The 120,803-nt window shown below is 36.9% G+C and overlaps 3 protein-coding genes across 6 annotated transcripts; 1 reads left to right on the top strand and 2 right to left on the bottom strand.

Annotated features, from left to right (window-relative positions):
* Positions 1-4,673: 4,673 nt before the first annotated feature.
* NUP37 (nucleoporin 37) lies at positions 4,674-30,930 on the bottom strand. Of its 4 annotated transcripts, none has more exons than XM_030041221.2 (10): positions 30,839-30,930; positions 29,285-29,504; positions 26,923-27,047; positions 26,054-26,126; positions 19,151-19,245; positions 8,901-8,991; positions 6,938-7,119; positions 6,360-6,410; positions 5,884-5,977; positions 4,674-5,030 (listed from the first exon to the last, which is right to left on the bottom strand). In XM_030041221.2, exons 2-10 carry the CDS (start codon positions 29,438-29,440, stop codon positions 4,917-4,919), a joined length of 981 nt encoding a protein of 326 aa, XP_029897081.1. In that variant the 5' UTR covers positions 29,441-29,504; positions 30,839-30,930; the 3' UTR covers positions 4,674-4,916. The 4 variants fall into 4 exon arrangements, with proteins under 4 accessions (XP_029897081.1, XP_029897080.1, XP_029897083.1 ...); XM_030041220.2 differs by having other exon boundaries at positions 30,809-30,919; XM_030041223.2 differs by having other exon boundaries at positions 30,861-30,916.
* A 33-nt stretch (positions 30,931-30,963) lies between these two features.
* Positions 30,964-85,294, top strand: LOC115352799 (PARP1 binding protein). The gene is made up of 11 exons (XM_030041437.2): positions 30,964-31,059; positions 32,416-32,568; positions 40,534-40,764; positions 42,574-42,684; positions 44,204-44,374; positions 47,909-48,063; positions 63,194-63,377; positions 68,756-68,934; positions 73,331-73,412; positions 84,171-84,321; positions 84,960-85,294. Exons 2-11 carry the CDS (start codon positions 32,419-32,421, stop codon positions 85,292-85,294), a joined length of 1,749 nt encoding a protein of 582 aa, XP_029897297.1. The 5' UTR covers positions 30,964-31,059; positions 32,416-32,418.
* A 153-nt stretch (positions 85,295-85,447) lies between these two features.
* On the bottom strand, positions 85,448-87,150 carry PMCH (pro-melanin concentrating hormone). Its single transcript, XM_030041439.2, has 3 exons — positions 86,668-87,150; positions 85,940-86,141; positions 85,448-85,712 (listed from the first exon to the last, which is right to left on the bottom strand). Exons 1-3 carry the CDS (start codon positions 86,914-86,916, stop codon positions 85,663-85,665), a joined length of 501 nt encoding a protein of 166 aa, XP_029897299.1. The 5' UTR covers positions 86,917-87,150; the 3' UTR covers positions 85,448-85,662.
* Between the last annotated feature and the right edge of the window lie 33,653 nt (positions 87,151-120,803).

Here is a 120,803-nt window from a genome sequence, read left to right as displayed (position 1 = left end):
TACAGATAACTCTACTACCTCATGCAACTTCACCCATGGCATTTCAGGAGAACAGCAACAGAAATACTTCTTGGTTGGACACACATCTGATCTTTTATGTTGTGCTTGATTGAGCTCTACTGGCTGAAACGGATAGGCACAGTGAAAGCTTAGGAATGGGACCTGAACTCCTGGTACTACCGATACTGTGCTAATAAAATTTTGAATATGATATCTACAGTTACATACAAGAGATTGTGAGCTGAACAGAAAGTATATTTGACCCCATCTTGTATGATATTAAATAATTCAGCTTCTGCATCTTCAACAGGTCTTCTATGAGCCAAGACATCTTTTCTCTGGGATGGCCAGACAACTGATAAGGATCAAAGCCATTAAAGAACAAGTCATTAAACATTTGAGGACATGTTGCCTCTCTGGAGAGTCAGGAATGGCAATTGCATATAGATCACATGTCTAACTCCCAAGCTGATTAACTATGAATGAAAGATGAGAAATGACCTTTAAATCCCCAAAGACATGGCTCCAGACAGAGCATTACAAACACTTGCATTTGTAAATAAACCCCAACTCGAACAGTATATGGAAATTCCATCGATTGGGTTATTTCATGAAAACTATCGTTGACTCTCAGAATTTATTCTCAAGTTAGCCAGGAATAATCAATTCAGAAAAGAATCTATCCTTTGAAAAAGGGATGGGATGTCAAACTGAACACTGAATTCCCAGCCCTGATGTCTGGGCTAAGTTTGGAGAATCTAGGCTAAGCAACGAAAAATCCTGGAATGATGATGTGTGCTATGTTTGTTATTACATCGGAACAAAAGACTACCTACCAACAGCTCAACCTGTTAAGTAAAACTACTTCATTTAAATTCTAAGGTTGTGTATTACTGGAAGGCAAGACATATTGGGATGATTTGGAGTCCTTGTTTACAGTGAATCCAGATAAACTGTAGTGGAGAAAATATTTGGTGAAATTTTTTCATGGTTACATCTAAATGCTGGTACATTTAATAAAAAATCTAAATTTAGAGCAGTTAAGAATCAACCATAGTCTGAGGCTATCGGTAGGAAGCTTCTCATGTGATGAGATAAATAAAGATGTACTAATTACTTTAATGCCTTGAAGATTAGAACCCAAATGTGCTATGCTAATTTTGGTTTAAAATTTAACAAAATTCTCAATTTACTTGCAAATTATTACAGTTTGCTAAGCATTCTACAAACCCATATACAGAATCCACTGTAGCTGTACACAGAGCACTTGGATCTGCTACTCAAGTTTACATGAAGTTCTCATTTATGTACTGAAGCAGCTTTTCTTTGATTTTACATTTATTACTTTCACAATATATTTATTACTAACCTGCTGTCATACCCACATTATTATTACTCTCTTACTAAAATGCTATAGCAAAGTCTTTTTGCCCATACTGTTTGAATTACTGAACAACCTGTGTTTCATACTATGTTTTGGAGCAATGACACGTAGTTGGCAATTTCTCCCATCTCCCTAAGGAAGGACAGGGGGTTAGCCTACAAAGTTCAGTAGGTTTAATCTAGTTTATAGGAATTGTACAAATTTTTGCTTGGCAAAGGAGCTGTTTGTTTGAATTATCTAAGTGAATTATCTTGCCACCTTAATTACCTCAAAAAACACCCTAAGTTATTATATTCAAGAAGAATTCATCTCATTTACCATGAAATGTCCATAATACAAGTTTTCCACGCAGTGCCACAGAAATTTAATAATGTAAATGCTTAGTCAAATCTTATCTGAATCTCTTGGTCTGTAAAGCTGGACAAGAAATCTCACAAGAATATGCTCTTCAGTGAACTTTCTGGTACTTCCTGCTTTTAATTTGGCCAAAAATACTGCATAGAAAAGTGCAACACAGCACTTTTTCTCCCAGCTGGAGTTAGGAAATGCAGGGTATGAAAAGTGAAAAACAGAGAGTAGAGGAAAATGATCCAAATTTTTCCAAAACCTCTGAAAAATGTTTTAATTGAACTGGTGTGTTGAACTGGAACTATTAATGACTGAACCCCCAATGGGAGGATTTATAAAAAATAAGTGAGTGTTAATATCCAGATTTACAGTGTGTATGATTTGAAAATGTATTTTGTACCAGCACCCATACCGGATGATAAATGTCAAATTAAGGAATAAATACTGTACGGGATGTAACTGCTGGCAGTTTATACCCTATGTATGTGTACATATATATGCAGGCATTTAAAGACACAGTCATGCAGCTCCACCTTTCAGCGAAAGAAAGATTAAAGACTGTTTAACAGTTACTGAAATGCAGTTCAGTTGAACATTAATATTTTGAAGATGTTAACCTTAGAGATGCTGAGGCTAACTTGGAGTGCAAAAGCTTTGTGTACAGAAAACTGATCAAAGCTTTGTCCTCATCATTACTAAAAATATTTTGTCTTGTGATTAGCATACACTAAAAAGTAGAGGCAACAGCACGGGTATCAAAGCACTGAAACTGATCTGCTATATGTATTTTTATATTGCACAAAATCAGAGCCTCTAGTCAATTGCAAAACAAAACTGCACAAGCTGAAAAAAACTGGCAAGTGCTACTGTAACTTACAATGTTCGTATGCATTTTGTATGCTTATATACTGTTACAGGTCCCAAGACACAATATTCTGTTAGAATCAGCACAGAACTCAAATAGCTATACAATTGAGAGGCAAGTTAAACAGAAACAAAAAGCTGATCCAAAAAAATTTCCAGACATGGTGTCACCTGATCCTCCATAGGGGCAATAGTTGTTTTTACTAAGGTGGTCCAATGAACAGCTGAAAAGGTCAGAGTGTGGATTAACATTTTTTTGATTTCCCATGGAGTCTTCTAAATCCATGCTTGCAAAGGGTATCTGGCAAAGCTTTCTATATGAAATTGATACTGCCTCAATGATTTTTCCCTCAACTGAATTAAAAAAAAAAGTCTATCTCAATAAAGTAGGTATGTCGGAATATGTACAAATGTAGCAAACAGAAGGTTCAGAGAATTATCAACCCTTGACAGTTAAATAGACTGAGAAATACAAATGTCAGGTGTTATGTACATGCATTAAAAAAAAAAACAAACGGAAATTAAATGATAAATGGTTTGCAGTTCTCTGAAAATGGCTCTTCGAGTTTCAATTTTCCAAGCACTGTGCTAAGGCAACATCAGAGGATTAACTAATTATTTTGTTCTGTACGGAAGAATATGGGGAACATGCTAAAAACATTAGCTGCTCATTTTTATTTTTATTTTTTCTAAATAGCCATTTTATACTGGAAAGAAGTAATACGAAGAGCTTTGCACTTGGCAAGATCATTCCAATCCTTGGTAAATAGTTTTTAGTTCTTAAAGAACCAGAGTATTAAAACCAACGATCCTGGCTTCTGAATTAACTACAGAAGAAAAGAATTTCTGCCCTCTGCCCCTTTGGGTTTTAATCAATTTTAAATAAAGAAGTCTCAGTCAAAATGCACCTGCACATATCTAACGCAAATTGCCTTTGTCAATATGGGTACTGAGTATAGTGTATGATATTCTGCATAGCTAGGTGCTATGCAAAGCTTTGCTCTGAGAGTGTACAGAAAAAAAATAAATCTGCTTCAGTTTCACTACACATCCAAAAGGATAGCAGTGTCCCAGTCCATTCCTTCCTCTCAGACCCACAAAGATTTGTAGCTGTGTCTGAGAGCCAGTTAAACCTCCCATTAAGCCTGTACTCTCTGGTCAAACTATGGATACGAGATGAACAAAGTGCTGTATCTTGAAACATCCTCTGGTCTGCTTATTTTAAAGTTCAAGCACACACCAGTCAAGAGTGGAACCTATGAGGAACTTTATATTCATCTTTTAGGTACATTTTGGTGGCAGTTGGAAAGCAAAATTTCTCAAGGATAAGAAATGATGAAAAATGAATAATGGTCTTACTTTTAAAAAGGTGACTGTAATCTCGCTTTTTGCTCTCCTAATTCTGAACTGGTTGTATGTGTCCAGCATAAACAGGGACAAACAAAAGAATGTTTTAAAATCTAACTACTGCTAATAAGGATGGCTGTGATTCTGTAAGGAGCTGTTACACTAGCTGAACATCTTGATATCACTTCACTTGCAAAAGCATGCAAAAAGGATACTGAAGGCAGGAGTTGTCTCTGCCTTTTACTCTTTCCTCTTTTACTTCATGTCTGGGTCTTGTATGGAAGGGACAAGAAAAAATATGCTTCTAGAAAGCAGAATGTCTTTGATTTTCCTGTAAAAGGCCAGAAGTAAAAGGCTGTAAACAGAAAAAAAACATATGCTGTTTCACATACTTGGAAGTAAATCCCTCTGTCGTCTTAAGAGAAATAATACTTCTTAAAATTATCATTCTGATTACACCATTAGCTTTTTCACTGTTAGTGGTAACTATTTTATTCATCAAATACATTCACAGACACCATTTTATGACAGCACATTATTGCATTTCTTTCTTATAAGATAGTGATGGTCGGGAAAGTTAATACAGAGACAGGTGTTCTTTCTGTAGGTACTCTGGACAATTTCAAAGTATTTGAGCCGTGTTAACTGAGCAAGATTGCCAGACTGAGATTGCTGGATACAAAATCTCTTAAAAAAAAAATGCTTTTAAAAATTCATTTCACACCAAATACCATGTTAAAAAAGTGTACATTTTATTTTAAGGGAAGTAACCAAGTATCAGATGTATGATAACCGATTTTACAAAAGCTCTTGTATTTGCAAGCTAAAAATCAAACACAAATGTTTCATATTTCACTTGTTCCTTTCTTATGTTCTCCAAGTGAATAAATACCAGTACAAAGAGTAAATTCCTTTGTTTTACTAGAAAAGAGACATTATGCTGTAAAGTTCAAACTGAAGGCAAATGCTTATTTTACATTTCAGTTACCCAGAAGAAAATTTTATGATCTCCTCCGACTGCACATAATGGAAGAGTTCTATGCCATGTCAAACCGGATCCTACAGCTGCAGTGCCAGTAAGAATGGGCTTTAAAAAAAAAAAAAAAAAAAAAAAAAAAAAAGAGAGAGAGAGAGAGAGAAGTATCAATACAAATTACCATATAAATGATTTCTATACCACATATACCAAGTTGCATAGACAAATAAACACCATAGATTTAGCACTCCTTACACATACAGTTAAAATACAACAGAAATCCAACTGAAAAATCTGATTATCTGCTACTTAGTTCCAGTAGCTACTTACTATGTTTAAGTAAGATACAGCAAAATATTCCATGGTAACAAATGTTTCAACTATTTTCATTATTATTAACATTATTATTATTTTAAAGGCATACTTTCAAACTTAGAAACCTTTTTAAATGAAATTACTTCCTGTTATTTAAGCGTACTCACAACTAATATGTTTGGAGGTAATATTTTTACTGTAAGCATTACAAATGTATACAGACTTCAGCAAAACCAAAATATTTCCTATGCTTTGCGTTCATTGTTTCTGGATGTATTTTCATTAATGATTTAAAATATAATTAGTTCAAACCTGTAAAATACACAACCAGCTAGTTTTAGCCTCTTTAGAATTAGAAATACTGAAAATTTATTAAATAACAGGTTAAATGTGTTTTTCTTCCCCTTAGCACTGATAAGGCAAAGCAAAATAAAACATATAGATCAAGCAGCTTTTCAAAGAGCAGGTTAAGTGTGGTGTGTTTTTTTTTCCCTTAGCATGGATGACACAAAACAAAACAAAATAGGTAGACTAAGCAGCATTTCTGGATGGTTTGGGCTAGTTTTTAATTGTAGCTTTTAACTATTTATGAGCCTGATCTGAAGAGAACAGATGCAATTCCAGTCAAAAGCTGAACTCAGAAATTTACCTGGGGATGTCCTAAATGATGAACAAGTAGTTGAGTAGTTGTCTTTCCTGGATATCCAGTGGTTGCAAACAGATTTTCATTCACTCGGGACCACCTATGAACAAAATGAATGTACTTTTCAAATATCCCTATCAGACTATCAGAAGTGCACACAAAGTGGAGTTCTCTTCCTTGTGGTTAACTGTGTGAAGCTGTCCGATATGCCACTAACATCAGAGAAATAAATTCAGAGAAATGGCTTGTAAATGATTCACCACCCGCAGCCCCGTATGCATGTTGTTGTAAAAAAGAAAAAAATCATGGGAATGTTACATAGATACTAAATGTAGGTCATTCACAAATTTCACAAAGTTTATAGACCAGGTCCCCCTAAAAATTATTTAAGTGAGACACAGCCAGGTCCCTAAGCTCATAACTGCCTGCATATACATAGATTTATATAGACAAAACCCACAGAACAGAGACAACACTTATACCTGAATAATCTGGCTCGATCGACATGGACGGGTCTCTTATCCTGTGGATAACTAAAACAGACATTCAGGGTAAAAACTGTTCTGCAAACAACTACAGCTCATACTGTAAGTACCAAAAGCATGTATCATTTAAACAGTGAAGGGGACACATTGTCTGCTCTCTGTGAAGAAGCTGAGGGAAAACCAGAGCATTCCTGCAGCTTACATCTCAGTTTGGAGTAGGAAAACTGAAGTATTTATCCAGTTTATTATGGTTCAATAATTATCTATGTATGACTTAGAAGAAATTTTAACAAACACATAAAACTTACAGTGAAAAGTAAACAGTAGTGAGATGCTGTCTCAAATGGACAAAAAGACAGACAATGTTATTTTTAACAGATAAATAAAGATGAAACAAAGAATACCAGGGAATGATCTGTATTGATTTCATAATTCCTGATGAATGTTCATTTATTTACTGATTAGGTGATATAATATATAGTGCATTTAAGTGCTGTATTAGCAACGTAGCCACATCTCTTCATGCACTGCTTAAGAAGAGAATAAAGAAACCTATCTCCTGTGTATAAAAATACCTGGAGCGAGTGATATCCCAGATTAGCCAATCACTTCCAGCAACTGCTCCAATTTTAAGAGTATTCTTTAAACACCAGTCTGCTGACATCAGCGGTGTTTGTTCACACTCTAGGGAGAGAATGGCCTGCTGTGTAATTAGATCATAGAATCGTATTGTTCCATTCTTCTCCGCTACCATCAGCTGTTAAGAGAAATCAATAGAAAGTTGTAAACTTCGCATGTAATGAATCTTAGTATCTCTTCTACTCTATAGCAAACCTAGCATACTTTCAAGCAAATATTAATATTAAAATAGGTACAATTTTTCACTTTGTACCAGAAAACATTCTCCTGAACGCCAATAAATAAAAAGCACTTTTATGCTACTGTCACATTGTTATACATAATGTATCTTTAGGTACCTACGTATATAATTTTGGTGCTTAGAAGCACCAGTTCTTAACCACCAATGCACTGTGCATTTAGAATTGTATAGCAAAAAGTTATCCTTTTAAAATTAAAAAGTTCCTGTTCTGAGTACAAAGAACTGACTGACAGACATGGTGCTGTACAAGGAAACAACAGTTTTAATCAGTGTAACTGTAGAATCTGGATTCACGCTTACTGATTTTATATAACATCTCTTACTTCATCCTGTAACAGTCTGCAACAGATTTTATCTCAACTTTTTCCATGAAAGCAATATATTCAAGCAGTTGTTTATTAAGTATTGTAGTAAGAGCTTCCTGATTAAATGATGAAAGGTATTTTCTCCATGAGGAGACGATGGTTTCCAGATAGTCATGGAAGTCAAGGAATGCAAAGAAGCATTAAAAACAATACTCCAGTAACATCCAAGTTTATCTGGAAAAACCGAGATGTCTCCAAAACATGCTCTTCTGCAAACTACAGGACATGGTGCAATAAGCCCTTAGATCTGGAATAAGCTTTTCAGCAACCATCAAGTCTGTCAAGTTTTACTAGCTTTTTGAGGGGGGGGGGGGGGTGTTAAAAAACAAACAAACAAAAAAACCCCAAACTCCTGTGCCTACTCGTTGATAAGGGTCAAAGAAAAGACAAGCTAATATGTAAGACTGCAGTATTTTGGGGCAAATCTAGTAATTTTGTTGTGCTAACAAAGTAGCCCAGTAGCAAACAGTAGCTAACATTCAATTGTAATACCACCTGAATCAACAGTTTTCCTAGTTTTCTTAGTAAGGTACTGGATATTGATATTGGTGGAAAGTGTGATGAGAATAGAAATCCTTCTTCCCTATTGCTGTGTAAATATTTTGATACCTCATTTGACTGCTTTTCTGTTTTAAGTGTGTGTTTTTGTGGTAATCTGAACAACTATTTGTAGCTGCTTAAGGCAGTTATTGATTGGCACAACAGGAATAATAAATACAAGATTGCAAGGACTAGACCATTAATGAAGCTGAATATTTTGGTATATATCAGCTGATTAATCCTTCCTAGTACAATAAACAGATAAGTATAAAAACACAGTTTATTGATTTGTTTTGATTTTTCAGCACATATTTCATATATTCCAAGCAAGAACAACAACAAAAATCTCTTGCTAACTTCAAACAGATACTTTTCAAAACTTGGCATGCTTTATAAGAGTCTATGTTATTGGTGAACTGTGTTACCATGACTGAGAAAAACTTGAACTTTTTACTGGTAACTATAAGTTAATATGCAATCAGCAGAACAGTTAGCAACAACAATTGATATATGTAATCAAGAAGGAATATTTCTGATGGGAGGAGTGAGGGACTGAGGGTAAAAAGATTAGAATGAGAAGGAGAATTCATTTACAGTGACTTCACATTAGCAGATCCAACCAATATCCAGTTACAATGGACACTAGCTCTCCAAACTTCAATATTAACTACAGCATCAAAGATTCATAGTTTAGATAAATCCACCCTCCTGTTATTTTAAAGGTGGTGAGGGTGAAGAGCTGGAAAACACAACCTTAAAAGCCTCCTCAGGATGCCAGCAAACACTCATTCCAGGAGAACGTAAAACAAAATGGGCCTTCTCATTTCCTTCCAAATCCCAGACCCTAAAGCAAAAAAAAAAAAAAAAAAAAGCACAAAGTATTAAACTATCTATTGCCATTTGACAGCAAAGCCATTAACTTTCAGTGCCTCAACACATTCACAAAGGAAGTGACTAAATGAAAAAATGTTCGTGCTTTATCACTTCAAAAGTCAGTAAAAGCCGTCAGTGCTGAAGGTAATATATTTAACGTTTATGAAGTAGGCAGAGCCTCTGTTTAAAAGGACAATATCAAAATAATTTGACAAGTTTAGCTGTTTAGACATGAAATCTAGATGATACGTTCCCACTTTATTCCTAAGTCAACACTACAGCCTTTGTACTATACCATAAATAACAGTGAGACAATACAAAGCAGGAAGGTTAGTGTTGGTCTAGCTGATACAAGCAACCTATAATGAAGTACCAAGCAACTTAAATCATCCACATTACCATGTAAAGGATAAGACCATGCACTGAAGTATTTTGCTTGTCTAATCTATGTATTTCCATTTTTTCCTGGTAAGACAAGATTGGGTAATGGAAATACAAGCAACTAAAAATTAAGCTAAGACAAACAAAAGGTTCTACACTAGGTAACACTACCCCACAAAGGGTCTTGGCAAGCTTTCAACAAATAAATCACATATGCCAGTTTAATCTTTTCCTTTAGAAGCACCTACAGTACATATTGAGCAGTTAAAGAAAACCCTAAAAAATCAACAATATTTGGTCAATATGGATTGACAGGAAAGCGTATGCTGAAACACCAAAACTAGGTTAGGTGATGAGTGAGTTTTCTTTGGATGCATTCGATATGAGTGTTAATGAACCATGAAGCTACTTCATTTATAAAATGCAACTAAACCAAAACTGAGACTATTTTACCTCACAGCCACTGCTCAGCTGCCTCTTTTTCTACAAAATCAGTAGCTCAGTTGCAGGACAAAGACATCATAGTTGTGAACATCAGTCTGAACCACAAGGCTGCATGCTATTCATATCCATTTGCACACCGAAACATACACATATATCCTTCTTCCCTGGCATGCAAAACCTTAGAAACAGCCAATTTTTAAAGTAGTGTTCTGCTCAGTCTTTTGAGTTAGATGAGTGGCTACGTACTATTATTGTTTATTCTAGAGGATTTTTGCTGACTTCCTCCAGACTTTTTCAGTTTATATCTCACCAGGGTGCTTAGAGCCTTATATTTAAGAGATTTCAAAAAACTCTTAAATAATACATCATAAGTCTAGACAAAATATATGGGAATAAAGTAAATATATTTAATGAACAATGTTGTTTTCTTATGCCAAACCACAACAGATCAAATATTTGTTCTCCCTGTAGAAAACACAGGGTCTCTAATCTTGAAGAATCAGTGTCCTTATTAAAAAAAGTCAAAACAAAAACCTGACAACTGTTTAAAAAAATGAAATATCTACTTGATTAGGTAATTTAGAAACATACAATACTTTCTTCTACTGCCAAAAATTTTGCCTTGTAGATTTGTCCAAGTCAAATCAACACTTTCCATGTGTATTTACTGTGCAGGGAGAAAATTATGATATAAGAGAAGATGGTGAATCATTTTGGCCAAAGGAGCATGCCATCATGTTTCCTTCCCTGAAATGAGTGAGGTTATTAGGTGTTGAGACAGAAATTTATTCTTTCTACCTCCCTATGTTTGTTTTATATAAAATGCCAAACTTGTATCTCTTACTTTGTAAGAATGGTAAGATTGTTAATAACAAGCAGTATAGGAAGGGGAAAAAAAAGGATAAATGCCTCTCTTATATTTCCTTCTTTCTTGATTGATAACAAAGATGGTATCATTTAGTTTTGGGGAAAAAAAAACCTCGAACAAAAAAACAAACCAGGCAATACATATCAAAATAGATCCTTGTCTGAATGCATCAAGTCCATGCTGGTATGGAAGTTTACAATTACACATGTGTTCAATTAACTCTTTTCAATATTTCTTTGTGACTAACCCAAGTAAAAAATGTGCAAAGACCAAAAATTTAGCCAAACTGATTTTCAGTTACTCAGTTGCTCAGTAATCATAACCAAATCAGCTACAGATGCTAAAAAAACCCTCTAGTTTTGTCCACATTCCTATCATGTAAATCAATCCCATTCAAAACCCTTGAAACTTTACTAATATTACCATGATTTTATACCAAAGCAAACTAGTGTCTACTTTTCTTCAAACATCCTTATTTTTTGTAACCCTGCAATGTGTCACCCTCTTACTTCTCCTCCTCCTTCCACCAACCATTGTTGTATAGACTTGTTATTGGGCTTGTGGTATTTTTCTTGATATTTAAAAAAGCTTCCACAATAAATTTAAAGGAGAAAAGTTTGAATAACCACAGTTGAAACAAGGGCCAAAGTCTGAATAATGGAAAGCCTCAAAAATAATATGTAATCTGCTCAGTAGATTCATTATTTTTTAAGTAACTAAGGACTGAAAAATTACATACTGCAGCGCTCAAAAAAGTTAAACTAACACAAAATACAGATAGTTTGCAAAAGCCGTTAAAGACGATTGAGATACTAGTTGTCGTGGTTTAACCCCAGCCAGCAACTAAGCACCATGCAGCCGCTCACTCACCCCCCCACCCAGTGGGATGGGGGAGAAGATCGGGAAAAGAAGTAAAACTCGTGGGTTGAGATAAGAACGGTTTAATAGAACAGAAAAGAAGAAACTAATAATGATAATGATAACACTAATAAAATAACAACAGTAATAATAAAAGAATTGGAATGTACAAATGATGCACAGTGCAATTGCTCACCACCCGCCGATCGACAACCCGTTAGTCCCCAAGCGGCTATTCCCCGCCCCCACTCCCCCCAGTTCCTATACTAGATGTGACCTCACATGGTCTGGAATACCCCTTTGGCCAGTTTGGGTCAGCTGGCCCGGCTCTGTCCTGTGCCAACTTCTTGTGCCCCTCCAGCTTGCTCGCTGGCTGGGCATGAGAAGCTGAAAAATCCTTGACTTTAGACTAAACACTACTTGGCAACAACTGAAAACATCAGTGTTATCACATTCTTCGCATACTGAACTCAAAACATAGCACCATACCAGCTACTAGGAAGACAATTAACTCTATCCCAGCTGAAACCAGGACACTAGTACACTTCTTGTCACCCACATCCTGTGATTAAACAAACGACAACTGCCGTTATCTCAAAGCGCGAAGATATTCAAACTACATTGGAACAACTATATTGTATGTTGCATGCATGAATATGGATAATGACATGCTGCATATATGCAGTAATTTTATCACACAATGGACTTATTAAAGTTGGCAAAGTATTCATTAGAACGTCTGAAAACCTGTCTTGGGGCAATGGAGATTATCCTTATTTTATATTCTAACTTTCTGAATTCTGAATAATTCTAACTAGAGAGCAAACCCAAATCTAACTGAATAAAAATCATCATTTGCAATAGCAAAAGACCAAAACCATATCGCAACCTTCAGGCATTTCTCAAATCCCCAGAAGATGGAAGTAAAAAAGGGAATTCTTTCAACATAAGGTTTCCAACAATTTTAGTGAGTGGAGTGGGGGCTAGAACAAACCTTGACATCTGATACCATTCCCAACCACAAAGCATGATCTACTATACTTGAAACATTACTCACAGATTGCTGTCTGACCTACTCTTAAAAATGCCCAATGTGGTTTGTTTTTTTTTTTTTTTTTTAAATAATATCTAACTTAAATACTTAAATACCCCTTGCTGATGTTTCTTTATATCTCCATCGGACATATTCCATGTGTGAGGAAAATCCTATCACCCCTGAAAAGCCTAGAGGACTGCAGAGAAGGAGAGATTCCTGTTACAGAGATCACACAACGAAGTTAAAGAGCGAAGTTGTTCCTCATTGAGCACAATGAGTGAGGAGAGGAAAATCTCAGAAAAGGAAAATGGAAGTGCAGAGATTAGTTAACACCGTGGAGAATACCATCAACACTGGCCTTGTCTCAGGTCTTCTGCCAACTCCATATGGAGGAGGTTATCAAAGACCTGAATAGGATACTAGGCAGGAGATGAAAGAACAGAAGGCTGAAGTGGAACTGTAGAAATCCCTTCTAGCCATTCAGAAGAAGAAAAAGGTTTAATATTCAAGATAATTTTTAGTCACTTATTTTATTTTACTGACAAAATAAAGAATTTAAGTTTTTATAAATCAGGTAATGCACTGCCCAACCAACCGTTCACCGCTGCAGAATCTGTAGAACTCCCTACTCAGCACACTGTGCAAAACAAGCCACAAGAGTGGTTGCATGGGGAGAAAGGGGAAATTAATCTCTGCTGCCCAGCACTAGTCCACCAGGCACAGCCATCTTAAACTATCTCTTGACTCAGCATACAGGTTCCTAAATTTGTGCCTGTAGAACCTTTTTTTCCTTCACTTATTTTTGATCCATGAAATAAAAGCCTTTTCACAGAGTAAATGTGTAAATACTCTTTCAGAAAGTTGATACATGTTCACCATTTTCTTTTGGTGGTCAAAGCAAATGTCAATGTTATTAAAGAATTAGTAATTAGAATCTTTCAGATTTGGGCATTAAAATCCATGTTACCTCTAGCCTCTTGTAATATCTACTTGGATATGCAAGCATTGATCTATTTTCACTGGTAACTGTGATTCTGATTATCCCCTGCAATGTTGGTAGAAGTGGGAGATGCAGGGGAACTGCACATGCACTATCGCAAGGGTCTCAACTGACTTCTTTGCTATGTGAATTTCAGAACATGCACACTCAGAAATAAGTCCAAGAAATAAACACTACTACTGCTGAAATACCCTTAAAGTTATCTAGAGTAAAGCCAGAGACTAAGCAGTATTTTTGCAAAAATGTGAAGCTTCTGTTGTATCCTTTCAACCAAAGAAAAATTAGATGTTAGAGTTATCAGCTTATTGTTTCAATGTTGATGTAAAACTAAATGTTTCTGTGGTATGACTGTTACTGAGAAACTCAACTACAATTCTGCCAATGACTTTCTAAACTACAAGGTAACTGCTAAACAAATCTAATGCAATGATTTCAATTTAAAACAATTTATAGGCTAGACTACATTCTAGGACTGTAGTTACCATTCCATCCACATATTTTGAAGACTTTCAAACTAAAGGCTTATTCATACACAGTTAAGACCAGACTGAAATAACTTTCCAAACATTTGATTTGAAAAGTGTGTTTGGTTTTTGGTTTTGTTTTTGGTTTTGTTTTATTTTTTTTTTTTTAAACTGACTGGATACTGTAACAGGAGACCAGTTAATACTTGCATATTGATTGTGAAGTACAACAGAAGTTGTTGGTTAATACTTGCATCGTGGCTGTAAAGTGTAACAGAAATTGTGTAAGACTACATTTGGGGCACATACAGGGATGCATACAAAAAGTGTGCAAAGTCAAAAGACTAGACTCTTAAAAATAATCCAAGACTCTCCTTTATTTTCATCAATGATAATGCATAATTAGCTTGATAATTGTAATTGGCATACCTCAGAAAGGATAAATATTTTGGTGTGATATTTCTTATATTAAGAGACACTGGGGAATTCTATCACACAAACAGATGAAGATAGAACAACATGAAGTAAGATACCTTTTCTTAAAATTTTGGCAAAAATCCATAACTGAGTGCTCTAGGAATGAGAAGATACAAATAAAATATAATTTTGGAGGCAGGAATAAGTGAGGAAGGCAACTTTTCAATATAGCCAAAGACTGAAATATTTATTGAATTAACAAGGTAAGACTCAAGTGCAACAAGCACTGGCAACACATTAAAGAACACAAGACAAAAAAACCCAAACAAGTTACCATTGGCTTTCCTTCATATTGCCTAGAGAAAGACCTACACAAAATAACTAAGACATAAGAGTACCATGTAAACAAATACACTATAGATTAAAACCCCCTGAAAACAGATGAAACACTACAATAAATTTTGAGACTAGTTAATTTAGTTTCCAGTGATATCAAACCTTTCCCCACAATCTCTGTCCAGGGAGCAAAACTAACCTTCTGATGGACTGGCTTTTGTGGTATGTGCAAACAGAGAAGGCTGAACTTGACAGCGACTGATAAATAAATTCACAAAGTCCTTCTCTATGAAGAAACAAGAGCCACAGCCTAAGTAACTGAACAGAACTCAGAAAGGCATCAAAGAGCAAGTACATTCACAGATAAAGTGGAAGATAAGTCAACTGTACGTTCTTTTCTATTATGCACACATAAAGAGAGGAAGATGACGTAGTTTAAGGAATAATTAAAAAAAAGAGAAAGGGAGGGAGAGAGGGATGGATGAGTCCTTTTCAGCTTTTTAAAATACAAGCCAATCCAGCACTTCATGACCATAAGAAAGTGCCATGCTGCCATTATTAAGGGCCTGACACTGTCAGTAATCTTTCAGTTCAATATCAGTATGGAGTATGAGGTGGTTTTCAATCAGACTGAATTAACCTTTTAACAGTCAGAAGTTAATTTTTAGCATGCATATGAGACTAGTGGGTTTTACCAGGACGGTATTTTGCATTAAATAATCCAAGAAACATCAGATAGTGTCAAAAACTACCAACAGCGGAGGGGTGTCTGTTAAGGTCGTGCTGTTTTCCAAACATTTCCTATGTTCTTCTTGCAGAGGCTTCATTAAGTATCAGAACAAAATGATTTGTACATCTGAATCCCTGCAGCCTCCTGTATTGTGTTTCCAAATCATAATGAAAAAGCCAGCAATTTTTTTCTTCTTCTTCTTTTTTTTTTTTTTTTTTTTTTTTTTTTTTTTTTTTAAAAGGGGTGCACAGGGAGTTGCACATCCAGTTCTCATTAGCCAAGCGGGACGTACACATTCCTATACTAAATGCAAATGATCAAAGAAGTGTATAATGCTTAATAATTTTAAGGAATTAAATGCAATATTCCTTAAAGCTATGATATAAGTTTTTTTCTTATTCATTAAGCATGCTCTTATGATACCAAGAAATGGACAAGCAAATTACCTTAATTACACATAAATATTACACAGAATTTTGAAACTGAGCTATGAAAGGTAGATCATGAAGAAAAAAACAATTAGATATGAAGGAAAACAATTAGATTAAATCCAGGAGGTAATTTACTTTTCTGCCATGACCAAGTTTGGCTTTCAGCAGAAATGTATAAATATACTAAATTTGATTTTTTAATGTATACAAAAGATATTTACTTGTATTTTTTTCACTTCAATTATACTCAATATGTTACAAATAAAACTGAGTCAAGTTTTTGTTTAGTATAACAGTAGTTATTTTAGCTATTTCCTCTGCCAGTCTTTACCATTTTCTTCAGAATTTTGCAATCAAGCTTTAAAAATGATTTTATTTTCTTTCTCTGTTTTTTAAGAAAGAGTAAAGCAATTATGAAATGCCTAAAAAAGTGAAATACAGCAAAATTTGAAAATTACAATATCCTGCCAAAGGTATAAATTAGCTATATGCTTATCAACTGCTTCATCCATCTTGGAACATAGCCATCCTTGGGACAAAATGAAGGAAGTAACATACGATATTTAGGACCCAGAATTCGAATTTTTCAATCAACTTTGCAGATGTAATTTTTACCTAGAGGAATGTTGATCTTTAATATAAATGCAGTTGTAACTGCAATGTGGTGAGTTTTAAGTGTCTTCCAAAGGTGTCTTCTTTCAGAAAAGCAATTCTTTTTAAGGTTATATTAGTTTTGAGATTCTCAGTGCAGAGAAATGTGGGATTGTGAACGCGTACAGCATATTTACATACCAACACCTCTTCACTTGTCTATGAATGCACATAACACTTTTCCTCACAACTATATAACATAGATGGCTACTGCAGTTATTTTTATGCAAGAGTATTTTTAATTCAGTTCTACTTCACAGCTGGGAAAAAGTCTCATGTTGTGAGACCAACAAAGCCAACAAAGACTACGTGCAAGAAACAACAAGAATTCCTGAATGACATAGCAGCAATTTAATGGTAAGAACATTGAATACCACCAGTATCTGACTTACACTGTCTGTCTTCCAACCAAAATGACTGAACCCAGCTCTGAGATGTCACTGTTGCAGCAGCTTGTAGCAAGATTTTTTAGTGCATGAAAACTGAAAATTTGAGTTCCTTGGATATCTCTGCTAAACTTACTGCTGAGTGAAAACCAGGTAAGATCTAAACATGTTTGTGTATATTCTGTACATACTGAGGCATTTATTAAGACTTAAAAGTGGAACTCTAACAGAACAATACCCAAGCATTCAAAACTTCATGTTCTTGTACTAATTGTTCTAGAACTTTATTCCAAAGGTATTAACAGATGATGTATCCTGAGAACAATTTCAGGACAGAAACTCAGTACAGACAGAAGAATTATTCCTCTTCTTATATTACTGCTGAAGCAAATTACACAGTAAGTAAGGAATGATTTTGGTAAGTCCCAAGGAATGCATTTTCCATTAGTTTTGAAAGTGTAACCTTTAAATTCAATAAAAAAAGTCTTCATGCTCCACATGCATGAATGGAAAAAATAAGAACTCAAGTAGCCAAAAAAAATCCTACTTATTTCCCATGGCTTTTAGCCAAAGGCGTTATGGTTTACTGCATAAAATATCTTTCAGAGTTACTAAGTTGAAAACTTGATAGTATACATTAATTATATCATTTTTATTTCCTTTTAATTTAGTATCAATTAGACTACTGGTTTTAAAACAGTTCCCTTTCATCCCAGGAACACTGAGCATTTCATAAAATAAACAAAAAAAGGCCACACATTCAAACAGCTCTTTACTGAATAAGCCCAACATTAGTTTAGATTTAATGAAGAAATTAAGAATAGGAAATAAATCAGAACAAGCTACGAATAAGTCATATATTTCTACTCTTCATTCCTAACAATTTTGTTGGGAATATGGACAGGGCATCTATGGAAAATCTGCCTACTGGTCTAAGTAGTATTTCTGAGTTCCCTAGGGGTGTTAAAATCACAGGCCTTTTAGATTTTCTATTTATGCAGGGCAGAGTAGCTCAACTAAAGCTACTAAACTGTGATTAATAGCAGTTGATGATCTACCCTTTACAAAATCTCATACACAGAGTAATCATTCTAAGAGCTATTCCCTTCTCTCTTAAGCCATCTTCTACCTGCTAAGTGAAAAATGACCTTTTTTTTCCCCTGAGTGCTACTTGGTTATTTATATAGGAATTGGTATGGTGGTAACTTCAAAGAGCAAATATAGGATTCATATAATCACAGAAAAAAAGCTAAAACAGTTCCTTAATCGAGAGAAGTTTTGAATTATCACAGCTATTACAAAGAAAAGTCAAAGATACTGCTTTCTCAAGTCTCTTGCTGCTACTGCAATGACTTGCAAAGCCTGCATGGCTGCCCTCCTGATCTCTCCAACTGAGAGCTGCATTGGAGAGATAAGAATAGTAGTAGCTTTATAGATTCATGTGCACTACTAGAAGAGGAGGATGAGGGACCTTTTGACAAGGAAAAACTCCCGTACTACAAAACCTTAACCAGCGTTTTTCAAAGTATTTAACCACCATGCTTCCTTTTTACTTCCAGTTACAAATAACTAAATACATGGGTTTGAAGCAGCTATAATCATGGTATTATGAGCTGCCAGTACCACTGTATTAGTATGGTACTGTCCTTAGGCTATGTAATCCCACCTCCTAGTAAGGCTAATAAATTTGGGTAGGCAGACAAGTTCACATACATATACTGGTTTTAAACTTGACTCATATGATGACAGAATAGGTAAGAGAGGACTGTATAGTTCAGTGCTGAGCTATGCATGTCCTCTCTCCTATTCTCATTCCTTTTATTCCTGTCCCAGCAGGGGAAATGATAGTGTACATAATTCCAAGACAGAACAGTTTTTTCCACATTGTATCTAGTTAGTTCAAAACATTGCTTTGAAAAAAAAGAACCCCCAAGTCACAACAAAAAGCCAGTCCACAAGTTAGTTAACAAGACTAGTCCACTTGTTCTCTTGTTAGTGGGCTATGAAGGCTCACCAAAAAAAAAAAAAAAAAAAAAAGCAAGCTTATTTATTTAAGCAAGCATATAAAGCATACACGCACAGAAAAAGCCAAACACTATTTCAATAATGTTTTGAAGAAAATGCATACCTGCAGGTGTGATCATCACTTACACTTGCAACTTCTTGACCTTCTTTGGGAGCAAACACCAGATCATTAATGTAATCTGAGTGGCCATCAAATGTCTGTCAACCAGAAAAAAGAAATACTTTTACCTTATCCCTCCTTATCACTGACTGTTCCATCAGTCCACAATGTATTTAATAGACCCACTAAAGGAAAGATGTATGAGTGTTCTCATAAAGCTCTCAAAATAAAGGTATCATTTTACATGGAAGGTAAAAAAAGTATTTATCAGTAACTGGAGTTCTTTAAAATATCTAATTCATGTGTAGATTCATACTGTACGTGAAAAGACTCCCCACTATGCCTTGTAGTTGCTACGGAGGTCAGCTTGATGCTCTTGCTTGACAGAGATCAGTGAATCACACCAGAACTTTTTAAGCTCCTTTCAACCACTGAATTTTGAAGGTAAAAGATAATAAATCTCAGAAAGAAAGAGAAGAATGAGCAGGAAGTCAATGTATGCATGATCTACATATCTTAAAGAACTCCGATTACTGGTAAGTAACTCTTATCTCTGAAGAGTAGTTTTTACTAGGGGTTTCTGCAAGCAGCAAGAGTTTTTTCCTGAAGGAGCAATAAAACACCACTTGTCCAGTATACACCCTTTTCCTAGCAGTCAGCACACAAATTGCCTGAGGATATGTCCACTAACGATGGCAGACCAAAAGGCTACCTTTTGAAAAAACAGTGAAAAAACTCTCAGTGAAAGATGAAACAAGACAATGCACACTGAAGACTAAGAAAACCAAAAATGAGGAACAACAGTACAAGCAAAACCAAGCAAGCTGTACAACACCTTAGCAATTAAGCACAATTTCTATTATGCATTGAGAAGAACAGACACAGTGCTTTGCGCTCTCTACTTTCTATGCTGTTGTGCTGAAGAGGAAAGAAAATGGGGTATAGTGCACACTCTTCTTTTACTGTGAAATAATAGATCATCCATTCTCAAATAATAGGATATGAGCACTCATGGTGTGAATGTACATGTGAACTGTCACTCAAAAGCAAACATTTACAGTTGTATCAGAAAGCATGAAGTCATTTCAAAGGGAACCTTGTTACTGTGTAATTGTTCTCGCCTGAAGCTTCTTAATCATGACATTTTTATGTCAAAGGATTGAGAATAATTTATCTGTAACAAAAACCAACTTAGCAGCATAGCTTTTCTGAATAAAAGCAAAATCCCAGTTTTCGTAAAAATTAAAAGTTAGGTAATTTTTACATATTTTGAAGGCTTTTCGGCTATCTTGGCCATAATATCAAGACACCTTTTTTTTCTCAATTCTATGAAGTTTTGTACTTATTGACAGACATCAGTAATCTTTTGAGGTTTATAGTATCCTCAAAAACCTAAGTTAAAGAACTTATGCATATTTAGCATTAAGCAAGCATGCAACACTCATCTCATTTAGGGTCCAGTCAAAGTGTAAAGTACATTCAAATTCATTCACATGGGGACTAGATATGAATAAATCACCTCTGGTGTCATTAGAAAATCTGTAGCTAGTTAAGATACCAGTTTGCTCCATCTGAGGATTTACATGTATTTTCTCTCATTAAGTACACCTACGGTCTTTTTGACAGAAATCTCACTTAAAATTTTAAGTCAGGCAAATGTTCATGTGTAGATGTTGTATCTGTTACTGTTCCATCCTCTTCAGTCCCACTGATGAAGTGTCAAGGCACAGCTGCTCTTGTTTTGCCCAGCAAGGTATCATAAAAAGGAGACAAAAATATCTTCTGGATAATAGCATGACATGGAGAGATTGCAGAGGAAAGCAAGGTCGAATGAAAACAACCAGTTCCACAGTTTTCTGAAAGGAAAACACACTATCTGTTCTCTAAGGGTAGCTATTCTGAGGAACAGATGCAGAACTGATTAAAAAAAAAAAAAAAAAAAAAAATCTCTCAAGCATGCACAATAACTAAATCCCCCTCTCTAAAAATTTTATGAATGCCTCATCAATTCAATACAGAAACATTTTCAGCAGCCAACTTAATTTTTTGCAATAGCTCATAATTTTATTAAAACCTAGTGGCTTATACTAGAACTAATACATCCTAAGATGATGCTAAACTATTTAGACAGAAATGCCAAGTTTTTTGAAAATTTTCAGCATTCTGTATTCAAATATCCTGCCTCATTTTACTTCCACAGTTCTGATGAAATATGCTTTTTATTAAAAAAAAATTGAAGCAGGAGAAAGAAGCCACAATCCACTTCCAAATGAAAACCTCAAAAGAAAAAGATTTCATGAAGATCCATCAGTCATATTTTACCTTTTGTTTGTTGTTCTGGGCTTGATCCAACCCATAAATTTTGGATTAGTCGTGTTGACAAAGTAATGGAAAACTCAGTATGCTTCAAGTTCCTTGTTGATAATTACACCAAGACACTTTTTCCACTGGGAAAACAGAGTAAGATTACTCCGTCTATCCCTCCAGAAGCAACACATACTAATTGTTTACTATAAAAGACAAAATGTTCAGAGATTACATTTTAACTGTAATCACATACTTCCTTCAGCTTTGTTTGCACATTTTGTACCTCTCCTGAAAATCCCATGTGTAAAGTGTGCACCGTACAATGGACCAGTCTTCCATGTGTTCATTGTGAGTTCAACCTCAGGTTTATGAAGTAGCTTTTCTGAGGTATCAATTGACTCTTAGGAAGAAACGACCATATCAAACTTTATTGAAAGCCATCTCAGCACAGCTCACCGAGTATTTGTGAACATCTGAGATTTTGCAAATACTTTAAATCAGAGCTAGATGTTACTTTTTTCTTGACAAGAAGTATATAGTACAATGATCGTCCAGGTAGAAGAAATTAAGATGATTACCTGGGGAAAATATTTTCCATACTTTTTGTCAAAAAACCCCCAGAAGATAGTCTCAAAGACAACATTTTTATCAATATAAACATACTAGTCCACATTCTTCCTTTTCACTAATGAGTTCCTTACTATTAGGTAAAAATAGGTATTTTTAGCTGTTTTCTGACTATTTTTAACATTAGACCAAGCTGACCCAGTAACAATATGGATTTTTACTTTTTCCTAAGTCTCAGTACATCCTTAATGAAGTTGTTAGACTGTTAATTCCAGTGGTGGAGCTGGCATAAACAAAGCTAATAGCTTTAATGTTAAATTCAAGCTAATGATCTTTAGTCTCCTTAGTGTCAAAAAATGAAGAAGCATCCATGATATCTTCAGCTGACAAAAATCAAATCCTATGATCCTTCTGTCTACATTAGACACTAGAGGAGCTTATTTATACCAACTGGAGTTGAGTAATTAAGATATTGTAATTGCTTGTTTCCTTCTGGGGCAAAATAACTTCCATACTTCTAGTACTTACAGCTGTGGCTGTTCAGCCTAAATACCACGTTCTAATGTCCAATGCCTGTTGTATTAATACTCTGTAGTCTCTATACTCACTAGAAAAGAAGTCCTAAAGGTAGAAGAATCAGTTCTCCACCGAATCTTTTTGTATGAAAAATAACTGCTATCTTAATGGAAATGTAAATGTGGCACTTCAAATTTATTTCTAGGCATCCAGTCAAAGCTACTGTGTAATAAATTCCCCTAAATTAGAAGTGCATGTTTTAAAGTGTCATGTGTGTTGGTCAGATACCAGAAAAAAATCTTGTCAGAACTGGGAAAACAATAATCCGTCACAGAAATTCTATTCTGAAAAAACAGCACTCAGCAGACTGTGCTACTGAGTTACCCCATTTGCTTCTCTGGTTGTAATATAGATCATGCATTTATAATAAGCTAGGAAAAATCATCTCATTGAGTATATTAAAAATTATTGTTGTTTTAAAAGTGTGTTGTTTGTAATCTCATTCTAATTCAGTAATAAATAGCTTACTAGAATTCTCCGTTAGAATAAACTTGCTTATTTGAACTTGTATGTTAAAAGTTTAAGCTCATGAATTATCAAAGGTGTGTTTGTGTGAAGTTATAACACTGATTATTTCTCTGGAAGCAAATAGTTCCTAATGAGCAAAATGGCAAATCCCATTGGTAATTCCTAGTGTTAAGTCTGGGCTGTATCCCACATCAAAGTGGAGAGTCTGAAAGCTGGTGTAGACATGAAGTCTACTCTGAAAGGTATAAAAGAATACATTTTGCTAAGGACCAGATGATGTAGGGACAGGAAGAGGTATGAAAGTTATGAACTATTACAGCTGTCACATTCAATTTTTGGCAAACACATAAAATTGTTGATCATTAATTAACCCCCAATAAAAATAATTAACATGTTTCATATTTATTAAACATGTGGAAATAAACACTCATCCATGGCTTGAACCAGTGTCCACTGAAGTCAAGAGACTTCTCATTGATTTTAGGAGACAGTCCATCGGGTCCCTTGTTAATCCAAAATAAGTAAATAAATAAAAATTTAGATGCTGAATTTAGCTGAATAGAGCCTGTAGCACCACATTCATCCATATGTTTGATTATTTCCACTTATTAACCATCCATCGTCTACACTGTTATTGATGATTTCATCCATTCTCTTTCTTCTGTGTGCTTACAAAGTTCTATAGATTTCTCAAATTGCAATAGACATACATAATTAATAAGTAACTTTATATTCTGCTAAAAAGTTAAAAGATTTAATTCACAACTTAACATTAAAGCCTGTTGTCTGCAGTATCATAAAACTGGCAGATATTATATAAATAGATAACTTTAATAAGGAATGACAGACATCAACTCACAAGCAAACGGCATTAAGAACTTTTAGAAATACTTTGTCAGAAGTGCCATCCAAGTTGATTGTAACTATGTCAGTTATCCTACTGCCTGGGTGACAAAGCCATGTAAGATGACCAAATATGAAAGAAGGAAATTAAGGGTATGTGCATGTATGAAGTATCACAAAAAGTACTTTTTTTAAAGAAAAGACGTTCTGTTTTTTAGTAACATCCATCTTTTCTTCTTACACCATGCCTTTATTCATTCCATTATCAGTATGGCCACATAAGTGAAATCTGCAATTCACTTAGTTTCTATACAACAAATATAATTGTCTTACTAATACAAAGTCTATTATTTTCTCCTTTATACTCAATACATAACTCTCACCAAAAGAGGCATTACCATATTCCAAAGCACTAAAAAAGAAGCAACCCTCTCCCCTGATTTTTATAGTATTACTTAGCCTTGCTTATTCTTGGCTGAGACCTCAACAAAACAAATTCAAACTGGTTAGCATAAACATCTAATTAATATTAGTACTTGGACTGGGACATTGTTTCAAAGGCAGAATTTTGAAGAATATGTACACATCCAAGTGACATAGGAGCTGACATGTCTTGCAAAGAAAAGAAATCACCAGAAAACCATCTTCAGCTTATAAAGCGAAGACAGCATTTAGACCTGGCTTCTTTTATATCACTGGTTTAGGAACACTACCATCTACACTGAAAGAAAGGGAAGTGAAATTGTATTCGAAGTAGACATTTCCTTTGTCTCCATCTTAGAAATAAACAAGTGACAGCCTATGAGCATGTTTAGTGTATGTCTGCAGTTATGTACTAAATTCAGTATTCCTTCTATTAAATGTTCTACGGCTTGAAAGAGTTGTATTGCAACTTCCAGTTCCCCATGAAAGAGAAATTACTAAATTTGCTTTTCTTATAGAGGAGTCCAATAACCTATACCACATAAAATTTTACAGGTCTCTATATAAAGGAACCTTATCCAACATGGTACTTGAAATTCACCTGTAGAACATTCTGTTTGTGCGTACATTTCAGATGATCCATAAGCCTCTACTTGCTTTTCTTCAATTTGGTTAAATTGTTACATAAATACTTTTAAATCAAAAGATCACATAGCTGATAATTACAGTTATTCCCACTTTAAAGACTGAAAGGTATATACACTTGTTCTGGTTTCGGCTGGAATAAAGTTAATTTTCTTCTAAATGTGTACCCCAATGTTTGAAGGTCCTACCACCCATTGCTCTCAGTGTAGTCCTTACCAATCCATTGTATCGCTACATTTTCCTTGAGGCTGGTGCGTGACAGGGGATGTGATATACCCACTCAATGCCATGCTCTTTGGACCATGTGTCTATGAAGTTGTTTCGGAAATTAGTCCCATTGTCTGACTCAATTCTTTCTGGGGTGCCATGTCACCATAAGACTTGCTTTTCAAGGCCCAGGATATTGTTCCGTGCAGTGGCACAGGATACGTTTCCAGCCATCCAGTGGTTGCTTCCACCATTCTAAGCACAGGCACTTGCCTTGGTGGGTTTGTGGGAGTGTGATATAGTCAATCTGCCAGGCCTCCCCATATTTATATTTCAGCCATCGTCCTCCATACCACAGAGGTTTTAACTGCTTGGCTTGCTTGACTGCAGCGCATGTTTCACGTTCATGGATAACCTGGATATATAAAATGGGGGGATTTGGCTGGGGGGCACCGCGGCTCCGGGATTGGCTGGACATCAGTCAGCAGGTAGTGAGCAATTGTATTGTGCATCACTTGTTTTGTATATTCTATTAATAGTAGTAGTAGTATTTTCCCCTCCTTTTCTGTCCTATTAAACTGCCTTTATCTCAACACACAAGTTTTACTCCCCCCCCACCCCGATTCTCTCCCCCATCCCACTGTGGGGTGGGGAGTGAGCAAGCGGCTGTGTGGTGCTTAGTTGTCAGCCAGGGTTAAACCACGACAACAATACAATGATTTCCTCTAGAGATGATGGATATAGGATCTGTCACAGTTCAGTGCTCTATCTCACACAGGACATTAAGCAAAAAGGGCCAGAAGGGCAGTTAAAGATTAGACTTCACTAAAGACTAAATAATTTTCTAAAAATCAGCTTAGCTGCCCTTACCTTAAATTCATTCTTGTCCTGCAGGTCTGAAGTGAATAGCCTTAACTTCCTATCAGAAGCCGCAGTACAAAACCTAAACTCGACAGACAAAGAAAAGCCCTTCAGTCAATTAACACTGCAATAGCTGACTTTTTATCAGTTTCTCTTCAGTTTAAACCTGCAAAGTGACATGCAAAGGAAAATTCAGATTTTGAAAAAACCCCAAAGCTTCTATCTTAACTTTTCTGCTTTGGCAGCAAGCAGAGTTATAATTGGAACCTATTGATAAAATAGTGCGTATCAGGTGCCAAGAATACTTTTTCATGGAAAGAAACACAAAATATTTTACAAAGCTTAATCTGAATCAACTATCAATTACCTGAAATATCTCTCATAACAGCCATTCAGACTTCCCTTGGAAGAAGTTAAGTGGCAGAGCACAAAAAAGAACCCTCATTATCAGTGTTTTAAAATACTGAAACATAAATTCATAAACCAATTTCTAACATATTTTAAACACAAGACTGTACAAAAATGCAGCAGTAAGCACCATCATAATTTTGAAGAGGCTTACAAGCTATTGAGAACATTTTAATTCTTAAGTGCATATTTAATAGTTAACTATCTTTCTAGATTTACACCTTAACGGGTCTCACAAACATCTCACCTACTCCTAAACACAGCCCATACTATGCAGACCATTAAAATAGCTTTATAAAGCAGGCCATTACAATTGCCTCATACTTAGTAAAGTTCTTAAAAGAATTCCTTCTTCACAGATGTACAAAAGAAAGAACTAACTACATTTTAGGTCCATTAAAATAATGAATAAAGACAAGAAAAATATTTACTGCTAGTTCACTGAGGGGAGGGGCATTTATTATAAATACCTTATCTGGGGAGGTAAAGCATCAAGTCTAGTTTCTGGACTCCATGCTATGGCATCAACTCGGATTCCATGATGAAACGTTCTTAGCGTCTTATATTGCATGCCTTCCACTTCCGCATCCTCCTCCTATAGAAACATTGTAGTTAGCTAATCCAGAACAATGTCTTAATGACTTCTAGCAATTCAATTGATATGAAGTTGAAAGGCTTTCAAAATTACATGTATCTGGGATCTTTTTAGATTGTAACACCCTCAAAGTAAAAACCTGGAACATAGAGAAAGTATTAACTTGAAATATGTTAAGTACTTAAAAATACATGACATGATTCTAGTCTCAAGCCAGAGGCCAATGCAGAGTACAAAAATCAGAACTGAGCTACAAAGATGCTGAGCCCATTCTTTGTACAAGTAATATCTTCACAGATACAACTAAAGCCACTTATAGCAGCATGGTAACAAGAAACAATGGGAACAAAAGCAAGCACGCCATTTAAGCTATCTTCTCTCCAAGTTGTTTTTACACTATGGAGAAATGCTAGCACTTCCAGAACAACATTCTTCAAACATCAGGAGCTAGAAAGGTACCCTCTGTCACCTAACATGACCAAAGTTATAATTTGTCTATTCTTCCCACTGGTGAGCGCGCTGGATGGCAGGAAAGGTGAAACAAGAGTTGGGGTTGTGGACTCAGTCAATCAGCTGACCTCTAAAAAACTCTTAAAAGTTTTCAAAACATCTAATGGAGCACCTCAAAGGATATTTCTACAAAATTTTCTCTGTCACGATTCTGCTTTAAGGTAAAGAACCTCTCTGTGTGCCCTCTGCATAATGTCACGGCTAGGAAGAACCTAGCTGAGGAAGCATGAAATTATCCAGAGTTTTTCAATGGTTCTTGAAGCAAGGAGCAAGAACAGCATTTTCTTCCCCTACTCTGAAATACTCAATGACTCCACATGTGGAAGAGAAGGGAGGATATGAAAATTATAGAAAAACTACCTTGTACCAGTGGTTGTCAAAATTTTAATTTTTTCTTTTCAAGTCCTTTACCAGAAACAAGATAGAGGGCAATACAGATGACAATAGGTTTTTGTGGTTAGCACTAGGTGCTTTTCAGAAAATTTCCAACAGTAAGGCTTTGGGAATAATAATAATAATAAAACAAGTTATACTGTTATTTGTATTAGATAAAGTACAAAAATAATACTGTATAATAGAGAAGTGAGTTGAAGAAAAAAAGCTTAAATATAGATTCCAAAGATAACAGTTGTCTCCTATTGATTTCAGGCATCTAGGCAAAGAAACCCCTAATTAAAAAAACTTATACATTATAAAAATATACAGTACACAGTATTTTACATTTTTAAAACTTTCATAATATGATGACTCTAAATAATTTCAAGGTAAGAAAACATATTTTACTGTTTCTAACAGCCTGTGAGAGAGATCCAATAAAAACAACGGGGAAAGAAAAAAAAATAATTTAGGTAATTATTTCTACAGTCCTTCCTTAAAAGAAATACCTAAAAAATTAACACAGACACTTTAGTTGTAAAGTTGAAAGTAGTTGTAATCTTTGCTGTTTCGCAGGCTAGCTGAAAGCTTTAGAAGATAATTTAATCTAAATAGCAAATGTACATAGAACAAAATATAACTGTGCAAAAAAGGGAGCCAATTACCCTGTGATGATAAAGAAAGTACAGCAAATATTAAGTCATATATTTCCAAAGTTGCATGCTTAAGTTCTCAGAAAGCAGTCACCAACATTAGCAAGAGGTACTAAAATGGGATTACTCTTCCAGTAGAGCATTCCCGTTTTCTTTGCAGTCTATTCAGGGACTGCAGTGATAGGATGAGAGCTAACGGTTTTAAACTGAAAGAGGGTAGATTTAGATTAAATATTAGGAAAAAATTCTTTACTGTGAGGGTGGTGAGACACTGGAACACGTTGCCCAGAGAAGTTGTAGATGCCCCATCCCTGGCAGTGTTCAAGGCCAGGCTGGATAGGGCTTTGAGCAGCCTGGTCTAGTGGAAGGTGTCCCTGCCCATGGCAGGGGAACTGGAACTCGATGATCTTTATGGTCCCTTCCAACCCAAACCATTCTACAATTCTATTCAAAAGGAACTTTATACCAGCAGAATGGTAAGTTTTACCAATGTGTATTTTATATATATAGTTACATATATTTTTTTTCTTGAAGAACAAATATCCCAGACTTGTTAATGTAATAAACAAGTAAAACCCTCCCCTGATTACACGGGGAGGGAAGGAAACAGGAAAGCGACCAGGGTCTTTGTGCAGTAGAGGTGCGGGCAAAGTCAGTTTCAGGAAGCAACTAATAAAATCAACAATAACACAAACTAACCTGAAATCTGCAGGTCCCAACAACTACGTAATTATTGCCACCATATGCAATGAGGGAACATGCATCTCCACTATCAAACGGATTGAATTTTACCACGTGCACATAATCTTCACAATCCACAGTGTAAGCAGTATTTCTAGTAGAATCTTGCTTCATTTTCAGTGGACTAAGTCAAGGTATCACGGAAGCGATGTCTTCTTCAGGATGAAAATCTACATTCCTACATAGAAAGTTTTAAAAAGCATGCATTACTCATCTGTGTGAAGAAAAAATGTAAAAGGTATTTGTGGCACAACAAATCAAAATTTCCTGTAATGTCGTATTTAAGAACACAAAAGCTGCCCTTAGGCTCATTATTTTTAGGTGTAGCATGTAGTTTCATCAATCAAAAGATGAACTAACCTAACTAACATACATTCAAAACCATCTCTATAGACTTCAGCAATAACCGCAGGTTTTGTGCCACTGCTGGCAACCCAACACCAAGACAAGAAATTATGTCACTGTACACACCAAAAGAGTCACATACAGAATTTTAAAATTTTCAACCAAATGACAAGAAATGATACATTACTACCTTGAAATTCTCTTTGCTTGTGTACCTCTTTAAAGACTGTGTGTGTCTAACTAAAAGCAGAGTTAATCATGGCTGCAAAGCTGTAAATGAAAATACTGTCATGCATAATATTGAAACATGGTTTCATGACATGAGGCACTCCAACTGTGGACAGAGCACCTATACCTCTGTGTACCAAAAAACTTGTACTTTACTGCATTCAACCAATTTTCAAGAATATCAGGTTCCTGTGCTAGAACACAAGAGGCTGAGATACACAACTGATTTCTGAATCACTCCTTTTAGGCCCAGCACAGATGTGACACTAGTTTAAGCCTTTTGGGGAAATCAGACCTTTAATTACACACCACGTGGAAAACCAGCTTTAAATCTCAGACCTTTGACAGAGTTTGCTGCGTTAACGACCTGCAGGTCTCAGCATCCAAGACTGAATACTTTGCTTGGGAGCCACCCAGGTCTGACACAGGCATCACTGAGACACAGAGAGGCTCTCCGTAGTTGCAATGTTTATTTATTAATTAATAAGACAAACCACCACATCAACATAAATACTTTAGCCATATAAGTTGTACAGCTATGCTCCCAAGGCCAAGTGCAAACCTTAACCCTATTTGTGGTTTTCTTCCTTTAAGGCTTCCCACGAACACAAGCCGCCAGACTAGCTTTAAGTGAAAATACCAAGAATGCTATTAGCTTCAACCCTTTAGGAAACACAATTCAGGCAACCGAGCCGTGTGGGTGCCCGTTACCTCCCCCCCACCTCCCTTTAACTTCTCACTCCCTCCTTTTCCCTTCAGGCCCCAGCCGCCACTCCCGAGCCAGGCTGCCAGCGACTGCGCCGGTCCCACAGCCCTACCGGTCCTCTGGCAAGGGCGAGGGCCCGGGGCTCGTCCGCACAGCAGGCGGGCTCCTGGGTCTGACGGGCCGAGGCTCCGAGTTCCCCTCACCTCAGGGCGGGACGCCCGCCTCACACGCACCCCTACGGCCCAAATCACCCACCGGCACGGCCAGCGCCTCTCCCGCCAACAGCTAACCGCCCCTCCCACCCCAGGAACAGCAACCCCGACCTTCCGGGTCAACGGCTCCCGCTCTCTCATTGGGCAGCTGCGGGGGATTTAAATTTAAACCGCCGCTGAGGGCAGTTACGCGTTCTAACCGTCCCGCTGCGCGAGCGGCTCTCGCCTTCCCGCCCACGCAGGTAGAGCCACAAGAAAAGCGGGAGTGGTTCGGCCGCGCCGCGGGTGGGGTGTAGAGGCCGCGGTCCGCCTCAGGTTCGCGTCGTGCCTGAGGCGGGGGAGCTGCGCCAGGCCGGACCCTGGGGAGGGGGGGACGGGACCCTGAGGCGGCCGCAGCCGGGGGTTTTCAGCTGGGGGAGCGGGGGCGGTAATGGTAGGGTCGGCTCGTAGGGTTTGGGGCTTGTTTCGCAGGCTTTTTGGCTTGTTCGGGCTGTTTAGCTCCGAGTGACGGGTCTTGTCCCTTGGAAACCTCTCAGAGTGGGGTGAGAGAGGAAAATGTCTCCGGAGGGATTTCTGTCAGCCCCGCGCTGACTTGCACCTGCCTACCTGTTTCACGCTCTGTGGCCCGCATGCCTCGTTCATGTCAACGTAAGATAATAAAGTAGGCAGTCCCCTTCAAGCATTCCGGAGCGTAAGTAATTGCAGTTGCTGTTACAGTCTTGCTTGTTATCTGATGTCTCCCGTTTCCCCTGTCCCTCTCCTACATTTCATCATTTCTCCTGGTCGTACCAATCGCCAAAAAAACTGCTGTGGACTGTGCCTTAGCTAGGTGAGATAAGGGGAAAGGTTGGTTTTGTGTTCTGAAAGTAAATGGTATGGGTATTGCTCCTGTACTGTCACTGCAGTGTTAGGGAACTATGTTTCAGTAAAGAACAAGTTTAAAGAGGGCAAATTTTTTAAAGAGTCTCATGTACCTGTGTCTTGACAAATCCAAGAAGGTGAAAAAGACTGGAGCATGAAGCAGTCAAATTCAAAACTGATACTGAAACTCATTGCCAAAGGAAATAGGGGAGATAACGACTTATCAAATGAAAAAAAAAGAAAAAAGACTATATGGGTAACAAAAGCATTTAGAGATGTCTTTTTTAGTAAGTCTTAGAAATATTAAATCTCTTGTTTCCAGGTTTAAAACATTCTGAGAGGCACTGGTCTGAATGTATAGTGAATACGGATAGTATAGAAGACAGTCTCTGGGGCATTCAGACTGGCTGCTTTCAGAGACAAAAGACTGTCATATTTGTGATAATATTTATTCTTTTATGTTGGCATAATGTACAAGGAAAGTAAGGGGTTTTCGTGGAGACGTGTCATACGTAAGCATTTTTAACCCCTTATCTTCATAGTTGCTGTGTCATAGCTGAGGCAAGTCTTACTAGACTTTTGGTTTAGTGAGATTTTATTCTAGGAACTTGATCTGCAAGAAGATACAACAAGATTTGCACAGCTTATGCTGTGGTGGAAGGTGAAGTCGTGCATCGGCCTCTTGCATAGTAATATTAATTTTTATTTCTCTTAATTATTTCTATCTTCTACTCTAGACAATGAGTGCTTTCCAGCAAAAGATTTTAAACTTGATCAAGTGTTTCAGAAGACAATGGCCTTTATTTTCAAACTCTGAAAGGACTACTGTATGTGGAGCAGACTGCATGCTGATGGCATTACAACTGTCAATGGCTGAAGTCAATAAACAGGTTAGCATTCTTTCAGTATGTTCTTGGTACTCAGTATATCTCAAACTTGGTTCACTTACTGCGTTTTTTGCTTAGACACTTACCTGAAATGGCCATTTTGGTCACTTCATTGTTGTTTTAACTGAGGGTCAGATGCAGCAAAGCACTAAAATTAGTATGATTAAGCATACTGTTGAATCAGGGCTTAGAAGAAGAACCGCAAAACAGATGGGAGGATGGAAATGTTTTAAGTGCATATCTGAGTTCTAAACTTTAATATTAAATACTAGTGTATTTTTCCTGATCCTGTAACTTTTGTTTATTTCCGTCAAATGTTTCTTCTGTGCTGTAGATCAGAGTGGGAGAACTATGGCATTTGGGATGCATCTTTTTTTCTGACTGCTCCGAAAATGCTTTGGAATGACATGAGAAGAATACGAGTATAAAACTGATTTGGTATAGGCTGCATGAGTTGTGCTTGCAGCAGTCCATTCTTGGCTGCTGTTTTTCCTGAGGCTCATCAGATGAAAACCTATACAGATAAGTTGTGAGTGTGTACCCAGTACCAGTAGGAAATATATGGCCGTCTTTGCATGTGTACAAGAAGTGTCTGTCAAATGATGAATGGGAGATGTAACCCGTAAGTGCCTCTGTAAGAAGTACTGTGGCTTGTCACCGCTGGAAGGTTGGGCATTAGCAATCATCTGAAACTTACCAAAAACTGTTGCAACATACTCTCAGGCCTTTGCATGTGTCTCATCTAATGAGAACAATTGCAATAGTCACTCTGATAATCTAAAGATATCTTTTTAGGTCAATAAGCTTAATTATTGATGAAAACAAATTACCATTGTTGGAAGACTTACCCAAATGTTGCATAGTAAATTACATGTGTAGTACAAGTCTTTAGTTTAAAAAAAACCCAACACACCACAAACAACAAAATCACACCAAAACCAAACCCCCAAACAAACAAAAACCCCCAAACAGATAGAAAACCCGCTTCAGTTTGTGCACTGCTAGTTGCAATGTATTATTTAAATTACCACTTGTACTGGAAGAAGCTTATATCTTGGAAGAAATGTTTCCAGAACCACTCTTTAACCTAACTGAATTTATCACTAGAAAAAGCTTTGTAGTCTAAAGTGGGCAGAATGGGGGTATCTCTTGTCTAAACATTACATATAAAACTGGTCAATTCATCCCCACTGTAATAAGCATTACAGTAGAAATATTAGAATCCCAAGATTCTACATTTGTACTTCATAGAATGCAATATATTCCAGCCAGGATCCCAGTGTCCTCACCATAACCATGTAGGTAAAACTAGAAAATTATTGTGCATCAAAATGAATTCTCAGAGACCTGATAAAGGACAATAATGCAAAACTACCTGTGGAGGCAATCACTGTTTGTCACGTTTGTTGTGATTCTCAAGGGAGAACTACAAACATTTTCCTGAAGCCAACTCTGGGAACTAAAATGTGTTATTCGGTTGGATGCCAAAAATTACAAACATGATAAAGATACTTTTATGGTTCATTGCTATTCTTTTCTTAACAGCTCACAATAAGCTCTTTCCTTCCCCTGGAGGTAACTAGTTTATTCCACTTTCTCCTTTTTTCTCCTCCAGCAAAGATTCCTTCCCTCTAAAAGTATCTTTTCTTTCAGAGCTGATCTAACAAAAATTAAAGCAATCCTTTTCAACTCACTTAATTTTGAAATATACTGCTTTTACTTCAAATCTGAAGAAAGACCAAGTGCTCAAAACCTAATTTGTTTTTTCTGATTATACTAGTTGGTCTAATAAGACAAATTAGCAGTATGTATAAACCTTGTCTTGCATATGTGGATTAAAACTATTTTAGCACTTATGCAAGTGCTGCCTCTGAAGTTCATTTCTTCGGCTGGATGTCCATTTTCATGTTTATAGTGTTAGAGTAAAATATGGCTGTTTTATTTTGTTCAGCACTGACACTTCAAATTAAGATGCAGAGTATTACAGTTGTAGGCATGTCCCTTGTTAGGTCTCTGATTTAAGTACAATAATTTTGTATTGTTAACATAATGCCCATAGAATAGAAGTCTATTATGATAAAGTCAATTACTGCAAGAAGAATATTTGTACTAACAGGATATTGACTGGCTGGATTGGGGAAAAAAAAAAACCAACAAACAAAAACCAAACCTACCACAAACAACAAAAAGTTATTCTTTTTCCTTAGGAGCCTGGACAGTTTTAATGGATTTGGTGTTTTAACTGTTATCTGTATCTGCAGTAGAAATGAAAAATAACAGAGCTTTTTGGAGAGCTCCAGAAAAGTTTGAAAGTCTTATAATTTATTAGTCTTAAATTTCACCAAGAATAAGGGTAGCAAACAGTGTGATAAACATTATCAAATAGCAGGGATGAAAAAAAAAATATCTACGCTTTGAATTCCTCTGAAAATACTTTATGTTGTAGCACAGTTGTAGCCATATGGCATAAAGATAAGTGGTGTATGGTCTGTGGTGAAAGTTAATACCTTTTACCTGGACTGATCAGTATAGATTTAAAATCTAGGAAAACTTTCAAGAAGAACAACCTTTCTTAAGGTTTGAAATAAAAATAACAATTTTCAAGTTGAAGTTCAGTTGAGGGTAATTGCTTTAAGTTGACTGTGTTTGCACCTGTGGAACAGCAGGGGTAGAAGATAGGTTATTAAGACAAATAATCACTTGTTGTTTTCAGACCATGGCTGTTTTAGCTAGTAGTGGTGGAAACTAAGACATCATATAAACCAATTTTTTTTCCTGAGTCAGTGAATTTAAATTCTCAGACTTGTCTTAAATGTTTTGTAAATCTCTCTTCTAGCAGTAGGACTGTGAGACTGGAGGAGAAGGTGCTTCACTGTTGATTTTAGAAATATATTTTCCCTTTAGAAATTTGTGTTTGTCTCTTTCTGATTCTGGATTAAATCAGTATTGGTGTGTGGTTTAGTTTACCCTGTGCTTCCATGAGTCCATTTTGTACACTGTCTGAAGAATATTATGTTCTGTTCAGTAACCTGTATTTCTTGAAATGTTTTCCCAAATCATCTTGTTTCCATGTTGGCAAATGAAGAAAAATGCAAAGTTGTTTTATAGCATTACTCCCTTAAACTGTTGTATCTGTCTCCCTTTTGGTAATGAGAGACTCCTACCACCTTTGTAGCAAATTTATATGATATGTTTCTTGTAACATACTGTAATGAGCTACCAAGAGACATTGTCTTGGCTGTTCTTTAGTATGATTAATTTTTCACAGAATCACAGAACAGTTGACATTGGAAGGGACCTCTGGAGGTCATCTTGTCCAATCCCTCTCCTCAAGCAGGGCCACCTAGTGCCAGTTGCCCAGGACCATGTCCAGATGGATTTCAAATGTCTCCAAGGATGGAGACTCCATAACCTCCTTGAACAAGCTGTGCCAGCACTCAATCACCCTCACAGTAAAAAAGTGTTTCCTGATGTACAGAGCAAACCTCATGTGTTTCATTCAGTTCATGCCCATTGCCTCTGGTCCTGACACTGGGCATCTTAAAAAAGAGCCTGACCCCATCCTCTTTGCACCTTTCATTCAGATATTTATATACAATGATGAGATCCTTCCTGAGCATTCTCTTCTCCAGCCTAAACAGCCCCAGCTTTCTCAGACCTTCCTCATATGTGAGATGCTTCTGTCCCTTAATCATCTTTGAATGATTCATTGGACTTTGTTGGACTCTCTTCAGCATGTCAGTTTGTCTCCCACATACTGAGGAGCCCAGAACTGGACACAGATGTGGTCTCACCAGTGCCGAGTAGTCTTCTCTACAAAGGGATAGGTTCTTTTTTAGAAAAAATGTTGAAGTTTTGTAGAAAAAGGGCTGAAGTAATGAGTATTTAATTGGATTTTTTTAAAAGCAAATGATATACTGAGGCTATTGTACTGTCTTTCCCATACCCTGTGTAACCAAATCGTAAGTAGTTAAGTTGTTATTTCTTGTATTTTTGTGTTGCTTAACAGCTGGAGTTGTTTTAACTGTGTTAAAACTCTTGCTACTTAAGTCTTGAGGCATCCTCTCTACCAATAGGACTTTCCCTTCTTTTATCCCCCCCCCCGCCCCGCTCCCCCTCACTTCTTTATAGTATTACAGGTTTCTGTTTTGGGGAGTGGAAGGGGAAGCAAGAAGCGGGGGGGTTGGTTTTTTTTGTTTGTTTGGTTGGTTGGTTTTTGTGTGTGTGTGTGTGTGTTTGTTTGTTTGTTTTAAACCAGAAGTGTGCTAAATTTTCTATCTTGGTTTTATTACAACTATAGTTGATAGTGTTGACTTTAGAAAGTAATAGTTTGTTGCTTGGATGAGTACAATTTTTACTTTGTTTCAGGATGCTATTGTTGCAACTACTAGCTGTTCTGCTGACGCATACATACTGTAGCTCTCCAGTCCTCCTTAAACAGAGCATATCTCTACTCTCTTTGACCCTGGTACTTTTTGCTTTGACAACCCCCACTGCCCCCCCCCCCCCCCCCCCCCCCCCAAAAAAAAAAAAAAAAAAAAAAAAAGATGTTTAGTCCCAAACAATTAGCCATACAAGGTATACTGGCATTTCTCTAAGCTTGGGATATTGGCATGTAACTTCACTGGCTTTGCTTCTGGCAGATTGCAATACAACAACTATCAGATGCTTATGTCTATACACTTGTGCTTATATGAACCAGTTTCTAAATCTGTGCACGGCACTGTCAACATTCACTGGAATGGGAAGTTATTCAAAATGCTGCTTTATACTACTTTAACATGCCTTATGTACCACAGTTTTGGAACTTCTTTCTTGTATGAGAGCATATGCAAGCAATGAAGGCTCAGTAGGACCAGAGGTGACAAGACTGCAGAATCACACAACTCTAGGGCAATGCCAGACAACTGTACTGCAGTCTAGGAGTATGCCTGAAAATAATAGAACTAGAGACAACACCTGAGTAGTGGTTAAGCACAGCAGTCTTGAACACACATATTCCAAAAATGGTTAGTGACCATTTGGGGTAGGGCAGGAGAGAACATGATATTGCTGAAATACACATCACTTTCTGGTTTTAAAAAAATTTCTGTAAAAATAGAAGCTGCTTTGCTATGTAGTTAGCCCTAGAAAGCTTGCAATACCTACAAAATCCTAAAAAACGGTGTCTTTAGGCATAAAATGTTGCTACTGAATTTCACACATTCTACAGTAAGAGTCCAGGGAAACTTACCATACTGCACTACCAAGAAGTGAGGATGCATTATAATACTTTATTGTTTCTATGCCTATGAAACATAATACTTGCAATGTCTATCATGGAATGAAAGTATGGAACTTCTTCAACTTCCTTAAACTATTAGCCAGTTGGCATACGCTTACGGCAAAACACCACATTATTTTTTTAATTAATTTTAAAACCAGAGACTCTTGACAAATTGACTGTAGAAGTAACAGAATACACTGTCACAGTGAGCACCTGACTATGAAGGTTAATGTCTGGAGTGCAATTTTATTTGGATTTAAAATATTTTTGCAGCACTAATATAAACTTTGCTAATCTCTGCAGGTCCTTGGTCTGGTGAGGAAAGGTTTTGATTTATTAGATACCATATTGGAGTTGTACTTTAACTTTGGTACTCCTGGGGGATTTTGTTTCAAAACAAAGTGAGAAAACAACATTTTTTTTCTCCAGCCTACTGCTGTTTTGATCTGTTTAAATTGGGTTATAATATGATTACATGTTCAATTTTCTGAGGGGCTGAAATGGAAAACAAGTGCTTTTCAGAAAACATATATGCCATTTTAATATTCTGGTAATGTGTGGAATAACATGCAAGTTCATAGTGCTGAATTTTCTTAACCCATGCACAAATTAGAAAGCAAGTGCTCTGAAAGTAATATGCTGTGGTGGGTTAACCCTGGCTGGATGCCAGCTGCCCACCAAAGCTGTTCTATCACCCCCCCCCCCCCAGGTGGACAGGGGAAAGAAAATATAACAAAGGGCTCGTGGGTTGAGATAAGGACAGGGAGAGATCACTCCACCAATTACCATCACAGGCAAAACAGTCTCAACTTTGGGAAAATTAACTTAATTTACTGCCAATCAACCAGAGTAGGATAATGAGAAATAAAACCAAATCTTAAAACACCTTTCCTCCACCCCTCCCTTCTTCCTGGGCACAGCTTCACTCCCGCATTCTCTACCTACCCCCCCTCAGTGGTACAGGGGGATGGGGAATGAGGGTTACAGTCAGTTCATCACACTGGGGCAGGACTCATCACACTCTTCCCCTGCTCCAGCATGGGGCCCTTCCCACGGGAGACAGTCCTCCACAAACTTCTCCAATGTGGGTCTTTCCCACGGGCTGCAGTCCTTCAGGCACAGACTGCTCCAGCGTGGGTCCCCCGCGGGGTCACAAGTCCTGCCAGAAAACCTGCTCCAGTGTGGGCTTCCCACAGGGTCACAGCCTCCTTTGGGCATCCTCCTGCTCTGGCGTGGGGTCCTCCCTGGGCTGCAGGTGGATATCTGCTCCCCCGTGGACCTCCCCGGGCTGCAGGGGGACAGCCTGCCTCACCATGGTCTTCCCCACGGGCTGCAGGGGAATCTCTGCTCCGGCACCTGGAGCACCTCCTCCCCCTCCTTCACTGACCCTGGGATCTGCAGGGTTGTTTCTCTTACATGTTCTCAGTCCTCTCTCCAGCTGCCGTTTCTGTGTCCCCTGCAAGTTTTTTCCCTTCTTAAATCTTTTATCCCAGAGGCGCTACCACTATCGCTGATGGGCTCGACCTTGGCCAGTGGTAGGTCCGTCTTAGAGCTGGCTGGTATTGGCTCTGTTGGACATGGGGGAAGCTTCCAGCAGCTTCTCGCAGAAGCCACCCCTGTAGCCACCCTGCTACCAAAACCTTGCCACGCAAGCCCAATACCCAATGAGTACTCTTTCATTTTTACTCCTAGTTCTTTGTCTAGGCAATATCAAAATAGTTGACTTTCAGGACTTTGGAATCGTATATTTAACCAGGTGTATTGGGAAGGTTGTGCGAAGTATGCTAGAACCCTAAGGAGGGATCTTTTGAGCTGGAACAACTTAAATTATTAGAACTGCTCCTGAACTGTTTTTGTATTTAGTGTTGTATTCAGTTGCAAATGGTGTTTGTAGGTAATTATTTTATCCAGATTAAAGTTGCTTAATGTGAAAGTGTCATGAAATAAAATAAAACCTTTGGACTAGACAGGAGTTATCTGCCATTATTGACATAGCAAAGCAAGGCTTGTCACTCAGTCACAGGGCATTTACATCATGTTAGATAATTAATTACATGACCATAAAATATGGTGCTTTTTTGCTGCCATATACTGGGGAATGCTTTAGATACCAGTAGTAGTTTCTTTGGTGAAAACTGGAAAACTTGCTACAGTTGCAAAATTACTTGTTGCATGTATTCTGAGGTCTAACTCAAATAGAAAGACCTCAGCTGAAAAAGTTTAAAGACATGAAGCGGGGACTGGTATGTAAATCAAAGAGCAAGCTGTGGATGAAAATGAGGAGTCTAGTTGTGAAAGAGGAGGGCTAAGAGTAAGCAGTAAGGAAGTCACAGGTTTCAGGGGAAAGAGGAAGTGGTGGCGGGGAAGTGGCATCGGGAGGATGTAGAGTATGATAGTATGGAAAGGTCTGCAATAAAGATGGCTGTGAGAAAACAGAGATTATGATGAACATTGGATAAGACACCAAGATTTGGGAGCAAGGTGAAAACAGGCGCAGAATATTGCATATAACAAAACTCAACTGTAAAGGCAAAGCACTGGAAGACCTTCAGCTATAAGTAAGACCTTGTTTATTCTAAACATAAATATTTAGATTGTAATAGGTTTTTTTAAATATATATATATGCAGCTTGTTTTAAAGTTATTTTTAAAGCTATGCTGAATAAAAAATATAATATTTTTGCTTTTTTCTGTTCTATTAGCACTGTGGAGATTTCACAGTATCGCTTAGTGATGTGTTGGAAACTTGGAAATATTTGTTACATGACAAACTGGGATTATCATACGAGAACATGCAAGAACCTGAAAATTATGCTGACGTAAAAAAAGCCTATCATGCCTTCTTAGCAAGAACCAATATGTTAGATCTAATAGACATATATCAGAAGTTCTATGGTCTTGGACTTGTATCTGAAGATGAAAGCATAGCCCCTGTAAGTATTTGTTTGTTTGATCTCTGATATTGTTTTGACATATTTTTGATTCCAGTTATGGATTTATGACACTTCTAAATACACACAGGAGCTCTGAATTATTCACAAGTTACTTTGGTCTTCTATTGGGGAAGCAGATGAGTTTAAATTACTAAATCTTTTAAAGAGATCTTAAATTCACTTCAAAATTGTTTCTTTCTGTTGTCCTGCTGGGTGGGTGGGTCCCACAGCTCTTCTATGAGTATATCACTCTTTGCCAGAAATGGAACTGAAAAATTAACTGTAGAGATTTGGTAAGACTGGAACAAAGCTTGTGATTAACACTTTTCATGGAGTTTTGGTTGTATGTTTGTCATGCTTTAACCCCAGCCAGCAACTAAACACCATGCAGCCATTCGCTCACTCGTCCCTGCTCCCAGTGGGATAGGGAGGAGAATCAAAAAAAAGAAGTAAAACTCATGGGTTGAGATAAGAACGGTTTAATAACTAAAGTAAACTAAATAATAATAATAATAAAAAATAATAATTGTAATGAAAAGGAATAAAACAACAACAAAAATGAGGTAAATAAAACCCAAGAAAATACAAGTGATGCACAATGCGATTGCTTACCACCTGCTGACTGATGCCGGAGCAGCAATCCGCCCCTCCTGGCCAACTCCCCCCAGTTTATATACTGAGCATGACATTCTATGGTATGGAATATCCCTTTGGCTAGCTTGGGTCAGCTGTCCTGTCTGTGCTTTCTCCCAGCTTGTACACCTGCTTGCTGGCAGAGCATGGGAAACTGAAAAATCCTTAACTTAGGATAAGTGCTACTTAGCAACAACTAAAACATCAGTGTGTTATCAACATTGTTCTCACACTAAATCCAAAACACACTGTACCAGCTACTAAGAAGAAAATTAACTCTATCCCAGCTGAAAGCAGGACAATGTTGATATGCAGTCAAAATATTTTTAATGGTTATCATTTTAAAAATAGCATACTTTCAAAAGCAAAAACTTCCCTATACTACATGTAGTTCCATGTTAGATTTTTCCAGAAACCAGAAGAGGTTCCACTTCAGCCATTCAGTCAGCAGCTCTGTTGTAGTTTATTGTGGCTCAGATGTTCTTATGACACTGCATGTGAGGCCATCCTCTAGGCTAGAGAAGTTCTAGTGTGTATTCCACTCTTAGACAATGAAAGTCTATGAAAAATGAATTTGATTAATCTCTATGTTATTGGATAAAAATGTATGTAAGTAGCAATTAAGATAAGTTTGAAACACAAGCATTCCACATGATTTTATTTGATTCTGTGCTCTCTAGATCATGGAAAGGTCAAAAGGATATTGATACTGAAAAAAATAATGAATGTTGGATTTAGATGCACATACTTCTAGCTTGTAATGAAAATTAGAGAGGAGTTAATTGTCTGCTTTTACTGCCCACTCTCAGCATTGCAGACTTTTTTTTTTATTCCTGTTTTCATGGGGAAGATAGAGAACTTAGGTACCTTAGTGACCTCGTTCTAAACATGATATAGGATACTAAATGTTCTCCAAAACATAAGCAGCTGCTTTTAGTGCAAGTGTATTACATAACTGTTTGAAATACCTTTTCTAAGTTAATTTGAATCTTACACCTCATTTCTCTACTAAAACTGTTGTACTTTTAAAGACTAGAACCAAAAGTAGGTTGTAAGGGCTGTGTTAACCTCAAAACACTAGCAAACTGGTGGAGACATAGTCTCACCAGGTTTTAATACTACTTTTGCTTCCTAGTCACCTTCATATTTAAGTTTATTCTAATTTTGTTATTAAAGGTTCAACTGTTGGAATTTATTTCTGGCATAATGAATGTACAAGAAAATAGTGGTTATGTTCTTTCTACTCCTTCTACACCAGTCAACAGACAGAGCCAGAAGAATGTAAAGGTAAAAGTTATTTCTCTTTTGTAATGTTCTGTATATACTGAAAAGATGAAATATAACAGTTTTCTTTTCCAATTACTGGTATTAAAATATTGCTGGTTTAAAAAACCAGAACGTGTGTATTCAAACTCTGTATCAGTTGAGTATATTGTAGGTGTGTGTATGGGGCTAAGTGCAGACATTTATATTCTGGCAGACAGTCCTTTTACGGCAGGCACTTGATGTAGACTTAAATCTGCCTTGAAACACCAGGGAATAAATTTTTCAAGTACACCATCACTCAAACATTGCCTTGACTAAGAGTTAAATGATTTGCCCAATGCTGCAAAGTGAAAGTGGTAGGTAAAGTAAACTTTGATTTCATTTTATTAGCTTGTACTCCCTTACATATGGAAGAAATCTGAATAGCCACTGTAGTGGTAGCTGTAGCAAAGCAAACAAGGTTTGTCTGTTCCAGCAGAGGACTTGAGAACTTTCTGGGAATACTGGATTCTTTTCTTTTACCCTTTCAACCCCCAAAACAAGAATCACAGAATACTTTATAACAATGTTTGAAATACTAGAGCTTTAGTCATTTCCAAGCTTGCTTTTCTCATGATAAGTGGCAATTTCAATTCAATATTTGGGTACAACTCAAAATATTTTCTGAACGAGAAAATATTTTCTGAGCTAAGGTTCTCCCCAAGACAGCACTTCCACCACTAACATAATGGCTTTCTTGCTCCTCTGACTTCTGTAGTAAAAATATTCCTTCTCTTAAATCTATCTTTTCAGACTGTCACGTATACATGTTTTGTTTTGGTTTTTTTTTTTTACTGCCTGCATTTTTGTTGTATACATCCCATTGAGTAAGAAGAAATTCCATAGCAAATATAGGTTTTCTCGTTGTTTTTCCTTTTGTTAATGGCCTTTTTTGTGGTCTTTGCTTGCAACAAAACTGTAAATTCTTCAGTTCTGGGACTGTTCTTACAAGGTCCAGAATAGTGCTGCAATATAAACAATTACAATGTTATGTTTTGGTTATGTGGGTGAAGCTGGGTCACAATTTATGTACAAACTCAATCAGTGGAGTTTCTGTGATTGAAGTCCCCTGGGAGCCAAGGGGAAAATTACTGAATCTGGTGCAGAGCTGGCAAGTTGTTTAAAATCTTAGCCTATTTGAAGTTAATGACAAATCCTTATGTGGTTTAATAGTGCTAGTGTTTTGCCTTGGGATAGAAAGGGAATATCTGTGAAGAGGTTTCCAAGTAGAAATTGATAGCCAATTTTAATAGCTAGAGATCCAACCCTCAAATATTTTGTGAATATTCAACTACAGTATACGTAATTTTAACATATTAATCATGCTTGCTTTTGTCAATAGTTCCAGAATCCCCATACATAAAGTAGGATTTTGAAATTATGCAAGGTGAAATTCTTACTCTTCCAAAAATAATATCAGTACATATCTAATTAGCTTTCAAAAAAAAGGAACATAATTTAGCAGCGGGATGACCAATTTGTGTGATGCTTTCTTTTACAGGTGACAATGCTGGCAAAGAAGTGTGTTTGTTCATATTTAAGCCTGTTGGTGAATTCTAAAGATGATCTGTCATTGGCTCATATTCTAAATGTTCCTGACAGAGGACTTGGTAGAGAAGCCTTCACTAACCTAAAACATGCCTCACAGAAGAGAAAAATGTCCATTTTCCTGGTATGTGTGTCAAATGAAACTTGCTGTAGATCAGAGGCAATGAAATAGCTCTATAAACATGAACTGTTGCTTTAATCTCATATGCAAGACTGACATTTGCAAGCCAAGTCAAATACCACCATAAACACAGTTTCTAGGTTAAAAAGACACAACAGAGATTCTATGTGAAGGAATCGGTGCTTGCTTGGTCATGAGATCTAAAGATGCACGGAGAAAATAATTGTGTGCATGTGTACCTCTAGAGCTCTAAAATGTGATACCATAAAAACAGGCATTGAGACTGTTCATCCCAAACAGTGACAGAAATTGTGAAAATGTTTACTATCTTAAACATGAATATAAGATATGCTTTTTATTATTGCTTTTAAAATTTTTAAGTCTTGGTAAATAGTGTGAAGTGAGGTCATGAGTATGCATATCAAAGAAAAAAGAGAGAGGAAGAAAAGATGGCATTAGACTAGATGTTGCTCCTTACCAAATACCTCTAAAAGCAATTGTGGTGGGTTAACCCAGGTGCCCACCAAAGCCACTCTATCAGTCCCCCTCCTCAACTGGACAGGGGAGAGAAAATATAACAAAAAGCTCATGGGTTGAGATAAGAACAGGGAGAGATCACTCACCAATTACTGTCATGGGCAAAACAGACTTGACTTGAGAAAAATTAATTTAACTTATTACCAATCAAGTCAGAGTAGGGTAATAAGAAATAAAACCAAATCTTAAAACACCTTCCTCCCACCCCTCCCTTCTTCCTGGGCTCAACTTTACTCCTGATTTTCTCTACCTGCTCCCTGGCAGCAGCACAGGGGGACAGGAATGGGAGTTGAGGTCAGTTCATCACACATTGTCTCTGTGGCTTCATCCTCCTCAGGGGCAGGACTCCTCACACTCTTCCCCTGCTCCAGCGTGGGGTCCCTCTCATGCGAGACAGTCCTCCACGAACTTCTCCAACGTGAGTCCTTCCCACGGGCTACAGTTCTTCACGAACTGCTCCAGTGTGGGTCCCTTCCATGGGGTGCAGTCCTTCAGGCACAGACTGCTCCAGTGTGGGTCCCCCACGGGGTCACAAGTCCTGCCAGAAAACCTGCTCCAGGGTGGGCTCCTCTCTCCACGGGGCCACAGGTCCTGCCAGGAGCCTGCTCCAGCGCAGGCTTCCCATGGGGTCACAGCCTCCTTCAGGCATCCCCCTGCTCCGGCATGGGGTCCTCCCCGAGCTGCAGGTGGATATCTGCTCCCCCGTGGACCTCCCTGGGCTGCAGGGGGACAGCCTGCCTCACCATGGTCTTCCCCACGGGCTGCAGGGGAATCTCTGCTCCGGTGCCTGGAGCACCTCCTCCCCCTCCTTCACTGACCTTGGTGTCTGCAGGGATGTTTCTTTTACATGTTCTCAGTCCTCTCTCCAGCTGCCGTTTCTGTGTGCCCTGCAACTTTTTTTTTTCCTTCTTAAATCTTTTATCCCAGAGGTGCTAACCACTATCACTGATGGGCTCGACCTTGGCCAGCGGCAGGTCCATCTTAGAGCTGGCTGGTATTGGCTCTGTCGGACATGGGGAAAGCTTCCAGCAGCTTCTCACAGAAGCCACTCCTGTAGCCCCCAGCTACCAAAACCTTGCCACACAAGCCCAATGCAGCAATGAGTTTGGGTTAAAAAAAAATCACAAAGCAGTATTAACATTAACAAAACTAAGCCACTAACAATATATTACAATGAGCTTCAGCTTTAAAGCGCTCTAAGTATGTATTTTGGTTAAATAGTAAATCAGCATATTTCTGTGCATTTGTTAAACTTGAGACATCTGGAACCTAAAGTATTTCTGTGTATAAGTTACTTTTTTTAGAGCAACCTGGTGATAAAACCCTGCCTTTGACATGTACACTAGAACAGAGGCCAAAAATCGAAAGGGCGGTATTGTAGTATTTTCAGCTTTGACTTGGAATTTGGGGAGGGTAATGCTTTCCAGTTATTTGCAGCTTGATTGGTCTTGAAATACTCTTTAAGATGTGATTGGTATGGGACATTCCTGCTCATTTTATCCTCAAAGGCACAGAGCTGAAAGAAAAACCTCGAGACAGTGGTATACTCTCTCAATGCACTTGTGTAGGAATATAAAAAGTTACAGCATCAATGTGCAATGCTCACAGGCTTGCTGCTAAAGACTCTGGTTTGGTATGTGAGGTGTATTTATACTTACAGTAGTTATAGTCAGCACAGAGCCATCTCAAAAATAGTTGGAATAAGATGAGTAAGAATCCTTTCTCCAAAGAACCGCTGTAGTCCTTTATATTCAAAATAATCAAATTTTGCATGCACGGTGGCCTCAGTGCAGACAACAGCAGACCAAGGAAAAACAGTATGGGTATGTAACAGTCACTGAAGCAGCTGCATTCTCAGATTTTTATGGTTGAATAAATATGGAAAATTTGTGAAATCTCAGTTCCAGGATTAATTATTTTAGCTCCTAATGCTCTGTTAACATTGTATAAAAAAAGTATGTGCTTGGACTGGATTTATTACCTCTTCCTCACAGTTGCCAGAGGGGAAACTTCTCTACCGTGTAAAGAAATCTTCTTTTCTGGCATCTGTGTCTTGTAGAAATCTTGCAAAGCCAGAATATTTTCCATTGGGAAAGCAAGGTCCTATGAACTGTACTTGATCCACAGGAAATCTTTAGCACAAAGGCAGGAATACTGGCAGGTTTACTTTCTTTGCTAGAGTAATTCCAGTTGTACTCTTTCCAGTCTTAAGAGCTTTATGATTTAGCTGTATAGTCTGAAATTAAAATTTATATGTAGAATTAATGTTACTGCATCTGTGTCAAGATGTTGGATTGTCATCTTTACTTTCGCCTTTCTAGAGAACTGCTAAGCTTTTTATTCTGACTGTTGCCTTAAAGTTTGAAGAGTTGTCCTCTAAGGCGTACTGCTTTTGGGACATCTCTTGTTTTCAGTGTCTTTATAGCATATAAAAATATATGGAAACTTTCAGAATTGGGTACCTGTATGGTATGTTCTGTATGACAGAAGCCTTAACTGTCACAATTATTCAGAAGATTTGAGTATATGTTATTTTTATTTGCGCTTCTGAAAATAAATATACTACTGAAGTCAACTTTTACATGCCTATGTTAAAATTGTTCTTGGGTCGTAGACAGCTGTCTGAATATAACAGTAGTTTCTGTGAGGTCAGCACAGGCATTTAAAGAGCAGCAACAACAACATAAAAATTCTATACCCTGTGTTAATAAAGTTTTTTCTAAGCTGTCAAAAGGCCAATGAAAATATAAATTAGCTGGGTCACTTTTGCCTTGGCTTGTGTTTTTTTTTAATGCTGCTGCACTATTTAAGTATTGATCTTGCAAATATTTATGGTGAGATGTACAAAGGTTAAGAGGTATTCTATTGATATCAGTTAAATTATTTCTGCTATCAACCAGCTGTTATACAGTTTGCAAATCTGTAGGAGAGGCTCACTTCAATATACCTATATTTTGTGTATGTCTACAGTTTCGTATTTCTGAATATTTCTTCTAATAGATGGCAACGTCTTTTATCCGAACCATAGAACTTGGAGGAAGAGGCTGTGCATCTTCATTATTTGATCCTTTAAGAGTCCATGTAAAGGGGCTTTCAAGCTTTGTTAATTTTATTGACAAGCTGCAAGAAATTGTTGGTGAAATCTTAAATCCAAGGTAATAGAATTTCTGTTATATTTTTGTCTTGTTGAGCACCTCTTTTTTTTTTTTTTTTTTTTTTTCTTTCTTGTGCATGTGTCTCGAGGAGAGGGAATGAAGGAAAATCTAATCATTTACTTATTTAATAATTCAGAGTAAATGTTTACAACTTAAATCTTATTAGGAAATATAAAAATTTGAAAAACAATTGGGGCAAGCTTATAGATTTTTAAGGTTACTCTTTGTATTACATTTTTATGAAATCAATGGATATATGGCTATTTGGTTAGTTCCCTAGTTGTAAATGAACTTCCAAAGATTTCAATCTTGTGGGTCTGGTAAGTACCTAAACTAATATGTGCTTTACTTCTTGCTTGTTAATTACTTTCTTTTTGTCATTTTATTTTATATACCTTTATATAAAAGGAGTCTTTATTGCTGCTGACAAATGGTGACATCAGTTATTTAGCGTTTCTTTTCTCTTCTTTTTAACCTCATAAGTGAAGCATAAGAATTATTTCTTAGGAAGGCTCTGGTGAAGTCATTGATTTTTGAATGTTTTTCAAGACCTGAAGTTAGTCTTTTGGGCAGGCTTATAAATGTGGCATTAATTAGAGAAGTGTAAGTGTAACACAGGAATTTGAATTGGTAAGTGCTGGCATTAGTACAGAGAGAAGAGCAATTTTCTTAAGCATTATAGAAGTTAGTATTTTTTTTTTCATTTATAATCAGTAATTTTTCTATACAAATATTTAGCAAGTCAGCTGTAATAGTTCTGTCCTTGATACTAAAGAATCTTTTTTTTTAGACTGAATTGAGTCTAATCTGCACAGCTGAAAACAAAATGTTATAAGCAAACCATAAGCATTATTTAAATTACTGTTCAGATTGTATTGAAGCTGGAAGTGGGAGGTATTTCTGAAGTTGTTTTGCAGTTTTTATTTTACTTTTAAATTGTGTTTTTTTGTTTTTTCATTTCAACATCCTGGATGCCAAAGACATGCTGTCTGTGCTGGTAAATAAAGAAAACTTTTGATTCAACATCTAATGTATGCATTTTAATTTATTTAAATCATCTGGCACTGTACATTGATAAAAATGAGAAATGGAAAGACACTTATGTGCATGAACTTACTTTTCAGGGTGGAAAGACCACTTTTTCAGGTGTATACAGTTCAGCAAAGTGTAACATGAAATGCTATGTCTTGTTAATTACCCTTATGTTTAAGGCATGTGAGAAAAATCAGAGTGGGATAGTTGCTGGGAATTATCAATTTCTAATTTGGAGAATTCTCTAGAGCTTGGAAATTCTTTTCAGCATTCAGCTATTTATTCTGTTGCTTCCTCTGCTGTACCTGCTGTCCCATTTATTCTGGGATATAAATCTCGTTAACATCAGATTCTGGTGTGTTCATTAGTTTGCATGTATACGTGTAGGTGTTGGTTGTATCACTGACCAAGAATGGAAGCTAGTTGTACTGTGGTGTTTCTAGTATCTCTTGTACTCTGTATAGGCTTTATAACCTCACGATGTAAAATACTGCTATTTCTATGTATGTATCTATATAGTAGCTCAGTGCTTATAGAAATATACCAATCAGTTGGCTGTCTTTGAAAGAATCTTCATTAGTATGCTGAAGTTCTCAAATATTATAGGACTAGTATATAGCTTAAAAACTGTAAAAGTCACAACATTGGTGAACAAAAAAGTATTTTTCTGAAGTGTTTGGTAAGCCATATGAGCGAGGACTGTCTGTATGCCCTGCCTGTGATGTAACAGTTATGAATTTCAGAATATGCAGTTTTACACAAGAAATTTCTCTAGTTCTTTTACTACTGCATTCTAAAGAGCAGAGGGAGAAAAGCAACAATGCAGCAAAAGATCCCATTGTTTAGTCTCTAGAAGCCTGCTGAGAAATCTGAGCAAACGACAACCTATCTGTAGTATTGCTGTTTCTCTGATGCAGAGATCAGCCAAGCTCCAAAAAACAGGTCTCGGTATTTGCTATGCCACAAGAAAAATGCAGTATTTTTGGTTGTTTACTTAATGATTAGAAGTCTGTTATTTCAGTTTCATCTTGTTACAGTGGACATCTTATGAAACTTGAACTTGCATAAAATACAAAGTAGCCAAATAAATGCTTGGTACATTGTAGAACGCATGTTGAAAAGAGGCTTTCTTCCTCTGCCTGAGTTAAGTTCCTTTGCTTTGGAAACCTAGAAACCAAACTGAAGATGTTGGACAGTGATGAGGTAGGTGTGCTTAAGAATATTTTGAACATAATAGGACATATGGTGCAACCAAGCACCTGCCAACCTATGGAGAATAACAAAAATGTGTTTCTCATCCCCAAGTCATTAGGCTAAGAAAGTGAATAGTAGATAAATAAGGGAAGGGAAAACTGTCAGAGTGGAAATTTAATGAAACTATGATGATTTGATTCAAATATGGTACGAAGTGCAAGCAGACCTGATAGCAGGAGAAATGGAAAGATATAATGAACTTAGGTAGTTTCAAGGTGTATTCACTGAGCAGAACCAACATTCTTACAAATCTCTGGAATTTTGAAATGGTTCAATTTTGCCTCTGCTTGTTCTCCAGATGCCTAAGATTAGAAGAAATCACTAATCTTTCAAGAATCAGTAGCATGAACATTCCTTAAAGTTTGGGGATGCTGTAAAACTTGTAAGACTAAAACTATTTACAGATTCTTGGACAGTGTTTATGCAGTAAATAGAAAGCTTGCATGTTCTACTTTTTGTGCCTGTTTCTTGACAAGAAACATATCAATGTTGTATTTGTCAGTGAAGTAGATGATTATTATACACCTGAGGATCTGGAAACTCTTTTCTGTTGGTATAAATGAAAAGGTGCAGTACTAATCCATCATTCTGGACATGTTTCTCTTTTAGGCCAGACAATAATGCTTCTTGCATCTGGAAAGAAGTTATTCTATTTCTGGAATGACTTTTTTCAAGTTCATAAAATATGTGTGTGACTTAAGTGAATGATGGAAGGGCATTTGTCTTATTGGTTACTGCACTTGTTGGTTCATATAGAGATGCGTGTGTGTGTATATACATATATATATACGCTTCAAAAGTCCCAACTGATTTTCTGGAGTAGCAAGGTCGGTAGATGGGCGGTAAATTTTCGTCTTGAATTGGGCCCTGACTTCGCTGTAAGCACTGACCACTAGGTGCCACTATTGCACAGCTCACTTTAGTAGCTGTTTAAAGTTAGCTGTATTGTTTCATTCAACACATTTGAGTGAGTGTGATGCTTTGGAGTGGGTCTTCATTTCAGGTCCATGAGAAGTCTTCCGCAGTCAATTGTAGAAGTTATACAGCTTGACTTGATCATGCACGTGGATTAGTGCATTGAGCTTTCCCTTGACAGGGAAAATGCTATTTCTTATGTGTTGTCTTTGTGAAGCTGTGATTGCATCTGGACATGCAGTAGTATTTTGGGAGAGAAAGCACATGAGACTTTATCTGGTCTTGTGCTGAATGTTTGAGTTGTTAATTGGATAGCATTCACGCAGCCCTGGAGTTTTGTGTTCTAAAGTTGCTGGAGGGTTGTGCAAGCATGTGCAAAACATTGTCTATAGGACTCCTTAAACGTAGGATCATAGAACGATTCAGGCTGGAAGGAGCATCAGGAAGTTTTTGGTCCAACATCCTGCTCAAAGCAGGGTCAATTATGGGGTCAGCCTAGGTTAATCAGGGCTTTATCCAGTCAAGCTTTGTGCAGTCTCCATTCCTGGAGGTTTTCAGTCTGTCTTGGCAACCTGTTCCACTGCTTGAGTGTCCTCATGGTGAAAAGTTTTTTTCCTTATGTCGAGTTGGGACCTCTCTTGTTTCAATTTATGCCTGTTGTCTCTTTTCCTTCCACTGACTGCCAACATGAGGAGCCTGGCTCCATCTTCTTGGTTACCTTCTTGTAGGTATTGGAAAGCTGTTAGATCCCCCTGAAGCTTTCTCTTCCCTAGACTGAATAAGCTGTTCCCTTAGCTGCTTCTCACAGGGCATGTCTCCCTGACCAGCTTGGCAGCCCTCTGCTGAACTTGCTCCAGTTTATCAATGTTTTTCGTGGACTGGGGGGCCCAAAACTGGACACAGTATTCTAAATTTGGTCCAACTAGTGCTGATTAGAGAAGGATAATCACATTCCTCAGACTACTGGCTATGCTACCGTTGATGCAGCCAAGGATACTGTTGGCCGCCTTTGCTGCCAAGGCACGCTCCTGGCTCATGGTTAGCTTGCTGAACATGCATCAAGACTCCCAGGTCCTTTTACATAGAGCTGCTCCCTAGCCTGTATCATTGCAAGGGGTTATCCTTTTCCAAGACTTTGCATGTCCTGTTGAATTTCATATGGTTCTTGTCAGCCCATTACTCCATCTATTTAGGTATCTCTGCATGGCAGCTCTGCCCTCAAGCATATTGACCATTCCATCCAATTTGGTGTCATCTGCAAACTTGATGAGCATGTATTTTTATCAGTGAGTCACCACCAGACATTTAAAAGAAAAAAACAGGTTCCAGGGTAGTCCCCTATGGTATTCCGTTTGTTACTGGCCTCCAGATACAGTACATGTTTACTACCTTCTAAGCCTGATCATCCAACCAGTTTTTAACACATCTAGTTGTCTGTCCATCCAGACTGTAACATCCAAACTTGTATGTTGAGAGTATTTTCTGACAGTGTTGAAAGCTTTGCTAAAATCAAGGTAAGTGGCATCCACCATTCTCCCCTGGTCTGCAGAGCCAGTCTACTATAGGAAGCAAACAGATTGGTCAGGCATAATTTACACTTGATAAATCTATGCTTACCGTTATCAGCCTGCACCTAATCCTTCGCATGCCCAGAAATGTTTTCTCAGAGGACATTTTACATTATTTTCTCAGGTAACAAAGTGAGGCAGCTGAGCCTGTGTTCCCCAAACTGCCCTTCTGGTCTTTTTTGCAAACATTTGTGTTTCTCCATTTGTCAGGGACCTCCCCTGTTTCTAGATTATTTGTTCATAACCTGTCCCTTGAAGCTCTGTCATCAGTTCACTGTTTAGCCAAGCTGGTCTACTGATATTTCTACATGTTTTTCTGAATATTGTGATGGACTGTTCTTGTGCTTGTAATATGCTGTCATTAATAACGTGTCAGCTTTCCTGAGCTCCTTTGCCTTTTAGAATTATCTCACATGGGATTCCATGTACCAGTTCACTGAATAAGCTGAAATCTGCTCTCCTAAAGTCATGGTCTATACTCTACTACTTGCTTTCCTCTCTCCCCTAGGATCTTGAACTCCAGTACTTCATGATTGCTACAGCCAAGGCTGCCACTGATTCTTTTTTTTTTTTTTCCTCCACATCCCCGACCAATTCTTCTTTGTTAGTGAATAGCAGACCCAGCTGTGTGTAACCCCGTGTGTCAGCCATCCAGTATCCCTGACACCCTCTAGATATCTTGACTGCTTGCATCCTATTGTGATGCTCTTCCAGCGGATGTTGGGGCAGCGCCCTGTAAGAACCAGGGTCTGATACAGAGCCTGCTGAGACTCGCTTTAAGAATACTTTGCCTGTTTCCTCACATGTGTTGGGTTGACTATAGCAAACTCTGAACCTGATTCACAAGCTCTCAATGAGCCTCTTGTTTGTCCAGTAGAAGAGCTCCTCCATACCTCTGAGCTGTTCCTGCATACAGAGGGCAATCCCCAACCTTGTCTTTCCTGAAGAGCTTGTTGTATTCATCCTTTGCAGCACTCCAGCTATCAGGCTGTCCCACCATGTCTTGGTTATTCCAATGAAGTTGCAGCTCTGTAACCATGAGGAGCTTATTCCTTCTAACTGGTTTTATTGTGTTTTATTGGATAAATCTATTTACACTGTTTTAGAGTATTTGCAATGTGCTGTTTCTCAGTAAAATACTGAGAACTTAGACACTCTAACCTTAGTTTCTAAACTAATAGCATTATTGAAATGAAGAATATTTTGGTGTTTAAATATTTACAGTGAAAGCTACTGATTATATAGAATGACCCAAATTAAGCCTATATTACCATTCTACCATGTTAACAAACATTGTGCCTGTGACTTAATTAAGAATGCTCTTGCATTTTGAAGAAATAGAAAAATATCAGAAAGGCTTATGTAGGAAAATAATTATTTAATAAGAAAAAAAATTATGTTTAAACCAGACTCCTAAAAAATTTTCCCTGAAAATGCTTGCCACTTCAAAGACTAATGTACTTTAACAGAATTTTGAAGTAAATTATCTGCTTTACATATACATTTAACTTTATAATGGAAATACTGATATACTTTAATCTGATTGTCTTCATTTAAATTTATGTTGAGAATGTTTTAAAATATATTTAGAAGTAAAAAATTTTTAAAATAAACTTAATTGTGGTTTAAATTGGATTTGCAAGAAAATAGAAAACTTTAGTTGGAAAAGCTGATCTTTTGAGGGTAACTCTGACTTGAGACATCACAGTTCAAATGTGGTATCTTAAGTGCCCCAATTGTACAATACTGCATTTAATTAAATTGTGATTTGGTAATTTACTTTCCCATTCCTTAACTCCCTAATTTAGGCTGGTGCTGGAGAATACACAGAGCATTATGTCCTAGATATTGAATTTCAAGTATAGTCCCTTAATTAAAAAGAAGACACTGAGGCTGTGTTTCTGTGGCACTTTTATATCAGTGCTGGATTGAAAAATCTTAGCCTTATGCCAGATATACAGATATCAAACTACTAGTTCATCTGTTTCCATGGCCCCTCTCTAATCCAGATTTGAGAAGCAGTCTGGCAGCTCCCTGCCCATAATTCTAATCCTGGTAACTTTCAGTAAATTACAGGAAAGTGATTGTCTAGAGGGAACTATTAAGTTGGATATGTTATGGTGGAACAATGGAACTGTAGCATGGAACATGCATAGCTGCTCATCAAGAATCTTACTCTGACAAGAGTAGTTGTTTACTTTTATAGTAGCTTTGTCACTGGACTTGAGGAGCATTGCTTGGTATGACTATCCAAAATTAATCTTGGTGAGAGCAGACACTCACAGAACACCAACTTTTTTTTTTTTTTTTCAGTAAGTTCTTGGGAAGGTGCCAGATCTTTTAGATGGTGGCACTTCCTGAGCAAGAGTCAGTGTGGTTTCTTCCACCAAGCTAAAAGATAGAAATTTTTGGCAATACAGCAAAAGCAGCAGCAGTGACATGGAAAAATACTTAGCAACAGGATTCTTTTTTGCTGTGCTTTTACTGTGGGTCTAATAAAATGCAAAACTCCAAAGGGTCCAAGGTAGGGTCTTCACCTAATATTTAGTTCTGTATCATTTAAAAAATCAGAGTAATAATGCATTCGTCTGTTGTTTGAGGTGGAATTTTTTAGTACTATGAGTGTTTTGATACAATTACTTTTTCTTTTACAGATACATGTAAAATCTAGATAAGTTCACTGATACAATTTTATTGTTGAAATTTTGATATCTAAATTAACATGAACTACTGATTTTTTTAAAAAATTTATGCATACAACAGAATTAGAAAAAATATTTGGTTTACTTTAAAGGCACAGTTACTGCTCTGTTAAAAGCATTTGTATTTTGTATTGTTTCTTAGATAAATTTTGTCCTGCTCTTCTACCCGGGTAGATGAAGCTCTAGTTGACATCCTGCTTCTTTGTGTTTGAGAATAGACTTAGATTGCTACTCTCTTCATATAGATTTAAATTAAAAAATTGCATAACTGTTCAGTTCTTATCAAGCTCTAAAACAGCTCTCTAAATCCATAACGAAGAAAAAGGCTGTGATCCCCTCCCACCCCATGATCTCTAGGTGTTTGTAATCTGTTTTAAGACATTTGTTCCCACTACATAAGTTAGATAGTTATATATTTGTGATCTATTTTTTACCTCTGTTGGAGAAGTTGAAATGAATGAATAAAAATGTTGACCTTAGTATAATAGAATTTTGATATATTCTTTTCTGTTCTTGGAATAGGCTTCAGGAGTCTGTTCTGCTTTTTATCAGGTTTTGAATATTGTCCATATCCTCAACTCTTTTTTTTTTTTTTTTTTTTTCTGTATGCTACTTTAGTCTTTTCCACAAAGATGTATTTCCAGAAAATAAATAAAAGTGCTTCTGCATCATATTAACTTTGCACACTAAGGCCCCAGTTCTGTAAGAAGAGCTGTTGCGGATGTTATTTAGATTTTAGGTAAGTTGAGGAGCTTGTTTATGTGATAATCTCAGTAGGAACAAAATAGACAAGGCATGCAATTAGTTTCTTATAAATTAATTACCTCAACATAAGAAAAGACGGTTTGATAAGGAAAATGAGATAGAAATGGATAGGACTGGGGCACAGATGATGTAAGGCCAAAAGGGTTCAAGCAGGCGCAAGATCTGAGAATATTTTTAGTAGAAGCAACCAGCGACAGAAGATAGGATTTGTGCAATGCCTTGTTAACAAGTACAGTTTTACATTGTACTATTTTTTTTAAACTCCCTTTAGAAGCACTGATGCAAATAAGGCATTTTTAGCATGTGATTCACTTTCTTTCATGTAGATATATGTTTTTCTCTAGCTGTAAGACAGGTGAGATGAATCCCACCTGAACTGTCTACTCCTCTTTTAGTGCTGGTTCATGCTGAAGATGGTAAGCCACTCCTTCTCGCAGTTGATCTAAAATGTTTGGGAACTTTTTAATGTAAAAAAAAAAGTTAACTGAACATTGTTGGCAAAACTAAACACTTAGAGGCTGCCAGTGAAGTCTTAGTTCAGCCACCTGAGATGCATGCTTTAACATAGTCTTTAATCATGTGATCACATGCTTTCTCCTCACCACCTGACCAGCAGTCCTGGCTTTTGTGGATAGGAGATAAGAGTGTAAATTGAGACTGTGTAATGGAAGATAGTAGTGCTTGTTGGACCCTCTCCAGCTGCTGAAGCAAATGAAGAATAGTGCAGGCCATCAAAGAAGGGAAAGGGTGCTTGGTTCTAGGTCTCTTCTGCTATGGACTTACTATGGAATACTGGACAGATGTGCTGATCGTCACATTTGGACTTTGCTGACTCCACTCAGTAGAAGATCACCACTGTACTGTTGGATCCAGGCTTTTGTGTCTGAACATTCCCTGCCAGACAGTGGATGGTGATTGTTTCTAAAGGTTTGGGGTTTTTAGCATTTATAGTTACTCTGATGGATTTTCTTTGATTATTTCTATCATAGATAAAGTTAGCGGTGGGTTTTCTAGTTGAGATTTCTTTCAGTTCATACTTTTTGAACAAAGAAATATTGTTGCACATGACTCTGAACAGAAGATGATATTATTTATTAGCTTTTAAAAAAAATTTGCTATTTTACAACATCTGTCATAGTGGTAACTGACAGATGTTTACTGCTAACTGGATTTAATAAGAGTCCTCCTTCAGTATGATTTAAAAGACCATGGATGTGAGACTGAAGCACTTTATCGTAGAATATTTCATGCCAGCAGCCTATGATCTGAATGAAACATCAGAGAAATCTTGTTAGCAGGCACGCTGACTGGAAAGGGACAAGGTCTCTCCAGTTCTCTATTTTCTTAGACAAATGGCATTGCTTTGTTTAGTGTATCAAGTTCATTCTTGAATTCAATTAGGTTTCTTGCTCCTCTTTCAGAATTAAGAAGAACTAAAATTCTTATCTTTTGCTGCTGTAATAATTATCTGAAGACAGACAACTTTGCCCATGTAATTCCATATTCAAAACAAACTTTGCTGCCCTTCTAGCTGTTAGGAACTGCAAAGTGGATAACAGTTTTCAACCTTATTCCATTCATAGACATATTTTTTTTCTAGTACAATGCCAGATATTTTAAGTTCATTTAAGTTCAACTGATTTGTTATGTAATATAAACCCATAAAAGAGTAATATCAGAGCAATCTAGCAGAGGGTGTCTTTTTTGTAAAAAAAACCCAAACCAAAACAAAACAAAAAAATCCCAACAACAACAAAAAACCACCAAACCCAACCAAAACACAAACAAACAACCCCCCAAAAACACAAGTTGCATTTTTACCACACTTTCCTTTTATCTTCATGCTTTTAGTTAATCTTTTTAAACCTCACTAACAATGAAGTCCTAATAGTGCATCTGAAATTGCTCAGGTAACTTGATTGCTTTAAATGGAACTATTACATTTATTGTTGAATTAATGTATAGTTTCATCTTCAAGATGGTTATTTCTTAAGTTGTTTTTTGATGCAGTGAATTGTCTTATCTGGGAAAAGGATGCTACTTTTTTTTACCACAGAAAGGACTCTACAAACATGGACAGAGCCCTAGCCATCTCCATTTGTGCTCTAGATGGCATCTGCAGAGATTAAAAGGATGCCTCTCCTACTGAGACTGGCTTGACTGTACTTTTTGAAACTGCTAGACATGGTCAGTTAGGGCTTTCTGTAGTAAGCTTTGAAGTATTCATGAAATATCACAAATAAGGTAGATTCAACATTTTATAAGTATATTCAAGACTAATAAAACAAACCTCACAACATAACTTATTTTGTTATATCGTATTCTGGTGTAAAATGGCATAAGCTATGGCACACTGTTTCAGTACTAATCCACACACATTAGGTCAGCATTTTATGTCTTGGCCTGTTTATATAAATTCTGGTTGAAGTATGAATAAACTTTTCCTTTTCTTTGCTCCAGTTAGTACTGTGTATATCTGATGGGGGACTGGAACTCTTTCTTGGAAAAGAAGAAGGAATATGGGGAGAAAAAGATTAAATGAACTTTACTTCTAATAGCAAATATCCTTAGTTGGCATTGGGTAATAGAGGCAAAAAAATAAACATAGAAAATGCTTTTATCACAGTTTTTTTTTTCCTCAGTGAAAAGCTACAAGGTAATTCAGTCACATACAGAGCATAACATTTAAATTAAGGGCATGATTATTTTAATTAACTGATGCTCAGTGCTATATGTATAATAATACTTTTTCTTCCAGCATACATACATGTATATGTGTGTAAAATGTGTGGAAATTATAATGACGTAGATAAGCTCAAGATACATGTAGACAGAAAGGACTGAACCTGGCTTTCAAAGACAACTTCAGTCAATCCTTTCACCTGCTGGTTTGTCTTGGAGTTCTAGGTTCAACACAGTATTTATGGAACCGATACTACTCATTTAATACAATGCTTTTCTCATTTGAGGGTATTATTTTGGAAACTCAGTTTAGGGCTGAGGGAAATAAAGCAGTTTGGCAAGAAGCATCAGGAGACTTGGCTACAGTTCCTATATGCATCTTTGAGACAACTTTTCTTCAGCAGTGCTCTCTTCTTACCTCTTGACAACTTGCACTGGATGATTTTTTTTTTCTTTTTTTTTTTCCCCTTGAACTTTTCATTCTCTTGTGGTTAGACTGAATTGTGGTTTTTGGAGCAGAGGTACACCAGCATCTTTTCATCTTTTTTTTTTTTTTTTTTTTTTTTTTTTTTTTTTTTTTTTTTACTATCCTTGCTAAGATCTGGATAGTTCTTAACCTGTGTGCAGAGACACTTCACATGGTGACTTTTCTTTTGGCTAAGTGCATACATTGTGCCTAAATTTCTGCAAAGCACAAGTTTTTCTGTTAAACCAAGCCTGCAAATCTAATGTGAATTGAATAATCTTTAATCTGTAAAAGTTAAAGCTGAGAATTGTGTGGAAATATTTGGTTTTGACCTGGAAAAAAGCCAAAAAAAAGTTTCAAGTTAACTTCAGGTTTTCTAAGTTATTTACAGGAGTCTTGTTCAGCCAGAATAAGTCAAAACAGTAAGGTGTCTGGCCCAGTTCCCTCCATGTATTTTAACAGGAACCAATATAAATAAACTAGTTTTCCTCTGGCTCAATTCCTATTCTTACCTAGCTCTGCCCACTCATTTTATATTTTATATGAATGTAGACACATGGAGTTTCATTTGATGGAGGTTCTCCTAATTAGAACTCTAAAATGTATCTTCAGAATTTAATGTGTACAAAATATACCTTTCTTTCAATTTGCAAGGTATCCTTTTAGGGTAGGTAGGCAGGAGCATGGAGGAAGTTGAAAAATTAGTCATCATCTCACTCTTGGCTATGTCGCCTGGAGTAATAAAGCCTTTGCCATTGCTTTGGGTTTTTGGCAGAGCTGTGATTTGCAGCATCATAGATGTATCTAAAAATTCTACCATATGTGCCAATAGCAGCTCAAGAGTTCCGGGTGTGTGAATAAATATGGAGTTGTTTTGTACAGTCCATGGTATAGTTAAATCAAAACTATTGATGTCTGAGCTAGATAGGCTGATGTTAGATTACACTCAACATGCTGTATTTTTGCTTTGATTTGGATTATAAACCTAACTCTCAGGAAAAAAGAAAAGTTAAACTTCAGTAATACTCCTGTTAAAGGCAGGATTTAACAGGCTACCCTTTTTTAGGGTTGGCCATCCTATCCAATTGTTAGATGTTGCAGGAAAGTGGCTAGTGTTTCTTAAAGTCTGGAAAAAGAAACTGTAGGTTAATTGGAAAGGGAAGATGGATGATTGCAATAGATCATGAAGCAGATTGACTGCAAAGGAAAAATTCTTGGAGCAGGAATTCAGAATGAACACAATTGCTGTTGCTTTTGCTGCTTTTGTCTGACATTATACTTTGGCTTTATAAAACTTAAAAAAAAAAGTCTGACAGGAAATCAGTCTCATAATTGAACTTAGCATCGCAAGCATATCTGGCTTCATTGGAAATTTTTTGTCAAGAACATGGTGACTGGAAGGCTGAGGTGTTTTTTGCTTGTTTTCATTTAATTTTTTGAGTCACTACTGTTACCGCAGAGAATCTACGTTACTTTAAGGATATGAAATGTGATTGTACAACTCCAAAAGAAGTGTCCCCAAGCACAGGATCTTGTCTCCAATACTGGCAATAAATACATGCCTTGTAAGAACAGAGAAAATGTTTATGATACTTCGCCTGAGTGCTGTCTCAATTTTTAATTTCAGTTCAGGGTATTTTCTGAACACAGAGTTCTACCTATTTTTCCTGGGAATCAGTTTTTTTGAAGACTGGGTCCTTTGTGCCTCTTGTTATGATTTTATTTCTTCCTTTATTCGTACATGTGTTATCAGCTGGTATTCAAAGGTGAAAATAACTATGTGAAAAAGTAAAAGGGGAGGGGGGAAAAAACCCCCTAAAAATTAGATCTAAAAATAAAGTACAGACTACCACACTCTGAAAAAGATTGAGGAAAATACGCAGAAAGAGAATTAAATTGAAGACAAAATGTCATGGGGAAATAATGAAGTCCTTATGTATATGTGATGTTAAACAGAAGATAAATGATTGCTTGGTGAGGTGAGGGGAATCTTGATTATAATCCACTTTGTTGGTCTGGACGATGCGTTCATGTTCTGAGAAGACTGGAGAATTAATGATAAAGCTTCCAAGCAGCCTGCAACTCCAAAAAGCTTTTGGGAAAAGGTGCAATATGATGTAGGAGCTGAGTGGTTCTTATAATGCTTTTTTTATTTGCCCAAACTCAAGCAATGGTAAAACATACAGTCTTTCGCTTAATGTTTTGTATAGGTACTGGACAAAATTATTAAGCTTTTAACCCAAAGGGTTTATTCTGTCTTTCACTAAATCTTCATTAAAGTAGTCAAGACACATTTGTTTTCTCAATATAGCTTTTGATCATCTCTGAGATAAGATCTGTGATCCCCTAGCTAATTCACTTAACCTGGTTCATAGTTGTAGGTCATAGTAGTGCCTCATGACTAGCAATTCCTACCTTCGTACTTCCATATGGCTTTTGCAATACCCACCACACATTACACTTGCAAAATGAGCAATTCACTCCTAACACTTGGATTTTGCATTCTTGTGATAGGACTATGCTCACTATCATTATAAACTTTAAGTTATTTTATTTTATTAATTTTGAACAGTGTTGTTCAGGGCAGCACTTTCAACCCTTGAGTGGAAATATGCACTTATAAATGGCCAGTGGAATTCTTGGAATCATAACTGCTTCTCCTCATTCACCAGGTCTGGGTAAATGAAGGTGCACTGTCACAAGAGCCTCAGTCCCTGTAGCCATTTTTTGGACACAAGATCTTTGGGTTTTCTTGTGATTCTTCAAAAATTGATTATTTTTTTCTTTTTTTTACATACTCGGATAATGTGGTCTACTTGGCAGCCTGTTCTGTTTCCATTTTCATAAAATATGTGGATCTTGCAAGTCTGAGGGAGCAAGACATGGTGCAGTTCTCTCAATACTGCCTATTGGAGCATCATCTGTACAACTGTACCTGCTAATCAGTCAGGAGTTTCACTGGGGAGAGACCTGGTAGTTCTAATGCAAAAGTGATCCCAACAGTAGTCTATCATACATGCAATGTGGATGGTTCAAGGTACAGGACCACAAAATAAAATTAACAATCTAAACATAGTTTAGGTGCACTCACAAATGCTGCCTTATCCTTCTATAAGAAGAGTTGAAATAAAGCCCCTATATCAATCAGATTCAATTATTTATATCTTTAATGTCAAACTGCATGGACATTTCATAATTAAGCTACTAAGTTCTTTTCTGTAGGCATTTTTTCTAGTTGATGAAAGAAGAGATTAATAGTGTATGCCTTTATGGCAAACAGAGGTGTTCATCTAGTCTAATTAGAATCTATTTAAATAAAATTGAAAGCAGATTGATATTTTGAAGCACTTTCATGAAGCACAAAAGACTCAAAAAATCTAATAGCCTGTTAAATTGGAATGCATGTTCTAGTGAAACATTTTGTTTACACTTAGCAGCTTATGAGCAAAACAGTAACTATTGGTTTAAAGACAGTACTTCTCTTTGAACTTTTATGGAGAAGTTAGTTTTGTGTTGCAGCTCAGAGTATTACTAAATGCTGAATTCATTACCTTTCCTTATAATCTTTTTTTTTTTTTAGCAAACTATTATGTTTGACAATACTTCTACACTGCTGTTTGATTTAAAAGATCAAAGCTGTTCTCTGAAGAGTTTTGATTAACTGTGAAGACTGGCTATGTTCAACGCTAATAGGTATACAAGTGCTGCCAAGATTAATGTGGAGATGACCCTGTGCCTATTTTCAGAATCGCAGGGGGGCGAATTCTGTCAACAGTGAAGATGCATTTGATAAAAGGCCGAAGCAATGGGGATCCTTTCTGTCAGGCAGTAGAGGAAGTTGTACAAGATTTGGATTTGAAGATTAAAAATATTATCGATTCACAACATGAAGTCTTGACTGCCAGCACTACTGGAGTCAGTCCAGCACGGGTAATGGGACTTCTTTTCTTCTTTTTACTATTTAGCTTTACAAGAAAGCAAATGTCTTTTGCCTGTTTTGTTTCTTTTTTATTTTTTAAAGGACTTTATATAGAGTATTATCTTTTCCTAACAGTACAGAGCAGTGTCGTTTCCTCTACACTGTGGTTTAAAAGTTGTTGAAAGACTTATGCTTCAGGATTACAGTGTGGATTTTAAAAAACTGATTTACTTAAACTAAACTTCTCACCTCAAAATTGTAAATAAAATACTCTTCAAAACTTAATTTGTTCATGCAGTTATAGATGTAGATACTTATAACTGTCAGGTTTGCCACCAATTTCAAGGCAGTAGAGCTATAACAAATTTCCAAACAAAAAAACCCTAATGAAAGTGGAATTAAGATTTAAGAACATGTATCAGTAATTTTGATTAAAATACACAGGTTTTAATTAGCTCAGCATCAAGTGTTTCAAAGGGTAAGGCATTCAAAGTAAGGTTAAATATGAAAGAAGTCCAAAACATCGTGAAATGGGGAGTGGGAGGAGAATAAACATAAAACCCCAAACAATCAACATGTAAGTTTTGTTCTTTCAGTATTTCAACACACTAAGGAAACTATTAATTATTTTATTTTCATGGAAGGAATCAGGATATTTAAAGTTCTTTAAGTCAGGTGCAGAGAGCAGAGTACAGGCTTTCTATTTGTGGTTTCTGTACTTTGAATCTACTCAGGTTTTATTATGATCCTTATAGTGGTGAAAACATTAACCAGCTTTAATTATTTTATTTTACATTGTTGATATATAAAATATCTAATGTCATGTGTTTTTGTCTAGGAAACTCTTTAAAACTTATAGACACTTTGAATGTGTGTACATTGTTAGAATGCTTTGTTTTGTGAAATCACTGGAATTACCCTATGGTAATATAAGATTTTAAACAAATTTTAATCAGGCTTCAAATATGCTTTTTCTTTTCTGAGAGGTTAAACCAGCCAGACCCTAGTGGCTATTTAAACTGGTTTAAATGTGTTTCCACTGAGCAGTTGGAGTATGTATTTCATCCTCATTTTCCTATTTTCCTTGAACCTTTCATCACTGTATTTCTCTGCTTCCCTTTCATATCCTTCTATTTCTTTCTCTTCCCCATCTGAAAAATTGATCACCGTTATCAGTTCTGTCTTTATTTAGCTACTTGTATTACTAATAATTTTTTTAAAAAAATATTTAAATCATTATAAGCCAGGTAAAACTATTTTAGTAAAACTTCATTCTTCAGAGAATTAACCAAAAAGTTGCTTTTCCAAAATGGTTTGTGTTTCTTATTGTTCTCCATAGGTCAAGTTCATAGTCTAATGACTCTGTAGAAATGTTTACCAGTATCCTTGTTGAGGCAGTAGATAACAAAAATGGTTGTATCCTGATATTAGGAAACGTGGTTAAATACTTAACTTCACAGTGCTCTCAATGGGATTAATATTTTTCTCAAAATGGGAACCTGAGGCCAGCTTATGAACTTAATTATATTACTGTGAGTCTGTGGTTCTATGTTGAAGTTTTTACCAATTCTTGGGTTTAATTGATTGCTGGAACATCCCGTCTAGTTGTGGATGGGCAGATTCTACTATAGTTCTTCTCAGTGAGGAAACTTGAGTATGTAGGAGAGGATGATGGGCTTTAAGCTAATCCTTTTCACCATACTCACTATGGTACATCCATAGTCACCACAGTATGGATGTAACTGAGAGCCATCGGAGATGACTGTGGTCTGGATGTGACTGATGTGCCACTTGGCTTGACAAATCTAGTGCTCCATTGGGTTTACGTGGCAAGGTTTTGGTAGCGGGGAGGGCTGCAGGAGTGGCTTCTGTGAAAAGTCCAGAAGCTGGTCCCATGTTGGACAGGGCCAGTTCCAGCTTGCTTCAAGATGGATCCACTGCTGGCCAAAGCCAAGACAATCAGCAATGGTCATAGAGCCTCTGCGATAACATTTAAGAAACGGTAAAAAATGCTGTGCAACAGCAGTTGGGAGAGAGGAGTGAGAATACGTGAGAGAAACAACCCTGCAGGCTGCAAGCTCTGTGAAGAAGGAGGGGGAGGATATGCTCCAGGCACCGGAGCAGAGATTCCCCTGCAGCCCGTGGGGAAGACCATGGTGAGGCAGGTTGTCCCTCTGCAGCCCACAGAGATCCACAGTGGAGCAGATATCCACCATGCCTGTGGAGAATCCCGTGCTGGAGTAGGTGGATGTGCCCTGAAGGAAGCTGTGATGCTGTGGAGAGCCCACATGGGAGCAAGTTCCTGGCAGAAACTGTAGCCCATGGAGAGGAGCCCACACAGAAGATTTTCTGGCATGACCTGTGACCTCATGGGGGACCCATGCTGGAGCAGTCTGTTCCTGAAGGACTGCACGCTGTGGAAAGGACCCATGCTGGAGCAGTTGTTGAAGAACTACAGCCTGTGGGAAGCAGCTGCACTGGAGAAGTTCATGAATGACTGTATCCCATGCGAAGCACCCCACATGGAGCAGAAGAAGTTGAGGAAGAAGGAGCAGCAGAGATGAAGTGTTAGGAAACGACTGCAACCCTCATTCCCCATTCCCCTGTGCCACTCAGTGGAAGGAGGTAGAAGAGTTGGGAGTGAAGTTGAGTTTGGGAAGAAGGGAGGGGTCCTATTCTGATTAGTTGGGAATGAATTACATTACTTTCCTTAAGTCAAGTCTGATGATGGTAATTGGTAAGTGAACTCCCTGTCCTCATCTTGACCCCATGAGCTTTTCATCATATTTTCTCTCCCTGCCCTGTTGAGGAAGGGAAGTGATAGAGCAGCTTGGTGGGCACCTGGTGGCTAGCCAAGGTCAACCCACCACAGTCCTTTGTGGTACCCGATGTGGGGCCTGACGAATTAGAGCTAAGGACAGTAATTGGGAGAGGTAAGGGGCAAAATGTGGACTGAACATCGCTAGAGAGCGGAATAAGTGTGGGGAATTTTGGGGTTTGTAATTGTGGTGAAGGGAGGAGGGGTGGAGTGTGTGTAAATTGTCTGCCTTTGTTGGTGTTGTGAAGATGCTATTTTGATTTTGGTGTGGGGAATTCTTTTGTTGATGTAAGTGAAGATTGTGTGATGAATGTATATTTTAATGATAATTCTTAAATATGTGATTCACAGAGTTGAGGGGTGGGAAAGGGACTGATATAAAATTGCTTATTTTAGTGGAGCTTGGTGTGGAAGAACATTTTGCTAAGCATATAGAGCAGTAGGTTACCATTACTAATTAAAAAACAAAACAAACAGTACAAAAAAAACTCATAAGTTTTCCAAATGAACATGAGCTGTATAAAAAAAAATTAGAGCATCTGTATTATTCCATTAAGATCTCAGGACAGCAAAGATTAATGCTCTGTGCTGAGTTTCACATATAGCTTGGTTTTGGTTTTTTTTTGGTTTTGTTTTGTTTTGGTTTTTTTTGTTTGTTTTTGTTTTTTTTTTTTTGTTTGTTTTGGTTTTTTTGTGTTTTGTTTTTTACTTTATAAAGAAACTCCCAAACCCTCATGCTGTAATTTTTCAGAAAAATTGTTCTATATTCAGAATAAGCTCTGGTTCTGATAGGATGTTATGTTTTTTCATATGTAAGAGATTGAATCATTTCTCTGAGTGCAAATTTAAATTCTGATCTTAACTATAGAGCTGAAAATGATGCCTCCACTAGCTCCTGGGAAGGCTACTTCCTCATAAAATGTACCTGAAAGGAGTTACTTTGTTAGAAAAATATTTGCTTTTCTCCTGGCAGTGGCAGTTTTCTTCCATCATTGCTCAGTTTTCCTCCAAATACCTGTTTTATAAGAATCTAGAGCTCCAGGAAAAGTTATTACTTTATGCAGCAGGAAGCACTACTTTGTGTTGAAGCCTGCATGAGTGACTAATAGGAATTATGATTAATATCTTCCTGAGAAAATTACTACTGTAAATGGAATCTGGCTGGTGTTTCTGGAACCAACCAGAAGAGTCTGGAGCAGCTAATGGTCACTACCCTTGAAAGACTGATCAACAGTTTTCTTGAAAAACCAATTCAAATCATGATTTTAAGCTTACTAATGAGATTTTTATGGCAGGGATTGTTGTCTTGCCTAAAGTTCTTATTGTGCCTTCGACAATAGGATTTTAGTCTAAGGTTAGTTCACCAAGTCACTGTTGTTGTAGTATATGAGATTTCTGAAGGTCATCTTTTGGCAGTTAGGAGGTTACGTTATATTCTAAGGATTATTTTTTTTCCTTTGTGTATAACCAGTCAAGATGATGCCAAATTTGTACTTTTCTCATTAAGACAAATTTACCGTGACACACATGACATTTTATAAAAATCTATGATGAGGTGATGTAATGACTGAAGAGGTTCAGAATAATTTTTGAGGAAATTAAATGGTACTGAAATAGGCCAATTCTATAAAGCCAAGTAACAACCATTTCTGTAATTGCTATTTCTAGCTATTGATTATAACTTATAGTAACTGACTGACATGTGTTGCTATGGTTTCTTGAAAGCTACATACACTAATTGATGTAATCAAATAGAGAGAGAAATAGAATTTGATCTTTTCAAGACTGTGTTTAAAAGGAGTTAACTGATTAGATAAATGTAGTGCATTGCTTGTCCTGTCGTTCTGAACAAAGTCAGGCTATTCAATGTTTCTGTCTATTGGTAAATAAGAAAGCCTATAGTTTTTAAAATCTACTACTGTGTATTAAGCACTAAATTTCTCTGTGGAACTCGTAGTACTTTTAAAGAAAAATATAGCAAACTTGCAATTCTTGCAGTCCCATAGTGGCTATGGAGTTCTACATCTGTACTGCTGACTGTAGCATTGAGCACTTCCAGATGTGGATTATTATTTTCTTTAAGGAATTCTTTATTCTTGTGGAAAATTGTGAGGAATTCATCCTGTTCCAAACAACAGGAGATTGTGCCAAGTACCTCTGTTGTCAAATCTTGATGGAAATCTCACTTTTAACCAACTGCTTTAACAGATTGTTAGTCAGAGGAGTTGGACTTCACCAGAATGTGTTTGTGTACCCCATAGCACTCAAATTTGTTGTGAGAAAATAATATGTTAATTTCTGCTGCACAGTTTCATCACAGATTTGTATATTTATCTGTGTGGCTTGCTCATAAGTGTATACCTCCAGATGGCAGTGATCCAAACCCTACTAATTGCTTGGGATGAGGAAGAAACTTTCCCATGGGCAGGTTCCTCATAAATGCTTACTGCAAAAGGGAAGGAGGGGATTCTCACACCTTGTGTTGATATGGGTTGCTTTTGGAAGTGAGCTATTGGTCTGGCTTGTTGACCTTTCCTGTTGTATGTTCCTTTTAATTTTATCTACTTTCAGCCAAAATTGCATTCCATAAATCATGGCACTGTGTATTGTGGCAGAGATACTGTAAAGGTCTTACTAGTTCTTCTGGATGAAGAAGCTGTCAGCCCTCCTACCCAGAACAAAGCAGAACTATTATATGATGATGAAAGCTTAAATCTGTTTGGAATCACCTCTGTTTTGACACTCTTCAGGTGAGTACTAGAAGGTTTTTTGTGTTTGTGTTAGGTTGTTTTGTTTTGAAACATCTTGTACTGAGTGGCTAACAAAGCATTGATACTACTTACACAAAGCAAATGACCAAAATACAGTCTGTTGTGAGGTTAGTTGTAAAGGGAAAGCATGCTTAGAACAGTCTCAAGTTCTCAAAAGTATTCTACCTCCTCATTTGCGTTTTCTGTATCTTCAAGATACTTTTGCAATAACGGACTTTTTGAGCTCGTACGTTTCTGGGCTGCACAAAACCCATGAAGGAATATCCTTTGCAACAAACCTTCCAAATACTCACCTCTTAAGTTGAGTTTGAACTGCTAAGTTCAAATACTGTCTGTTCAGTAGCTAATTAGATTCCTATTCAATTTGAAGATGCCTTCTTTGTCTAGCTGTGACACAAGACATTTTTGGATTGTATCCTGTTTTCTTCCTTATGTTATCATTTTGTGGAGACAGTTTTAAGTAGTTTTTTCGTATCATGATCCACCAGTTGGGATAGTATTGCACAAACGATGTTGGAAAAAATTTACATGCATGAAGATTTACTAGTAGGGTCTGTAGCTGATGGCATACATTGACTCTAATGGTGAAAGTTGCTTTTGGGGAAGAATAAAATCAAAAGACGAGGGAGAGGAGAGGAAAGAGAAAACTCTCCCTGGTGGCTAGCTGGGAGTAAAACCACCAGGGTTCCCAGACAAGCATCCTCTGAAGTACAGTGGTTGGTTCCCCAATAGTGCTTTTCCCAGTGTAACTATATTGTCTTCATAAGGACCTGCTCAAACCACTTATTGGTTGTCCCTGCTTTTGGTGCCTTTAGTGGTGATTGGAACATCTGTTCATGAGGGCAGAGGCTGCATGGCCAGTTGCTTATTAAGGTCTGTGCATGCATGTTTGGGGGTTCCCTAACATAACAGCTAGAATGAAAAGGGTAGGAAAAGTGGGGAAGAAGGGGGTGTTTCCTATGCTGGTGGCAGTCGTTTCCCATGAGAGCCCCACCATAACAACACTATCAGAGTGTGTAGGTGCAAGGCTGTGAGGATAACAGCAAGGAAAGAGAAAAACAGTGATAGGTCCTAAACTGGAAGATGGAGGATCCTAAAAGTTGAAGAATTTAAGGGTTCTATTAGATTTATCGTTCAACCTCTTTTATGAAACCAAAAGAACAAGCACATTCTAATAAAAGTTAAAAAATTAGTTTCACTAATAAGAATTCTAAATAAACCTGTAATAATTTTTAATTTAAAAGGCAGCTTGTAACAACATATTGTGGAATATTTCTTTCACCTCTCTAATATCTGAGGATGGCTGTAGCTATACATTTCTATTTCATTATGTAACAAGCCTAAAATAACCGTGACTTCAGTCTCTCATTTTTCCATTGCTTCAGATTCAGGAAAATTGATCCACATTACTGTTTATATTGTTTCATTAATAAACCTCAGCGTGGTTGTATTTTTATCAGAATGAAAAGGAACTTAATCACATTTAGGCTAATGCTCTATGTGAATGGAATAAAGGCCCACCTGAATTCTTCTGAATTAAACACTGCTATTATTCAGAGCTAGAAATCTTCTCTTTTTTTTTTTTTTTTTTTTTTTTTTAAGTAACTCTTTAATTAAAAAGGGGCTTTAAACCACTTATTTCTGAATAAGAGTGCCCACTGAGTGCTTTGGTTTCACTTACCTCATTTGATTTTTCAGCTGAATTTATTTTCTTGAATTTTCCCCCAAAGGATAAGACATTTGTTTGACTTAAAATCTTCTTGGTATAGGTGTAAGCAGGTACTGCTATCTGGGAATTTATATCGTAATCTAGGCAATTCTTATGTTTTCCTTAGTACTACTTAGGGGTCAATTTGTTTTAGATTTCATTTTCCAGTCTATAATTTTTTTAATATTATCTGTGTGCTTCTATTTAAAAATTTGTTTTAGAAGTAATTTATTCAAAGTATTGAATTTTTGATCCTAAATAATTGTTTTAGGAATAAAAAACTGCGAAAACTGAAATGAAACTTACAAACAACACCTGTTCTCAATTTTTATCAAATCTGTGTTCTGCATTTCTCTGGCAGCTTTACTGTAAGGCTCCAATTGCTTGCTTTATGAATGCTGAACACCTTAATACTACACAGGATAGTAGCTAAGGTGTCACTGTGATTTGCGTCGATGTACGGGCACCTCTGTGGTCCAGCACTTCTTTGTTAATGCTTGTGTCTCAAATATTTGATCTAGAGTGTTTGCTGTCTTTTTGCCAGTCTGTTGTTAATAGTAATTCTGGAACAGTTTATGGGATAAATGGCAGTACCTTTGGCAGTAAATGTCACTGCAGTTTTCAGATTCTTTTTGCTAATCTGATTCTGTGTATCAGATTGTTGGTCAGCTCATATGCTAGTTATTGTTTTATGGGTTTTGATCACATGGTAGTTATCATTTTGAGGTTTTCCACAATGCTTTTTGTTGTTTCTAGAGATTTCATTACTGAAGAATCCCAAAATATGTTTAAAGTTTGTGAGTAGTTTTGTCTGGGTTCTGGTCGGTTTGAAAGAGCACTGTTAGTTTTCAGGTGAAGACTGAGGTTAAATGAGAGCACCTCTTTTTCAAAACTTCAGGATTTCAGGAATTTTTCTTTTCTTGATTTGTTTTACTCTTCTTTAATAAACTTCTAGATCAATTGGGTAGATTTATCTCTCTGCACTGAAATCCTGCAAAAAAGCTACTGCTGAGAAGCAGCTGTTGTATTTAACTATTTGTTGGCTTGCTTTAATTAAAAATATTTTCATTGTAATTTGTGAAATACATGCATATTTGGGAACTGAAAACATAACCTGACAATACATCCTCAGTGTTTTAGAACATCTTAAGCAAGCTGAAGATTTTCTTACTTAATCTGTTCTTTAGTATATCTGTCAAATATTTTCTTTCTGTTAGGACCTCATTTCAATCTTCTGGAAAATATTCTTTTTTAGATATGCATTATAGAAGTCCAAATAAAATTCTGTTGCTATTTTTGTATTTTGAAGCCGCATGCAAGGCAGAAGTGTGCTATTTTTTCCCCTAGTATTTTTAAGTTTTTAAGCAAACATAAAAATGTAGTGATGATATTGAAATCAAAATAAGGTGATTCTGATATAATAAATGATATGACTTATGTTTATTATTATTATGTTTATTATTAGAGTTGAATTTTGCATGATCATGGATTAAGTATTTTCATAACTTTTTGCAATAAAGGTTCTGTTTTTCTGGATTTGCAGGTTCAACAGGTATTCAGGGTTTGGGGCAACTTTTTGTTTGCTGCTGTTTTTTATATCATTCCCAATATCTTCCTAGCCTATTAATGTTAAAGCCAGTCATTATTTCTTGCTCATTTCTTTTCTTGCTTTTTAAAATTTCCTTCTATTTAAGGAATACCCATGTTGATCTCGGGTACAAAACAATCTCTTGAAAACCCATTTCTGTGGGCACTGAAAAGGAAACTAATCTATGCATGCACTGGAGAAGCAGTGATGATTTAATCAGTCACTTATCCTGAGGAATCATTTGTTGTTGGAAAAGTGGGATGCTGAGAATTTTGTCATTACGGGTTACAAAGAGGACTCATGAACCAGAACAAGTGTAGACAGGAGCATGCTGAAGCCACATGTTTTGGCAATTTAAATAGCAAAACCATTGCAAGGTCCTGCAGAAATTTTGCACAACAGACAAATAGAAATAAATAAAATAAAGAATGAGCTAAATAAAATAAATTTTATTTATGGAATAATTGAATAGAATGAGCTAAATAAATAAAAATAAAGAATGAGTTATTTTTTAAAAAACTGTCCTCATATGCACACTGGCCTGCCATGAACATAAACAGAGAAGTAATTATTTACAGATGCACAGATTAGTTCTTCTTATTTCAAGACCAAAAAATTCCCTCTTATATGCATCAATAACTTTTCATTAATGTACGTAACTATTCACATACTGAATATAGGAGGGTGGAAGCATTTTGTTTGTGTGAGTACTTCTATTGAAAAATCTGTAAATATGAGGAAAATTATTCTGGATGTCAACCGGATGCTACTCAAGGGGCTGTAAGTAGAATGGTGACTTGGTAACTAATCAGCAGCATTACAAATAATAATACTGTGGCTGCAGAACTACAATATTGTAAGTATGCTACAAAATTATATGAGAAATTGGAACTGTAGGTTTGGTTTCATTATGCTGTCTTAAGTTGTCACAGTACATGTAGTTACTTAGGAAGGGAGAAGACTAAGGCTTGGAGAGTGGAGATACTTGCTTTCTTCTTTCTGAGGAACTTGGTAAGGTAACTATTTTTTTTAACTAATTGCTTTTACATGTTCTAAATACTTATCTCTTTTTAATATAGATCTCCAGCACAATCCAGTGGGTCTTCTCCAAAACCTCTTAGACAACGTGTTCAGAAATCTATGGATGAAAAAAAAATGAAGGTACTGTGTAGAAATTGCTATGCAACTATAGATGCACTGAAGTAATAATGCTAAAATGAAAACAACAGTGTTAAAATTCTCAAATACTTGGCTGAAATGTATCCCACAGCTAAAGAAATGTAATTGTGATTAATTTTTGGTAATTGGCCTAACTCGAACATATGAGTGGAAATATGAGTGTAATATGTTGTAATATGAGTGGAAATATCTCAAACTCCAGAAGAGAAAGGCTTTAAACTTAAAAGTACTTCCTAATCAAGATCTCTTAATGGAGCCATACTGACTTAATCTATATCTCTTCATTTAACCATCAACGTATTTCAGGACTATAGAAGCTATGTGAAAACAGAGATAAAACTGAACACAGGCACCTGATTTCAGTTCTGATAACGTCAGCATTCTAAAAGTGTAATAATGACTTTTTCATTGCATTTTTTTAGCGTTGTTTTTATTTGTAACATTCTGAGGGCTTTTCCATAACATTGCTTTGTGAACAATAAAATGAAGATGCTAGTGTTTGCTATTTTGTAGATGAAATGGAACATTACAAGAGTATGTTTGTATTGGGAGTGGCATTATTCAAAAGAACGATTTCAATGTTTCTGAAAACTGCAGTCTTCCAGTGTACTGCATTTTACATTGACAATTTTGAGGAAAAAAGACCAACTTGGATGTTGGGACTGTGGAAAGAGGCAGAGCTTTTATCTTTCATAGCATTTCAACAGAGAACTAAATAAAAGTAGTGACTTAATGTTTTTACAAACTTAGCCCTGACAACAGGTGAAAACGCAAATGTAATTAGTATATAAGGAAGAAAACAGGGGTGTGTTAAGCCAGAATTAGTTCTAGAACAGCACAATGAAAAATACCTTTCTGCCACTGGATATGAGGGGAATTTTAACATATTACATGTTTGAGAAGTAGAAAATAATTAAAAGGAAGTAATGAAAAGCACTGTCAGTATTTCAAGCATGTGTTTTAAATATACTCCAACTTCATTCTGAGTGCTTTTTTTGGAATGAGGGTGGGGTGGATGATGGTCATTTTGGATACATGCACTAATTATGTGAAATTTAGCTTAAAACTCGTAGGCAAATTACAAAAGATTGAAACTGATAAAGGATCTTCATTATATTAATTTTACAATAAACAGTATATTTAAATTGCAGCTTTACTCATCAAATAGCAAAAATGTGGTATGCTGTCTGCATAATACATTGAAATAGATGGTTTTCTTATCTAAATAGAGGTTTTGTAATTGGATTCATGAACAGCTGTGTTCAGTATCAGAGTACAAAAATTATTATCTAAAAGTAATTACCTGTCACATTTGAGACCTTTAATGGAAACTTACAAGGTTTTTGACAGAAAGTATCAAAAATATGAATCTTGAGACTGATTCATATTATGAAACTATTTTAACATTTTTGGAAATACTTTTTTGCTAATCAAAAATACTAGATTAGCTACCATAATTTCTATGCAAATAGTAGTTCTTTCAGAGGTCTCTGAATAATTGAATAAGTTCTACTTCAGAAGCAGGAATTGCATGCAAAGGTTCATCATGACACTCTCCTGTGCTGCTTTTGTAGGGCCTGACTCTAATAAGGGTTCTGTGACTTCTATGATCCTTGTTAATACAATACAAGAATCTGACTTTTTTCTGTAGGACTCATGTCCTAGTCTTGCTTCACCATGATTGATGAAATAGAATGTACCTGTAGCAAAATAGAATGAAACATCTAATGTTTTCAGGCAATGATTTTTGAGGTCTTTCAGTCAACTTCTCGAACGAATTGAGGATGACTATATTGAAATATAAATGACCTTTTGTCTTATGAAAACCAAAATTTAAAGAGAATAAGCAACAGGTCTAAAGTCTGTGGTTCGCACTTCTAAACTTTCTTTGGCATCTTAGAAGACTGTAAAGCTTTCTTATAGTGTTATCTGTTGTAGATTAAAGCTGTGATGGTGGACTCTTCCTTTACTTTAGCAATATGGATGGTAACGCGATTAAAATGTTAAACTGAATGGCTGCTTGGGGCTACACAACTCATATCTTAGAGCAACATTGAGGCTGCTAGACTGCCTCTAGTAATCACAATCAGTCTTCTTCATGGCTTTTTTCCAGTGTATCCTATTGTACCAGAGAGACAAAGTACAGCATGGAACTGAGGCCAAATATCTCAAGATGTTTTTCCATTTAAAAAAATGAAAATAAAAATCATGCAGTTCAGAGTATAAATGTTCCTCAATTATGCATCAGCAGAGATTCCTCTTACTCAGGATAAGACGTTTGAGTGTTTCACATTATGTTTGCAATTGCCTTCTGTGTATCAGCCAAACATTGCCATCTAAACTACACTATATTCCTGTGAAGTCTGAAATTATTCTTCTGGTATTCCTATGTTCACTTTAGTCTTGCTTTTCCTTCCAGTCAACTAAAATTGCTGTTGCCAAACAACTAATGACTTTTCTAACTAAAAACCCAATAGTTCTCTGCCATTCACTTTTGATGTCCTTCCTCTCACGTAAAATCCTGCTTTCTTTCTTGAAACATTCATCTTTCATTTTGTCTTTTTCTAGTTTTCTTTCTACCTTTCTAACAATTTCTACAGATTTTCCTTTGCATGTTTCTACTCCTTCCTTTTCTTACTTTTTCTATGAAGACTTTATAGGGCCCTGTCTTTCTCTTCTCTTTCTGTACTTTCTTTGTAGATGAATACATCTACAAACAGAAGTTCAGCTATCATCTTTATGAACAGTTCACAGATCTATGTCTGACCTACGTGTCCCTTCTGTCAAAACTGACATCTTTTCTTACTTCTATACCATCCTGTGAATATCCAGCTGCTGATCTTGAGGTGGTATGTCTATCTTTCCTGGTATATTTAACATTGAGGACTGTATCCTACCTGTTACTTTTTCACTCCATAACACCTCTGGAATATATTCTTCTCTATCCATATGTCCACTTAACTATAAGTTATTAAATGTTCATTTTGCTTTTTGATGTGCTGCCATGTATTTTTCTTGGACTTGATAGTTGCTGCTTTGGCTTATCTTTCTTCACTAAGATTGCTGTACAAATAGTTGTTATCAAAGTGATTAGACACTAGATGCCATTCTTCTGTTTGCATCTCAATCTATTTAAGTTGTAGTACATAAGCTACTTGTTTTAACCTATCCCAATCCATTGATTATTTCTGATTTGCTGCTTTGAGATATGTCTTTGCTTACATTCAGCCTGCAATACCAGTCTTCATTGTTCATTTGTTAATTTTCAGACTAGCTCTTTCAGCTGTCTGTTTTATACCATTTCTTATGGCTGAAGAGATTTCCTATAGGTATGGTATCTGCAGAACTCATTATCCTCCTTTAAAACCTTTTTCAGTATGTTTAAATCAACCTCTCCCCAAAACTTAGCAGTGCTTTGTGTTGAGATGGATGCCCATTACAATGACTGATTTCACTTTCTTTCTCTGTGAATCCATATATTTCTTGTCTTGGATTGTAATGTCTCTTGGTAGAAATAAATTTTGTTCAGTCTTTACTGTGTAGCACACAGCACAATGAATTCCTTGTCCGTGACCATAGATCTCAAGTGCTGTAGTAATATTTATCACCTTCTTACACTGAATATCAGTCTTCGTTATTATTTCATACAACCACACTGAAATGTGTACAGGTTGCTTGTAAAATTCACAGTTGTAAATTTTTTGATGCATGATGCACTCATTTTAACAATCGACTCAGAAGAGATACCAGACATTTGTTTTTTGAATAAGACAATAGCAATATGGTGTTTCTTCTCAATGTCAATGATTCTTCTGAGAAGTTTCTTATGCAGTAGGTATGATGGAAGCATTAGTTCCATAAAATTGTCCTGAGGACCTTTTTACCATGCTGCCTCTGATAGGTGGTTAGATGGTTAGTACAAATTCATGATCTCTCATTAGAACTGGTCCCATAAAAGTCTCCCTTTTCCGTGATATTTGAGAGGGGAATTAAAACACAGTAGTGACGATTAGTTTGGTTGTATGCTGAGTCCCATCGAGACATATGTGTTCAATACAGAAACTTAGGAAAAATCCAGCAAGTGAAAGGAGAAACACTTCTTTAAATTAAAAAAAAAAAAAAAAAAAAAAAAAAAAAAAAGAAAGAAAGAGAGAGGAAAAAAAAAAATCATTATGTCCTTTCTTTCCTTAAAAGGAACTGATCTCTCAACTTCTGCAGAATTATGTGGAGGAGTGCAGATTGATAATATTTAGACCTAGGGCATAGCATCATGCATATGCATTTAGTATCTAAAAATATGGAGAGTGGATGAAATATACAGGTAGCTATGAACTGGAATTGGTGTTTAAAAATAAAATAAATCTGTGGGTATTTCCATTGTGCCAAAATAAATTCCTGGCAACAGTGAAAGACAAAGAAATATTTTTGTTTTTCAATCCTCATGAAATACTGGAAGAGATGCAGAAAGATCACCTAACTATAACCGCATTTGTTAGGAGGCAAAGCTGTTGCTCTTATCCCTTGAGGAGAAAGAAGTCTGGGGAACTAGCATGTTGCATTTTTTCATTCCCTCCAGCAAAGCAGGTAAGAGTAATAATAAGAAAGTCAATCTTCCTTTGAGAGACAATTCAGAGTTTCAAGTTTGTTATCTATTGTTTAATTGAAGTGTCTTCTGGTGAATGGTATTTTGTGGAAGGAGTCTTTCATTCAGAAAGGTCTATAGACCATCTACTGAATTGTCTCTCGTTGTCAGTTGTCCTTATCGCTCCTTTCTGCTTTATAAAAATATGTAGAAAGTTTAATTGGACAGGAGAGAGGTATTTTATCTAAAAAGGGTAAATCCAACCTTACGTCTGCTTCTTTGAATCATACTTCCATTTATCTGAAATGGGTAGATACTCTATTGTTTGACTACTTATTTTGTTGATTTCAATGGGGTTATGTAAATCCTGCTTATTGGTGAGAGAGGGGAATGGAAGAGCTGTTACAATCACCTGCTTTGTTTAGGTTGAAGAGCAACTTAAGAGAAAAAAAATGTTGCTTAATAAGATTTTCATCTTCTGCACCAGAAAAGATTAGTTAGACTTTCAAGTTGTAGGTGAAATACTCTTCATGAACTAATGGGATTAGATGAAACCGAGAACTTTAGGAGTTAAGAAGGAAGGAACAAAAGCTATCAGGCTGTAAGCATGCAATATATGAGAGAGTAACAGATCTTTTTTGTAAACTTAGGACTGTTTTGGCCTTTTGATACATTGTTTTAGAAATCCTGCTGCATTGTTAACACATTTACCCTGAAACAGCTGCAAGGACTTTCAGTAGTTTGGCATGTTTTTTTCCTTAATGTAACTGGAGACAACCTTTCCTATATGAGGCACTATTTCCCTCCAACTGGGAACATAACTGTAGTTTTAGTTTTAAAAAGAATTTGTGGCTTAAGAACTCTAACAAATCTTGGCATGCTTGAAGTTCATTGTAATTTTACTGTGTATAGAAATCCTTCCAAGGAAAAAGCTCCACAAAGCAAAAAATCCCTGTCTGCCTTTCTCATGTGACTTGTTCATGCCTATGTAAAATGACTTAATACCTAGCTTCATGCACTGCTGTTATTTTTCATTGCTTAGTTGTCTAAATGCTGTTACTTGAGAGAATTGTTTTGCCTATTTGTGATTCCAGTACAAATAAACTGTGACTTGGACAACTATCAACAGGAAGTTATCAAGAGTTTTCTGTATGCCCACTATAATTGTGAGCAGAAAATTCATAGTAATAGAGAAAACAATCTTCCTCAGGTCTCATCTATTGTATCAAGAAATATTTATTTCTAAGTGGAATACAATTATGGAGAACACTAATCAGACTAGTAGTTTCAATGTGTATGGAGTATGCAAAAAATTAGTATCTGGAGGAGAGAGGGGGAGGGGAGGAAAAGGTTATGTTCGGCATAAAATCTGAAGAAAGACATTAATATTAGCGTCAGTTGATAAACCACACTTGTGTAGAAAGTACCATTTTTGTTTCTGCAAGACCCCTAAACTACTTTGCTAGGCTCCGTAGCTGTGACTTTTGAGTACTTTAGAAACCCAATAATGAGGTGATTTGAGGCTAAATGTTCTCAAAACAGTAGTCGGTTAATTTAGGATAGCAAAAATCTGGTACAACATCATGCTAAAAAAAATTTGATAGTTTCAGTACAATAAAAACTTGCTATTACCTGAGCTATTCAAGACATTTTTCATGTTTGAATAACATGATGCCTTGGTTTGGCAATGATACTTACCATTTATTTTGTTACTCTCCCTTTGCAATCCCTTCCCTTTTTCAACTTTCTCTTTCAACTTACCTTTAATATTTTTCTTCTAAACGGACAAGGGTAAGGGTGGAAAAGAGACATTTTCTCTTTTTATCTCTTTTCCTCTTCCAAATAGTACTCTAAATGTTTGGCTAGAAAATAAAAACATGTGTTTGTTGTTACTGATGTAGGTTTTCAAATTCTATTATGCCATTCCAGTGTATAAAAACCCAAATCTCAACATTCTTGGTGACTAAATATTGGCAGTACTGTCTGTATGCAGATGCTGGAAGGAGATCTGGAATAGATTATCAACTAACTTTTAGAAATAAATAGAGCATGCACCATTAATATTTCATATAAAAGTGAATGTTTTATATTGGCATCTTGAACAACTGAAAAACTTCTCTAGATATAGAAGTCAAGGTGGGAAAATGTCCTGCTTTATCTACTCATTAGGACTACTAATTTACCTAAATGCTCTGAAACTCTGTCTTAAATTCTATCATACTTTCTTCCAGCTGAACAGCGATAACCGCGAACCCTTTTTTCTGAAATACAGCAGAGTTTCTTTCTTTGTACAGGGATAATAACAACATCCCACTTGCTTGTGAAGAGGAGAGGGGATAGTAAGTCTGAGTTCATTGCACACCATTTGTGTGCAACTATTTGATTACGAAATTGAGCTCCCAACATCCTTTTGCTCTCTCAGAGGTGTGGGTCATTGGGCTGGTGCCCTCAAAGCAGTGGATTTCAGTGAATTTAATGTTAAAGAATTCTAATTTCTAAGAGCTATTTCAAACTGTTGATGGGCTTCATTATGTGTGCTTCAGTCAAGTTTTAAGTTGCTCTTTTTTTCTTTTTTCTTAAAAATTCCAGTGAAGCTCTACTTTTTAATTCAGTGCTAGACTTCTTGTGCTCTTTTGTTCTGCCTGCAGGCTATTAAAATTTATTTATTGCTACCTCACTCAATGTAATACAGTTGTTTTTACTAGTAAATATACATTCCTAGACTAGTTGGGAAGTTTGACTGCTTCAACAAATTTAGTCTTGCACTCTTTATTTATATATACCCTCTAGATTAGTACTAGCATCAGCTGAAACAGTCATATTTGGTAGAGCTTTGTATACTGTTTGCAAATGACCAAATAGTATGTGATGCAATACAGAGTGGAGTTTTGAGGCATATTTCAAGCTTCAGTGAAGTTGAAACAGACAGATGGGTTTGTGCTGCAAGTTTTTCAGTGTTTGGGCTTGACTTCTGTCCTTTGACTCCACATATTCTAATCCCTGCAAACTGAATCAGTGAAGTGTCAGATGGGAGTGGTGAAGAGAAATCCTGATGTCCCAAAGAATAACTGGATTTATTGTTGTTTATAAAATGGTAACTATCGGGGTTTCTTGCTCAAGTCTGGTGTTCTTTGTGCTGTGTTTATTATAGCTTCATCAACTCAGCACAAATTGTAGCTTATTTGCCTCTCACAATATGAATATGTGATAGAATTCTGTGCAAGTTATTGTTGCGTAATTTTTGATGTGTGTCATTTGCTGAACAATAATTAGAATTGAGGGAATTTTAAAGGATTAAGATGGAGTGTTTAAGAAACATAGCAAATACAGGAAAATATTTTTCATTAGTATTGCAGTAACCTTAAGCTTAAAGAAAATGTAAGGCCCTTATATTGATAGAATTGTAGAATGGTTTGGGTTAGAAGGGACCTTGAAGATCATCTAGTTCCAACCCCCCTGCCGTGGGCAGGGACACCTTCCACTAGACCGGGTTGCTCAAAGCCCCATCCAGCCTGGCCTTGAACACTTCCAGGGATGGGGCAGCCACAACCTCTCAGGGCAACCTGTTCCACTGCCGCACCACCCTCACAGTGAAGAACATCTTCCTTACATCTAATCTAAGTCTATCCTCTTTTAGTGTAAAGCCATTACCCCTTGTCCTGTCACTACCTGTCCATGTAAAAAGCCCCTCTCTGGCTTTCCTGTAGGCCCCCTTTAGGCACTGGAAGGCAGCAGTAAGGTCTCCCTGGAGCCTTCTCTTCTCCAGGCTGAACAACCCCAACTCTTTCAGCTTGTCGTCTTAGGAGAGGTGCTCCAGCCCTCTGATCACCTTCGTGGCCTTCCTCTGGACCTGCTCTAACGGGTCCATGTCTTTCTTGTAGAGGGGACTCCAGAGCTGAATGCAGTACTGCAGGTGGGGTCTCACCAGAGGGGAGCAGAGGGGCAGAACCCCCTCCCTTGACCTGCTGGTCACACTTCTTGTGATGCAGCTAACAATACTGAATATTGTATTTGTACAATTCTGAATATTGTAATTGTACAGTAGGATGTTGATTAAGTTTTAACTAGATTAGAGTTGCATTTTTAATTATTTCAAATTCTTAAGCTTATTCTGGTTATAGCTTCTCTATCCATCAAAACACTTTCTGAAAAGAGTATAATGACATACACTTAATGACTTGGTGATCTAAGGCATAAACTTGAAGCACACAAAACCTTGTAAATGTCTGTGTATATAGTCTTACCTTATGGTAAATGTTTTAAGTACAGAGTAGACTAACACTTAAAAAAGATTAGAATTGTTGAGAGTCAGGCTGTCTAGTTCTTCCTGTTAAATTTGCCTTTCTTGTTCAGGCTGTTATCTGGCACGGAGAAATTGCACTTTGGGAGTGATGGACAAGTGGGAAAATTGGGTCTTTTTAATTCTTGAAGGGAATACTGAGTTTAAAGTAAAACTATATATGTACAGACATATTAAGTCAGAAAGAAGAACTAAATAAGTTCTGTAAATAAGTGTGATTTCTTTTTTTATTATTTTTTTTTCTTTTCCCCAAAAAGACTAGGTGTGTTCACCTGGACAACTGCAGTATCATGAAGAGATACTTAGATTGCATCTCAATGATAAAAAGCTAGAGTCTGTTAGCTTATATGCATGCAAACAGTATCTGATGAAAGTGGTATAAATGGTGACTCAATTTTGTGGATGAAGCCCCCTGTGAAAGGAGGTTTCTGGGAACATTTTCTTTCTTTCTGTCTAAATCTGAGATTTTTGAGTTGAAAGAAAAATATATATACAGGGGTCAAACCTGAAATGTAAGATTTAAACATGCATGTGTTAAGAGAAGTAGACTTGCATAATGCAAACTTTTTAATCAATGCAAACCTGTTATTTGACAGATCATTCCTGTTATCTATATTTATGACTACATTTCTTTTGTGACGATTTCTTGCCCTTTCTTTTTCCTGATATTTGTACTGTAGCAGCTGTTCAGCTCAGATTTATTTGAATTCACCTGTGCTGTTATAATAGAATTATTAGCTAAAAATCCTAATATATTGTAATTATCTGCTCTGTGCTATACTTTTCAACATATCTCAGTATAATCCAGTAGACTTTCAAATGGGAGTGAGGGCAGAATTTGTCTTGCAGAGTCTGTAGTGTTTGTGATAAACTGGCCAGAATCTACAAAGCTTGACCCTGAAATTCTAAGCTGATGTGAAGCTGTAACTTAAATGTAAACTGAGGAAGTTTAATGTGTAACCACTGATTCCATTAAATATGGATATATTGAATATATTGAAAAATTTTATTTAATTTTTTGTAGTTGAGCCAAATATTTTGATTTACCTGTGCTATGAGACTAGGTTCCCAGCTTTCAAGACTAGGAGGTGGAGATGAGCATGCAGAACCAGATAGTGGTCTTCAATACTGTAGATTTCTGGCAGCTTATGCTATATGGGTATGTTATGACAAATGTGGAACTAGACATTGGCATTCAATGAGGAAATGGCTTTATTTTGTGAGTAAAAGGGAAATCTGAAATTTGCCAAAGACAGACCTGAAATAATACTTTATATTCCAGTTTTAGGTATAAGTATATTGAAGTTTCATTTATATTATCTATCATTCCTTTTCAGTGTTGCTATTATGCTTTCCTCTATGTATAAATTGGTTAAGTGGTGAGACTCTAATCCTATACTTGGCATTTATGAGCTGACATCTCAAAGATGATGACCTGTAGAAGTATGATAATTGACTGTAGTAGCTATGACAGCTACTCAAAATGGTAGAGTCTGCAGTCTTTTGATAAAAAGAGGGGGCTAACTTTGACAGAATGTCTTAGGTTGAAGCTTTAAAGGTTAATGTGTAACTTTCTGAAAGAGATGAAAAAAGATTTTAAAATTATTTTAGGACTTTAATAGAATAATTTATTAGTATTCTTGAAATTTATTAGTATTCTTTACACTTTGTAAATGAATACTTCATAAATATTTTTTATGTGACCATACTCATTTTTCTGGTATTTTACGTGATCTAAAAGCTTTCAAGACAGAAGAATGGGGAAACTTATTATTTTACTAGTCTTGCAGGTGTTGTCTTTTACTTTTGTAAATAATTAAATAAATAATTAAAGCTAATACCAGATTGCTCTTTGCAGATGAAGCAATCTTCAATCAATTCTCAGTTTGCCTGTACATATAAAAATGAGTTGAGTGAAATAAAAGGTCAGCACTTCCTCAGCAGTAGCCAAATCCCAACCTGCATACATCCTGCACAAAAGCAACATTTAAAAGCTGGATATCTCACAGGTAAGCTGTAGTAGGACTGAATAAATATATGTGATAGCTAATATTTCAAATGTTACCAATCAAAGTTTTAGTAAAACTCAACTATAAATAAGATTTCAAGAAAAAACCAGACGTGTCTCGTTGCTCTGTGTATGCTATGATCAGTTAAATGTCTTTGCATTAAATTTGTAATGCTAATGCTTTGAAAATATAAACCTGAAAAATATGTATTGATGCTATCTTGAGGTAAAAAAATTGAGACATTTTACATACATTACGTAATGTTTCTTATTTTACAACAGCAAGCTAAGTGAAATTTGTGGTTTTGACATTAAAAAAAGGGGAAAATTTGTTTTACTCCACCATAAACCATATCATATATATAATATCTAGACCCTTCAAGCATCTTTTCCAATATCTTAAAGCTATAAATCCACTTTCCTATTACGTGTTTTTGAGCAATGTCATTTTAAACTGGCAGTACGCTTATGAACACATAGCAAATGTAACTGCAATGACCAGCATAGTTTTGTTTTACTGATACAGCACTAGTTTTGATTTAAAAAAATCACATGACAGTCCTCTGATAGAAAAAGGGTGAATAATCCCAGGTAACTTTTTATTTCTTCACATATGTTTTTGATATTCTTACATGACAGAAGGTATGGATTCATGTCTCGATGTACCGGTGCTTGGAACTATTTCTGAAAATGTTCACCAGACTAGAAGTTTTACAGAAATGGGAAAGCTGAGTTGTCAGCCAAGAAACAAGAACTCCAAGAATGAACAGATGGATTTGAATAATGACAAAGTAATCTGTGATAAGGAAAGTGAACCATCTTTGCAAAAAAATGCTAAAAGACCTAAGACTTCAAACAGCTCTCAGAAGGAATTGGACAGCAAAATTGGTGGAAAAAGAAAACACAGCAAAACTACAAGCAAGAATAAGTTGATTGCTGGTCAGGCAAAATTAACTCACTTTTTTCGACTATAAGGTTTTGTTTTGACATACATCGTACATTGACTGGTTCAGAAGTTGTAAAATTTTGTGAGAAAAGGGTGAAATTCATTAATTGCTTCCTTTCATACTCAAATAAGTTGAAGTAGCTTGTGTGTAATATTAGACAAATACTTACAAGTCTGGATTATGCAGAAGTCTTTTATTTTTTTTATAACAATACATTGTTAGTAATTACAGCAATGTTCTTTTTTGCTAATGAATTATGTTTCCCTCTACAAAGCGATGGGAAAGTATTTTTGTATGCATGTGTATAGCCACACTAAAACACAGTAACTTCAAATTACATTAAATTCATAGTAAAATCTTTAATCTTCAAAGAAGGTGGTGTGGATCAGTAGTTTTCAGACTTGCCAACAAGGTCGATAGACTCTTCCCAGCATACACCTGAGCACTACAGCAAAAAAGAATCTTGAAAGTTTAAATCATCAGAGAACTAGACTTCTTTATGGCCTCTGGAAATATTAATTCAACAAATTTAACAAACACTTCTTCCCCTGTGCACTGAATTACAATAGACATCGAGTTTCTAAATGAACCTTTATGAAATTGCTATATAGACATTGCATTATACTTTACCAGAATTAAATAATTTTTGTGTAAAAATGAAAATATACTTACTGTCAAAATCTCTTCTTCCTATAGGGAATTTAGCTGAATTTTCTTCATCTGCAGTCTCTCTTTCCTGTATTGAGTCAATATTTTGAATTTCAGTGTCAGCTGGAAAAGCCATGGCTCCCTTCAGTGCAAGATAAGGTAGCTGCTTTCTACCTAAGTTGGTTGGCATAACATGATTTAAGAAATCATGTCTGGAACCTGTGTCCTGTTTTAAGGGAAAACAAGACTAGCAGTTTATCTTTATTTAAAGTCATTTGTGTTCACTTTTTATAGTTGACTTTTTACACTTTATACTTAGCAGTGCAAGTATTTTATCTTTCAAGATGATATTTTAAAAGCAATGACCTGCATTATATCTTGGGCTGAAATGGTTTTATGGTAAAGAACATGATAAAATAATGAGTCTTATATTTGGTGAAGTTAATAACCTGTTGCTGCATATAGGGACATGCTTAATCAAGCATAAATATAGGCTTTTTTCCCCACAAGTTTTGGCTACATATAGTTCTGTAAAAATCAGATTTCTTTTATTCAACTGTCCAAGTTACACATTTAAAATCTTGGAATTAGATACTTACAGATGAAGATTGATTCTTTACTATAGTATGCTAAACTGATAGTTTTGCATATTCACCAGGTTATTGCTTTAAATTATTGTACTTGTTTTCTTATTGGCTATAAAGAGAATTTCCATTTTACAATTAAGCCAAAACATAAAACTGAAGACTCACCAAAAACTTTATTTTTCTGTCATCATCTTTGTCCAAAACACCGCTGTCTTCAGTCTCATAATGCTTCAGCAAAGGTATAGCTCCTCTGTTTGCAGTTCTAGCTCCATATTGAAGAGTTTTTCCTAGATTTAATGCGGTTAGCAGCATATCTTCATCTTCTACCTTTTGCAGAGATTTTGAAACTGAGAGTAGAAAACCTTGAGAAAAAAGAGAGAGAGAGAGAATTAACATGTATGCTGAGATACACATTCTTAGTTACTTAATGCTTGCATAGAAGTTAAGCAGTTTTCAAATTTTAAGAAAGCTTTTCCAGTTGTAAATTAATATGTTCTCCATCTGTGCCCACTTTATATATTTTACAGATTGAGTGGAAACTACTTCAGTGGATGATGAGTTCACTCTTTTAAAATGACTCATATTAAGAAGTAACCTTTTCTATAATCCTTCTAATCCTGTCTGTTGTTCAGAACTACTTAAACATTTCTTTAGCATGGATAATTTGTTTCTTTGTATGTTTTTAGAACAGCACAGATTAGTTCCTTTTGATGGATCAGTATAACAAAGTTCACAAAAAAAAGTGATGTCCATTTGTGTTGTTTATAAAGCTTTATCCTCCAGTTAAGGCAATTTAAGAAAAGGAACTAATCTACATAAGTAAGCAGGACTGTTGTAAAGGTGTGATCTATCATAGTTTTTGATCAAAACTGATTCACTAAAGAGTTGAAAAGCCTGAAATTTAACAATATCTTAGACTGCTGCTGTGTTAGAGCTGAAATCATTAATTTGTGTTTCGATGTCCATTAAGTCAGGTTACATTATCCAGAGCTCATGTCTAGAAATCTTTATTAATACCCAAGTAATTATATCTGTCTGCATTTTCTTTCTGAAAATGGACCTTTCCCAGCTACAAATATAATATAGTTAGATATGCTTGCTAAGAATGTAGAAAGGAAAGTAAACTTCAGTTTTTCATTTAAAAAGTCTTTGAAGTCTACCTATTACCCTGTGGAAGGAAATGTAGGAGTTTCTGCATAACTTTTTTTTTTTTTTTACCTTATCTGGAAAGCAAATGGGGCCAGCTCAAATTTAGCTAAAATTATCTTTTAATGTCAGTGATACAAACCACCTGTTCAGTGGCTGTGTGCCTCTTAGTTGGTACCCAACTCTTGAATTCATGTTTGTTTTAACCTTTAGGTTAGGGCAGGGAAGCAAACATCCTGCTAGTCAAGGCAAACCACTAGAAAACGGACCAAGCAGAAAGAGTACTGGTTCCCCCTTGGTTTCCTCCCTCACTTCCAGTTTTGCTTTTCCTGCTTTTTCTCTGTATTGTCATACACTAGGAACACAATATAAATTTTTATTAGCAAAAGTGATTTCTTAGAGTGGTTCTCTCCCTCCCTCCCTCCCTCCCTCCCTCCCTCTCTCTCTCTCTTTTTTTTTTTTTTTTTTTTTTTGCTACTGATGTTCTGATGGTCTTCACTAGTACCTACCACTGATGTTGTGCAAAGGAGAAAGTAAGATTGGTATTTAATAGTCTAGACAAGTCTACAGCACATCAGTGGAACTCACAGATAGCAAGTATACATTTTGTCTTTGTAACTCTTACAAGAAGTCCAAGGAGGAAATATGAGTGCTGCTAAGAGGTGTTGCATAGTCTTAGGGAAGTACGGAAAGAATAAGAGTGATTCCTGCTGAAAACAGACAATGATACAACACTAATCCACAGAATGAGGATGTTATGTAGAAGAACTGACTAGTGTTGTTGGAACTGTGGTATTTTTAATCACTGTTCTCTGCTAAACTTCCTGGAAAAGCAGACTGCCTTGCCAAAGTAACTTCTTGGTAAGAAGTTTCATGGGAAAATATATCCCGCTGGACTAAGAAGATTTTGACTAAGAGACGTTTTGGGTATACCCACTTTTCCCCAAATGAGAAAAGTGCATTTAATCCTTTCTGGGCAGAGCATCTCTGACAAATAGAATTATTGCTTCTCATTCTTTTAATTTCCTTGCTGTAGAGCCTGTACTTGCCTCTGGGCAATCAAAGTGGTTTCTTTTCTTTGACTTTAATTGCCTGGCTACAGAGGAGACAAATTTGGAAGTCAATCATATATGGTTTTATACTTCTCATCCAACCTCCCTTTGCTAATTTGTATTCTTCCCTCACATTCAGTATTTGTACAGTTTTGTTCAATTAATGAAGCAAAAGCCGTGTATGCTCTGTAATGGTACTTTTCATTTAGCTCAGCCTAGGCAGAACAGGAGTGCTTTGGAGCTGCCGTTGGCAGCAAACCTTTCTCTTTATATGTTGGTATATGAATTAAGAGTTGAGGAACAATCTATCCACCCAGTAATTGTGTGTGTAGCAAGAGCTTCTGCTTATCTGAAGCTATGGTACCTGCAGGTATGCAGCGTATATCACATATGGCTTGCTTTCAAATGCTTCTCTTTCATTTAATACACAGCACAGTTAAAATAAGAACAACTGACCTAGATCAATTGGAAAGTCCATCTACAATGTCTATTTAGTTTTCTACTGTGTCTACAAGCTGATGTCTATGGAAGAGTATAAGATCAGGGCAAACTTATGGTACTCCTCCCAGTATCCTCTAGTGCTTCTTGAACTGGCTGTTAATTTTTAAGGATTGTTGAAGATCTGAGGTAGTTCTAGTGATAATTAGTAGAACCTCCTAATTAGACTGCTAAGAAATCAATAACTTCAGTGACTTTTCTGCCAGTTCAGAGCAGTAGATAGCATTTGTACACCTGCACATTTGCAGTGCACCATGTACATCTCTTCATAATGCCTCTGGGAATCCTAAGACTCTGCATTTTTTCCTTTTCATCTTGAAACTTTAAATTTTAGTAAAAATGTAAAATGTTTTCATATACCAGCTTCTATGTTTTATCATTGTTTATCAAACTGTCTTTTTATTTTTATAGTAAATAATAACTTAGTGCTGCTTACAGAGCAGTAACAATTATTTTGAGAAACTCTTCTTGCTCCCGCATTGTGTTGTGTAACAATGAAATATGAACTCTTAACATCTGAAATCTGATGTGGTATATGTGAGTAAATAAAATCTACATGATAATATGCCTGGAGTTTGTGTCATACTCATTTTGAATTCTTCTAGGAATGGGTTATGAAACAATTGTAATAGTTTTATTTGATCATGTAACTACTGTATTTGCCATGTACAAGTGTTTGAGCCTAATGCCTAGTATTGACTGAACACTAAATAAAACAGGTGTATATTATATAAAGCCAATTTTTTTTTTTTTTACTATTATCAGAACTGGAAAAACTTTTCAATGCAAGAGAAAGTATTTAAGTGACCTTAACAAATTATTTTACTGAATCTTAAAATAGCACAAAAATACCTGGTCAATGTTAATTTGCCCAGTAGCATACTACTTCTGATTTTAAAAGATGGTGGAGGCTTTTTTGTTTTGTTTTGTTTTTTTAGTTTGGATCTTGTAAATTTTATACAAACAGCTGTATTTTAGTCCTTTTTGAGTGCAGATGGAAGATATTTGTCCTTTGAACCAAGAGCCACACATACTGAGACTTTGGAAGACTGATTTAAAACCAAACCCAAACTCTTCATAGTGTTCTTGTTCATTTGTGCGATCCTCTAGTAGCAGAGAAGGAAATACAGACTTTCTTATTCCTACAGGATGTAGAAGCATGGAGTTATGTGCATGAGACATGTATTTCCAGGGTGCTTAAAACATTTGGCTAGTTTTGAGTAACAACATAGCATTTTCTTACCTTGATATATAACTGAATATATTAGATTTTTTTTTTAATTAGAAAAAAGAAATTTGTGGCATTTATTTTATTAAGAGATCCATTTTGGCGATAGAGTTAACAGGATATATTGTGCATTGTGTCAGAGATTTAGGTGAATCTGTTTTAATTTCTCGGGCGTAGGGTTTTTTTGTTTGTTTGTTTGTTTGTTTGTTTTTTCCCCTGATCCTTTTTCTTGTGACCTTGGACAGAGTAAAAATAATAGACTGGTGGTATTAATTGATTTGTGCGTTTTGTTTACCAGTGATACAGACGGAGGTAAAAAAATTTCAGAAAATATTTATTTGCTTAAGAACTGCAGTTCCTTCTTAAGCCTTGAAGAGGAATCCTAGATTTTCTGTACTGGTTTTGGGCTAACCAGTTGTTTTGCTTCAAACTAGAATGTAAATGGAATCTAGCAAGTGCATTTGACAAGAAGCTGGCTACAGCTGGTCAGTAGGTAGTAATGAGGTTATGAGTTGTATCTGAAATCCCAACCCCTTTTTGGGTATTAATTGTACCACTTATATTTACCCATACATTTGCTCATTTTGGACACAGAGCCTGGAACTTTCTCTTGAAGGTGGACACTCTTTCTTTTGAGTGACCTTAGCACCTCATTATATAGACTACCTTAAATACCTAACATAAGTGTTTTAGTTCCAAACCCCTCCCACCCCTTATCCAACAAGCAGATGTTAAAGTGGAGATTCCCTGTGCTATTAATGGAAATAACTTCTGATCAGTTCATAGGACATAACAGAGGTAATTAGCACACTTCATTACTGACTGTAGGAAGTTAAGACCCTTGCCTAGCACCGATTCATTGTTCCTCCCTGCTGAATTGGTAGTCACCTAGAATCAACAAGTTGATTTAGCGTGAATTAGGCACTATGCTGCTTATAACAGGACAGATCTGGACTTGTGAAGGAGCACAGCTCTGAATATTTGGAGAACTTAGTCATCTTCTGTTTATGTGGCAGGAGAATGTACAAGGAAAGGGTGGGGATGAATCCCTGCAAACTAGGTGACTTTTACTGAATTTCTGCCCAAGATCCAGAATAGCCATTTCAGTCCTCTGTTGAATTATAGTCTATGTATTTCTAGAATGAAATGTTGCATTTGTTTGTGTCCTGCTTTTGGCTGGGACAGAGTTAATTTTCTTTCTAGTAGCTGGTATAGTGTTATGTTTTGGGTTCAGTACCAGAAGAATGTTGATAACACACTGATGTTTTCAGTTGTTGCTAAGCAGTGTTCAGACTAAGTCAAGGAGTTTTCAGCTTCTCATGCCCAGCCAGCAAGAAGGCTGGAGGGGCACAAGGAGTTGGGAGGGGACACAGCCAGGACAGCTGACCCAAAGTGGCCAAAGGGGTATTTCATACCATGTGATGTCATGCCCAGTATATAAACTGGGGGGAGTTGGCTGGTGGGGCAGATCGCTGCTCGGGAACTAACTGGGCATCAGTCATCGAGTGGTGAGCTATTGCATTGTGCATCACTTGTTTTGTGTATTCCAGTCCTTTTATTAGTATTGTCATTTTATTATTGTTGTTATTATCATTATTAATTTCTTCCTTCCTGTTCTATTAAACTGTTCTTATCTCAACCCACGAGTTTTACCTTTTTCCTTCTGATTCTCTCCCCCACCCCACTGGGTGGAGGGGAAGTGAGTGAGCGGCTGCATGGGGCTTAGTTGCTGGCTGGGGTTGATCCATGACAGCTTGTGTTACAAATAAATTTCACAGTTGGGAAAGCTTTAAAATATTTTCTGCTGGCTGTTATTTTGAAAGGAATTTCAGAATTTCATTTGAAGGAACTGCATAGCAACGTACATATTTCTTAAGGAATTGTACAGCAGAAGAACAGAGTAATGCATGCATAGTTCCTTCAAGCAAAAGATAACAATAGGTGTATTGGTCATTGTGTCCGTCCTTTCTTAGGATTCTTCCTACTGAATAAAATGATCTGGTCTTGTGGAAATAATTTGCCAATACACTATGCTTAAAATTAATTGAACTGTTCTTTTCACTGTTTAAAAACAAGCAAAAATCCCCTGAAACCAATACCCCCTCCTAACAACTAAGTTTCTTATTCCAAAAGACCTTTTGCAAAACAGTCCATATGTAACTCTATTAAGGAATTCGCAATTAATCAGTAAAGTGGAAAGAGGAAGGAAGATTCCTCAAACAATGTTAGCTTCTTAATGAAGAAAAAACAGTGGTGTTGGCGAACATGCTGTATAAAAGCTAGACTACTAGGCAAAAACTGAATAGCAGAATTATAAATATTGACCTATTGATTACAGCAGTTTCAAAAAAATTTTTACCTGCTGTTAGATTCAAGATAAATCTGTAAGCAGAGAAGCTTATAAGTATCATAATAAAAGGAATAGCTTTGGACTTCAGAGTATAGATGAAAACCTTATGTCATGTTTTAAGCTTTATTAACCTCAGTCTGCCTTTAGAAGGCTTTGCTATGTCTGCCGGAATGCCTGGCCTTTGCTCATGTCTTTTTAGACTATTTGGTTTCTCTTCAGTCAACTCTACCTCATCAAACAAACTCTATTTTTGTGGTGGGTTGACCCTGGCTGGACAGAAGGTGCCCATCAAAGCTGCCCTATCACTCCCCTCCTCAGCTGAACAGGTGAGAGAAGTTGTAATGAAAGGCTTGTGGGTCAAGATAAGGACAGAGATTGATCACTCGCCAATTACCATCATGGGCAAAACAGACTCAAATTGGGGAAAATTAATTTATTACCAATCAAATCAGAGTAGGATAATGAGAAATAAAACCAAATCTTAAAACACTTTCCCCCTGCCCCTCCCTTCTTCCCAGGCTTAACTTTACTCCTGATTTTCTCTACCTCCCCTCCAGCGGTGCAGGGGGACGGGGAATGGGGGTTGGGGTCAGTTCATCACACGTTGTCTCTGCTGCTCCTTCCTCCTCAGGGGGAGGACTTCTCACTCTTCCCCTGCTCCAGCGTGGGGTCCCTCCCACGGGAGACAGTCCTCCACAAACTGCTCCAATGGGGGTCCCTTCCCATGGGCTGCAGTCCTTCAGGCACAGCCTGCTCCAGCATGGGTCCCCCACAGGGTGACAAGTCCTGCCAGCAAACCTGCTCCAGCGTGGCCTCCTCTCCACAGGTCTACAGGTCCCACCAGGAGCCTGCTCCAGTGTGGGGTCCTCCCCAGGCTGCAGGTGGATATCTGCTCCACTGTGGACCTCCCTGGGCTGCAGGGGGACAGCCTGCCTCACCGTGGTCTTCCCCACGGGCTGCAGGGGAATCTCTGCTCCGGCACCTGGAGCACCTCCTCCCCCTCCTTCTTCACTGACCTGGGGGTCTGCAGGGCTGTTTCTCTTACATGTTCTCTGTCCTCTCTCTGGCTGCAGTTTCTGTGCCCCAGCAACTTTTTTCCCTTCTTAAATCTTTTATCCCAGAGGCGCTACCACTATCGCTGATGGGCTCGACCTTGGCCAGCGGTGGGTCCATCTTGGAGCTGGCTGGTATTGGCTCTGTTGGACATGGGGGAAGCTTCCAGCAGCTTCTCACAGAAGCCACCCCTGTAGCCACCCTGCTACCAAAACCTTGCCACGCAAGGCCAATACAGTTTTATACGTCCATCTTTGCACTTATATTCATATTCTGTAAAAAGAGTTTGAATTGGTCTGTTTTGATGTAAAATTCTGCATTTCTGAGAGAAGTCCCTAGTGCACAAAATTATTGTGGATGAGCCACAGTCCATTTTTTGAAACCAACCAAACAACAGGAACTTCCTTATAAGAATATTAAAGAGGCTAAGAAAGACTGGGCCCCTTTTCTTTGTAGGCAGATGAGAGGATTTCAGCCAAGAAAAAATACAGGAAAAACCAGGATGTGCAACTGCAGTGTTTTGAACTTCGTCTGAGTATAGGATACCTGGCAAAGGCCATGAACCTGGCTATCCAGTGCAAGTCTGCTAGAATTCCTGTGATTTCTACTCTTCACCATTACTGTTCATACGGTTTTGATAGTGCTGAGGTGAGCCATTTGCTTTGTGTAACTGACACTGAGGCAGGAGAATTTCTTTAGAAATATTGCCTCTTGAAAGTGCTGGACCAATGTTGCTGGATCCATTAGTGGATCAAGCCCTTTAAAGGGCAGTGAATACTGTTGCTGATACACAATGATCGTAAGACTGACCGTGGCTTGCATTTGAGAGGAGCAGCAGTTCTTCTATTTGCAACTTTGTATGAAAGAAGTCTGGGTAAGGTAAAGGAATGTTATTATCAATATCGTCACAGGTCTGATCCATCAATTCTACTGAAGGTGTACTTGTGTTCCTCACACATCAGTACAGATTCTTTTAGTGAGCTGAATTCTTTGAGTCTGTTTGCATGATGAGAGTTGACGTACTGCTCACATGGGACAATAATGCATCCAATGAATGAATCCAACTCTACCACAATTCCTTTCACAGACCAGGCGTGCAGTAAATCAGCACTACATTAAAATCCAAACAATTGCTTGTTTGTTACCTGATTTTTTTAATCAACAATGTTAATTTAGTTCTTCTTTACATTTCATTCCCTTTTAAAAAGATTTGCATCTTCATCTGAGTTGTTTCTACTAATGTTTTGTTCTTATGACAGAGTATAAGCCTCAAGTTTCAAGAATCTTGTTTCTTGTGAAGCAATAACATTGCGTTATGAGTCCACAAAGTATTTTTACACTGCTTTGGATGTGTGGTACATTCTTGAGACATGCTATTTTGTAAGTAATTCTCAAAATGAACACAAAGGCCAGAGGTGTTTACAAGAAGCTGTGATGCCTAAAGAGAACACAGAAATACTCTAGTATACTTTTCATGTGGCAAGCTGAGTCACATACCTAAGGCGTGGGTCTGGATTTCTCCTCCTGGGTCCTAGCACGAGGAATCAGATGTCTTTTCATTCTGTTATTGTGAAGTGAAATTCAAAACCTACAAAGGACCCGCCTGGTATTCTCTCTTTTGTTTGCCATGCCAGTCCTTGATACTGACTATTCTACTGTTTACTCTAGCAATGCCGTCTCCACTAGCAACCTGGTCTAGTGGAAGGTGTCCTTGCCCATGCCAGGGGGGTTGGAACTAGATGATCTTTAAGGTCCCTTCCAACCCAAACCATGGTATGATTCTACTCCTGCCATTCATAAGGCATTAGCACTGTGGCGTACAGAACCTTACAATATTTGTGAGCTCTTCGTTACAGCAGTAGGTCATTATTGCAATGCTTCTGATTGTTATCCAAGACCTAGGAGTGACATTATGATTTAGTGACTATTGTATCCTTGTGACGTTTTTTCTTGAACTATTATCTATGCTGGCAATCCAGCCAAATTACAATTTGCTTCTGTTATATCAATTACAGTCAGGTCTTTTTCATCCCAAGTATGTGAATTTTGTATATGATTGAAACATCTGTCTCACAGACTCTGAGGAAGAGGAGTTGCAGGCTGTTAATCATAGTGTTTCTACACTGTATTACCTTTGTCTGCAGATGAGACTGTGCTACCACTGATGCTCAAAAGTACAGCCAGATACTTATAAAAGTTCTCAAGAGTTACTGCACAGAATGGCAGTCACACTGGAGATTCCAATGGAAGCTCTCCAGGTGAAATCACGTAAGTTTCTGGACATATTATGTACCTCTATGCCAGCATGCCTTGTAATTCCCATAAATGAGGGCCTGTTGGAGTCAGCCAAATTACTCTGGCAGATGTCTACTTCTTTAGTGTTGACAATCCAGATGGGTGGATTGTTGTTATCCAGTGCTTTCAGCAACTTTGAACAAGTCTATAAACACTGGCGCCGGGATTGTTAATTGTGGCAGCAGTCCACTTGACAGATGAGCATCAAGGTCTACAAAGATCAATGCCACAAGATAAGGAATTACACAAAACTTTAGTTAATTAGAAGCAAAAACAACCTGCTTGTAAATTATCTCATTCTAGTTGTGAACTAATGCTGTTTTAATCAGGGATGTCTTTCATGGAAGATAGCATTGTTGTCAGTCAAATATCAATAATTATTTGTATTGATATAGAATCGTGAAAGGTTTGCCTTAGCCAGAGTTATATTTTGTAACACTCAGTTAATTTCCCAGCAAAAAAATAAAATGGTTAGCCTAGTATATCCCCGTGCTTAGCACTTGTTTGGCGTACCTCATATTTTGAATATTAAGGGTCATTTTGCCCAAAGACAAGAAACATCAGCTATCTTCTTTGGGAAATGTACTGCTGCAATGACTTTTGATAAACATTATGACTTCAACTTGGTCATTCATTTAGATGCCAAATTTTGGATACAAATACTGTTTGCAGCTAAAATTACTGTCTCACCATTTTGGGGGATGATGTCTGCCATTCATAGTTGTATCCACATTGATCCACATTCAGAGAATAATTACTTGCTGACAGTATGTCTGATTCTCTGAGATGTTACCAGCATGGATCCCATAACATACCCTGTTTTCATTTTTGCTGGCCCTGCCTGCTATGGACATTGAATTGTAAGTGACTTTGAAGGCATCAGGGGTTCACTGCCCTTTATGCTGTACATGTGGGTATGAAGCAGCTGAGTACACATGGTATTTATATATGAGATCTTAATTTTTTAAAATGGAAGTGGTACATATACACAAAGAATAGAACCAATATAGATTACAGATTCAGCTGGATGACTCATTGCTACTTTTCATGGGTAGTGATTCTTTTTGGATATATAGTGATTTGCCAGTGTTGCTCTACTTAGGATTTGAACTCAGTGATAGTTCCTCACCGTCTGCTGAACTCGTGTACTGTATCACACTTCAAACCAGCTTGCCCTTCAAAATAACAGGCCTATTGAAGAAAAAACAAAAACAAAAACAAAACCAAAAAACCCCAGCACTGTCTTAATTAGTATTATGTAGGGATGGTGCAATCTTGAAATCTCATCTATGTTTTTGACAAATGTTTTTCTTGACCAAAATGGAAGACAAAGATTGCATTTACCCATTGCTTACCCAAGCCTAATTCAAAATTTTTGAAAACTTGAGCTACTAACCATTTCACAGATTTCATGCTTAAAAATTGCTGTTTAATGAAATTTTAGCCATTAGCTATTTTTCTGAACTGATAAGATTAGGTTCAGTTGAACTCATTTACAATTTCCAAGATATTACTAGTATGCAGTCATGATCAAGACTTGGTTGCCACTACCTGTTGATTCAGAGATGCCATATATAATTCCAATCATTAATTTTAAATAAACATACTAGGCAATTCCTGGCAGCAACAATCAGGTTTTAAGATTGGATTTTATTGTAAAATCTATAAATTCCGTCCTGCTGGAAGGGCAACACAGCAGGTCATAAGCAGTCCAGGAGACATCTGGAGTGCACTGATGATGACTTCTTCACACAGGTTGACTGGAGAGCTGCTGAGGGGAAGCACTCTGATGGACCTGGTACCAATAACTAGGAACTGGATGTGAAGATTGGTGTGTCCTTGGCTGCAGTGACCATGAAATGGTGGAGTTCAGGATCCTGAGAGAAGAGTACAGGGCAAATAGGATCACAACTTTGAATTTCAGAAGAACAAAATTTGCTCTGTTTAGGGTTCTGCTTGGGACAAACCTACAGGATGAAGTCCTGGAGAGAAGACAGGTCCAGGATTGCTGGGTCACCTCCTCTAAACTCAAGATTTGTCCATCTGAAAGTCAAGGGAAGGTGGCAGGAGACCTGTGTTGATCAACAAGAAGCTCCTGACAAAACTCAAACACAATTATAAAGGATGTGGAAGTAGGGACTTGGGAGACTACAGAGAGACACTGTCCGAGTGTGTGGGGACTGGCTTAGAAAACCCAGATACGAGATGGAGTTGAATCTGGTGAGGGGTGCAAAGGGCAAAAATGAGTTCTACAGCTTTATCCGCAGAAAAAGGAAGAATTTGGGAAAATGTGCCTGCTGCTGAATGGGGCAGGGGACTGGGAACCAAAGGACATAAAAAGTCTGGAGTATTCAATGCTGGGTTTGCCTCAGTCTCTGCTGATAGGATTTGCCTTGAAGAATCCCACATCCCTGAGTCCAGAGGGAGCATCTGGAGTAATAAGGACTTTCCATCAACAGAGGAGAATCAGGTAGATGGCATTTAAACAAACTGGACATACATAAAGGGGGTGTCCCTGCTTTAAGCAGTGGGTTGTACTAGATCACAAGGTCCATTCCAACCTCAACCATTCTGGGATTTATAATTCTGAATTCACTTTTACATCTCAGTGGAATCTCATGTTTGCTAAATTTACATTTTCCTAAACATTAGTATACCACCAGCTTAACTTTCTTTTAATTTATATCTCCTGCTTCAGCCAATGTATATTTAACCTGCATTGTCTACCTGATTTATTAGTTCATCTACCAAAGAATCTGGAATATTCAATAAAAATGCTTTCTTCAGGATGTAAAAGTGAGTGGAAACAAGTTTAATAACAACAGGATCTGTAAGTGATCAGAGTGAACTGGTTTTCTTTCTGCTCTTTTGTAATGAAAATTATTCTTGTACATTTACTTAATGAATAAATGTCTGAGTTCAACATTTAGCATAAGTATTTTTAACCTGAAGTAATGAACTTGTTCTTTCTGTCTTGCAAGTCAAAAATATCTGTCTTGCAATATCACTACTTTATGCAAGAACAATTTTAATCATTAACAACTTTTTGCAGCATTTGTATTTGTGACTTCTACTTCATACACATTTATCATGACTTTTAATTTTAAGATGTAATTATATTAACATATTCTACATTAATATGTTTAATAAAGCCATAGAACATTCCAGAAAATGTAATGCAAGACATTTGAATATGGATATGTTATATTTATTGGCATCAAATGATGGTAAGCCATATATATAGCCATATATTCATTGGTGGAAAGTGGTGGAGAGCCATTTTTTTCTTCGTATTTTAATGAATGGGCAACAAGTGCATATTTATTACATTCCACGGGATTGTTAAGCATGAATAGAAACAGAAGTCAGAGAAAATACAGAGAATTCAACTCATGTGGAATAGTTCCACACATCTTGACAGTTTTGTACAAAGAATATGACCTACTTGACTTCTGAATCTGACTTAATTTCTGATTTATGCATAATATGTAATGTTGGCTCTAAACTGAATATATATGTTATCGAAATCATGTAGTAATATGTGGCGAATGGTGTGGTAAGATATGAAGATGTCCAGGGCAGATGCCAAGCTGGTTCATTTGCTGCATCCTCCTCACATATGTAAGTTGAAAGAGAAAAAAAAAAAAGTGTCTTACGATTATTATGATATTTTTATAGTAAAGCAGTGCCTAAGAGCACTTACGTATTAGTCCTTATTTGGCACTCTCTTTGCACTTCTGATTACATAATCTCTTGTATATTTTTGTAGATGAAGTCATAGATAATCTTAAAAACCAACAGTGTTTTGATGTTAGAAAAACGTATCAATTGCAATCATCTGGATTTTTTCCTGTTGTTGAATTTTCTTTCATAAACAGGCAAACATTTCTAGAATGGTAAGGAAATTGTTTATCATCAGCATACTAAAAAGGGTACAAAAGCTAAACAGTTACATATGACATTGATTATATTGAATAAGATCGTCCCTGCAGTATTTGCCACATGGTGATTGTGCAAAATCATGCTTCCGATGACGTGCTTAATTGCAGTCCTTTAAGTGTTTTTTCATTGGAAATAGGCAAGCTCTACATTTTGCTAGGTATTGTCATTAACTTTACGTATTTTTGTGAGAGCTGTAAAGCTTAATGAAAAATTGGTTTTAATTATCAAGAGAAGCTTATATAACATATCCTTCCCATTTTAAACACTAACTTGCTCTTGTAATCAGTTAGAGATGAAGCTTGTCAAATTCGTAAGCATTTTATCAACCAAGAGAGATCACTGAAGTTAAACTTATAATTAGACTTAGTCATACACCTGTTTTAGGAAATAGCAGAATTTGGCCATCAGATAATGAACTAGAATAGTGAAAATGTGGTGAAATAGAAAGCAGGTTAGGTTTATATTGAAAGTAATTGTTAATTATAGTTTTAAATAGAAAGATAAGAAATTTATGTTGATGATTGTCATGGTTGAAGCCCAGCCAGCAACAAAGCACCATGAAGCTGCTCACTCACTCTGCCCCCCGGTGGGATGATGAGGAGAAAATATAAAGAAACACTCGTGGGTCGAGACAAGGACAGGGAGGGATCACTCACCACTTATGGTCATGGGCAAAAAACAGACTGAACTTGGGGAAAAAACAAAATCAATTTAATTTACTACAAATCAAATCAAAACAAGGATAGTGAGAAATAAACCCAAATCTTAAAACACCTTCCCCCCACCCCTCCCTCCTTCCCGGCGCAACTCCACTCCCGGTTCTCTCTCCCTCCTCCCCTCAGCGGCACAGGGGGACGGGGAATGGCGGTTGGGGTCAGTTCCTCACACGTTGTCTCTGCTGCTCCTCCTCCTCAGGGGCAGGACTCCTCACTCGTCTCCCGCTCCACCGTGGGGTCCCTCCCACGGGAGACAGTCCTCCACAAACTCCTCTCCTTCCCATGGCTGCAGTTCTTCACGAACTGCTCCAGCATGGGTCCTTCCCACGGGCTGCAGTCCTTCAGTCACAGACTGCTCCAGCACAGGCTTCCCCGTGGAGCGGCGGCCATCTCGGGGGGCACCCACCCCCTGCTCCGGCGTGGGCTCCTCTCTCCCCGGGCTGCAGGTGGGCATCTGCTCCCCCGCTCCCCTCCGTGGGCTGGGGGGACAGCCTGCCGCCTCACCGCGGGCTGCGGGGGCATCAAAACCTCCTCCGGCACACCTCCTCCCCTCCTTCTTCGCTGACCTCGGTGTGTGCGGAGGGGTTCCTCTCACATTCCACTTCCCAAACTCCGCTGCAGGTTCCCCTTCTGAAATCTTAAATCTGTTCTCCCGGAGGCGCTACCGCCGTCGCTGAGGGGCTCGGCCTGGGCCAGAGGCGGGTCCGGCTTGGAGCCGGGGAAGCTTCCAGCAGCTTCTCACAGGAGACACCCCTGTGGGCCCTCCCCGCTACCAAAACCCTGCCACACAAACCCAAAACACTGGTGTGTTCCATCATTTATTTTGAAAAGTATGATATATGTTGAACTATGCCTGCAAATGAAAATGCAGTGTTTTGTTACCTGTGTGTATGTGCCTAGATTTACAATAGTTGGAAAACATAGTGGGTGTCTCACACAGAAATTTCATGTGTGGGAGGTTGAGGTCTTATGCTCTCACAAGTGTCAAATCCATGACACATGTAAGTAGTGTCAATAAATATATTCTGTATATACCATCTGCTACAGAACAATTGTTTTAAGAATTAAAAAGTCTGAATGCAACTTTCTTGCATTCCTTGGTCAAAACCAGCCAGAATATTTAGTTACTATTAGTTCAAAAGAGCTCATATGTAGAGCAGAATGAATATAAATGCAAAACATTTCTGGTATTGACCAGCAATAGCTTTTCATTAAAGTAAAACTATCTGTGTAAATCTATACATAGACAAAAACATAGTATAGTTAGTTACTATCTTTGAGTATTCTGGGACTGGGAAATGCTCCAGTATCAATGGAACTGTATCTTGTTTAATGATACTTTGTTTGCAGAACCTATGAAAGGAATGCACATTTTGAGTTGACATTGAGTTGAAAATGCAAGATAAGTCTGGAAGTTCATGGAAGATGGCTCTGTGCTTTTGGGAATAGGTGAGATATCAGTTCTTTCTTTGACAGGTAAGTCTCAGTTTAATCAGCAGATCATATAGCCACCTATGGTAAATTATGAACTTTCTGTTCCTTTAAGTTTTCAAATTAGGAAGGAGATTTATTTGGTAAATAATGAATCAACTGTAGTGCCTAAAATAAAAAAAGGTACATACAGAATTATATTTTTTTCTCTGTTTTGCTTTACAAAGCTTGGGTCAGCATGAAGTATGCTATATACAGTTTTTCATATGGTGCTTGATAGTCACAAAACTAATGAGAGATCATCCCTCTTCAGTCTTTGCAGTCCCATGTGAACTATCCAAAAGGTTATACTAAGAGCAAGAAACTGCAAGTGCACAGTAGTCACCTAAAAATCATGTTTAAACATGACTGACTATATATTCATCCATTGAATAATGTATCGTGTTAACAGAAGAAATACCTGCATAGGTGATTAGGTTTATGCACATATATCTGAGAGTGTGACTGGAGCCCAGTATTTGATCTTTTACATAAGCAAAAATCTTTGGAGTGAAGAGACTAGAAGCTATATTTTAAAATTGTAACAGTAACAACCAGAACTCTATGTTTAATGTTTTCCATCTGCCCTAAGTAGGTAGGCATAGTGATTTTGCATATATTTTTCTGGCATACAACATGCAAAAACATGCTTTCAAATGTTATGAACCATTTATTAACTTCTACAGCTTAATCTTTCTTTATGTCTATTATTGTGCCTCTCCGTTAGTGTAACATGCTCTGCTGTTTCTGTATAATTTATACCCAGAATTAGGGTGCTCTCTCCAATACAACATCCTTGCATTTTTCATAAGCATTGTAGTTTTAAGGTTTCCTCATAATTTCTGGTGGGGTTTTTTGTGTGTAATAAAGCTTGTAGAATTCTCTAAATGATTTCTGTATCTGCTCTAGTAACTTGCCATTTAGCTAGCATATTTCAAATTCACTTTCAAAAATCTCAAAATATGAGTTAGGTTGTTTTAGCTACAGGAGAATGAAGAAACACAGGGTTTCTTTATAGTTGCCTATGTACATTGTATCTGTTTTAAAGTTTTAAGGAATGGAGGTTACAAACATTAAGATAATTTTAAAAGGATAAATTAAAATAAGATAAAAAGTGATTTTGGAGGATAATTTTGACCAAAAAAATAGGAAATTATAGAATACATTTTATTCTTTGCTAATTCATTTGTTTACCACATAATGTATTTGCAGTCCTTGAAAATATTCTGAGTTTGCAACACTATGGAGAATTTGGCCTTCTAAAATAATAAGGCAATGAGTAGTATTCCAACTGTAGTTTAAGCTATAAATGGAAAAGTTTAAAAGACGACCTGGAGCTGTATTTAGCTAATAAGACAAGCTTTGAGCTAACTCCTATAACTTCATCCTTTTAATCATCACTTTCCTGATGTTTATGGTGATTCGGGATCTGGGTGAGGTAAATAACATAACTAGGTTTTGTGTAATTTATTCATGGGGTTCATTTGTCACTTCCAGAAGTGAAATGTGTTAGTTAAGCACTTAATGAAAGAGTCAAAATAAGGCCTGTCTGAAGCATTCACAGATATACAATTATCACATTTTAACTAGAACACTTGTTATAGTGTGACCTTTCATGTAAAATACATATATATACAGCCATAAAAATACTTTTCGCTAAGAATTTATTCTGTGGAAGTATATTTGTGCTAAGTGCTTCTGAAAGTGAGAGACTACTGGTAGCAGGAATACTATTTGCGGAAGGGGTGACAAAGAACTGCTGCAAATGAGACAGTAAACAATCACATTTGCTTCATCCTGTTTAGAGAATAAAAAGAAAAGTGAATTTATATCAACAAAGCACTTAACTCCATTTCTAACTTATGCATGTCAACAGTATAGCCAGTGATTAACTCGGGCATCTCTTGCATTTTGCAGCACTGGTCCTGTGTTACTGCCCTGTGTTACAATGATTACACTGTTGTATTGAGATCAAAGTTCCTACAATGGTTTTTGATGTCATTGTATATCTGTTCGTCAACTGCTATTTCATAACTGGAGCAGGTAATATACTACAATAGGATTGCCAGTAACTTTATAACAGCTCTTTCCCAGTTCCAGTTTGGTGATTTCATGTGTAATCAGGGAAATTTAGTACCATGATGGTGAATATTAGTTGTTGTCACTGGCATTTAATTTTACCTTCAAATGAAAAAAACCTATATTAGTGTAATTCAACTGTAATACAACCCTACACTGATTTGAAAAAAACTATTCTTCAGCAGAACGCTGGGGAACAAGTAGTTCTCTGACATACACCATCCCATTCAGTTCTTAGTTTTATATTTGGCTGGCTCCAGAAACTGATGGGAATTAACAGCATTTGCACTGCATAATTTACATGTGCCTCACTAGACCTAGGCAATTTATTCACCTGTAGATTATTCACTGAGAAATGTACTTGTGGCTTAATGTTGTATCTGAATAGAAGCTGAATTTATTACCTAACCTTGTCTGATCTGCAAATAGGGGGCAAAAGTCACAAAATGATCACCATGCTATTCTTCTACTCATGCCCCAATGGTCAGGCAATTTGTATACTATTTGTTTTTGATGGAACATTTTTTAGTTTTCACTGGGTGAAAATAGTACAGCTGATCATGGCTCTTGTGAACTTCCTTTCCTATTGTCCCCTTAAGATCATTGTATATAATAGTGAGATGAAAAAAGAAACCCCCAAAACTTGGGGTTGATTGAACACAAGACGGATGTTCTACAAGAAATTCAAGGTTCTCTAACCCAAAAAGGAATGTTAAAATTTATGACATATGCCTGATGATTTTTAGCCTGACTCCTTAAGGAAATGAGACTTAGGCTGTCATACTGAGTGTGTAGATTTTGTAAGAGTGTGTTGTCAGCTTCTGCCTCTCTGCCAATTTCAACCAAATTTGTCTGCAGGGTGAAAGAGAAGTAGGGATCTTGCAGATAAATAACATCCTATCACTTTAATTGAAGTAAGTGGCTAGAAGAAGAGAGACCCATTAAGTTTCCCAACTGAAAGACAAGCTTCTGTCTGAGTTTATGCTTTCTTATACTCTAGGCAATGAATGTGGATGAGAGTTCCAACTACAGGAAAAGCTTCAACTGGAACTTATAATAATGACATAAGTTTGAAGCACACTAAGCTTCATTAGTTCCAATACTCATGGAAGTGTTTGTTTAGGTTGAAGCTGAGTACTAGTTGATGCAACACCGTTTAGAAAAATGAGCATGAGGTGAAAATTTAATCCCAGCTGTCCCAATGATTTATTCTATGATACTGGAAAGTTACTTTTCCTGACCCCCTTTCTGCCCCCTTTTTTTTCACATTTAAGTATCCTGCAGCCCAGGAGACTGTTAGCCTTCTTTTGCAGCAAGGGCACATTGCTGGCTCATGTTCAACTTGGTTGAACTCAATTAGGTTCCGGTCAGCCCTTTCCTCCAGCCTATCGAGGTCCCTTTGAATGGCAGCACAACCCACTGGTATATCACTAACTCGTCCCAATTTTGTATCATGAGCAAACTTGCTGAGTGTATACTCTGCCCTATCATCCAGATCATTAATGAAGGTGTTGAACAGGATTTCACCTAGTACTGAATGTGGTTTACACCCTGGGGTGCATGGCTAGTTACTAGCCTTCAACTGAACTTTGTACCACTGATCACCACCCTCTGGGCCCAGCCATTCATCCAGTTTTCAATCCACCTTACTGTCTGCTCATCCAGCCCATATTTCATCGCTTCTTTATTAGGATCTTACAGGTGACAGTGATGAAAGCCTTACTAAAATCTACGTAGACAATATCCACTGTTCTCCCCTCATCTACCAAGCCAGTCGTTTCATCATAGAATGTTATCAGGTTGGTCAGGCACGCCCTTCCCTTTCATGAATCCATGCTGAGTATTCCTGATGACTAGTCCTTCATGTGCTGGAAACGGTTTCCAAGATCAGTTGTTCCATCACCTTCCCAGGGGTGGAGGTAAGGTTGACCAGCCTGTAGCTTCCTGGGTCCTACTTCCTGCCCTTTTTGAAGACAGGAATGACATTTCATTTCCTACAGTCCTCAGCCACTTCTCCCAATTGCCATGATCACTCAAAAATTATCGAGTGGCCTCGAAATGTTGTCAGCCAGCTCCCTCAGCGCTAGGGTACATCCCATGAGGGCCCATGGACTTACATATGTCCCGCTTGTATAAGTATTCCCTAACCTGATCCTCTTCCACCGAGGATAAATTTTCCTTGCTCCAGACTTTGCCCCTGGTCTCCAGGGCCTGGGATTCTGAAAGGCTAATGTTGCTAGTAAAGACTTTGGGGAAAGAAGGCATTCAGTATCTCTGCCTTTTCCATGTCCTGTGGCACCAGGGCCCCTTCCCCATTCAGCAGCAGGCCCATGTTTTCCCAAGTCTTTTACCATTTCTGCACTTACAGAAGCCCTTCTTGTTGCCTTTGGCATCCCTTGGCAAATTCAGTTCCAAGCGGGCTTTGGCTTTCCTAAATTCATCTCTGCATGCTCAGACAGTGCCGCTGTTCCTTCCAGATTTCCTGTCCCTGCTTCTACCTTCTGTATTATTTCCTTTTTAAGTTTGAGTTTTGCCAGGAACTCCTTGTTCATCCATGCAGGCATCCTGGCATTTTTGCCTGACTTCCTGCTCATTGGGATGGACTGCTCCTGAGCTTGGAGGAGGTGATGCTTGAGTATTAACCAGCTTTCTTGGGCCCCCTTCTCTCTCCATGGCATTATCCCATGGAATTCTTCCAAGCAAATCCCTGAAGAGACCAAAGTCTGCTTTCCTGAAGTTTGGGGTTGTGATCTTGCTTTTTGCTCTCCTCACAAGATCCTGAACACCACCATCTGACAGTCACTGAAGCCAAGGCTGCCTTTGACCTTCACATCCCTAACAAGCCCTTCCAACTTTCTGAATATGAGGTCCAGCAGAGCATCTCTCCTCTTTGGCTTCTTTGTCACTTGGGTCAGGAGGTTATCATCAGTGCTCTGCAGGAAACTCCTGGACTATATATGCCCTGCTGTGTTGTTTCTCCAGCAGATATTGGGGTAGTTCAAGTCCCCCACAAGAACCAGGGCCTGCAAGCATGAGGCTACTTCTATCTGTCTGCAGAAAGCCTCATCTGCTTGTTCTTCCTTGTCAGGTAGCTTATAGCAGACACCCAATATAATGTCACCCGTACTGGTCTGCTCTTTAATGAATTTTTTTATTTGTAAACTCTCCGTTGGTTCCATGTATTCCAGCTGTTGTCACATGAAAGGCAACTCCACTGCTTCATCTTCCCGGCTTGTCCTTCCTAAAGAGCCTGTTTCCCTCCGTTGCAACGCTCCAGATATATGATCCATCATACCACGTCTCCATGATCATAACAAGATCATAGCCCTGCAACTGCACACAGATCCTGAATTCCTCATGCTTATTCCCCACTGAGCAGGCATTAGTGTACAGGCTGATTTCCCAGAAAGGGTTTGGCGATTTTTTCCATCGTGTTGCCTTGTAGGCACTTCCTTGCTTACATACAAATACTTGAGGTGATCCTGCTTAAGCTATTTTGTGTTCACTTTCGTTCATACCACTCCAGGCCCTTTGTTCGTCAGCTGGGTCCTTCAGTCCCTCACACGGCTGCTGGTATTTCTCTTCCTCCCCTGCCAAGGTCTAAGAGCCTGAATCTCTTCTGGAAATGGGTCTTCGTTTTCTGTATTGCTGAGGTGCTTTTGAAAGTTTTACTGAAGGAAAGTTATAAGCTCACTTATTTTAAAAGAATCTTAATTTTACTTTGTCATATTATGATATACACTGATAGATAGCTAGACAGATATATTAGTCATTGATTGGCGTTCAAGAATCATTCATGTCATAGTTATTGAATTCATATGTATATATCTGGAAGACGAGAGAGCAAAGTTTAGTGGATAAAATAATTATGCTTTCAGTGAGAATTTCTGAATTGTTTGTAAATATTTAAAGCCACAGTAGTTCACAGATATCCTAGGTGATAGAACTTCACTTACTGATTTATATGCCAAACACATCTGTAAATAACCTTGAGTAAGGATCTTAAATATCACTTATGTCCTTGTTCGAAGATTTAAATTAAAGGAAAAGCCCCACTCTGACAATGTGCTCCTTACTTCTCATATGAATTTGCTGAGTTTCTGATCATTAGTTTCAATCTCTTTGTTGGCTAGCTAGTCAGAACACCCCCCCCCCCCCCCCCCCCCCCCCCCCAGTATTAAAACCTTTATCTTCCTATACTGGAAAAAACTAAGTCACCTAATGACCTTTGTTAGACTATATGGGTTTGGTTTCTACAGTTCAGTGCCTAATGTAAAATACTGATTTAACTGCATGAATTACCTAGTTTATTGTCATAATACAGCCTGCAAAAAGGCAATTGAACTTCCTTTGCTCTAAGCAGTGAAGTTTAATCTTCAAAACCTTGCACTGAAATATACATTGAGATTATGAACTTCAAGATTTCTTACACATTGTATAATTCATTGTTATCTTGTTATTTTGACTTAATAACATGCATAGTCTTAATATACCTGAAACTTTGAACCTGAAAATTAAAACATTATTTTTGCTGTTGCTCACAATAAGGTAAATATTATGAAACAGTAGAGTCATAAAAATAATTGAAAACATATTAAAAAAAGGAAAGCATTTTTTGTGTTCTGTTGATATCCATTCAAATACATAAAAGGCATGTTAATTCTGTGAAGTAGTGTACCATATGCAAGAATGCCACTGTTTTCCAAATATTACATCACATCTTTTCAGTATGATAATAGCTTTAGGCATGAAATAAAACTTTGATTGCCATTATTTTAAACTTATGTGGAAAGATGTTTATGGTACTCCTGGAAATACTGCATCGAATTGCACTTGTTTCCTAGATTTATATTGGGCTAAAAGAAGTCATTAGCAATTTGCATTTTGAGAACATTGTTGGTACAATATGGTGGTGTGAGTCACCAAAAGCTTAGTGACATAAAGAATTACATCCTGAAGGAAAAAAAATATAGTTTGCCCAGAGTACTGCATCTGATTTAGTATATTATGATCAGAGATTTGAATTGCCTTTTTATATCTTGTTTTTCAAAATATGAATTTAGTGCTGGTAAAAGGTACTGACTCGGAGTTTTGAAACGATTCCTCTGTGTCCTTGAAGAGGCACAGCAAAGGCAGCAGCAATTTGTGTCTGTGAACAGATGTAGCAGAGGCAGCAGAATTGTGATCTTCCCCACACAATTCAACTATATGCCTTGAATATGACTTTAAAGCAGCGATGCAAGCTTCTGGGTAGCATGTTGAAATTGTTGTGTTCCCATTGTCAACAGAACACAGCAGTGCCTTTAATGCTGCTGTGCCAGAGTTCACCTTTCTGTTGTCTGTTGCTCTAATGGGCTACTAACTATGTGAAATGGACTGGTGTGATGATGATGGCAATATTAGCAGGTGATCAAAAAAAGTTAGCCATCACTTAACCCTTAGTTCCTCTAAGAGGCAAGATAACACTTTAAGGAGACTGGGCATATCTCCATTTCAGACTTACTGTTTGCTTCTTAGGCAGCCTTAACTGGGAATATAAGAAGTATAACCTCCAATGCTTTCTGGTATACACAGATCTTTCTTCAGAAGTTACTATGTATATAGTTTTCCAAAGAAGAATATTTGAAAGGAAGAAAGTAAGCACTAATTTGGAACTGAAGAAATGGAAGAGACTGTGATTTATCAGGAGCAAATCATTAATTTAGGGTTTATCCCATGGAAATATAGTTTCTGTTAATTGACTAAATTACAATATTTTGGCCAAATACGGATAAAACAAATTTTTTTGGCAGAGTAATAGGCTTCAGTTATTCTACACTAAAATTGACACAACAGTTTCAAGCAGTAGAAATTTTATCTAGATAGGGAATTTTCAGCATAAATAGATGTGAACCTGTTTTAGCAGCAGATAGTTTGGGATCTTTAATCTAGATAAAACTACAGCTAAAGTTTTGTTTCCTGATAGCTATTACATATGAATATATTTCTTATTCATTTCTTGTCGAAAACTGAGAGGAAATCTCCCATGCCAATTTGAACCTTTTGGCTGTTTCTACTCCAAACTGCATGAACTTTTATTCTACCCAGTGTTCACAACACTATCCTGGTTAGTTCTTTTTTCCTGGAGATTTCTTGTGTTTGCAGCCATATGGAGCATGAAAAAGAGGGAATAGTATCAGCTTTTTCAGCACAGGCTCGCCAGACTGCACAGTAATAGGAAAGGCTGCTGCTATAAACCTCTGCTGCTTGGAGGCCTCATCTACTAAAACTAGCATTGTTAAAGTCCAGCATTGACTTTGGTGATTCAGTGGTGTTAACATCATTGAATCTACATATTTGTTGATGCTTTTGTATTCTATAATCACAATATATAGTCATACTGCTTATAATGATGTTACTTCATATTTTACAACAATTCTTGACTAATATTTCATGACTAATTTTTCATAAGCATAGGTACTTTCATAAGCATTTAATGGAGGAAGAATGTTTATTAGATAGCTTTATTTCTTTAGGTTTTTTGCCAGAAAATGAATGTGGCTGGAGGACACAGAAACTTTTAACATTCAGATATAGAATAGTAGCAGTAGTTCCAGTTTAAAACCGATCTTAAATTCTTTTGAAGAAAAATGCTGCAATGCTGGGAAAGCATGCAGCCTTTAAAAGATAGAACTTGTAAAATTTTGACTGAACAGTTTGGAACAGAGTAAGATACTGGTTCCTACTTTATATTTTAACAAGAATATCATGATGATTCATCAATGCTGTAGACTACACAGGAAAAAAAGAAACCCAAATTGCTCTCTGAAAACTTTCCCATTCAAGTTTATAGTTCAGACTATAGCCCTTCTTTCTGTGGGAGCATTAAGAGGATCTCATTATTCTACCCACTGTTTTTACATAAAACTTGTAGAAACTTACTGTCTTTGACATCTCTACACCTTACCAAATTTCTTGAAACATGCAGCCAGTTCAAAGTTGTGAGAAAAAAATAGATGAACTGCTACATGTATCATGATCACACAAGATTTATTTCTCTATGAAACCAGTATAAAAATATTTCAATGAAGAAAACTTAGTCTTTTATAGGACTTGTTCCTTTGTGTTTTATAAAAATTATCACAAACTAAATTTCATGCTTATTATGTTATTGATTCTTTTGTGTATCCTTCCACCAAAGAATGTTAGAAGAGTTCTTAATCAGATTCTATTAAAGAATAATGCAATTCAAGACGTTAAGATGCTTTTTGCAAAGTGGGATTCTTTTCTTATACATAACACACCAGAGAGCAACTTCTTTTTCTGTCAAGGCAAATTGTAGTAGAGCATAAAGCTTGGCACAAGCTTGTTCCTCACCATAGGTATTCCCACAGTTTTTCTTGCAGGATTTTTCTGTCTGAGAGAGAACTCATAGGACCAGCTGATCTAGCTGCCTAAAGGAGACAAGAAGATAGCTTTGTATACTTGTGCAAGGTCCTAACACCTGGCTAAACTATTCCTAGCATAAACACTTAAAAGAATTTATACTATTCTAATGTCTCTTACAACATGTTCATCTGCTGGTTTATTTTTAAAATATTTCTTAATTGGTTAAAATACCAAAACCAAACAAAACTGTAACCCACCTGCACCCCTCCCCCCAAATGTAACCTTTACTAAATCAGCCTGGATCAGTGTACATTGGGTAGGTCAGAGCTGTTTAAATATAAATTTAGACTGGTTCTAAACTGGGCTCCAAATCTTTCCTAAAAGTGCTTAATTGTAGTCCAAAAATCTGTCTTTCACACTTGCTTAAACTCATAGCACTTGGAAGCATAAATACTTACTCCTAGTGAAGTTACTATGATTTTTAAATATATTGCTTTTACAAGAAATTATATTAACTTCTCTGTAGCTGCTTGCTGCTATTTACTAGTGAACCTGGATGGCTGTCAGAAATCTAGAAAGCTACTAGAAGTCTAAGCAGGAAAAAAGAGTACTTAAACTGCAGCTGACTTTTTCTGGGTAATATCAGCTGCCTAAAAGGAAAATCCCCACCAGCTCTTTTTTGAAAATTCTGTGTAAGACTTATGACTGTGAGTCTACTTGATCTAGGTGATGAAATTAATTTTCTTCATGGAATGCTTTTTTGCTTCTTATAATTTAAGTTTGCTTTTTATGATGATAACATTTGGATAGCAACAAAAACGAGCATTTCATTTTTTTAATTTGGTAATTAAAAGTAAGAGGGATTTCTTTTTTTTTTTTCTCTCCAAGTTTTTAGTGAAATCTTAATTTATTTCTATTTAACACCAAAGAGCTAGTCAGAAGAGCATTTGCACTGTGTATGGCTATTTTGTAATTAGTAGAATAATCTATTTGTTTTCTTGGAATATTGTGGATTCCAGTGTGATGCAAAAACACTAAAAATGATTGTAGGGGAAGGTCATAGAATCACCATCACTAGCAATCTCTAAGAAGTCAGTCATGGCTATACTCATCAGTGTCTTTTATTTTTGCTTGTCTTTGCTTTAATGAAATAAATGTCTAATCCCAGGATTGTCTTAGATTTTGAATTGTTTTGTGCCAGAGACATTGCTGTCTTTTGTCTGGATGAATGCATAGTTATGACAGTTCATTAATAAATAACATATTTAGTTATATTTTGTGCCAAAAATAATTAAAATAACTCTTGTTGGAATGTGGATCCAAATACTAGATTTAATTTCCTGTATTATTTCATCATTCTGACTCATTATGTCCTTCTTTCTTTAATCTTAGAATGCATACATTAGAGGTCTGTCTCTCTTGTCTGCCCATAATAACCTTTACTAAGCAACTTTCCTAATGACTAAAAGTGTAAGAATCAACTAAAGCAGTAAACAATTCCAGACATGGTAAGAATGAATTATGTGTGTATATAAAAAAAGAAAATGTTGTTTGATGGAAATCTTGACTTTTATGGAAATGTAGTAAGAAACTTGCAGTTGGAGGAAATATTTTAAAGCATTTGAAAATAGACCATTGTAAGGGAAAAGCTATCTTTGACAGTTTTTCTTCCTAGGTAGTTCTTTTCTTTGTTGCTGCTGAGAGTCACCTAGCTTCTGCTGCATGATCTGGTTTTGGCTGGCAGCATGGAGACTTGGGTCCCCAGGTGGAGGGCAGGCTCTGCACTCACACTACATTTCAGAAAGAATCCCATGGAAAAGCTAATTAAATAAACAGAAAGCAGGTAGAGGGTTTAAAAATCAGGGTTCATTTTTTAATCAGCTATTTTACTTTTAGAATTTAGGAAGTAGTCCACCTGTGAAGAGAGAAGTCAGCAAGATGGAGCTTGTGCTTTGAAATCCTTCAGCTGGTGGTATGTGTAGATACTAAGATGGAATTTTGCTGAGTGAAACAAAATTACTTAAGGTCACTGACGTTTTATTGCATCTCTTACACCATCAGCAGATGGAAAAAGATTGTCAGGAAAAGAGGAACATAAGGTCAAGTGAGCCCTATCAAAGAGTATCTAGTGCAATATGATGGCCAAGTACAGTCCTTACAACTAAGAGGTGGAAGGAAGTTGTAAGACCTTAAATCAAGGTTCAGTTTCTGCTTGCATCTGTCAAGGTTTGTATAAAGCCTGGCAGCACCTTTGGCCTTGGTGACAGTGGAAAGATACCTGCAGACCCACCAAAAGTGATTTTATTTTGGGAGGCTCGTATAATATCCCTATCCAAAACCAGGCATAGACAGCACAGAGAGGTGATATTTGTCTCAGAGTTAGATAGTACAGTTGTTGCCTCTCATTTCAGCCCAAAGGGTCTCTGACATCTTTACCTGTTGTCAGAGCCAGTGAATTAAGTGTTAAGGGATTGAAACTGCCCCAGCAGTGAGATAGTTCGGTGAGAACCAAGTTGAAGGCTTCTTTTCTTGATTTGGCACTCAACTACTAACAAGAATTGCATCTTGGACTTTAATAGGCTTTAAAGCCTATCTGTTTTCAGGTTTGTCAGTAATCTCAAAACTGCTTCTTTTGACAGAAATTTTTGCTCTTCCCTTTTATCTGCTTGATTCTCCTTAAAAAGGTTAGACTTGGTGATGATATTGCTCAGTCATGCAGCTCATCCCATCAGTTTTGAGTAATATCAATTGCGTTGAACACAAGTTCAGAAATGAAAAATTCTAATTGTAGTTTATATCAGTTCTAAGAGCCCAGGTGATAGGCAGATAAATTCTTTACATGCCTTTTGGTGACATGATTTTGTTCTTGTTGATTTGAGTTTGTCTTAAATAAGTGTTCCTTTATTCCCACTTTTTACCCTCCCTTTTTGTTATTAAATGCGTTTCTCTCTAGTTTACCCAACAGTCATTGACTATTCAAACAGAGGTGATCCAAACTATGTAATGCTCTCTCACCAAGGAATGTGAGCTTCTTTTCTATAAAACTATTTACCTACCCAGTGATTCACTTCAGAAACTTCATTTTTCTTTGTACAGAATATAAGATCTATGTTTGGAAACATTTCATCCTTCCCAGTTTATAAGCTATAGATTTCTTCAGAGAACTGTCACATAAAGCAGCAGTGGTAATAACTGTCTGCACATTTATCTTCATTGTACGAATGTGATAAATTTTGAGAGACTCCACAAAGGAGTTTAGTTCAGTATAACTAATCTTTTTTTAAAAAAACTTAAGTGTTACTATCAATGTCAGTATTTCCATATGCATAAAATTTGGCAATGAGAGTCAATTACTTATTTCTCTGAAGATGGCTTAACATCCTGTATTTCCTCCAAGATCAGTATGAGTTCATTCTGCACCATGTCAAATTAAGTTTCTAATCTAGGCCAACAAACACTGTGTAAGAATACTTTTTACTCTAGTGGAAAAATGAAATCTTGACTAATTCTTGACTGGTATTTATTTTGCTTTTACATGGATTTTTTTTTCCCTTTTTTTTTTGGTGTTGACATTTTCTGTGCAGCAGGAGATCTCCAGTTTTCAACCAAATATACTTGCATGTTTTAGGAAAAATTGATAGTTCTTTTAGAACTGAGGAAGTTAGCTTTAAAAGTAAGATCTGTAGCTCTCAGTGGAAGTTAGTCTCAAGAAGCAGAAGTTAAGGAAAATAAAATAACTTTAGTAAATTAACTTAAATTTAAGAAATCTGTACTTGGATGTTGTCTGATTGCAATTCCTATTTCCTACTAGCTAACTGAAAGCTTTATATAATTTCCACTAACACTGGAGTCTTAGCTCATATTGTTTGGCCCTTAGCTGGGTTTCTTCTAATTTCTTTTCAATTTTAGTCAGAAAACCTTGTTGGCATTTCAAGAGATTTGCAATCTGTAGCAGTCATATTATACAGAACAAGAGGAAGAGTCTGTGCTTGGTCTTCTGTTTAACAGGAAGGCTGTCTTCAACAGAAGTGCTCCACTGCTATTGCTTTTGCAACATATCATTACAATCAGTAGCATTTGTTCCATGCTTTTTCAGCATCTGTGAAGCAGCAGCTGGTTACTGCTTTCTTCATCATCAAAGTGCTTTCAAGGACATTGGACTAGAAACTTCTAGGAGAATTTTATTAATTTGCAAACACAGGAATATGAGTATTTCAATGTTGGTTTCAAATGTAGGTCAAGTAAGATGTTAAAAAATATTGGGGAAGGCTCATCCACCATGGATGGGAATGTGTGCGTTGATCAGATGTGAAAAATCTTCTTGGAAGCAATGGAATTTTCTTCTTATAATTTTGATGAATCTCCACTATTTTGATAATTTTAATTTTCTTCTTTATAATTTCCTTTTATTTTGCTAGGGATACTGGTAATAAAATTGGTCCCTTTAAATCTTCCTGTCAATGTAAAATGTCTGCATTGAATATACTTCACTCCTGGGATTTACACAGCTCTAACACAAATAAATCTTCTTCAAACAGAAATCTGGGCACATTCTAGCCACCTCTAACGCTTCTGCAACATTAAACATGTACAAATTGCACTTAATTGATAGCCATCAACCTACATTTTACTTATGTGAAGTTTGGCAATAAAAGCAAAAAGATTTGGACATTTCAATTTAGAAGGCATCATGCTATTGGCATGTCCTTTGCTTATTTGTTCTTACATGTAAGTGGGATTCCATTTATATGGTAAAGGTGTCAAGAAATGTATCATGAAGAGGCAGTTGCTGTTTTAGCCAATCAGCAACTTCTTTTTAATAATAATTCAACATAAACTTGAGGAAGAGAAGATCCAAAATGATCAACACTTAAATGTTTTAAATAGGTAAGAAACGGTGGTAGTGGCACTATGGAACATAAGAACATTAGATCATCTCAGTGCTCTGTCATATTCCATTTACTTAAGGCCAACCCATTGCAGATGTTGTTAACAATAGCTAATGTCTGATACAATCAAATATATAGCTAAATTGCTTTGATGATACTTTAAGATGACATCTGTGTGCTATTTGTTACACCTAGAAATGCAAATTAATTCTTGCTTTCAAAGTTCTTTTGGAGTGGGTGAGACTGGTGATTTTGGAAAGCGACGTAGCAAACTTTGCTGTTCGGATTTCTCCACCTATCAACATATTGTTAAAGTACCTGTAATTGCATTGCACTTCCTTTGGTAAATATAAATTCAAGGAAGTACTTTAATTAGCTATTATAATTTTCCCCAGAGCGCCTCATTTATTTTATCCTGTTATGAAATCATAGAATTGTTGAGGTGGGAAGGGACCAAGCTCCCTGCTCACAGCAGGGTCAACTACAGCACATTGTTCAGGACTGTGTCTAGTTGGGTTTGAGTATCTCCAAGGGTGGAGACTTCACAAACTCTCTGGGCAACCTGTTCTGGTGTTTGACTACCCTTACAGTAAAAAAAGGGGGGTTTGTTACGTTTGAGTGCAATTTCCATTATTTTACATACCGTTGCGTCTTTTCCTTTCACTGGTTACCACTGAAAATGGTCTGGCTCTGTCTTCTCTACTGCCTTGCCTCTGATATTTACACACATTCATAAGATCTCCCCTGAACCTTTCTTCTCATGGCTAAACAGTCCCAGGTCTCTCACACTCTCCTTTTATGTCAGAAATTGGAAATTATTTTGGATAGGTGAGGAAACCATCTTTTAAATTTTTGTAATACAATTCTAAAGTTTATTACAACTCTTTTATGGATGTATTTTTGTTATTCCTCAGAATTTTATTATAGTTATGCCACTGTTGACATCACATTCTTCCCCCTCCCCACCTATTAAAATCTCCTGTGTCCTCTGCATGTCTCTTTAGTGCGTAAAGTGAAAGGATATGTCTAATCATCAAATATTTCTCATTAGAGTTTGAAAAATTATAAAATTACAGTAAGTGTCTGCAATTGCACTACATTTAAGGTATAGTGATTGGAACAAATATTGCAGGATAGTGAAGTACATTTATTTAAAAGGTCTACTCTGCTTTTGATTTCTCTAGGAGGTGAAAGTGGTCCTTTCACATAATCAGCACTAGGAAAACCTTGCACTAGGAAAATCTTGTCTTGCTCAGTGTCTTTTCTATTGCTCCGCCATCTTTTTTTTTTTTTTTTTTTTTTTTTTTTTTTTAGAATAGGAATTTATTCTGTTTGGTTTTTCTTTTATAATGGTTTCTTAGTGTTTGTGGCTCACTCTGTTCACACAATCATTTCCTCTTGGTTGATAATCTGTTCTTCCCTCCCTCAAAATGGCCTAAAAGCATTTCCTCCCTTTGCCTTTTCCAGCATTTCTGCCTGACGTTAAAAAAAAAAAAAAAAAAAAAATCTCCAAGCTAGCCTTTCCAAACTGGCAGCCTGGTCGCTGTAGCCCTGAATCCCTTAAAGCCAAATGCTTTAAGGCCACTTGAATTCAGGGGATTGAAATTGCCCAGTAAATGCCAAGAGCCAGGGTTATTCAAATGGCCCTAGGGAATTAGGCTCTCATTTCTTAGTAAAAGACTTTGTGAGTACATCATCTCTGGTTCTTGGCCCTTTAAATTTGTCACTGTTGGTTAATATTTATGAAATTGCTCTTTTATTTAAGTGCTTTAAAATTCCAGCAAAACCACTGACAGAAGCTATCTATGTTTTTCCCTAATTTCTTTTTTTCAGTAACACTATCATATTTCTAACTAGATTTCCTTCTTCAAAATTTCTGTCCCATGAATTATTTCTAACTTCTCAGGATAAATATTCCCCAATTATATTAAACGCTGCAAGTCTGCACTCTTATCTACTCTCCTCTATGCACTGTCTTTCAACAGATAAAGGTCAATGAGGGACAAGAAATTTGACCTCAAATGAAAAAGACCAGGCAAAAGGTATTTCATGGGGCTTGCATACAGTAGCAAGTGCTAAATGTTAAGATTTCTACTCTAATTCAGGTGTTTACTTAGACTGGTAAGCATCTCATTCTGCAGAAATGTGTAAGAGGTTTTAATCTCTTTCTTGCAAATCTTTACACCCACAAATGAAAACATAAAAAATCAATAACAGAACTCTTTTTTTCCATTGGAGTATGCCTTAGAAGAATCACTCTTTTATGCAAATTGCAGGATATAAAAATAAATAATAAAACACATGACTATGAAATAAATCAAGATATTGTGATTTCCTAAGGAAATCCCAGGATTAGGGATACTGCATCCTCACTTTTTTTTTTCTCATTTATATGAAAATTAAGATATATGAACTCCAACTCTTTTTACTGTTGGTATATTCCTGCACATTTTGATAGTAACTGAAATAAGGTCAGTTAACCATATCCCTGCCTTACGTTGTCAGGAAACACGGCAAGGATAAAATAATGTAGGAACTTTCTTTTTCTTATTCCTGATTTAAGTGTAAAATATTTACCTGTTTATTAGAATTTATCCTCTTTGTTTCTCTAATTTTTTTGCATCAATTACAGTTTTTCTTTTGCTGAAGCGTTGGAAGTACATGCCTCTAGCACACCAAAACAATTATTTTTGGCAAAGTCTTTTTAAGTCCATAGTGTCTCTCCACCCCCATGGTGGACTTTCCTACCCTTACTTTTTTAACTCATAGTTTTATAAGAATGATGAACAGTTTTAAAATTAAGCATATTTAGCTATGGAGATAGAGGGCTTTTTTCTAACTTATTGGTTCCTGCCATGTGCTTTTCTTCATATTAACTTTTAGGTAGCATTTTCATTTACCAAATATAGCTTTATTTGGAAACCCAATTAAGTTAATCGTTAAATTCTTTCTCTCCCCCCCCCCCCCCCCCCCTTTCCCTTTTCCCCTTGCCTGTGTGTTTATGAGCTTTGTTATTGTGAGGAATGTTATAATAATATCATCCATTTAAAATTTTTCAGTAACTCCATGATACTTCAGATCTGTCTTGCATAAATCACATTGAGCCAAAATCTGTGATTTCTAATCAGTAAAGTTCTTGACTGTAGTGGGAGTTTTGCTCAATTTAAGACCTGCAGCATTTGGCCTGTAGTTTTTCCTGTACTAAAAGAACTCGATCATGTTTTCATGAAATAAACCTGGTATTCTTTTCTATTGGTTTTCCTTTCCAGGATCTCATTTCCTCTAAGACATCTGGCATGTAAAATTGGCTGACAGGAATGTTGCCTGGTGCATGAGCCTTGGAATGTTAGCACTCTAAAGCTCAGTGCCATATCATGAGTGTGTTTTTCATAATGTTGGGAAGAATGAGTTTCCAGTTTATTCTTGTGCACAGACTCAGGATTTTTCTTTTAACAGTGCCTTGACCAGTTGTTATATGTAGGGGCTGAACCTCTAACTGGTAACGTACAGAGAGCAGTAACATGTTCAACTCACCAGTCTCAAAACAAGGCACAAACCAGAAAGGCTGGATTTCCTCTCTCAGTTGAATGACATGAATACATTCAGAATGAATGTAGATGATTTTTCCCCAACTTGTGTTTTTACTTATCTGTTGCAAGGTTGATGGACTGTAAAAATATTTGCTTTGCAGAATAGTCATGCTTTATGTCTTTCTTGTAAAACAAACAAAACCAAACTCCAGTCCACCTAAAATCATTCTTTAGTTCCATTAATATGAAAGGAGAGGTTTCCATTGATCATACTAGATTTTGGATAGGGCTCTTAAGCAGGCTTATAGCTGAACTATTTTTAGTTTTCTAATATAAGGAATGTATAATTGAAATATTCAAAGCTGCTGTCACCTACTGCACATAGCATATATGAGTGGTATTATTCTGTTAGTCAGACTTGCATCGCATTTGAGCTGTCACACATTCAGCTATACTGAAGTCAGGGAGCTGCAGCTCCTCTCAAAACCCTCTGAAGGTTCTCTGTCTGTCATATTAGACAGTCAGGTGAGTGCCAAATTCGCTGAAGCTCACCAAACTGCATAGATTGAGGCTACAATTGCTGCAACAAGTTAGAGAAGCAAAGCTACAGAGCAAGTGGGGGTGGGGTGGAGAAGGCGCAAAATGAGAAGGCAGGACTGAAGGCAAGCAAGCAAAAAAGGATTTG

The sequence above is a fragment of the Aquila chrysaetos genome, chromosome 17 (assembly GCF_900496995.4).
Source record: "Aquila chrysaetos chrysaetos chromosome 17, bAquChr1.4, whole genome shotgun sequence".
In the NCBI taxonomy this organism is placed as follows: Eukaryota; Metazoa; Chordata; class Aves; order Accipitriformes; family Accipitridae; genus Aquila; species Aquila chrysaetos.
Note: the sequence above shows the minus strand (reverse complement) of the source record. Positions and strands in the feature narration are given on the sequence as shown.

Bases quoted from the DNA above. Each gene is read 5' to 3' on its own strand.
- NUP37 (XM_030041221.2), bottom strand. From the start codon at position 29,440: ATGAAGCAAGATTCTACTAGAAATACTGCTTACACTGTGGATTGTGAA. The intron at 7,120-8,900 runs GTTGTGTTTTCC...TTCTCTTAACAG, and splicing joins ATCCTGAGGAGGCTTTTAAG to CTGATGGTAGCGGAGAAGAA. The intron at 5,031-5,883 runs GTAAATTTCTGA...TTTTTTTTAAAG, and splicing joins ATCATTTAGGACATCCCCAG to CCCATTCTTACTGGCACTGC.
- LOC115352799 (XM_030041437.2), top strand. From the start codon at position 32,419: ATGAGTGCTTTCCAGCAAAAGATTTTAAACTTGATCAAGTGTTTCAGA. The intron at 42,685-44,203 runs GTAAAAGTTATT...TTTCTTTTACAG, and splicing joins AGAGCCAGAAGAATGTAAAG to GTGACAATGCTGGCAAAGAA. The intron at 44,375-47,908 runs GTATGTGTGTCA...TTCTTCTAATAG, and splicing joins GAAAAATGTCCATTTTCCTG to ATGGCAACGTCTTTTATCCG.
- PMCH (XM_030041439.2), bottom strand. From the start codon at position 86,916: ATGTGTATCTCAGCATACATGTTAATTCTCTCTCTCTCTCTTTTTTCT. The intron at 86,142-86,667 runs GTGAGTCTTCAG...CCCTTAAAACAG, and splicing joins ACAGAAAAATAAAGTTTTTG to GACACAGGTTCCAGACATGA. The intron at 85,713-85,939 runs GTAAGTATATTT...TTTTTGCTGTAG, and splicing joins AGGAAGAAGAGATTTTGACA to TGCTCAGGTGTATGCTGGGA.